Source organism: Corythoichthys intestinalis, chromosome 15, assembly GCF_030265065.1.
Source record: "Corythoichthys intestinalis isolate RoL2023-P3 chromosome 15, ASM3026506v1, whole genome shotgun sequence".
In the NCBI taxonomy this organism is placed as follows: Eukaryota; Metazoa; Chordata; class Actinopteri; order Syngnathiformes; family Syngnathidae; genus Corythoichthys; species Corythoichthys intestinalis.
The window spans coordinates 42,140,060-42,261,955 of NC_080409.1; the positions used below are offsets into that span (position 1 = coordinate 42,140,060).

At 38.5% G+C, this 121,896-nt stretch overlaps 3 long non-coding RNA genes across 3 annotated transcripts in view; 2 read left to right on the plus strand and 1 right to left on the minus strand.

Annotated features, from left to right (window-relative positions):
• Positions 1-3,239, minus strand: part of LOC130930647 (uncharacterized) — an 11,296-nt gene extending 8,057 nt beyond the window's left edge. Inside the window, exons 1-2 of the long non-coding RNA XR_009067087.1 lie at positions 3,113-3,239; positions 1-134 (exon numbers count right to left, since the gene is read on the minus strand). The exon at positions 1-134 is cut by the window's left edge and continues 31 nt beyond it. This is a non-coding gene — a long non-coding RNA (uncharacterized LOC130930647). The remainder of the gene's footprint in view (positions 135-3,112) is intronic.
• Positions 3,240-9,784: 6,545 nt separating this feature from the next.
• On the plus strand, positions 9,785-17,861 carry LOC130930645 (uncharacterized). The gene is made up of 3 exons (XR_009067086.1): positions 9,785-9,914; positions 16,479-16,723; positions 16,791-17,861. It is a non-coding gene; the product is annotated as an uncharacterized LOC130930645 (long non-coding RNA).
• Positions 17,862-62,389: 44,528 nt separating this feature from the next.
• LOC130931188 (uncharacterized) lies at positions 62,390-119,201 on the plus strand. Its single transcript, XR_009067171.1, has 3 exons — positions 62,390-62,609; positions 112,005-112,100; positions 118,757-119,201. It is a non-coding gene; the product is annotated as an uncharacterized LOC130931188 (long non-coding RNA).
• Positions 119,202-121,896: the final 2,695 nt, after the last annotated feature.

Genomic DNA, 121,896 nt, shown 5'->3' on the forward strand with positions numbered 1-121,896 from the left:
TGGAAACAAAAATGTCGTTGAATCCATCTGCAGGCGACCAAGACATCAGGATTTTACGATCCCGTGCACAGGTCCTCATGGGTAACGCAGTCTTCCCTAAGGCAGAACACTACCGCTTTTGTCCACCTGCGTCGCTAAAATTGACAAAAACTGAAAGTCACCTATTGTTGCTTTACAGGTTAAAATGGCTGTCATTAACAGCTGATGTAAACTATTGTTGGGTCATTCATGTTCATATTTATTTTTGTTGACATATTTGGCAACTCTGTACCACATGTCTAACAGAATTTTGAGATAAATGAACATATTTATGGTTTTTGTTTGTGCAAACGGACTGCTGTGTATTGTAGAATACATGACAAATTCATGAACATGTCTATGTGCTTTATGTAAAATGGACTGCTGAATATTACAACAGACAAAGAATTTTGTTTATGTAAAAGAACAATTTTGGGAAAATGCACATTATTTACAATACCAAGGCACAGAAAGTAAAATTCCTTTTTTTTCTTTCTTTTGAATAGCGTTTCTTCGGCGCTCCGCACAGCCAAAACCATTTGGCCGATCATTCCCATTCAAACATCAAAATCACCAGAATTTTTACACGATGCAGGGAATTTTTGGAACGACCACCAAAAAATTTCCGTTTGCCCTTATTCATTCATCCAAAACCTTACGGTTCCCCCAAAATTCGCCAATAGAATGGAATGCCATTGGCGGCCATGTAGGTCATTCCATTCATTTCTCAGGGCAAATATTTCCCCTTCATTTTCAATGGCAGAAAAACATAGGTGTTTGTGATTTTTGATTGCTTACCATTACAGCCCATTGACATTCAGCTGGGGCCCATGTAAGTCAATGCCATTGACAGCCATATACGTCCAAATTTCCTATTCATTTTCAATGGCGGAAAAACCTGTGTGGTCACCATTACAGCCATTTAATTCACAAAAGGAAATATAAAAACTAGGGCTGTCAAAATTATCACGTTAACGGGCGGTAATTAATTTTTTAAATTAATCACGTTAAAATATTTGACGCAATTAACGCACATGCCCGGCTCAATCAGATTAAAATGACAGCAGAGTGTAATGTCAGTTTGTTACTTGTTTTTTGGTGTTTGGCGCCCTCTGCTGGCGCTTGGGTCCAACTGATTTTATGGCTTTCAGCACTATGAGTGAGCATGGTGTCAATATTGACATCAGCAATGGCAAGCTATTAGTTTATTTTTTGATTGAAAATTTTCATTTTAATTTTAAACGAAAACATTGAGGGGTTTTAACATAAAATTTTAATATTAAATTTCTATACCTTGTACTAACATTTATCTTATGATTAACATTTATCTTTATCTTAAGAACTACAACTCTTTCTATTCATGGATCGCTTTAAGAGAATGTTAATAATGTTAATGCCATCCTGTTGATTTATTGTTATAATAAAATAATACAGTACTTATATACAGTATGTTGAATGTATATATCCGTCTTGTGTCTTATCTTTCCATTCCAACAATAATTTACAGAAAAATATGGCATATTTTAGAGATTGTTTGAATTGCGATTAATTACGATTAACTTAATTTCCTGAATATAACGCGCACTTTTTTTCCCAAAATCAACTTGTAAAATCATGGTGCGCATTATAAACGGGTACATGGATGGAGACAGAAATATACAGTATATTAGAGCTGTCAAAATTATCGCGTTAACGGGCGTTAATTAATTCTTTAAATTAATCACGTTAAAATATTTGACGCATTTAACGCAGATGCCCCGCTCAGAGAGATTTAAATGGCAGTACACAGTGAAACGCTCACTTGTTGTGTTTTATGGAGTTTTGCCGCCCTCTGCTGGCGCTTGGGTGCGACTGATTTTATAGGCTGATCATGACCCATGAGCATTGTGTAAGTAATTATTGACAGCAACAATGGCGGGCTACTAGTTTAATTTTTGATTGAAAATTTTACAAATTTTATTAAAACGAAAACATTAAGAGGGGTTTTAATATAAAATTTCTCTAACTTGTACTAACATTTTTCTTTTAAGAACAACAAGTCTTTCTATCCATGGATCGCTTTAACAGAATGTTAATAATGTTAATGCCATCTTGTTGATTTATTGTTATAATAAACAAATAGTCCTAATGTACCGTATGTTGAATGTATATATCCATCTTGTGTCTTATCTTTCCATTCCAACAATAATTTACAGAAAAATATGGCATATTTTATAGATGGTTTGAATTGCGATTAATTAATTTTTAAGCTGTAATTAACTCGATTAAACATTTTAATCGTTTGACAGCCCTAATATATATATAAACCGATTTTTTTAATTGACACGGCCACGTTATGTTGAAGAAACGTATGCGGCGATCCGTTGCCGACCATTACGGTACGTGACGTCACCATTTTGTTTCGGTAATACTTCACTCTAATCGGCCGAATGATTTCGCCTGTGTTAAATTCTGCTTTTTTCACGCTTCATAAAGCACAGAATTTAGTTTATTCAACTCATTTGAGTCAACGTTTATTGCAGCTCCACAACTCGGACCATAACAAACGTAACCACACATACTTCCTGTGTTTGTCAACTATATCAGTCCCTCGGGAAACTCAAACCCAAATAACAATAGTTCCGATTGTTACTGTCGTGTTGACAGCGATGAGCTCTCTCGGATTTCCGACTTACGTTCTCACTTTCATTTTACCGTATCAATCCATAGAAAAAACATTTATTCATCATGATCATGATGAAACAAGCAAGTTATACAGCAGCCTTTAAAAGAAAAGTCACATCAGTTTTGTTTTCTCCTAGATTCTGGTAAATTGGAGTTGTCAAATCATATTATTACCGTAAATATTGTCAGTTTATGGTAATGTTTTGAACTACCAATGTGCTATGCTTGTGCTGTGTTTCACCAGTCAGAATGGGTACAATCATTTCCCCTAGATTTTACAAGTAAATTTGGGGTGCGCCTTATATTCGGGAAATTACGGTGATTAATTTTTAAGCTGTAATTAACTCGATTAAAAATTTTAATCGTTTGACAGCCCTAATAAAAACAGGACTGAAAATACAACACAAAACAGGCAATGGCAAAAACTTACCTTGAAGGATGGTGGTGACGTGATGTCCTACTGATTTCCAAAACACTGAAAACGCACTGGCAAAGGACAACAAACAAAAGGATTATTTAAGGAGTACAGCTAATGGGGAGCATGTGTAGGCACTCAGGTGATTAGGGGAGGAAGACAAAGCTGACTTAATGAACACAAAGTAACCTACCAAAATAAAACAGGATATGGAAAGACTAAACCAATGCTGCTGACGGCGGCTTGTAACAGATTTGTATCAACCATTTGCCAATCAGAAAATTACGCTCATTCATTAGCAGTGTTGGGAATAACGCCGTTATAAATAACGCCGTTACTTAACGGCTTATTTTTTCAGTAACGGGGTAATCTAATTATTTTTTCCGCCGTTACCGTTACTGACGGTCAAAAGCGGTGCGTTACTTACTTTGAATAAATTGAAGAAACTACCAGACGTAGCGAGTCTACTCTGCTCTGTTTATTTGTCATCCAAGACTTAAGGCCCAAGTACACCGCATGCGTGATCGTTGCGTTTCCGGTCCGACTCCGGTAAAAAAATAGCGCCGGAGCCAATCCGTTCCATTATATCCTATTGTTCAACGTATACCGGCCGCGTCAGTGCTCCGGCTTGACTGCGAACCACCTCCGGCGTGCCACATGCCCGCCGGATGGTATAGGCTATTTTCTATTTTTGCCGGACACGCATCCGGCAAAATGGGCGGAGCTGGGCCTGGACGTAACAGCCCAGGTGCCTAATCACGGTTTAAACACGAGCGAAGATGGATGATGAGCGCTTCATCATGGAGGTGGAAACCCACAAAATCATTTATGATGCAGCAGATCCTTTCTATAAGGACAATATAAAAAAGGAAGCTGCAAGGTGTCCTATTATGTGTGTTTTTCTGTCCCGATCTCATCATGATGCAGTCATGTCTGTCTCTTAATTCCAGATTAACTAAAATATCAATATGCAAAGAAAATATGTGCTCTCTCTCTGTTTCTCTGATGAGTATAGACTCCGTGTGTTTTTCGTTGTTTTAAATGGCACATTATCGCGCGCGATCACGCGAGAGCTCACGGGGGGGACGAGGTTGGCGGACCGCAGCCGTGCAGCAGCCGGTATGATTTGCCTGTTTTTGACGGACTGCGTGGCACGCAGGCAACACTGAACCAGACCGGAACCGCAACGATCACGCATGCAGTGTACTTGGGCCTTCAGTGTGCGTTCAGGTTCATGGCAATGAAAATGATAAACACACATAGCCTACCTTTGCAAGAACGATGGAGTTGCCGTTTGATACGGTCATAATGTGCAGGTCCTGCACCCGTCCGCAACAAAACTGTTCGTAGCTTTGTAGCGATTTGTAATTTCGGAATCGCTGATGAGTTTAGTAACATACACCAAACAATAAATACAGCAGAATGTCCATTTCGCGTAATTGTGGAAGCCCGTCGACATATTTACTCCATTTGACTTCGGCTTGCTCGTAAGGGTCAACATTGTTCACATCCTTAAGTTTGATCACTTATCTGTTCTTCGCCTTAGGGGCCGTTTACATGGTGACTCTCCGAGAGTACGAAAAATTTCAAATTTGCATTTGCGTCTCCATTTGAACAATGTCGCAATTCCGCATGAAAACGATGTAGTATTCATGCCAGGGGGCAGTGCAGATTTACAGGGCGACAGAGAATGATGCACTTTGACCCCACCAAGCTCCCTCAGCCCGGAAAAAAAGATGCCCGCCTACTCGAAGCAATGTCATTTTTCTTTTGTTCAAAAAGGCACAAAAATTGAAACGTTCAACATATTTAATTTAAAGATATTATTAAAACAGTAAATTAAAGCCGCCATTCCGCCATATTTGCTGTTTTTAATGTTTAGTAGCACCGCTGCGCACGCCCAATGTGACGTGTACGAGTGCTAACGTTAACGGCACAGTCTCGCGCCGCAGTAGCCTTTGATATGCATGCCGAGGAAGCCCCCCTCAACCTGCCGCAATCGGATTCTTCCACTTTGGAGGCAGGATTCTGAATTTTTCGTCTTCGCTGACAACATATGCACGCAAGGCGAGTCCGCTACTCAGTCATTGCGCCTTTGTGTCGCAGAGTCGCCATGTAAACTGCCCCTCAGTAACGAGTTTGTCTCTTTATCGAACTGGCATGTTAAATTTTAATGTCCCGCGAGCCAGACCTGCTCCCAATATGGCTGCGTTGTTGTCAACTCTCACGTGATCCCCCATTCTGTGACGTAAACGCTCGAGCCTAATAGCGCAGGCACTTCAGAGCCGGTTGTTTATATGTGAATTGTCTCGCCCTATGTTTGTATATGTGTATTTGTTGTTAATAAAGTTATAAAAAAAACAACAACAACAACTTCAGAGCGGTGTTTTCACACCCAAACCGGAACAGCGCGTGTGGCAAACACACACACGCAAAACAAATGCAGAGGGATATGATGGCAGAGCATTCAGAGGTGGAGATATAAACACTATTTCAAGTTGGTCGAAATTAAAGGAAAGAACGTGCATTTTCATTTATGTCCAGGGGCAAAGCTTTTGTCGACATCTGTGGTAATCTGTTTATTTTTGTTGCACTTCTAGAGTAGGATAAATCTGTTGCTGGTGAGGTGCAATAAATATTATAAAGTTCTATAACACAACTACCTGTCTGTTCTTCTCTATTCAACTGACTCGAATACTGCTCAGAAAATTTCAAATTCTTTGACATACAACTTTTTAAAGTAATGGAAATAGTTACTTTCCCTGGTAACTACTTACTTTTACTATAGAGTAATTCAGTTACTTTTAGGAAGAAGTAGTGAGTAACTATAATTACTTTTTTAAAGTAACGTGCCCAACATTGTTCATTAGTGAGTCGAACTGAGTTCATACCAAGAAGGACCAAATGACAGGTTTCAGATTGGGCCACATTATTGACCTACTTGACAGGTTGATGTGGCAACGAAGGCATTGTCCAGCGTAGAGTGACGTCACACGCATTTAAACCCATCTTAGCAACTCAGACTGATACCCCTTTCCCACTGAAACTAGTGGGTCAACGCGCGTTTTTCCAAGCCGAAGCATCCCACTAGCAATTGGCATTTGGCACCTTTCCCATTGACGAAAAAAGCCGTGTCTTTTTTTCTTCTTTTTTTCACCCGTCTAACCCCCACCCCTCCTCAGCCGTGCGTAAGGTGCGTGATGTCACCACGCTAAGATGCGCTTCGACAAGTGCAACGGAATTCATTCAATTTAAGGAAGTTAACAATGCAAAGCAACATGGAAGCCCGCTTTCCGTTTGTGTTCTCTGTTTTCATGCTTTTTACTGCCCGCAAAATGGTCGAAATGCAGCAAAGGATCAACACTGTGCTTGTGCTGAGGCAACGTAGGCGACGTAAATTTTGGTTTGAAATTGAAAGGAGTCGTGTACGTCAGAAGGAGGAGAAGAGCCTTTGTTTCATCTGTTATGGCTACTGCTAACGCTGCTACACCGACTGTTCGCCGTATGTGGATCCGGGCTAGAGCACATAGTTTTTGTTTTTTGTTATGACGCATCACGTACTAACCTACGTCCCCACGTAGATTAGGGTGTTGACTGTTGACCCGGGGTTTTGCTTTCACACTGCATGGCGATCAGAGCCGAGGTGATTTTAACGCGGGTCGCTTGGCGGGTTGATTGACACGGGTCGAGGCGGGTGGCTGCACCTTTCCCACTGCCACCAAAAGCCGATTGTTAGCGGGTTGACACGGGTTTTTTGGCCAGTGGGAAAGGGGTATGAGAAGCACCTTGTCCATACCGGATATGAAACTACCAGAAACATTTGGATTTCTGTGCCTTGTGACTGCTCAGACTACAAAAGAGCATTCCAATTTCAATCTGGATGAGCTAAAAATCAGATTTTGGCTGCCAATCTGAACAAGACCTTTGTGTCTCGAAAAACACCAACTCTCTAAGCACTCACTGCTGTATACTAACAGTCAACCAGCGTGATAAATCACCTCCGCCACATAATGGAAAGCACGCATGTGTACCCGCACTTGACCACCTCCCGTACCCGTGGCCCCGCCCAGTACGGAACAACTACCCCTCGCCGACTCGGACACGGAGGATTTAATGGGTGACCCTGGGCTCCACGCTGGTCCCCCGCCCGCCGCCTCGGCTCATCCAGCCGTAAAATGAGGCACAGGCCGGACCGGGCCGGTAATGAGAAGTGGCATTTTGTGCAGGATAACCTCGGGAAAATGACTTCTATAAATACCTTCTATAAATAAAAGTCTACCTCAGCCTAAGACGGCATGCAAGGGGGCTTCCTGAAGAAAGGTCATCTATTGCCAACCCCCCCTGCACTCACCATGCCCATTTTTTCTTCCTTCACTGCTTCTTTTATCTTTTCTTGTAGTTTATGTAGTAGTATATAAGGTGTTTTAACTGCATCCATACAGTGTTATCATTCACATTATGTGACCTTCGCTGCATCTTTCTCATACGTCTTCTGAATCCACATGTGTCTGTGTGACCTTGGTGAGGCATCCCAGCCCACAAGCACACTGTTGTTGACTGATAACATTCTGTTTTCATCAGACCATTTCTTGTGATATTATGTCCAGAATCATGTTAAAGTGTTGACATTTTCCTGATTTAAAACCCCGAAAATTACAATCTAATGTAATTTATTCTCATAATATAGGCCTGGGAAATAAAATAGATTTTCTGACAGCACAAAGACCAGGAGAGAAAAATACACTGAAGACAGAAGTTTTGCACTTTCTTTACATTTTTTTGTTCAACATTTAACTTAAAAAAAATTATAACCTTTTACATAGACTTCACTATCAGTTTACGGGAAACAGGGCGCGGGGCTGTTCCGTAAACATAGGCGGATCTACTATTCAGGCGAAGACGATTGCCTTAGGCCCCCAACCAGTAGGGGGCCCCCAACCAGCTGCCCTTGCCCCAACGAGCAACGGCTTGGGCCACCGGAGCCAGCAGCACCCCCAACTATTCGTCATGGATAATTATGTCAGCAAACCAAACAAACAAATAACAAAACAAAAAAGAAATCCATTTGAATGCTGCATTTACAGTGTATTATCCCCCCCCACACACGCACTACAATGGACTGTTCCACGACGACAGAGTATCAGTCGCTTAGCTTCATTTAGCAGCGCTTAGCTGTTCGTTAGCTTCACTTAGCTCTCCCGCTGTTTTCACGCCACTAAGCTCGTTATTTTAACAGTTCACTTGCTACTTTGCACGTCGGCTATCGTTTATTTCGGACACATGATCGAACGTGCTCTCCATGAGAGCCAAAGTGCAGTGAGGGAGAAGTTGAGAACAGACCTCTAATGCCTCTTTTAACTTACTTCTTCTTCTTCACACTGAACATAAAATACATGACAACACACCCTGTGGCGAAACAATGTAGTACAGTTCCAATCAGTCATACACAGTGTTGTCAGTAACGCGCAGTGTTGTTAATTTTACTTTAAAAAAGTAATTAATTACAGTTACAAATTACTTCTCCCAAAAAGTAATTGCGTTAGTAACTCAGTTACCTGAATGTAAGAGTAATTAGTTACTTGGCAAAGTAACTAGTGATATATATTTTTTTTTCTCAAAAAAAAAAAAAAAAAAAAACAGGTCACACAATGTGAAGCTTAAAGGGTTTGGGGGACAATTGGCCCTCGCCCAATTCTTTACCCTCAACTTAACTAGACAAAAGGGTATTGCGATAACTAGCTAGTAACCTTTGCTATGTGTGGAAGTCATTTAAAGTTGTGAATCAATCGTTAAAGTTGTTAAAATTTCTCCCGTTATTGCATTAGTTCCCTTCTGTCTACTTTAAACATGTGTAAGTTTTAAAACTGTTTCATCATTTAAAGATAGATTTAAGTTAAGATTTTGCCGATTTAGGAGCATTTTAGATTTTTAAAAAATTACTTAGGTTCGCTAGGAAGGATCTCTACATCAGGGCCTTCCTGAGAGGTCTACTGCTTTAAGATGGCGGCTGTTTACAAACGCATGTAGTCCTTAAAACATGTTGGCAATGCAGCAGTGTCTGTCATTTGCATCTAGTTCTATAATATGATATCTACCATGTCATGTGGGTGTAGTTTGTCGGCTATGGCTGCAGTCAGGTATTATTGGAGCCACCTAGCATCGCGGTTGCAACGGCGTCTTCCCCACTCCTGCTCTGCTCTCGTCCCCGTGAGTCCGTTTCTCTCAGACTTTTTTTTATTCAACCAACTTAGTAACGCATAGTAACGCACGCCTTTCCCGCCTCAGTAACGGTAACGGCGTTGCCAAGATGAGAAAAGTAATTAATTAGATTACTCATTACTGAAAAAAATAACGCCGTTAGTAACGCCGTTATATTGTAACGCCGTTATTAACAACACTGGTAACGCGTTAGTTAGTAACGCGTTAGTTAGTAACGCGTTACTGTCATCTGATTACTTTTTTCAGTAACGAGTAATCTAACGCGTTCATTGTTCTACAGCATTACTGCTGTAGAACAATGAACGCGTTGATTAAAGTTAGTTTCCTTAGTGTCTCTGCGTTAATATTTTTTCATTGCCTCATAATGTATGTAAAATGAAGATTATTGTAGTCATGTACGAAGAGCATTTTGAATGGAAAATGCTAAAATAAAAGGTTCCCAGTATGTGTTTCCATGACAACCTCTTACCTATTTCCTGTTTTGGTTTCGTGTCACATGTGTTGCGGGACTGAAGGCGTGGGCCAGGCGGGTGGACATTGGAGTCGAGTGTTGACACGATGCGAGGGAATGTTGATCTGTGGATATCCATGAATGAAGGTGAGTATTTTTCCTTCATTCTGGAGGGTATCAGCAAAAGGTTGGACTTCCTACATGCGCGGCCGCTTGGTAGCTTTGCTGTAGCAACGACGGGCAGTTATCGCTCCAAGTTGGCAAGCTTTGTTTACATCATATGCGTGTTGCACATTTATGCCGTGAGGTGATGTGTTCGTTTAGCATCTGTGGCATGTGTTGTAAGTCAGACTGAGTGTAAAGTGCTTAGTTGCCGCCACGTTTTGTGGCCAAATTGACCGCGTGTGTGTTGAGAGGACTACTTCCGGGTTGTGGACGCGCATCCGCCCCCACCACCTTTGCAAATTTGTGCAGTCAGTTTGCATTGTTTTACATTGGCATTGATATGCTGTTAACCATGTTAACCATAAGCCGAAATTCAGAAGTTTTGACATTAGACTTAATCTTAGAGTTAGCGGGGTTTAATTGGTTGGTGGAGTTGATTTCAACTCATTCCAAGCAGTTTGTCAGATATTTCTTAGTTTCAGGGCTCCGGAGTGGCTAAGCTAGCGCGAAATTCTGATATTCACCTTTAAATTCAATCATCGGAAAGTCAATTACATGTGATGACATTTTTCTGTTGTCGTTCTTATGTTGAGGCGGCAAAGGGAGAAAATGGGTAAAAAGTAATTGACACATTACTTTTAAAGTAACTTAATTTGATAATGAAGTAATCAGTAAAGAAACTAAATTACTTTTTTGAGGCGTAATCAGTAATAAGTAATTAAATTACTTTTTCAAGTAATCTGTGACAACACTGGTCATACAAAAACATTCAACAGCTGGTTAACAGCAAAAGCATGTCATGTTCGTCATATAAATAATGATTTCTGGAGTTAATCCCACATACTTCAATATTAATATTCAAATATGTATGAGTAAATACTACATAATACAGATTCTACACTAAGAATAGCTTTCAAATGACACTCTTCATGACAAATATGATTGGCAATGAATAATTATTATAATTATTATACTACTATTATATATAGTAGTATACTATAAAAGTATTGCTAGAATTTATTTTTTAAGAATTGTTTTGAATAATGTCGAAAAGGCAAAGTCAGTGTTCTGAATCTGTTTACTTTCCATTCTTTTGTACTCGTAAATGCTATCAGCATTTAACCTCATTGTTTATTTGTGATTAATTATTGTTATTTACATGATTATTTGTACTTTAATTAAGAATTTAAGTGTTCCAAAACAGTTTTGTGAATTAATAAGCGTCACAAAAATTTCATTGCAAAATTAGTAAAAAAAAAAAAAAAAAGAAAAAAGAAAATTATTAGATTAGTCGATTAATCGTAAGACTAGTCGGCTAACTAATCAGGAGAAAATTTGTCGTTTAGGACAGCCCTAGTGTACCAGAACATATTTCCTCCACACCCTTCTCACCTTTTTAACCCCTGACCCATGAAGAGGGCCCCTGGATATGTTCGCCTTAGGCCCCAAAATTGCCAAGTCCGCAACTGTCCGTAAGGAGCCTATTTTCAAAAACTTCAAATTCAATTTCAAAACCAAAGCCACTAGCGAACGAAAACCAAAACAGGCACCTCCTTTGGGCATACATCTCCATGAGCAGCAGGATCAAAAAATTTAAACTCATTCATGAATAAAATCCTGATGAATTATTTTTATATAAGTGTAACAAAACTTAAAATGGCTATAAAATTCTCAGATTTTATGCTAAATGCGCAAAAATCAGCAAAAGCAGAGATAATCACATATAGTTTCAGGCTCATTAACAATATTTAACATATATAAGTTTTTGCCCGAAATAGTGACTTCAATTTTTTTTTTTTATCTAGTGCAATTTTGACATACGTAAGTTTTCAACAGCCAAAAATCACTTTTCACACTTTTCAATTTTCATATCAGAAACTTAATACTTGAGGAAAGCATGAAGAATCATCTTAATTTCACTCAACAAAATAAAATTTTGCATTTTTTAATACAATCACAACTTATTTAGGTTGAATTCCAACATCACTATTGCCTCATCTCGTCTTGTCGACTATCTGGCCCTCGTCTTTTTTAGATTGAAATGTTACATAAAATAAAACATGTAAAATCAGAATTTTTTTGTATGGATGCAGTAATGTTTAAATTACTTGTCTTTCACAAAAAAAAAAAAAAAACAACAACAAAAAAACAAACAAAAAAAACGGGCAGTTGGCCGAAAATTACCTGATTATTTGACTGTAAAGTTAAGCTATTGTGTATGGATACAAAATCCGACGTGGTGGCCATCACAAAACAAAAAGCTTTTTTAAGTTGAGAATTCTTGTAAATAAATGGGTAAATCCCGGAATTTCTAAAAAAAAAAAAAAAAACTGGGCCGTTATCATTCATTTTACTTAAATATTTCAAGCTAAAGTTACGCTAATTTTTTCCATTCATTTCATTTTTTTCACAACGTATCAAAGTGGTGCTCTTTTACATAATAATTACCTTGAATTCTCGACCAAATCACTCTTGGGACAGCCTGCTTGTATACACTAAAACCTTAGCCCTGTTCCCACCTAAATCCGGTGTTCGAACGCAGCGTATATTTGAGTATATTTGACCTCCGGTCACCTTTTTATGATAACAAATATTTTTCATTTGTTATTTTTAAATTTCTGAATATCACTTTCTTTCATAATTAAAAAAAAATAAAAATAAAAAATAACTATATTGTACCGTATTGGCCCGAATATAAGACGGTGTTTTTTTGCATTGAAATAAGACTGAAAAAGAGGGGGTCGTCTTATATTCGCGGTCTAGACATTCACGACGCTAGATGACGCCAGATATTATTGAAGCGATGTTCTGTTGTGACAGATCTCAGCTACTCTCCCCATTCACGACGCTAGATGGCGCCAGATATCATTGAAGTGATGTTCTGTTATGACAGTGTAGCGCCTCTGCTGTTAGGCAGAGGGTGATGTGGGCTACTGGACCAGTTCTAGGTTCGGGGAGACTTAAGTAAAGAAGGAACCAGAGACGGATACTACTTGAACACAAAGCCGGCAATTTACTTAACAAATTAACAAGACAATGGACAAACTACAATTAACAAAAAAAGTTATGTACTGTACATCAATTTACAAGGTGTACCTGAGCAGAATACATTTAGCTATAAATCGCCTTAATTTCATATTAAAGATTATAATAAAGGGTAGGTGCAATCAGTTGTTTTGTTATTTTTTTTTATCCTAGTTTTGTTCTGTCTTCTGACCGGTCAGGTTTTCTAATTAGTGATTATTCTGTTTTGTTTAGTTTTAAAGCAAAAATCACAAAATTGGCCACCGTTCAATTTGTTACACTTCAAAAAATATTCGAAGGCATTTAGGAAGTTCAAAGTTCTTAAAACAAAGCTCAACATTCAAAATCAAAAATAGAACAATTTAGCTGTCCGTTAATTGTCCTCCAAAGATCCAATGGGTTTGTGGTGTATAGGAAGCACACTATTCAATTCAATCCATCCAAAAGGAAAAAAATAATCCAACTCCTACCGCAACCTTGGTTGTGACGGTAACTCATTGTTCAGAAGGGAAAATCCAGCTCTTGGGTTAGCGCGCCACTCGGCTCTTACCGAGAATCCTGTTGTCCTTGACGTTGTCGTCGCTCTTCAATCGGGTGGTCTGAGTTTCGGAAGAAATTCAGTGGCTTTTTCCAAGGGGGGAAAAAACCTGAAAAATTTTAGAGAAATTTTAGACATTTGTGAAAAAAAAAAAAAAAAAAATAGTTCTAACTAGGGCTGTCAAAATTATCGCGTTAACTGGCGTTAATTAATTTTTTTAATTAATCACGTTAAAATATTTGACGCAATTAACGCAGATGCCCCGCTCAGAGAGTTTTAAATGACAGTACACATTGAAACGCTCACTTGTTGTGTTTTATGGAGTTTTGCCGCCCTCTGCTGGCGCTTGGGTGCGACTGATTTCATAGGCATCCATGAGCATTGATTAAGTAATTATTGACATCAGCAATGGCGGGCTACTAGTTTATTTTTTGATTGAAAATTTTACACATTTTATTAAAACGAAAACATTAAGAGGGGTTTTAATATAAAATTTCTCTAACTTGTACTAACATTTTTCTTTTAAGAACTACAAGTCTTTCTATCCATGGATCGCTTTAACAGAATGTTAATGTTAATGCCATCTTGTTGATTTATTGTTATAATAAAAAAACAGTCCTTATGTACCGTATGTTGAATGTATATATCCATCTTGTGTCTTATCTTTCCATTTCAACAATAATTTACAGAAAAATATGGCATATTTTATAGATGGTTTGAATTGCGATTAATTGCGATTAATTACGATTAATTAATTTTTAAGCTGTAATTAACTCGATTAAAATTTTTAATCGTTTGACAGCCCTAGTTTTAACTCAGTCTAGCTGTTCAGAAGGCCGCATTTCAAGACCTAAAATGGCGGCTCGAACGTTGCCGTTAGCCGACCGTTTATCCACAATACGGCGCATTTTTCATATCAAATGAATTTAAAAAATAAAATACATCATCACTTTTTCATTAAAATAGGATACTAACAATGACACTTAAATCCAATATAATTCTACGTTTCATAGTATACGTTGTGGCAGCTGAAAGTGCCCATTGTATGGTAGCTCCGCTAAAACTAATTTCTCAAAATAAGCATTTTAACAAAATAAAACTTATCAAAACGCGTCTGGTTAAAGTCCAAAGGGTCACACCACTCTTGTAGTGAGGCTCAAGATCGGCGTTTTGGGAGAAAAATGGTTTAATTCGTCTCTTTATTAGCGGTAGCTCGTAGCCAACTGCTACGCTTCCCATCGGTCTCTTGTCTGAGACTCGTGGGTAGGGGAGGGGCTCTCTCACTCTTGGAAAAAACTTTATCAGTGAAAGCAAAAATTCTTAACCAATTGAATATTTATAAATGTTAATTATTTAGAAAATTACCATTTTTATCCCTTTTAATATGCAAATGACTCACTTGTTTGGCAGTTTATTTATTACTTATTTGCTAATTTTTAATGTAATTTGATGTAATCATTTTACCTGGGGTTACAACTAGGGCTGTCGAACGATTAAAAATTTTAATTGAGTTAATTACAGCTTAAAAATTAATTAAGCGTAATTAATCGCAATGAATCGCAATTCAAACCATCTATAAAATATGCCATATTTTTCTGTAAATTATTGTTGGAATGGAAAGATAAGACACAAGATGGATATATACATTCAACATACGGTACATAAGGACTGTATTTGTTTATCATAACAATAAATCAACAAGATGGCATTAACATTATTAACATTCTGTTAAAGCGATCCATGGATAGAGGGACTTGTAGTCCTTAAAAGAAAAATGTTAGTACAAGTTATAGAAATTTTATATTAAAACCCCTCTTAATGTTTTTGTTTTAATAAAATTTGTAAAAATTTCAATCAAAAAATAAACTAGTAGCCCGCCATTGTTGATGTCAATAATTACTTACTCAATGTAATGGGTGCTGAAGACTATAAAATCAGTCGCACCCAAGCGCCAGCAGAGGGCAGCAAAACTCCATAAAACACAAGTGAGCGTTTCACTGTACTGTCATTTAAATCTGTCTGAGCGGGTCATCTGCGTTAATTGCGTCAAATATTTTAACGTGATTAATTTAAAAAATTAATTGACGCCCGTTAACGCGATAATTTTGACAGCCCTAGTTTCAACAGATCTCAGCTACTCTCTTTTAACCAGTTTGCATTATTTTATTGCAATGTTTTTCCTTATTCACATTTATTTCAAGACTACAGCTACAGTTAGACTTCACTTTGATGGTTAATGCAATTATTGCAATTTTGTTGTTTTATCACAATAGATTGGTATGTTTACATTTCAAAAACCAGAAGCCATTCATTTACGAATGTGATTGCACTTTACATATTTAAATGTTCAGATATTAAGATTTGAATGAGGCAAAATAACATGCTTTTTCTCTCAGATATATTGTTATAATCATTTGTTTCGGATGTACTGTAATTATTTTCTGTATAAAAATTAAATTTGGAGTTCAAAAAGTCTTTTTTCAAACTTGAGTCTTGAAAAAGAGGGGGTCGTCTTATAATCATGGCCGTCTTATATTCGGGCCAATACGGTAATAAGAAATGTTTATTTGTTAAAATAGCGTTTCAATTATTTTAAATTGCGAGTTACTTTTTGGTACATTAGCTTTTTTTGTCTCGTTCTCATAACACTAAAACATTTTTCCTTAAATATTTAAGGCTTTGTTCTTGGCAAATTATAAATTTAGTCTTCTTTAAATTAATATCTATTTTCCCCCCCAAATAATTTCACTTTCCTCCATCAAACATAATTTGCATGAGGCCAATTTATCCCTTAATTGGTATTCTTCAAACCAATTTTTTCCTCAACTTGCTGCATATAAATGATGACCATTACAATATGGAAATTGCAACCCCCCATGGTTTGAAACCTGCGTATTATGCGTATTCTTTCTACAACATCGATGATACCTCACTTGTCATTGTGTTGAAAAACAAGTTTGCCGTTAATTATCTTTTCCCGTCAGGGGTTTCGAGCTACAATCATACGTGTCTTGAGCTGCACGTCTGGTGTTGAGTCTGAGAGTTCTGCCAGGTGAGACACCATTAGACCCGGTCCTGACAGGCTTCAGGTAATGACGCTCTCACACACTTTTTTTGACAAGAAAGGTGGTGCTTAACCAAGCCTGGGACCGACCGAACAATGCCAATTTCCTCCACCAAGAACGCTTTGTTCTACTTTGTTGTGGAAGAAGATGTCATTAAATCTACAGTAGGTGCGGATTAAAAAGTAATGGCATAACAAGAGAAAATTGGCATGCCACCACTGTTTGTTTCAGTGTCTTGCTGTGAAGTCATGCAGCGAGAGCGACTTGACAGGTGACGAGCAGGAAGTGAAGGAGATTAAGAAAAAAAAAATGGTGTTGAAGCCAACAAGAATGAGTTTTCGTAGGTTATGCTTGCAGAAACAAGTAGGTTAAAATAGTTGCCTGTTGACAAAATGGAGAAAATTTTATTTGCGTACGTCAAAGTTGACATCTGTTTCAGTGACTGTATTGAAAGTCAGACAGCCAGTAGATGATCAAATACCGAATTCAATAAGACTACCGTAATTTTCGGACTATAAGAGGCATACGACTATAAGCCACACCACACAAATTTGACACGGAAACAACATTTATTCATTCATCCCCCCATCTTCTCTGGCTCCAAAGTTCCCACTGCTTTACAAATTGTGCAGCCCAAACCTGAATTTCCCATAAGGGTACTAGCCTGTTGCCTCGGCTGTTGGTGGTCCACCTGGCTGATTGCTGGCGCTGTAGCTGGCCCCCACTCCGGGTGGCGCTGAACCTGACCAGCTGCTGCCACGGTAGCAGCCTCCTGCCCCGGCTTGGCTGGCTGTCTGTGAACCTGGCTAGGTGCTGCCGCCCTAGCCTCCTGCTGCACCCGGTCCTACCTGTTAGCATGATCGCTGCAGCTGCCCTCATCGCTGGTTGTTGCTTTTCTGGTTTGTTTTGAACCATCTTCCTTCTTTTAAGAAAAAAGACAGTAAATGCAACTGTCTTTTTGGCATGTTGAAATACCATTTGATCCTGGCTGTTTGCTCCCCAGATGCCACAAAGTTCCAAAGTTTTTTTGTTTTTGTTTTCAATGTCAGGGGCATGATTTGTTGGTCCAGCTTCAGTGTATCAACAAATCTTCGACTCTTTCAAATGATGTTCAATTTTTATAAACAATATGCAATTTTCGGAATTTGTTCTGAAGATGAATTTATGCATATTATTATTTTATTTTATACTTTAATGTCCGTAACTAAGCATGGTCCCTTTAAGAGACGCTGGGACCGGAGAGCTGTGAAGTAGTCGGAAGGGAGGGGGAGACGGGCGAGAAGCAAAGGTTAGCGGTCACCACGGCAGTCTGCTGTTATTTTGTTTACTGTTTTCTTATTGTTGCCACAATAAAGTGGAGAAAGCTATCAACGACTCCTCTCCTTCTTTCCTCCCATTTGGGGCTACAACGATACATTTTTTAAAAACGTTTTTATATTATTATTATTATTTTCTATACACAAGAGGTGCCAGATCTGCCCAAATCAGTCCTGGAACACAGGGAGGCCAAAATCAAGAGGTGCCGGATCTTGTTCCGGCTGGATCCGGCACAAATTAACCTCTAGGTGGGTATAATTGAAAATAATGTTCTGTTTTTCCTGCTGTGTGTGTATTATCATCACGAAGTTGGAGTTGTCCTTGTAGACGCAACAATATGTGCTCTTCTGTCTATGTTCATTTGAAGTTTTTAGAAAAGTTTATTCATTTTTGACTAAAAATTTTGAGATTCACAGACGAAAACATTTGGAGTAACTGTCATCTAAAACTAGACGGAGATGAACACATTTTGAAAACCCTGGAATATGAATAAGTTTTTCGTCCAAAAGACTTAAGAAAAAAATGAAAAGGGCTGCTAAAGACAAAACTGTTGTAGAAAGCATCATAATACAGTGGGGCAAAGTATTTAGTCAACCACTAATTGTGCAAGTTCTCCCACTTGAAAATATTAGAGAGGCCTGTAATTGTCAACATGGGTAACCCTCAACCATGAGAGACGGAATGTGGAAAAAATAACAACCTGAAAATCACATTGTTTGATTTTTAAAGAATTTATTTGCATCTCATGGTGGAAAGTAAGTATTTGGTCAATACCAAAAATTCATCTCAATACTTTGTTATGTATCCTTTGTTGGCAATAACGGAAGCCAAACGTTTTCTGTAAGTCTTCACAAGCTTTTCACACACTGTTGCTGGTATTTTGGCCCATTCCTCCATGCAGATCTCCTCTAGAGCAGTGATGTTTTGGGACTGTCGTTGGGCAACACGGACTTTCAACTCCCTCCACAGATTTTCTATGGGGTTGAGATCTGGAAACTGGCTAGGTCACTCCAGGACCTTGAAATGTTTCTTACGAAGCCACTCCTTTGTTGCTCTGGCTGTGTGTTTGGGATCATTGTCATGTTGAAAGACCCAGCCACGTCTCATCTTCAATGCCCTTGCTGATGGAAAGAGATTTTCACTCAAAATCTCTCGATACATGGCCCCATTCATTCTTTCCTTTACGCAGATCAGTCGTCCTGGTCCCTTTGCAGAAAAACAGCCCCAAAGCATGACGTTTTCACCCCCATGCTTCACAGTGGGTATGGTGTTCTTCGGATGAAATTCAGTATTCCTTCTCCTCCAAACACGAGAACCTGTGTTTCTCCCAAAAGGTTCTATTTTGATTTCATCTGACCATAACACATTCTCCCAGTCCTGTTCTGGATCATCCAAATGTTCTCTAGCGAACTGCAGACGAACATGGACGTGTACTGGCTTCAGCAGGGGGACACGTCTGGCAGTGCAGGATTTGAGTCCCTGGCAGCGCATTGTGTTACTGATAGTAGCCTTTGTTACTGTGGTCCCAGCTCTCTGTAGGTCATTCACTTGGTCCCCCCGTGTGGTTCTGGGATTTTTTCTCACCGTTCTTGTTATCATTTTGACGTCACGGGGTGAGAGCTTTCATGGAGCCCCAGATCGAGGGAGATTATCAGTGGTCTTGTATGTCTTTACACCAAGCGTTTTACCTATTGCAGATTCAGTCTTCCCAGCCTGGTGCGGGTCTACAATTTTGTCTCTGGTGTCCTTCGACAGCCCTTTGGTCTTGGCCATAGTGGAGTTTGGAGTGTGACTGACTGAGTTGTGGACAGGTGTCTTTTGTACCGATAATGAGTTAAAACAGGTGCCATTAATACAGGTAACGAGTGGAGCCTCGTTAGACATCGTTAGAAGAAGTTAGACCTCTTTGACAGCCAGAAATGTTGCTTGTTTGTAGGTGACCAAATAATTATTTTCCACTCTAATTTGGAAATAAATTATTTAAAAATCAAACAATGTGATTTTCTTTTTTCCACATTCTGTCTCTCAATGTTGACGTTTACCCATGTTGACAAATACAGGACTCTCTAATTTTTTCAAGTAGGAGAACTTGCATAATTTGGGGTTGACTAAATACTTATTTGCCCCACTGTATATATAAAAAAATGATTGCCATGTTATAATGATGAATTGCACTGGGAAAAAAAGGCGACTTCATTCCCTTCCGAGTCTGACTGAATCAGCGCCAGGCTCGTCAAGCGGCGGCATCGCCCTCCACTCACGTGCCCGGATACCTTTGCCCAAAAGCCTCATACATTTTCCGCGGCATCCCCGTGTTATGGCGTTGGAGGTCTGTCCCTCAGGGCTGTTTTGTCCTCCCTCCCGCCTGTCTGACATCATAGATTGTGGCGTCTCCTGATCCGCCGGCGCTGCGATGAGACGACGTGACAGGCTTAATTTACAGTGTCAGCGCCTTTCAAAAAACAACCTCCCCTCACCCACTAACCTCCTCTCCGCCTCCTCCTCTGACAGCCATCTCCGCATTTATAAATTAGCAGAAACATTAACCTTTCCGCTGATTGTAACACGTTCCGAGGGAGGCAAATTAACTTGCGTTTGTTCGCGTCGTGGATTTTGAGGGTTCATGGGGGGGAGGGTTGAAATGGAGCGAGAGGATGGAGGAGATGATGTGATGTTTGCATGATGACTGTGACATTGTCTGTTAGGTGCGCAGCAGGTTAAGCCATGTATAATTGCAGTCGCGCTCTCATTGCAATTTCTTGACAAAAAGTGGAATAACGTTTTCTTTTCCTATTGTCACTCTCGAAGGTGCCTTTAAAAAGTCTACACTCCTCTGTTCAATAAATACATGATTTCAAAATGTTTGCTCTCATTCATATGAGCAAAACCCGTAAATCGCAATAAAAGAATAAAAAATAGACGACAATAAAACATTTGTTTAGAAAGCATGCAGTTTTAACAAGCTTATCTTGACAATCTTTCAACATTGATTGATCAACAGACTAAGGATGTCACAATACCAGAAATTTAGTAGTCGATGCCGATACCTTTGAAATTCCACGATTCTCGATTTCGATACCATGACAAAAATAAACCATAAATCCATTGTATTTATACGTACAGTGGTATGAAAAAGTATCTGAACCTTTTGGAATTTTTCACATTTCTGCATGAAATCACCATCAAATGTGATCTGATCGTTGTCAAATTTACACAGATGAAAAAAGGAGTGTCTGCTTTAACTAAAACCACCCAAACATTTATAGGTTTTCACCAGCCACTTTATTAGGTACACCATGCTAGTAGCGGGTTGGACCCCCTTTTGCCTTCAGAACTGCCTCAATTCTTCGTGGCATAGATTCAACAAGGTGCTGGAAGCATTCCTCAGAGAGTTTGGTTCATATTGATATGATGGCATCACACAGTTGGTGCAGATTTGTCGGCTGCACATCCATGATGCGATTCTCCCGTTCCACCACATCCAAAAGATGCTCTATTGGATTGAGATCTGGTGACTGTGGCGGCCGTTTGAGTACAGTGAACTCATTGTCATGTTCAACAAAACCAGTCTGAGATGATTCCAGCTTTATGACATGGCGCATTATCCTGCTGAAAGTAGCCATCAGAAGTTGGGTACATTGTGATCATAAAGGGATGGAAATGTTCAGCAACAATACTCAGGTAGGCTGTGGCGTTCCAACGATGCTCAATTGGTACCAAGCGGCCCAAAGAGTGCCAAGAAAATATTCCCCACACCATTACACCACCACCACCAGCCTGAACCGTTGATACAAGGCAGGATGGATCCATGCTTTCATGTTGTTGACGCCAAATTCTGACCCTACCATCCGAATTTCGCAGCAGAAATCGAGACTCATCAGACCAGGCAACGTTTTTCCAATCTTCTATTGTCCAATTTCGATCAGCTTGTGCAAATTGTAGCCTCAGTTTCCTGTTCTTAGCTGAAAGGATTGGCACCCGGCGTAGTCTACAGCTGCTGTAGCCCATCGGCCTCAAAGTTCGACGTACTGTGCGTTCAGAGATGCTCTTCTGCCTACCTTGGTTTTAACGGGTGGTTATTTGAGTCACTGTTGCCTTTCTATCAGCTCGAACCAGTCTGGCCATTCTGCTCTGACCTCTGGCATCAACAAGGCATTTCCGCCCACAGAACTGCCGCTCACTGGATATTTTTTCTTTTTCGGACCATTCTCTGTAAAGCCTAGAGATGGTTGTACGTGAAAATCCCAGTAGATCTGCAGCTTCTGAAATACTCAGACCAGCCTTTCTGGCACCATGGATGTGCAGCCGACAAATCTGCACCAACTGTGTGATGCCATCATGTCAATATGGACCAAAATCTCTGAAGAATGCTTCCGGCACCTTGATCAATCTATGCCACGAAGGATTGAGGCAGTTCTGAAAGCAAAAGGGGGTCCAACCCGTTACTAGCATTGTGTCCCTAATAAAGTGGCTGGTGAGTGTATACTTTCAGTCAATATTTCTCCATAATATTAATGGAAAGTGCAAATGCGCTTCTTTTAAAACGGGTGAAAAGTCTCAAAATAGGATGTGAACAGCTTGTTACAAAGCGTGTTTTGCGTCTATTAGGCTAATGAGAGGAAAGCACACAGATGGTGTTGTTTCATAAACTTGCAGACTGCGAATCAAAATGTCATCACTGCCATAATTAGTGAGAAAATAACGCTAAAAGAAAAAAATATATAATAACACAGGCTCATCGCTCATTCTCACAACCTAGTTTTGAGTGTAGCGATTCCAAATGCAAGTGACATTAAATAGCCTCTTCTTGTTCCATGTTGAAAAAAAGTGGGTGTTTAGTGGTGAAACAATGGTACTTGGGTAGCATATGCTGCATTTAAGTGCTGTGAGGCAGCTGCGGAGCTTTTGTGAAGCTTTTCTGGATATGGGCCAGCTCCCAGAAGAAGGAGAAGAAGAAGAAATGATCCCACCGAGAGTGAGCAGGAAGAAGCCACTTTTCATTGCAGCCACTTTAAGATACAGGACACCAGCCAAAATGACGATGATGATGAGTACACTACAGTGTATGGAATGCATGTGTGCGTGATTAAAGTACCGCAATTCCAATCTTTGTTTGTCTCACTTTGCCATGACACCGCATCCACTGTCGTCATGAGAGCACAAATGTAGTGTAGCGTGAGAATATCGAATATATTTTACACTTTTTGAAACATAAGTGTATACTTATTTTTGATGTTGTGTGAGTTCTCGGAAATGTTTGAGAAACATCCAGCAAGCGATGGTTTAGGGAGTGACTGGCAGTATCGAAAAAGTAAAAATTAGCCTTTTCTATGCTCATTTTTGGAATTCCGAATTAATTTTCCGCACTAAACGGAGGCCTACAGAGATCAAACCCATCTAAGAACACTCCCAGACACATAAAGTAAAACTGTTTAAAATTTCATCAAAATCCGCCCAGCCATTTCGGCATCCATAAAACACGAACACACAGATTCTGGAAATATGTACATTTAAAAAAAAAAAAAAAAATCAGCATCTTGTTGTGGAGTACTCAAAGACACAACATATTACCACAGCACATTTGAATTTGTACATGAAACTGTAAAGTTTCAAAGCCAACTGCAACATTGTAATCGCGAGAGATGCGTCTTTTCGCGTCTGTCGCCTCCACAATCAGAGATTTTTTTTTTGTGCTAATTTTTAGAGTTTCAAAGTAATTTTCCGCACTAAATGGAGGCCTACAAGATCAAACCCATCTAAAAACACTCCCAAAAACAAAGTACAACCAGTGTTGTTTTCATCAACGATGACGATAACGTAACTATTTTTCATGACGATGACGTGACGAGCTGAAAACGTGTCTTGAGAGACTAAAACATAATGAGAAGATTGCCAGTTTTTGTCTGAAGATATGAAAATTCGCCATAGTTTCCGTCATAATTTAATTAAGATGAACTAATTAAAAATGTGTGACATTTTCTTATCATTTGTGTAGTTAGCAGGCATCGTAGCAGTTTTTACTGGTGTCACTCATTTGACGTGCTGCGCCCCACCCACCTCACACACACGCTTTGGCAGCCCTTTTAATTTTCATCTTAGTCTTTTGGACGATAATACTTATTATTCTTAATCATATTTTAGTCATCTCAAAATGTGTTTGTCTTCGTCTAGTTTTTGTTGATGAAAACTCAAGACTAATTTTGTGTAGTTTAAGTTTACAGTATATTTAATAAAAACGTTTTAGTCTGTAAAAAAATAAAATGAAATAAAGAAATAAATTATACCCACCTGGACTCCACAAACTGTAGGTGAAAAGAAATGTCAGAGTTTAAGAGGATGCTTGTCGTTAGCAATAGCCTGATGCTAACGCAAACGTGAATGCTATACTAATGCTAGAAGTTACATTTAGTGTAAGATGATCACTCAGCACAGACCATTAAAGGCTAAAACAACATTGCATATTTTCTCTTAATAAGATAAAAAGACAAATAAAAGCGTGTGTCTCAAAACAAGCAATGGCGAGAGTGGAGAGGACTCTAGCGGTTGATTTGGGGGGGTGCAGCACGTCACATGAGTGACACGACCAGACATTGCTACAATGCATGTTAACTACACATAAAATGTCACACATTGTGAACATGTGACACAAAGATGAATCATTTTCGTCTATTTTTTGTCTCGTCAGACGAAAACTGGCATTCATGTCGTTAAGTTTTAATCTCCCGAGACACGTTTTTAGCTCGTTATCATCTTGTCATTGTCATGAAAAAATTGTTTGACGACGAAATTTTTTCTTTGTAGTCATCGTTGATGAAAACAACACTGGTGCTTAGTGATCATCAGACACTAAATGTAACTTGTAGTGTTAGCATAGTGTTTGCGTTAGCATTTGGCGTGGTGAGTGTCGTCTTAAACTCTTGGAAAACTTTTCACACACAGTTCGTGGCTTCCAGGTGAGTTTAATTAATTGAAAATAAAGTACTGTTTTCCCACTGAGTCTGTATTATCGCTACAAAGGTAGTGATGTCCTTGTAGACTCTACAATTATGTGCTCGTCCGTCAGTGTACATTTAAAATTGTTGGAAAGTTTATTTATTTATTCATGGACTAAATTTTTTTAAGTTTACGAACAAAAACATCTTTAGTAATTGTCGACTAAAACTAGACAAAATTTGTCATGAGTTTTCGTTGATTAAAACTAGATGAAGACGAACACATTTTGAAATTACTTAGATATGACTAAGCCCAGTGTTGTTTTTGGCATTCATTTTAATTTTCGTCCCTTAGTACTTATTAGTCATTTCAAAATGTGTGCGTTTTCGTCTAGTTTTAGCACATGAAAACTCAGACAAATTTTGTCTAGTTTGAGTCGACAATTCTCAAAATTTTTTCGTGTATAAACAAAAAATATTTTATTTTTTATTTATTAAAAAAAATATTATTTTAGAAATTTATTTTTTATTTAGAATAAATAAATAAATAAAAGGTTTCCAGCAATTTCGAATGAACATGACAGACGAGCCTACAAGGATGTTGCCATTTTCATGATAATACACACTCAGCAGGAAAACAGCACAATATTTGCAATTAATTAAACTCACCTTGACGCTACCAACTGTATGTAAAATGTTTTCCAAGAGTTTAAGAAGACACCGAGTCACCGTGCTAAATGCTAATGCTAACGTGAACGCTATGCTAACGCTACAAGTTATTTTAGTGTGTGATGATCACTCAGCACAGACCTTTAAAGGCTAAAGCAACATGGCATATCCAGCCCAGATAAGAAAGGAAAACTTACCAAGCAGCACCTGACACGTTTCACAAAAGGAGCCTTGAATGAATGGATGTGCCAGAATTTTCTCCAGTTAAATGTGGAGAAGACAGAGGTGATCATTTTTGGGCCAAAAAAAGGAAAGGTCAAAGATAAGCAGGCAACTTAGCACAATGTCACTTACAGCTTCAAATCAAGTCAGAAACCTTGGAGTAATTATTGACTCAGACCTAAAATTGGATAGCCATCTAAAGTCCGTCACTAAATCCGCTTATTACCACCTAAAAAATATAACCAGAATTAAGGGGCTTCTGACTCAACAAGACATGGAAAAACTCATTTTCAGCAGATTGGACTATTGCAACGGTATATTTATGGGTCTTGATAAAAAATCAGTCAGGAAGCTGCAGCTAGTACAGAATGCTGCAGCCAGAGTCCTCACAAATACAAGGAAGCTGGACCACATTACACCGGTTTTGAAATCGCTACACTGGCTTCTAGTGAGTCAAAGGATAGACTATAAAATACTACTGCTCGTCTACAAAACACTTAATGGCCTTGGACCAAAATACATGCTTGACTTGTTAGATTCCTATGAGACATCTAGACCCCTAAGGTCGTCTGGAACCGGTCTTCTGCATGTTCCAAGAACCAAGCAGGGTGAGGCAGCATTTAGTTATTATGCTCCTCACCTCTGGAACAAGTTACCTGAACGTCTGAAGTATGCTCAAACTGTTAGCTCTTTTAAATCAGGGCTAAAAACGTTTTTCGTTTAGCACTGCATATCCACAACTGTCTATATATTTCAATCTACTTGCTTTCTATTCCTCTTGTGCTTATCTCCATTGCAGATTTCAATTATTATTATTAGTAGTAGTTTATTGAGTTGTATTGATTTAAATGTAATTTTTATGATCTTCATGTGATGTAAAGCACTTTGAATTGCCTAGTGTTGAATTGGGCTATATAAATAAATTTGCCTTGCCTTGAACAGGCACAGGCTTAGCGTGTGTGTGAGGCAAAGGGGTCAGGGGGGAGGCGCAGCACGTCACATGAGTGACACGACCAAACACTGCTAAATGCGTGCTAACTACACATACAATAAGAAAATATCACACATTGCGAATCTATGACGGAAACAATGGCGAATTTTCATCTCGTTCTCGTGTCGTCAGACGACAACTGGCATCTATCTCTTTATGTTTTAGTCTCCCTAGACAAATTTTCAGCGCGTCATCGTGACATCATTGTCATGAAAGAAAATTGTTCGTTGACGAAATATTTTCCTTTCAACGGAAATTAAAAGGGCTGCCAAAAACAACACTGAGTACAACCGTGTAAAATTTCGTCAAAACCCGCCCAGCCGGTTCGGTGTCCATATGGAATGAACACACAGAGGCACACACAAAGTTCCATTTCATTAGCATAGATATGTTGCATTTTTGTCTCTGGCGCAGAAGCTTCACGTTAGATAACCATCTTCACGAGTTTCACCACATAATGTTGTCTGTCAATCAAATGATCAGAAAAAGTCAGGCTAGCCCAAGGATAGAGTGTCGCTACACCGCCCCCTCAGCAGCGTTACATTGTTCACGCAGCATCTTGCATAGACGACTAAATAATACCGAGGTAACGCTATCCTTTTGTCCGACAGTTTTCAATTCAGCGAGGTGAGTCTTGAAGATGATTACAACAGGGTGAGAAGTTCTCAATAACTGCGTGTTGCCTTAGGCCAGGATTGAATCGAATCTATGCCTGATGCTGGAATCTCAGATTACAAATCTGGCTCCAACCAAAGTGTGCTTTTAAGTGCCTGTGCCACGAAAAAGCATGTTTTTCATAATAAATCATGTTTATTTCATAATACACACGGTATTTTATACTCCTGAATGAAATGAACCACTTGGATGTGTGATAAAGCGATTGATAAATTTATTCAATTTTTTGAATCCCGCGCTACAAAAATGACAGACTTCCGGCTTCAGTCTTGCATTGAGGAATGAGTCCTCTTCACTATACAGCCGTACTGTTGTATGAGGACTAAGGATTTAGCTGATTTTGCGGATTAATTCATTTATTTTTCGCATCACGCCAGACAAACGGCTGCAGAAAAATCTTGCTGTACGAGGGAGTGGCCTGTGAGCCTTTTTGGATTTTCAAAAGGTTCCCATTCACCGGTGGATATTGGCCAAAACAAGCCCTACTACTGTGGGACCATTGGACTTGAGTAAACATCGTGTTTTGTATTATGTCAAATACTGGGATCATTTTTTAATATGTTGGTTGCTTGTATTTTGTGGCTGACATCCTTCTTGTCCCCTCGGCTGACGACCGGCGGCCTGTCGCACATCCCCCCGCCGGGAGAGCACTATACTCGGCTTATTGCCCTCTTCATGTGCCCGGTGTTCTGTCTAATTTTCCGACCGATCAGAAATTGCAACCTTGTGTTAAAAATAGCCGCGAATATAGCGATTACAGAGTAAACACTACAAACTTACTTTAAATAAAGTACTACTTACGTTTGATCATGGATGGGCATGTAAAAAGCTCTCCTCATACCCATATTGTCATGTTAGCTGCAAAACAACTGCAGCCGCCCTCCTATGAATCTCTCGCTGTTTACGACTTCGCCGTGTAATAAAGCATTATTTTGCCATATTCGTGTTAACCATTTGGCAGCTACACGCTCCTCCGACCGGCGGTCATTGTCCAGTTGCTTCCCCGCAAACGAGCCCTCTGCCCTCAGCAGGGGAACGACGAGCTCTAACTTGTTTGCCGCTGGGCAGGTTGCCGATCGGCGACCCAGCCGTCATGTGAAATGATCCGGGCTAGTTATGTGTGATTTTCCATTTCGAAGACTTTGAAACATCGCTCGGTTCAGGTTAGCGTGTCGGCTAGCTGTCACGCCTCCTGGTTTGTTTACATTTTCCGAAGCCGGGAAGGGGGGGAGAAGGGAAATGACATAAGCCCGACTTAGGTGACATAAAATATCGTTCGGGAGGTGCGACAGTAAAGGTGAAGTCAACAGTTTTGACCATTATGGAGTAATTTTGCCATGTCGTCCTGAATAAATGCATTTTTATTATTTCATATTCCATTTAGCACAGACTGCTATTTGTCATGAACATGCCATTTATTTAGCTATTGGGGAAAAAAATACTTGGATAAAAAGAATATTCTCTAAAAATATTGGAGTGGAGAGATGATGGGGGAAAATGTTATATGATGCCTTAACATTAGCACATTATGCCTTTGTGATGTATGATTGCTTCTGTGACATAGATTGTAACAACTTCTATTGTTTTTTTATCTTGAGTTTCATAGTTAGGAGGGAATCTCACGAGATAACTTGTTTTGCAGCATAATACACGCTTGAGTCCCATAGTTAGGAGGGAATCTCACGAGACTTGTTTTGTACTCATAATATTTACCGTGGGAACACAACATCTGCTACCGGATGGCACAACCTGGGAACCACGCAAAGAAAAGCCCCTTTTTCGAGGGGCTGAACCAAAAGTAGCTTTAATTTTTGTCATTGGACGGGGCCGCGCCGCCTGGGAGCGGAGGTTGGCCATCTCCGCCCCCGTGTGGCGCGTTCCTACAAAAACCGGGCATTTCCGGGCGACCAGTAAAGTCCGCCAGCGGGTCACGTACGGATCGCCTGGCTTTGTTCCTTCGCAGCCTTACCGGAGCGTTGGCTCCCGCTCATTTGTCACGGTAAGCGATTTTCATTGCTAAGGGACACCTGGTTGTGCTGTAATGGTAGCACGGGGATTCTGGGATTGACAAACTCAAATCTAGCGTCATCGTTGCCATTTGTTATGCTTGTTATTGATACTTGTTTGCTTGCTCTTGTGGGATTATAATCATTAAATCTAATTTATTCTGCATTTTCTAATTAGTAAACATCGTCTATTGAGCAAAAGTGTGCTGGCTGCTGACACACCGCGAACCTGGAAATTTCGGAAAACAAGAGACTGAAACAATGACATTTTGCGGCTCTCTGCGTCACGTTTTCCTCGTTCTGAATAAATCCCCCTCGATGGGCTGAAGTGTAAAGCCGATGAGCCCATTCTCCCGCTGACGTCATCCACCTGTTGGGGACGCTAGAGCCCTATAGACCCTACCCACGTGACGTCACAACTCCTTCCTCCTGACTGGTGCCGCCCAATTGTCCGTCAACACATCATGTTTCCCTGTTACGGCTACGTACGTTCCTCCTATTTACGACGTGTTTTTATGCTCGTTAACTTTAATAATCAAAATGGTGAAGGCGTGTGTAGCGGTCGGTTGCAATAACAGAGAAGATAGCCGGAGAAGACGGAGAGACTTGAAGTTCTACCGGATTCCGAGAGACCCGGAGAGAAGAGAGCGAGATGGGCTGCTGCAATTCAACGAGAAAACTGGGCTCCAAACGATTACCACAGATTATGTAGTAGTCATTTTATATCTGGTAAGATGCATTTAATATATATTTAGAGGGTTCTGGGCTGACAACCACAATTAAGATCATTGCTAGGCTAATCGCCGACAACATACACGTATGTATGTAGTGAGAGTGCTATCGCTAAACCATATAAACATTAAAAGCCCAAACACCATTGACAAACGACATGAAATACATTAGACTTGACAGTGGATGTTAGCAATAACAAAAGATTTTGAATTGAAAATTTCGTAACTCACCTTTCCAAGCACAAGATAGATTCCTGCCGAATTTTCGTGGACGAGGACCTGTTTCACCCAACCAGCAACGAAGTATTTATAAGCCTCCAAGCTCTTAAAGTTTTTCAAACTTTCGTGAGAATAGGCTGATTTTGTGTGGACAAGATAGTTGTACATATCAGGGTAGCTAGCAGATGTCAGGCAAATACGGCGGAGACAGCGGGTCGAAAAACATCGATTTAGGCATCAAATATGGATCTGGCGAATGGATAAACTGAAGCTTTTCCACATAACGCCTTTTATGCAACGCATCAAGTGAGTTTACGGCATCCGAAAGCACCGGGTCTTCCATGAAATGCATTATAAGTTGCTCGATCAATTGAGACCATTGATAATACAGACGCAAAATGACGGACAAGGGGGCGGAACCATACAGCGAGCACGTGATTTTGTGACGTCGGTGGGTAGGGTCTATAATGGTAGGCGTGGCTAACCGGCAGAATAAAAGACTAATTTCTCGTCATCTGCGCTTTGCTAAATTGTTGTATAGGCAAGGCAAGGCAAATTTATTTATATAGCACAATTCATTACAAGGCAATTCAAAGTGCTTTACATCACATAAAGATCATAAAAATCACATTTAAATCAATACAACGTAAAAACCAAGACAAAAGATCGCATTTAATCACAAATAGAATAAAAGTAAATAAATAAAAATAAAACAAAAATAAAAATAAAACAAAAACTACTACTACTAATATATAGAGTATAGAGTCAAATCGTCTCAAAATATGATTCTAATTCACATAATAATGCTATTTAAGACTTTTTTTCTCCTGTCTTACGCACTTTAACCCATCGCTATCATTCCAGGATGACTAAGAAGTCTGTATATCAACACAAATTTGAGAAAGAGAAAAAAAAGGAACCAAATATTTGAGAGGGAAGCAGGGCGACCTCTTTGAGCCCCTTTTCATGACTCAACGATGAGTATTGACTTTGGCCTACAGTCACAAGCGGATAACACGCGGTGCAAGGGCTTGTCCTAAGTGATTACTGCCAATTACAAATCTGTCTGCATGTAACCCGATCTGAGCACTTGAGTTCACAAAGAACTCTTGCAAAGGTACCTTCACATTTTTAAACGTGCACAGGCATGGCCGTCTGTCTTTATGACACAGAAATGAGTGAACAAACAAATGTAAGGGGAGAGGGTTTCTTTTTTTATATACGCTTAAGTCGACAGGATAATGCACAAGAGTGCACACACACAATATGGCTCGTGCAGGGCTTGTGCAACAAACCAAAATGAAGTCCGTGTCTGCCATTTTTTTTTTTGCTACGACAATAAAAGCACATGAACAGGTTGCGTTATAAGTACTGTAACATACATTGAAGTTCTAATTCTGTCAAAATTTATGGCTTGAGACCCAACTAGAAATCTAAGGAGAAACAGGAGACCCGTTTTGACCTGTAGTATATTGTTGTGATATAGTAGATGTATTGTCACTCATGTTGAATTTTTGATTTTCTCCTCTTTTATAGCTCAAGTGGCGACTCCATAAGAAAAGAGAAACGGGAGACTCATATTGACCTTAGATATACAGTTCTTGTATTTTAAATTTTGTAACATTGAATTTTTGATTCCTTTTTTTTTTTGTTTTTCTCAACTCGGGCAGTGACTATAAAAGTAAGAAGAAACAAGAGAGCCATTTCAACATGCAGTATACAGTTCGTATAAATGAAGTGTGATCACACATCTGTTTTTTTTTTTCTTCATACAGACGACATCAGTAGCCACAAAGGGTTGCGTTCTGATAAAATAATAATCAGTAAATAAAACTACTAACATTTTAAAAATTGAACTGAGTATTCCCAGTTCATCCCAGAATTGTATGGAGGTTGATTTGTGTGTTTATTATTCAATCAAAAAAAGTTGATTTAATCAAAATATATTTATTCAATAAAAAAAGGCACTTTAATAATTAAAAAAAAAGGTGGTTGAATGCAATAATAAATTGCACTCAAAAAAGCATTTGAAAACTGTTTTTCTTTGATTTAATGATTTTTCTTTTGATTGAAGTTTCTTTTTTGAAAGAAACAACTTTCATTTTTGCAAAAAAAATTTTTTACTTTGATTGAATTTTTTTTGATTGAAGCAACACAAAAAGGAATGCTTCAAAAAAACCTTTTTTAATGAAAAATCAAGGGTTTGAATGCAAATTTTTGTGTCTCAAATATTTTTTCGCATTCAAAAACATTTTTATTATGATTGAACAAAATTGAAGTGTTTTTGATTGAACAAAATTGAAGTGTTTTTCCTTTAAAAAAAAAAATGTCTGAAGCAACTTATTTTGTGATTGAAAAATAAGACACAAATTTCCTAGACAAACTGTAGCACACTTACTTCAATGAAAAATATATTCACTTAAAAAAAAAAATAATTCAAAGAAAAAAAAATTCACATGCTTTTTTTGAGTCTCAAATTTATTTTTGCATTCATTTTTTTTTGATTGAAGTGACTTTTTTTTATTGAAAATATTTTTTATATATTTTTTTTCTTCAATCAAAAAAAAAAAAAAAAAAAAAAAAAAAATCCATGAAAAATGAAGTGTTCAAATGCAGATTTTTGAGTCTCAAATATATTTTTGCATTCAAAAACTTTTTCTTCTATGATTGAAATGTTTTTTTTTGTTGTTTTTTTTATTAAAGTGATTTTTCTTTCATATATATATATATATATATATATATATATATTTTTAAGCAACTTACCATATTTTTTGATTCAAAAATAAAGACACAAATGTCCTGGCCAAAATTTATTTTTGCATTCAACCACTTTTCTTTTTTAATTGAAGTGACTTTTTTATTTTAAATATATTCTAGTCCTACCCATGATATGGCCCAAACACAAAAAGGATTGCTTCAATAAAAAAAAAAAAAAATAAATAAAAAAAAACATTTTCCATGAAAAATTACCATAATTTCCCGAATATAACGCACAATTTTTTCCCCTAAAATCAACTTGTAAAATCATGATGCGCATTATAAACGGGTACATGGATGGAGACAGAAATATATATATATATACATATATATACACCGATTTTTTTTTTTTTATTGACATGCCCACGTTGTGTTGAAGAAACGTATGCGGCGACCCGTTGCCGACCATTACAGTACGCGACGTCACCAAAATAAAGACACAACTCAAGTTTTTAAAAATTTAAGTGAATTTTTTAAATTGAAAATATATATTTTGACTGAAGCAACTTTTTTGGGGGGGGAATGAATAATAAAGGCACAAATTTACCTCCATAGAATTTCCCAATTTACCTCCATAGAATTTCCCAATAAAATCCTTTGTCGTATTTTATGCCTCTGGTGGTGACCAGAAATATGTGAGGAAACTTGTAGCATATCCGTACCTGCTGTATACTGGTCTTGTATTTCAAATTTTCTCCTCACGTTGAATTTCGGATTCCATCTTAATTTGTAGCTTCTGCTGCAACTGGAAAACTATGTATAAGTGGAAGGCTCATTTTTACCTGCAATACACACAAACACACACACTCAGTCACACAGTGTTGGTCGACTGTCTGGCCATGACAGCCGAGTTTTAATTGGCCAGGGTTGGTGCGGCACGGGCCGCTGTCATGCCTGGCAGTTTGGGAGGAGGAGGGGGTGCGCCAACCCACCCACTACGGGGCCTGTCAAACGGCCCGTGGTCTCCACGGGAACCCCCTCCCAGCCGCCGTGGGCGTCCCGCCTCATTTAGGAGTGCGCAGACAAAGCGCCAATTAAGCGGGGCTTTAAACAATCAAACGGAGTTCCTCAGGGCCCTCCCTATCCCCAGACTCTCCACAGGGCGGCTAGGAATGACAGAGATGTACATGCACATCTGTACACATAGTTGGATCATGACTTCATTGGAAAATACTTAAAATAATGATATTCTTTTCTAGTCACCACACCAGACAGGTATTAAGCAGGAATAAATTATTGAATTTAAAGGACATCAGAATTGAATCCTAGTAAACTTAAAAAGAAGCTATGAGCGTCTGCGGTTATCCAAGCCATAAATTTTACCATAGTTTTCCAGTAGGGCTGCAGCTATCAATTATTTTAGTAGTCGATTAATCGATGAAGTAGTTCGAATAGTTGAGTAATCTGATAGGGAACATAAAAAAATTAAAATACCTGAGCTGATCCTCCAACTGTATACAAAAAAATAGTAAAATAAATGAGGATGTAAGCACAACAAAAGAACAATTGGCTAACTTATATAGCAAAACTCTGCTAGCTTTAACGCTATATAATGCTTTTTTTCTTTTCTTTTTTTTTTTTTTTACAATGCTCTTAACAAATGGTTCGAACGCATACAGTATTCCCGCAAAAAACAGCTAAATATACCTATGAACTAAATTACGAATGCATTAAAAAAACATTAGCTCAAACAAAAACCTAGCTTATGTTGGTCTTAACAGGGAGCAGCTGGATTCAGCCATGTAAAATGAGTTATAGAGGGGAGTGTACAGACCTAAATCAATAAAAATAAATACATCAATAAACGAAATCAATAAAACTAAATGCAAACACTTTCATAAACAAACCATTACAACGCCACTTTAATTAAATGAATACTCGAAGCAGCAAAATTTAATTTGAATATTTTTTCTAATCAAATTACTCGAGTTAATCATAAAAAAATGCAGTGGTGCCTTAAAATATGAGTCACCTGACTTGGTGTTTATTCGTGGAAATAACCCATTATTTGGACGATTTCTTCTTTGTATTTACTCAACTAACTTTAAAATAAATAGCAGTTTGGCAATAATTAGCAAAGTTTTCAAAAAAAGATTCAAGTTGATAATTGGTGTGCTCAGATCAAGGTTTCTGCCAAACTAAGTAAAAGAGAGAATTACTGTATATGCTTTGTATAAAAAGTTATGAAGGAGTACTTTTTCTCGTAGGCACCGTCTAACTGTTTGTATTCTTCTAACACATTTAACATAATCAATCAGGGAATAGTATCTTTTCTCGTATTTAACGATCGACTGTTTGTATGACTCTAACAAACCTAATATAAAATAAATAGCACTTATACCATAGTTTGAGGAAAACAAGCAGAATATAGGGCATAAAGATACATGACGCCTTCTTATCACGGAAGCCCAACATGTCCGTCATGCAATTGACTCGCAATCAGTTCTCCCGGACAGTCCAGAACAAATGGCGGGATGCTCTGCCCTAACACAAGGAACACCGAAGAACTTCCCATATCCAACTGATAACACGACTGACAAGACTCCAAGAGCCCCTTTGACGCTGAGGTGGCAAAATCCACAACCCCCGTTGCCCGGACAACAGTAACTCCCGAATCCTCCTGTCCAATCCACAAACAGACAATAATCCCCAACACACCCTTCTTCCTGCCCATGGCCCGCTCCGCCAGAGCCTTCAAAAGACTGAATGTTTAACTAATTGTGGTCATTTTTCTCGGGAAACTTTTGTTGACGGGTGATAGGGTGACCTTGCCTCCCCGCCTCAGTGTTTCTGTTTCGCCTTGCTGGTTTGATCGCTGTCAGCCTGAAAAAAATATCAACTTGTTTTCCATGAACCTTTAAACCTTTAAAAATAGAGTCAGTACAAAGGGTTAAAGCTACAGTGAATGCGCGGAGTTTGGCCTATTGGTCGGATTGCCGGGCTGCCGCCGGCCCGGGCCGTTGGAGGTGCGCCAGCGCGGATCCGGCGGTCTGGCTAGAAAGTCAGATTCCTTCAGTTATCACATATATAGCACATGGCTCCGTTGTACAATTAGCGTCTCTAGTGGAGCAAATTGAAACTCCGCTTCCCATTTTGGCTGCTTTGGGTGCTCTCTGGCGTTTCAAAGTCCACATTTTCAATCCTTGGTTTTTGCACAGTTGTTGTTGTCGCTTTTGAAAGCTTAGGTTTGAAAAAAATCATATATCCATCTTGCTTCTTCGGTCCCCAGGTGGTTTTGGTTAAGCAAAGCAAATGACCGTCTAAGGCACAGGTGTCAAACCGATTCCAGAAAGGGCCTAGTGGGTGCAGGTTTGCTTTCCAACCAATGAAGAGGACACCTTTTCACCAATTAGATCTTTTACATGTGTAATCAGTTCAACTTTGTCAGGTGCTGCTTGTTTCAGCAGGAAGTTCATTGGTTAAACTCTCTGCACCCACTAAGCCCTTTCTGGAATCGGTTTGACACCTATGGTCTAAGGTGCTAGTCAAATCAGTGAATGGATGTGCCAGAATTTTCTCCAGCTAAATGTGGAGAAGACAGAAGAGATCATTTTTGGGCCAAAAAAGGAAAGGTCATAGATAAGCAGGCGCCTTAGCACAATGTCACTTACAGCTACAAATAAAGTCAGAAATCTTAGTGTAATTATTGACTCAGACCTAAAATAGCCATCTAAAGTCTGTCACTAAATCTGCTTATTGCCACCTAAAAATATAGCCAGAATTAAGGGGCTTCTGACTTGACAAGACATGGAAAAACTTACGCATGCATTCATTTTCAGTAGATTGGACTATTGCAACTGTATAATTACAGGTCTTGATTAAAAAAATCAGTCAGGAAACTGCAGCTAGTACAGAATGCTGCAGCCAGAGTCCTTAAAAATACAAGGAAACTGGATCACATTATACCGGTTTTGAAATCGTTACACTAGCTTCCAGTAAGTCAAAGGTCATCTACAAAACACTCAATGGCCTTGGACCTAAATGCTTGATTTGTTAGATTCCTATGAAGCATCTAGACCCCTAAGGTCGTCTGGAACCGGTCGCCTGTATGTTCCAAGAACAAGAACCAAGCAGGGTGAGGCAGCATTTAGTTATTATGCTCCTCACCTCTGGAACAAGTTACCTGAAGGTCTGAAGTATGCTGAAACTGTTAGCTCCTTTAAACTAGGGCTAAAAACGATTTTGTTTAGCACAGCATATCCATAACTGTCTATATATTTCAAGATATTTGCTTTCTATTCCTCTTGTGCTTTATCTCCATCGCTGATTTCAATTATTATTATTATTATTATTATTATTATTATTATTAGCAGTAGTAGTACCGTAATTTCTGGACTATAAGCCGCAAGCCACCAAATTTGACATGAAAACGGCATTTGTTCATAGATAAGCCGCACTGGACTATAAGCCGCAGTTGTCCTCATTGTATTATGGGATATTTACACCAAAAGACATTAACTGGTAACACTTCATTTGACAATGGCATCATAAGACTGTCATGAAATCAAATGAAACACCATTAAGCTTTGAACCAATTCAGCGCAAAGCCTTATTGTTTTAAAAATCCTCATTTGGCCATCACTGCTCCCTTGGGGGAGACAGTAAACCTCTGCTGCCACCTGCTGTCAACACTGTTGTCATCCAACATTCCTCCTAGCATGTATTGCGGCGCTACAGATATAAAAATAATCAAAATTCATGTCCTGTGCTAATTATTTCTTCAGTTACTGTTCCAGTTGTTTCATTAATTGCTAGTTATGGTATTTGGTAACATTTTCTTGGATAGTGGTGTCATAATACTGTCATAATTACATTACACTGTCATAGGCATTATTGAATGCTTATAATAGATGTCGGTTAGTGTCATCCAGCAAATTATCTCACTTTTGAATGGGCGTAAAAGATCTGAGCTGGACATAAATTAAGTTAGTTACACATTTTGACATCTGTCATAGTAATTCAGTAATGCCCATGATAGTGTCGTGTCATGTCATAATCATGACGTTCTTATGACAGTCTTATGATGCCGCTGTCAAACAAAGTGTTACCTATTAACCCAAATAAATAATCAAATAAGCCCCACTGGACTATAAGACGCAGGATTCAAAATGAGGGAAAAAAGTAACGGTTTATAGTCAGAAAATTAGGGTAGTTTTTTTTTTTTTTTTTTTTTTTTTAATTCTTTTTTTTATTCTACTCGTGATTGAATGTGATTTTTATGTATAATTTTATTTCTTGAATTGCCTTGTGTTGAATTGTGCTATATAAATAAATTTGCCTTGCCTTGTGTTGAGGTAATTATCGAGGGTTGATTGATTGAATATTTGCTTGATTGATTGAATATTTGCTTGTGCTCATATATACCATACATAATACATATTGCCATATTTTTTTCTTATTGATATAACCAGTAAATGATTATTGCTTGCTATACTAGGTTGTAGTATAATGTTTGTTACAAAGAGTAAAGAGGGTCGGGATGACAACTGCCTTGCTTCATGGCCATCATTGCGTAACTAGACCTTCCGGGACATCTTCAGCACCTGGCGTCTGGACTTTCGTCTAGACCTTCGAGGACAATTTTCCATTCGAGGACATCTTCCATGGCCGCAGCGTTGCATAACTGAAGTGTCTGGGTCATTCTGACCATTTTTTACCTGTGCCTTTGCTTACACACGTGTATTTAGTTAGTTCCACCTACATGCTCACACATAGCCAACCAAAATCACATGGGTGTCTCCAGCTTGCTTTCCCCCTCCCTTCAGGGCGGCACCCTTCTGTGTTAGGACAAACCCCTAATAAAAAGAGCAAAGAGGGTTTTTTTCCTTAGATCAATTTTGGTGACTATACAGCGTAATCTAGCATTCCTGTCTAGTCCCTCTTTGCTCTCCTTGGCCAAGAAAACTGAGTGTCTTCTCTCCTTATTTTTGGGTAATTTTACAAATGTCTACCTAAGGGTCTATTTTTGAACTTGACACCTAGTCACATGATCTGTTTGAAAATTCATTTTGACCCATTACAAAAATATTTTGTTATTCATTTCATTCATAGTTGTTGTTTGTTTTATTGTTTTACAACTTTTATAGACAATATTTTACTGGAAAATTTTAAAATCATGTATAGGAACGTCAATTACATGCAATGACACTTTTCGGCCACCGGAGGGGCATCCCCCTCTTAAACTCCGCCTATGGTTGAAACACAGCTTTATGAAAATATTGAAAGTTTCGAAGGTGAGAGTTTATTCATGAATTATTTCATATCATTTAAAACATAAGAACGGTATTCTGAAGCTAAGCATTTTTCCAGTTTTTTTCATCACCACCCTTGCCATAAATGCCAAAACAATCAGTAACTCCCCATCAAACAAGAGAGTGTCACCAACTGCTCACCCTCACTAAACTGATGAACCTTGCATTTCTAAGCGCAAAAAAACATCTTTAATGTATATTTCCGCAGCTCGCACCATCTTCCGCTATGAGCTTCCATATGCCACTTCCATATGGCCCTGCACCCTCTCCTGACAAGCCCGTGGCTAAAGTCCATCCATCATTCTGCCGAACGCGCACACTTGTTATCAGCTCAGGCGGGCGCTGGGGAGAACCGAAATGAGAGCCTGGGATGGGAATAACAGATTCCAGGCAAATTGCCCCGGCCTACCGCCTCCGACTATTTTGTCACACACTGGAGCGTCATTTGGCTTTGGGATGTTTTATTTTGGGTTTTTTTTCCCCCCGACCTCCAGTGATTGCAATGACAGATTGGAGAATCCGAGGGCTGAGATGGAAATGTGTTTCCTCTGTGTTGTGGGAGTGCAAGGACTATAATAGAGCTCGTCCTGGAGGGGGAGATACAAGCTTGCTGGAACACTCTGCAGGATGCTAAAGGGGAGGGGGGTGAGGAAAAGAAAAAAAAAAAAGAAAAGAAATGATAGACGTGAGCTACACCTCAGCGGGATACAGACGGAATATTAACACTCCTGCCTCACACTCGTAATCATAACAGTGCAAGTGGACGTGCACGGCCCTGCTAAAGTACGTTTATAGAACGTCTCCGCTGATTTATTGGAAAAGGAAGAAGAAGAAACATCTCAAAAACCACCAAAAAATATCACCTCTCTCTCGTACAGTAGAAAAATAAACACGGCTCTTAGGACCAGATGCTGCCTGAGCCTGACTTCACCGTGTTTAGCAATGCCAGTATAAGCACAGACAGTTTACATTTCTAGAAGGAAGTTCCAGGCAGTTACTGAATTGTTAAAAAAATATGTATTTTCAGGAAGGCTGCATCCTTTTCAATTTTAAGGATAATATTTCTGCTGGTCGTTATAATTTACTTCAATTCACTGAGATTTTGCATGGATGTTATGGCCCGGCGCTTGTCTTCAGTGGAGTGAAATGAGGTCAGAAAGAAAACAAGGTGTATTCAGGAGTTGAAGCACAAATATGAAGCTGTTAAAAACTAGGGCTGTCAAAATTATCGTGTTAACGGGCGGTAATTAATTTTTAAAATTAATCACGTTAAAATATTTGACGCAATTAACGCACATGCCCCGCTCAAACAGATTAAAATGACGGCATAGTGTCATGTCCACTTGTTACTTGTGTTTTTTTGTCTCCCTCTGCTGGTGCTTTGGTGCGACTGATTTTATGAGCATTGTGTAATTATTGACATTAACAATGGCGAGCTACTAGTTTATTTTTTGTTGAAAAATTTTACAAATTTTATTAGAACGAAAACATTAAGAGGAGTTTTAATATAAAATTTCTATAACTTGTACTAACATTTATCTTTTAAGAACTAAAAGTCTTTCGATCCATGGATCGCTTTAACAGAATGTTAAAGGTAATGCCATCTTGTTGATTTATTGTTATAATAAACAAATACAGTACTTATGTACAGTATGTTGAATGTATATATCCGTCTTGTGTCATATCTTTCCATTCCAACAATAACTTACAGAAAAATATGGCATATTTTATAGAATGTTTGAATTGCGATTAATTACGATTAATAAATTTTTGAGCTATGATTAACTCGATTAAAAATTTTAATCGTTTGACAGCCCTATTAAAAACTTAAAATGCAACAAGAATAGTACGGTGCTACCTCCACAAACGATTGCTTCGACACACGATCTTTTCAACATCCGACGACATACTCGAAATACGACGATTTATGACAGCGCCGCAGTTTCTTTTCCCGCAAGATGGACGCACGGCGGATTTTCTTGTGAGAGAAATAAGGGAGTTCCAAAAAATCGATCATTAGATGCACTGCGATTCGATTACGATTCATAAAGTTTCAAAAACGATGATTTTCCCCAATAACTTTCTGACAGCCGCTAGTAGCGGAACAAAATTCAAGACGCGTCTGCCGCCCGGACACCTTTAACGGACGCACGCACAACGTTATGATGGATGCTGCCGGTTACTGAGCGAGAGATTTACTCCTTTTCAAAAGACTGGAAAATAAATTTGTGTATGAGACAGGCAGGACCCGGCGGTCGCGCTTCCGTGCACAAGTTAATTTTTAGAGCGAGAAGGGAAGAGATAGTTCATTGCTCCTTACGTTTCAGATGTCCAGCAGTAGTTTCAAGTCATGCCAATTGAAAAATGTCCTGAGTGTGTTGCTAAGACCCGTGTGCGTCTATAAGAGGTGAGTACACGAACCCTCTTGTACTGTTAAGCCTTTATTGTTGGGTTACTGATGTTAACAGTTAACGCCGAGCGCTAAGCTAATTAGCTAATTCGCTAACGTGTATTTCATATGCAGAACGTGTAAAACCATGATTAAGTACAGAGGTAACACTACAAACATGCGAAATAGCACAGAAGTCTGTGAAAACAAAGTATATTGGTTAAAAGAAGTCTTATTTCTAAAGACACTTTGTTTCCAGAAAATGTGGAATTCATTCCACGTTTGTAAATTTTATGGTATTGTTGAGAGAAAAAAGCACTGTCTTTAAAATGGTTAATGTTTTTGCACTTTCTTGTAAATAAATAAATAAATAAATAAACAAAAAAGCAGCTTAAGGGCAGCTTTTTGTTGTATGGGCATGTTTCCATCATTTCTGTTGAATCATTAGGATATTTTAAATAAATAATGGACATAAATTTGTTTGGCTACTTTATTAATTAGTAGTGTACGATGCATCGATAATCGTGATAATCGTAATAACCGGGATCATCCCCAATACTGTGGTTTATCGTTCAATAATCGAATCGTAGAACCCTGAATCGTAATCTAATCGAATCGGGGGTGCCTAAGATGGCACACCTCTCAAGAGAAATCAAGATGGGTTTTAAGAATGTTAGTGTAGGTGGTGAAAAAAAGGTGAGGCTTACCATTGAAATGAAGATGGGCAATCTCAAGGCTACAAGTCCATCTCCAAAGACCTGAATGTTCCTGTGTCTACCGGTGCAGTGTCATCAATAAGTGTAATGCCCATGGCACTGTGGCTAACCTCCCTAGATGTGGACGGAAAAGAAAGATTGACGAGAGATTTCAAAGAAAGATTGTGCGGATGGTGGATAAAGAACCTCGACTAACATCCAAACCAGTTCAAGCTGTCCTGCAGTCCGAGGGTACAACAGTGTCAAGCTGTACTATCCGTCAGCGTCTGAATGAAAAGGGACTCTATGGTAGGATACCCAGGAAGACCCCACTTCTGACCCAGAGACATAAAAAAGCCAGGCTGGAGTTTGCCAAAACTTACATGAGAAATCCAAAAACATTTTGGAAGAATGTTCTCTGGTCAGATGAGATAGAAGTAGAGCTTTTTGGGCAAAGGCATCAACATAAGAGTATACAGGAAGAAAAAAAAAAACGAGGCCTTCAAAGAAAAGAACACAGTCCAAACAGTCAAACATGGCGGAGGTTCCCTGATGTTTTGGGGTTGCTTTGCTACCTCTGGCACTGGACTGCTTGACCGTGCGCATGGCATTATGAAGTCTGAAGACTACCAACAAATTTTGCAGCTTAATGTAGGGCTCAGTATGAGAAAGCTGGGTCTCCCTCAGAGGTCATGGGTCCTCCAGCAGGACAATGACCCAAAACACACTTCAAAAAGCACTAGAAAAAGGTTTGAGAGAAAGCCCTAAAGACTTCTAAAGTGGCCAGCAATGAGTCCAGACCTGAATCCCATAGAACACCTGTGGAGAGATCTGAAAATGGCAGTTCGTAGAAGGCACCCTTCAAATCTCAGAGACCTGGAGCAGTTGGCTAAAGAAGAATGGTCTAAAATTTCAGCAGAGCATTGTAAGAAACTCATTGATGGATACCGAAAGCGGTAGTTCGCAGTTATTTTGTCGAAAAGTTGTGCTACCAAGTATTAGGCTGAAGGTGCCAATACTTTTGTCCGGCCCATTTTTGGAGTTTTGCGGAAAATGATAATGATTTAATTTTTTTTTCATTGCAAGCAAAATAAATGAATATATTACCACCAAAGAATTTGTAATTGCAATCATTTTCTGGGCGAAATCGAGCATTATCTGACAGAATTGCACGGGTGCCAATACTTTTGGCCAGCACGGTATATGATCCCATCAAGTGCATTATACATTTACCTCAGTAACAAAATTCATATTAATGAATTGCGATCTGCAGGGTGATAAACGGCCACCTTGAGAGCTTTCTACTTCTTAAAAAGTGTAAGATGAGAACAACCCGCTATTGAGGATGCTCTGTGGTCTCCCTGGTGCCAGACTCCTTGTGGACGGACATGTAGCCTCCGTTGTGCTCGCATTGCCACGGTGGTCGCACATAGCGGTCAACTGGGGCACCGTGAAGTAACATTAAACCCCATTAACAATCATCATATTTATTTATGAGGCTGCTACAGTATGTATTGTTGCTCACACTTCCTTACTTACAGTGGACACATGATCCTTGTCGAAAGCTTCCTGGGAAGAAGAGGAGACTCACTTCCTTGTAGACTTGCTGATAGCATGAATTATTAAGAAAGTGTAAGGAAAACCTAATTAGATGATGTGGCCTTGTTATGAGCTCCCACTTTTTGGACCCTTTCAGCTGTACTCTGGGATATTGGGTGGATGTGAAGTGGTTCACATACAGTAGCTGGCGTTAAAAGAACGTATTAGATTCAAATCATTGTATAAAACTGCCACACTGGTTACTATGAGGTTGTTTAAACTTGTTGATTAAAATACATTATGTTCAACAATTTTTTTCGTATATACACTTTTAAAGCCATATCTTCTTAATAATTTACCTAAATTAGGAGTTTTTGGAAATGCAAGCCATTCAACAAATACTTGAAAACAAACGTGTACTTTCTTCAGCAGGGGGACACGTCTGGCAGTGCAGGATTTGAATCCCTGGCGGCGCATTGTGTTACTGTCGTCCCAGCTCTCCATAGGTCATTCAATAGGTCCCCCCGTGTGGTTCTGGGATTTTTGCTCACCGTTCCTGTTATCATTTTGACACCACAGGGTGAGATCTTTCATGGAGCACCAGATCAAGGGAGATTATCAGTGGTCATGTATGTCTTCCATTTTCTAATAATTGCTCCCACAGTTGATTTCTTTACACCAAGCGTTTTACCTATTCCAGATTCAGTCTTCCCAGCCTGGTGCAGGTCTACAATTTTGTCTCTGGTGTCCTTCGACAGCTCTTTGGTCTTGGCCATAGTGGAGTTTGGAGTGTGAGTGACTGAGGTTGTGGACAGGTGTCTTTTATACCGATAATGAGTTAAAACAGGTGCCGTTAATACAGGTAACGAGTGGAGCCTCGTTAGACCTCGTTAGAAGAAGTTAGACCTCTTTGACAGCCAGAAATCTTGCTTGTTTGTAGGTGACCAAATACTTATTTTCCACTCTAATTTGGAAATAAATTCTTTAAAAATCAAACAATGTGATTTTCTGGTTTTTTCCCCACATTCTGTCTGTCATGGTTGAGGTTTACCCATATTGACAATTACAGGCCTCTCTAATCTTTTCAAGTAGGTTAAACTTGCACAATTGGTAGTTGACAAAATACTTATTTGCCCCACTGTATGTTGCTAATGCCGCCGTGTCTGTCATTTGCATCTAGTTCTGTATATATGTGATATCTACCGAAGCATCATGTGGGCGTAGTTTGTAGGCTATCGGCTACAGTCAGGTATTATTGGAGCCACCTAGCATAGTAGCATCGCGTTTGCAACGGTCTCACACTCCCTTGCCTCCTCCCCACTCCTGCTCTGCTCTCTCGTCTCCGTGAGTCCGCCTTTTTCCAGACTTTTCTCGCGGCAGTCAACCAACATCGTAATGTATAGTAACGCACGCCTTTTCCGCTTCGGTAACGGTAACGGCGTTGCCAAGATGAGAAAAATAATTAATTAGATTACTCACTACTGAAGAAAATAACGCTGTTAGTAACGCCGTTATATTTAACGCCGTTATTAACAACACTGACTACCTGTATAAGTTGCACCCATGACCAAACTTTGAAAAACTGCGATTCCGAAAATTACGGTATGCTGTTATGATGCTGCTGCAATACCTGAATTTCCCCTATGGGGATCAATAAATAATAATCTCATTTCAATAGAAAATATATGAGTGTGTGTCACGAATGCGTCTCAAGACTAAACTATAATGTTATTTTTGAATATTCTGTTTTAAATGTATTACTGCATTCTCAAATGTCCTATGTAAATTGTCACTCAGCCATTTTGCCATGAAAGAGTCTGAGGCCACTGTTGTGGTCAGTGCTGTCTCTCATGTGTCATGTCGAATGATGTGGCGGAGGCGGCTTGGGGATGTGTTGGTTGTTTTGATGTACAGCGGGGGGGCTTTTTGTAACCTCCTAAAGGCTTGCGGGGGGATGAGTCAAGAGGGGAGCGAAGGGGAAGCTCAACCGCAGTGTTGAGCCTCTTGTCCATCAAAGTCGACGACCCAAAAAGAATAGACAATTAGTTGACATACTTACCACAATATACACACAGCATGAATTTACTTAATATTTGAACAAGTCAAATGAGTATAAACCACTACTGGAGAGCAAAAATCGTGAGCCAGGAAAAAATAAGTATGCATAAGTCCCATTGCTGATTACAACTCTAGAAATTGCAAAAAATAAAATTAAATCAAAAAAAGGCAAGTCTTGGGGAGTAGAGTGGCACTGTTTCCAGAGCAGGTAGGCTTCCTCAGCCTTTATGTGGATGATGCAGAGATGACCACTACTTTACAAGCCCCTCAACTTTGTTTGGACAAACCCCTCCGAAAACCAAAAGGAACTCCTTGCAGCTGTCACTCTCAGGCTAGGTTCATGCCGCAAGTCTTAATACGCAATTCAATTTTTTTTCCATAGACCCTGTTCAAGTATCACGCATGTGCACTAATTCGCAGTCCGAGATACGCTGAGCAAACAATATCATTCTAGGGTGATTATATTTTGCCAAAAAGAGGACACAAATACAGTGGGGCAAATAACTATTTAGTCAACCACCAATTGTGCAAGTTCTCCAACTTGAAAAGATTAGAGAGGCCTGTAATTGTCAGGATGGGTAAACCTCAACCATGAGAGACAGAATGTGGGGGAAAAAAACTGAAAATCATATTGTTTGATTTTTAAAATAATTTATTTCCAAATTAGAGTGGAAAATTAGTATTTGGTCACCTACAGACAAGCAAGATTTCTGGCTGTCAAAGAACTTATTCTTACCAGGTCTAACGAGGCTCCACTCGTTACCTGTATTAATAGCACCTGTTTTAACGCAATATCGTTATAAAAGACACATGTCCACAACCTCAGTCAGTCACACTCCAAACTCCACTATGGCCAAGACCAAAGAGCTGTCGAAGGACACCAGAGACAAAATTGTAGACCTGCACCAGGCTGGGAAGACTGAATCTGCAATAGGTAAAACGCTTGGTGTAAAGAAATCAACTGTGGGAGCAATTATTAGAAAATGGAAGACATACAAGACCACTGATAATCTCCCTCGATCTGGGGCTCCATGCAAGATCTCACCCCGTGGCGTCAAAATGATAACAAGAACGGTGAGAAAAAATCCCAGAACCACACGGGGAGGACCTAGTGAATGACTTACAGAGAGCTGGGACTACAGTAACAAAGGCTACTATCAGTAAAACAATGCGCCGCCAGGGACTCTAATCCTGCACTGCCAAACGTGTACCCCTGCTAAAGAAAGTTTCACTGAAAAAAGATTGATCATTTAATGACGACATAAAGGTCAAATTTTGGCAAGACAAAAGTTTTGTCGCCTACAGAAAGTAGTGTGAAAATTGAACAAAAAATGTACTTCAAATACAAAAATATGTTACATAACATAAGCGAATTAAGTAGTGGTGCTGTGAGATCCAAATGTAATATTTTCTCTGTCTTCCATGGGCTTGAAGGACTGCATTCATGCGGTTCGGCAAGGATTCATACAATTTATTGATGAAGTCATCAGGAACATCAAAGAAAGCAGTCTTGCATGCCTCCCAGAGTTCATCAACATTCTTGGGTTTCGTCTTCCATGCTTCCTCTTTCATCCTGTTCATGTCTGGTGACTGGGCTGGCCAGTCCTGGGGGATCTTGATCTTCTTTGCCTTGAGGAACTTTGAGGTAGAGATTGAAGTATGCGATGGAGCACCACCCTGCTGCAGAATTTGTCCCTTTTTATGGTTAGGAATGTAAGAGGCAGCGAAGATTTGTTGATATTTCAGGCTATTTATGTTGCCTTCAACCCTGCAGAACTCTCGCGCACCCCCATACTGGATGTAACCCCAGACTATGATTTTGCCACCACCAAACTTCACTGTTTTCTGAATGAATCTCGGATCCATGCGGGCTCCAGTAGGTCTCCTGCAATATTTGCGGCGACTGTGGTGTAATTCAATGGAAGATTCATCTGAAAAATCCACCTTTTAACACCTTTTGTACTGTTTATTTTGCGTTTTCAATTGTGGCCGAATACTTGGGGCGAATTTATGTAATTGTTTTTCATGATGTGCGGACGCTGATACATGCCAATCGTTTTTGTAGATTGTTATTAAATTTGAACAGTTTTAATTAAGGATGAAACTGATTTAATTTTTTTTGTAGTTTTTGTCTGTAAGTGTTGATGACATGAGCAGCTGAATAAAGTCAGCAAACCACACGAACGTCTGTCATCGTCATTTCAGAGCTTAGCTCGCTGTCTAGCTAGGATGGTACGATGACGTATAATACATGTTTTTGGATAGTTATTTTGAGATTTGGGGGACATTTAGGGTCACTTAAAGGGTTAATTCCGATTTCCGCGGAAATTTGGGTTAAGTCGCCAGCGTAGGAATGGAACTCGTGCATAACCCAGGGACTACCTGTATATCATCATTAGCAATAAAAGTCTGTAAAAATAGCAACTTTAGTCCCTAAAAGATTTATTAAAATATGCAAAACAGTTGATGAATAATAATTTTTAAAAAAAGTGATCTGCTGGAACATCTACTTTTGGAAAAATTGTTGTTTTTTTTTGCTGTGAATGCTGTAAGCATCATGATGTGAGTTGTAGCTTAAAGTTCCTCCTTGTGAGTGTTCTCATTTTGTATTGGACTAATATAAATGAGTAAAAAAACAAGTTTAAAAAAGGAATAGAAAAATAAAGTAATAATTGCAGTACAGACAATGAAAAATTGGAACACCTTAACGTCCCAATTTCCAATGTGATATCCAACATGATATCATTTAGCCAGATGTGCTTGCATAGTTTTCCCTGTTCATCACCTTGCGTGAATATAGCCATTTATCACAAATTATAATAATTTCAGATTAACGTTTCGCTACAGTCGGAATGTAGGTCGTTGATGCCGAGGATGCACCTGAGTTTAACACTCTTTGCTTTGCATGTTTGTTTTGAACCTCCTCCCCACCCACCGTGGATCCTAATCGGGGCCGACGGCATTACAGCCATTTCCGCTAAGTGAAATATGTGTCTCGTCAGCGCCTCATTCATTATGTATCCCATTGCTCACATCTGAAACAAACCTGGAAAGAAAGAACGATAGAAGGAAAAAAAAAAACAAAGCTGTTTACTGCCTTGTGGCTTGGAGGCGCTGATGTCATCCCGCGGAATGTTGTTAACCTCTCGGAGAGGGAACGGGAGGTACATATGACGAAAGGGCCTATCAAGGATTGGGTTGCCATCCGAGGAAAACCTTGTGAGTTCAAAGCAGATAGCATGTGCTTCTTCCCCCTTGCGCTGTAAGTCATTAGGAACGGTGATGTAAAGCTGCTACGATAGCGCCATAACCGAGCCGCTGATGATTTCCAGATGTGCCGACAAGCTAATGCATTTTCTCCAGCTATGCAAACAGATGCGATCGCGAGGAATAGCCGCAGCTATCACTACGAGTGAAACAAACGGAGAGTAGATCACGATTTAAGTAGCGGTTCATTGAGAAGCGGTTGTGAGCCTAGTGGGAAGACAAAAACTAACAAAAAATATTCTTCTGGTTCTATTAAAAAACTTTTTTTTTTTTTTTTAATTTAGACTTCTTAAAAATGAGTTCAAATTTTCTATTTTTCTTTAGTTTTTTTCTAATCTTACTTTTGGTTTATTTTTATATTTTTGATTTATTCAAATATCCTTAATTTATTTGGGACATGAGACGGCAATCAATAAGAAAAAGAAATGCCGTATTGGCCTGAATATAAGACGGCCCTGATTATAAGACGACCACCTCTTTTTCAAGACCCAAGTTTGAAAAAAGACTTTTTGAACACCAAATTCATTTTTATACAGAAAATAATTACAGTACATCTGAAAAAAAAATGATTATAACAATATATTTGAGAGAAAACATGTTATTTTGCCTCATTCCAATCTTAATATCTGAACATTTAAATATGTAAACTAAAGTGCAGTAACATTCGTAAATGAATGGCTTCTGGTTTTTGAAATGTAAATAAACCAATCTATTGTGATAAAACAACAAAATTGCAATAACTGTATTAACCATCAAAATTAAGTTTATCTGTAACTGTAGTCTTGAAACAAATCGGAGTAGGGAAAAACATTGCAATAAAATAATCCAAACTGGTTAAATTTGAGTAGCTGAGATCTGTCATGACAGAACATCGCTTCAATGATATGTGGCGCCATCTAGCGTCGTGAACGGGTATAATGTCTAGACCGAATATAAGACGACCCACACTTTTTCAGTCTTATTTCAATGCAAAAAAACACCGTCTTATATTCGGGCCAATGCGGTAGTTATATTATATAAGTATACATTTGCCAAGGAATGTATGTACAACCTGTTCACTTACACGGATTATTGAAACTGACCATGTTTATACATTTTGTATTTGAATTCAAACAGTAGCAACACATGCATATACTGTATACCATACTAAGAAATCACATATTATTTATCCTCTGCAAAAAGCAACTACTATTACAGCAGGAGCCTTGTTACAACGCGCTTCCTCTGTGATTATTATATTTAAGGACGCTTTCACATCAGACCAAGAGGACCAGGGTCCGGTTGGAGAGCTACCTCGCAACAACACTTGTAAATGACTTGTTGAAAAGGTTCAGCATTCACACTGCGCCAAGCAAACTTTCCGAGTAGCATCACGTGGATGAAAGGCGCACTCATTGATTGGACAAATACTAATGTAGCATAGCATTATTTTTACATGTTAAACTGTATAAAGGTTTTTTAAACAAAATTTATTTATTTATTATTATTTTTAATGACTGTCTTTTATTTTGCAATGATAATATAACGGTGCATCTTTATGTCATTGTTTGTCAACTGACTGTTTTGTGCAGCAGATGTTTGTATGCATGTAAGTTTGAGTTTAAAAAAAAAAGTGCATTAGCATAGCAAGTCACTGCTCAGCCAACGGCTGGGTTGCTCCCTCCCAACTCGAGCGAACTAGAGTATTTAAAAACATGCATCGGGGAAAATTAAACCACGAAAGGGAACCGCGTTACTCCAAGTCACACAGGCGGGCAATCACTTTCACTTTCGTGACTTTTGGGACAGTCAAATTGTCGCCACTTCCAAGAGAGCGAGATTTACAAAACGGCCGCCCCGAGAGGCTCCCCATCTCGGCTTTTATCACTCTCACACGGTACATTCAGCAACAGCATGCAATAGACTTCACCATCAGTTGACAAGACATCTCTCACAAACATTGCACAATGCCATCCCGTTGGGGCCCGACCCAGGCAGAGCATTTGGCTTTTACTGTGATAAACTCAAACGCATGCTGCATTTAAGAAAAAAAATTACCACGGAGCTGTGCAATCTGGAGATGATTGTTCGTCGCAACGCAGCAAAGAATGAAGACCGCAACAATCAACTGAAAGAGGTGGCGGACGCAGGCTGCCATCTGTCCTCAGCTATCCTCTATCTACTGGATCGAATCAACAAAATGAACAAACTCACACTGAACTATGAACTAATCTACCGGATCGAATCAACAAATCTAACTACCCTAATTTTCGCACTATAAGGCACACCTGACTATAAGCCGCAGCCCACCAAATTTGGCACGAAAACGGCATTTGTTCATAGATAAGCCGCACTGGACTATAAGAGGGAACGGGAGGTACATATGACGAAAGGGCTCTAATGGATGCTGTATTAAAACATCTCTGGCCTCACTGTATCATGGGATATTTACTCCAAAAGATATTAACCGGTACAACCTTATTTGACAATGGCATCATACGACCGACTGTCATAAGACCAAATGAACCATCATTAAACTTTGAACCAATTAGTGCAAAGCTTTATTGCTTCAAGAAGCTTCATTTGGCCATCACTGCTCCCTTGGGGAGACAGTCAACCTCTGCTGCCACCTGCTGTTGACTGTTGTCATCCAACATGCCTCTTAGCATGCATTGCAGCGATACAGATGTAAATAACAATCAAAAATCATGTTCTGTGCTAAATATTTCTTCAGTTACTGTTCCAATTGTTTCACCAATTGCTAGTTATGGTATTTGCTAACACTTTATTTGACAGTGGTGCCATAAGACTGTCATTACACAATCATAATTATGACATGTCTCTGTCCTGAGCATTCATGAATGCTAATAACAGATGTCATTAAGTGTTATCCGGCAAATGATCTCACTTTTGAATGGATGCAAAAATTGAGTTAGTGACATAATTTGCCAAATGACACTTAATGACGTAAGCATTCAGTAATGTCCATGATAGTGTCATGTCATAATTTTGATGACCTTATGACAGTCTTATGACACCGCTGTCAAATAAAGTGTTACTTACAAAAAAATCAACAAATAAGCCGCATTGGACTATAAGCCACAGGTATCAAAATGTAATGTCGGCCAGGAGGGGCCGGGGGCGACGGTTGCGCGCGGAGGCGGCGCGGGTCAAACGGGGTGGGGGTTGCCCCCGGTTTTCCCCCGCCTTCCGCGTCGCGCGCTCTACAGTGCCCTGCCCTCGCTTCACCGCTTCCCCACCGGGGCCGAGGAACGTACTCGCTGCGCCCTCCCCGAGCGTGCCGTGCGCCTAGGGCTCGCCCGAAAGCAGCGGCCCGTCTCACCGGGGACAGGGCCCCCTCGCCCCCGGCGCGGCCGCCGATCGGCGCGGACTGTCCTCAGCGCGCCCCTGCGCGCGTCGCGCCACCCTGGGCGGTGACCGGCCCACGCCACGGGCGTCAGGGGTCTGCGACAATGTCGCAGCCCACCCGACCCATCTTGAAACACGGACCAAGGAGTCTAACGCGCGCGCGAGTTGGAGGGTTCATCCCAGCGACGAAACCCCGAGGCGCAATGAAAGTGAGGGCCGGCTCTCGGCAGCCGGCCGCGGTGGGATCCCGGCCCCAGTGCGATGATCCCAATGTCCAATGCGGCTTGTTTGTTGATTTTTCTTAGGTAATGTAATGTAATCAAAAAGTAGCGGCTTATAGTCCGAAAATTACGGTAATCGCTGTGATCGACAATGACTATTGTGACATGAACATTTACACAATCAAGGGGAGGGGGGGAAAAAAAACTTAAAAAACAAATGAATGCGGTATGTTTGGATTGTTGCCTGTCCACGCCTGAAAAGGAAAATAAATAAATAAAGCGGACCGAGACCCATGATTTTTGAGCAAACTAGAGTTTGTTTGTTTGGTTCGGATGTGCGTTCACGAGGCGGACTATCTGAGAAAAACAACTCTGGTCTGTTTAAAATGAACTAAACAGTGCTAGCGTGAAAGCCCTACTGAACTAATGCATGAAATCATTATACATAAGCTATTTAATTCTTGACATTATGTTAGTACTGCTTGTTTTTATAAATTACAATATTGCTGGGCTGGTATATATTGGTTGCTGAATGGATCAATGGCATCGGGAAAAGTGATTTGAGATACGATCGTGGTCAGATTAAACTCGTAAATCATGACACCACTGTATTTTTAACCCTCAGCTGCTATTGTTTAAGAAACAGATGGTGTAAAAGCAGTAATAAGCATATCAGTGTAATATGTTTGGACCCTTGTGTTTAGAATTCCCAATAAATGTGTTGTGAGTGCAGCCTGGAGGGGAACACTGGAGTAAAGTGGTGTGTGTGCGTATGTGTTGAATGAGGGGGGTCAAGGGGCGTGGAAGAGAGACTCATCAATCACCTGGAGGTGACACACAATGAAATCTGACCGCGGCCAGAGATGTTTTAATACAGCATCCATTAGAGCCCTCAAATAAATTGCAATTTGGAAAACAGAACATAACACCAGCCAAGTTTTCCTCATCCATCTTGCTGCCGTGTCATGTAATGTAATTGCGTTGTTAATTTATCCAACAAGTTCCTCGCTTCGCCATTTCATCCGCATTGCTTAATTTCCCTGTAGAGTACATTTTCTCTTTCTCTCCCTCCCGTCCTTCCTCATCCTCCCTGCTGGGCAGAGTAATGTTTCTGCTTAGCATGGCATTAGTCGAAGGGCTAATCAAAGCGCTGGAGTCCATGACACTTTATCAATGGCCTAAACTGACCAACCGCCGTGCAGATTGGATCAGAGGCCTCCGCTGCCCAGTGACAGCAGGGGATGCTTGTGGATTACATTGATAGTATTGACAGGGTTTCGTGGTCTGGCAACACAGCAGATAGCCAGAAGGAGAAGTCAAATGTACGGTGCGCAAAAACCCCAATATATGACAGTATGACCGTTTCTTCTGGGGAAGGAAGACAAAAACTTTGAATATCATTACGTTCCAATGAAAAGATGCTATATTCAAATTGTGGTACAGTGATCCCTCGTTTTTTGCGGTTAATGGGGACAAGAACCGGCCGTGATAAGTGAAAAACCACTAAGTAATGCATCCCCCGCATTGTGTTCAATGTATTTTATTCAGATGATTTGAAAGAGATGCATATACGACATGTTTTTTCATTTCTTTTTCCCAAAAAATAATTTAAAAAAATATGTATGCATATATAAAATATGTATGCATATATTTTAATAAATGGTTTTTAAGTACTTCAAATTTAATATTATGATAAGCCAAAACAAAAAAAAAACAACTGGAGATAAAATGGTGGACGACACTCCGGCATCGAAAAGTCGAAATCGCGGAAGTCGAGTAAGTCATAACCCGGGAACTATCTGTATTGCTAATATGTTCATTATTAAAAAATATATATCTTTATATAAGTGTATTACCTTGTTTTTGTTTTTATTTATGTGAAGATCCTTCAACATGTTTTTTTGCTCCCTGTAGTCTATTTTTCCTTTTACTCATTGAGTTTCAAGGCATCTCAGGGTAAAGACTAGATTTCCACACGCTTACCTGACGTGGGCTCTTTCTGAGCGTGGGGCGGCGTGCGCTTGAAGGTGATAGTGGTGAGTGTGTGGCGTCAGGCCCGGGAGGGCTGAGGAGATCAAAGGATGACAGGAGGAAAAAAAGGAGGAGAGTCGACCGACACAAAGGATTTTTCCTTAAGTTCCCTTGTGGATGTCTTCTACGGGTGATCGAGAGTAGAGGGTGATGTGGACCCCGCCCTCAATACATAGTCCATTTCCAGAACATTTGAGTCAAATTTATCTGACATGCAGTGGAACTCCAAAAACGCCAGTCATAAAATATAATTGGTGGTGGAACAGCCTTTATAAACTGATGTGACTTCAGTTCAATGCAACTAAAGTGAAGCAATCAATTCAATTAATAGTACATCATAAATCACTTTGCATACTTGTCATCAGTGTTGTTAATAACTGCGTTTATAACTGTGTTTATTTTTTACCAGTAGTGAGTTTAATTGATTTTCCCATCTTAGCAACTCCGTTATCATTAGTGTTGCACCAATACCATTTTTTGGGCCCCGATACCGATACCTGGCTGTGCCGTATCGGCTGATACCGATACCATACCGATACCACCCCGTTTATATATATATAATCCCCCCCCCCCCAAGAGCTACATAATTGGATGTGAAATCCTTGCTATCAAGGCTTTGTCAGGCTGTTGCTTACCTTTGCAAAATAGAAAAAAGACTAGTACAAAGTATAATACTAGCCCAACAGTAAGAAAGTAAAAATAAGTTCATAATAATAAACCGAGTAAACTTTTTTTAAACCTCTCAAAGGCCAATCAGTGCAACTTTCATGAAATTATTGTCACATTCTGCTGCTGGTTAGATCGTGTTTTGTTGCTGGGCTGTTAGTGGGGGCGTTCCTGATGTCGCACCTGAATCCAATGCGGGCTCATCAACGCAGCATTTAAGCACGGGTGAGCTCAGAGAAGGCTGCCGAGATATTTGCTTTGCTGATGGCCATTTGACATCTCGCACTATAGTCTCGCTACATTTGCTTGTTAAGCCCCTGCATTGGTTTTTTCTGTTGGTGTGCTGCACTCGTTTGTAACCTCTACCCTGTGCAGGTATTAAAGTGTTTTTATTTTGGCTTTTTGGCTCGCTGCCTATCGTCTTAGTTAACCTTCGAGTATAGTATATTGTAGTATTGAGCTCCGTCGACCTGCTGTCACGGACTCCTTTTGTTATTTCTACTATCCCGCGATCGCGTGTTATTATTATTATTTTTTTGCAATCATTAAACCCTTGTACGTATCCCCTGCTTGTTGTCCGCGTCGAGGTCCAACCTTGTTTCCGCATTTGCGGTCGCTAACAATTATAAGTAATAATAATTGACCACAGCATCCAGTCTCTCTATTAGCCTCCTTTTTTCGGGAGGGGCGGTCCCTTATTTCTATTTCTGAAAGGTGGCAACCCTACTTTGGAAACCGTTCCCAAATTACTACAGCATTTCTTTAAGTAAAACACAAGTAAAGCTGACGTAGTGAACTTAACAGAGAGTGTTGCACATGTCCAGTGCCCTTCCTCTGGATAGCAGTCCTGCTCTTGCAGGCTCAAACTCGTTGTGTTCGTTCACGTTTCGTCTTCAAATGTTTTATCAGGTTCGAGGTATTGAAACCGGCCGATTTAACTCCACATCTCGAAACTTTCAGGCCGCAAATCTTGCATGCAGCCATTGATTTTAATTGACGGGATTTCTATTTTGAAATATTTTCCGGGCGCCGCCATGTCGGCGCAGCCAAGCGGCCTTGTCATTGGTCAGGAGTGGCTATTGGCCCGTTCTCACTGGTCTGGAGCAGGCCAATAGCGATAGCTGCTTGGTGTTCACGTGTCATCACACAACACAGAGACAAAGTGTAGTGAGCGCCAGGAGAAAAAAAAAAAAGGCTGCGGTCAAATGTTATAATAATGGACCGGTAAATGGTATCAGCGCCGTCTTTGTTGGTACTCGCCGATACCGATACCACCATTTTGGGCCGGATCGGCGCCCCCTGCCGATACTAGTATCGGTATGGGTGCATCTTTAGTTATCATGACTGAGGATGCGAAGGCGCGCGTTACTACAATTTGGTTTAATGAAGCGCGAGTTGTCGACAGTTGATTTTGTCACACGTTAGCTGCCTCTGCCTTGAGAGAGCAGAGCGAAAGGGGGGAGAAGGGGAAGGGGTGGTGAAGCGGTTGCTAGTAGGCTAGTAGGTGGGTGGCCCATGCCCTGCTTCACTGCACGCACTGGCAAAAACAACAAGACCGCGATAATGGCAATGGGCCAGGGAATTTCAAAGGTAGCGTTCTCAAACTTGAATTATTTTCAATATTTAATAATGTTGAATATTTGAGGATAGTGTTCTACTTATTGTGCAGTAGGCCTAACATCAAGGGCATAGGGTTGCATAGGGATTGTAGTAGAGATGTCCTGATCCGATATTTGGATCGGATCGGACGCCGTTATGGGCAAAAAAATGCGCATCGGTATCGGATCGGCCAACACGGAAAAATACCGATCCAGACTTCCGATCCAGTTTTTTTTTAGAAATTCCTGTCCAGGTTTTCCAGCGCACCGATTCACATAATCCATTCCAGTTTTTGCTTCGATTTCCCTAAAATCCGGTCCGCATTTTACAGAACACCTTCAACACACTACATTTACATTACCGTCTCCCAATTTACCGAGAGAACTTATCGGTAAAAATGTCAGCTGTGTGGGATCATTTCATCTTAAAGGACGACAAAGACGAAGAGGCAGAGTGCAACATATGCCACAATAAAGTCAAGCGTAGTGGTAAAGCTGTAAGAAGTTTTAATACAACCAACCTAATCAAGCATTTAAAGAAACACCACCACAAACAATATGAGGAGTATATTAAGAAAACCGAAGACAAAAAGAAAGGTCCTACGCAACTAAAACTGGCAGAAACTTTTGCTATGCGTGACAAACTGGCACTCGACAGTCCCAAAGCCCAGGGAATAACAAGAGTCATTGCCGAAGAATTCATTCTGGATGACGAGCCATTATCTCTCGTGAGTAAAGACGCATCATCCAACACTTAGAACCACAGTACAACATGCCCAGCCGTCATTACATCCTTGAGCGATTCGGCCGTGGAAGATTCGAGAACGATTCACACACATCCAAATCCCGATTATTGAAATATGTCAAGTAAAGCGTAACTAATACACAGCGCGGTCTTCGGGACGCAATGAGAAACGGACCGCATTGCGTCCCAAGAGTAAACATCATGGTTGTCATAGACCCGGGTAATGCCAATGCTCAACTCACGGCTTTAGCTCAATTTATGCCGCTGGATAAAAAACACGAATACCTGACTGCTGCTGACAGCCGCTACAAATTACGTCAACATTGTTTTACTGTAGATAATAGATATCATATGTATAAAGAACTGGATGCATTGAAGTATTGAAAACTAGTTGCGTTAGTAAACAGCCGCCATCTTAAAACAGGAGACTTCCCTAGTAGGCTGTTGTGAACCTTCCAAGCGAACCTAATTAACTTTTTATCTAAAATACACCTAAATCGGCAAAATATTGACTTGAATCTATCTTCAAAACAGTTTTAAAACTTTCACATGTCGAAAGTAGACAGAAGGGAAATTATGGAATAACGGGAGCAATTTTAACAACTTTAACAGTTGATTCACAAAATTAAATGAATGTAGTTTAAAGCTGCTGATACAGAATGGGGACTTGAGTATTTTATTTACTGTTCTGAAATGTTAACTTGATACTGAAATAGTCGTTTATTTAAACCTGAGAGGCTTTTTACACAATTTTTGTAACTTATGCACGAAACTTTAAAAGCATCTAATAGCTTGGGGGGTTTGTGGGATTTTCCACTGAGGTTGTTTGTGTGTTTTGCTTTTTTAAGACAGTTTACAATATTATTTGCACGTTTTACTGACTAACTATGCCATTTCTGTTTGTTATTTATATTGTTTTGTGTTTGTCACTGAATAAACAGGTCAGTTTCTTGTTACCAACCGTTGTGTGTTATTCAAACTCACCTAATTCAGCTGGCTAGTTGTTATCAAGAGTACTAAAACCTTTTTCAACATGAGTCTGACAACTAATTAAGGAGACTAAATAACTTAAACTTTAACACATGCTCAGATAGACCGGTATTGGTATCGGCCAGTATCGGTATGGGATCGGAAGTGCAAAACAATATTGGTATCGGATCGGAAGTGCAAAAACCTGGATCGAGACATCCCTAGATTGTAGGGACATAACACTACCAATTTTTTAGGATGCTCAAATTGTCCCCACCAACTTTTAAGCAGCCTTATTTGCATTATATAATGGCTTCCGTTGTATAAGTAATTTAGATTGTCTTTCCATATGTTGTAAGGATATAATGGAGCCTACCATTATTAACCCTTTATTGCCAAATGTATAACATTTGATACGTGTAAAATTTCATGATTTTCAGACTAATTCAGAATTTTGACATTTCTTTTTTGGAAAAAAAAAAAAAAAAAAAAAGATGGATGCAAGTCAACACATGCATTTGCAGGTTCCATGAAGAAAAAAAAACTGGATTTAGCATGGGTTATAGGTATTACAGCGGTTATTACACATATTCATATTGACTTTTCTTTTTACAAATTTGAATAAAAAAAGGTTTGTTACGACCTTGTTTTCCAAATTTTGGGATTCTCTGATAATTGCTTCATGTTACAGGTATTTAAGGGTTAATTATATTTCATGATGTTGACTTACATTTATCCTTTTTACTTGCTTTATGATTGGCTAATGACTCGCCCCCTTGCCACACAGACGCACACTCACACCCACACTGCCTGACTGACAGCCCGACAGGAATACAACATGCCGCCGAGGGATATTAGAAGTTTTTTTCCAATCAGCAGCCACTGTAAGTAATGTAAAAAGACGTCAATGTTGTGGAGGTGGGGGGAAACACCACTAATTATGCTGCTGAAAGTTCCACCTCCATTACAGTTAGCATTGCATTAAAATTGCTGGCCTGCAAAACTACTGCTGTTAGGCCAGCCTCCTTTAGGGACAAAAAAATCAAGCTAGCCGTCCCTCATTTTGATCATTGTTTGCATTATGCGCATTACGGTAATGCAACACAGTGGTTTCAGAGTGCAAGTCCCTTTATTTAAGAAAAAAATAAAATAACGGTGAGCTATCCAAGAATGGGTCCACTTCAGGGGGACATCGTAAAAAAAATCTGTGAAATGAAATCATATATCAGAATTTCATGGGAGTACTGTTGTTCAAGTCTTGGGGTTGTATAGGATGCCTCACTTTGTTTAGTTTGAGTCTAGGGGTGGTCCAGTGTCCCCCAGAAGTGGACCCGTTCTTGGAAACCTTGCCATTTTTTAAATAAAGGGACTTGCACTTCAAAATGTTTCTTTAGTAGTTGTTGATTCAAAGAAAGGTTTGAATCGAATGTTGTATCACCTGGACCAATACACATGAAAGTTTGTATAAGTCAATACAGATTTATTTTGCATTGATCAAAATAATGTAGCCCTGACCCCCGTTCAATATTCTGTTTGGTTTTATTAATGTCTCGTCCACAGCAAAAAGTGTTATGCCGTTATATCATCCCTACCAATGTTGAGACCAAACCTACGCCCTTGCCTAACATACACTTTCGGAGATTTGCACTGGTTAATGGGCGGTTTACATTTGTGTTTTGTTAACAAACTAATATATTTGATCCAAATAAGTACCAAATGTTCTAAAATACTGTATAGTTTTTTTTCTTCAATCAGTGAATATAAACATCTTTGATATGAAAGATATTATAAAATGTATCAGAGGCGGAGTTTGACTATTATGACGGGGGTGAGGGCATGTTGATGACCCTGAAAGGCGGTGTCAGCAATAAAATTAACTTGCAAGATACGTATATGCTTGGATAGTAGCTTAGTCATTGCTTGTACATACAGGCATCCCAGCTGTGTGTTTTTCTGTCTTACCTGGTGGAGAAGTAGATTCTGCATCCTTTTTGACTGAATATTCCAGCCAGGAATATTTATAATAATACGTTGAAAACGAGCTTTTTTTGGTTTGTTTGTTTCACATGATTTTTGAGGGGAATTCTAAATCAGGGTTTGGCCAAGATCGTCGTCCATTTAAAAATAAGGTATGCCGGTGGTGGCTCTCTTGTACAAAAACCTTCGCTCAGTAGTTTTTGTCACTTTTGAAAGCTTAGGTTTGAAAAAAATTACATCCATCTTGCCTCTTCTGTCCTCAGGTGGTTTTGGCTAAGCAAAGCAAATGACCGTCTCTAAGGTGCTAGTCACATGATCTGTTCGAATTTTGACCCATTATAAAAATATTTTTGTTCATTTCATTCATTTTTGTTTTTTATTTTATTGCTTTAAAACATTTTTCTGGCCAAGTCTTTTAAATTCATGTATAGGAAAGTCAATTACATGCAAAGACATTTTCGGCCAAAGGGGGGGCTATATCTCTCCGTGTATGGAATGTATAATGTAATAACGAGTGGAAAGTGGAAATTTCGTCAGTTACTTTGCTGAATAACTACTCTTACAATGAGGTAAATGATTTACTAACTCAATTACTTTTTGGGAAAAGTCATTTGTAACTGTAACTAATTACTTTTTTGAAGTAAGATTACCAACACTGCTTGCCATACATTACTTATTCACTGCCATTGACCGAGATAGATGTCCAATCCAATTGAACGGGAGGTCTCACAATGATTTTTCACATTGATCATTTACGCCCAGACCGTTTTAGTTTATATGGATTGGACATCTATTGCCTTCAATAGCAGTGAAAGAGTTCAAAGTAATTGAACTAGAAATGATCAAGCACCAAGTATGAATTATTATCCAAAGGGAATAATTACAATTGATTGCAAATAACTGTAACAGTCTGGTGAATTACTCAAAGTAGTGGAAAAAAACAGGTTATACATTGTCATTTAGTACTATAAGAGATTAATATTTATTGTTCAGACATCAGTTAAAAAATGTGCCTATAAATGGAAAAGCAGCTCACTGATTCACCACAAGGCATGTTGTCATGTGTTCTGAAGTTAATACCCTTCAAGACTGCAGCCAAGACTTCTTTTAAGTTTTTGACAAATGGATTAAATAAAAACATATCATAACTTTAAAACTCAGACCGCACACAGACATATTTATCTTCCTGCATATCGGAAGTATCTGACCTTGAGATGCGGAGGGGATGAATGTCAACAACTGGCTTTGGAATCCTCTTCTTTACCTCCATTAGACCACATCTGTGATGCGTAAAAAGCAATCATAGATTTATTTTTTTTCTTCCCTATTTTGTACAGCATCCCACACATCACATCGCATCGTATCTTATTTCCTGTTTCCTGACTCTCCCCATATAAGAACAAAGAGATGGCTGGCTGGATTAAAATTAACATGGACGCACATCAACAGTCTACTGAGATGTACATGTTTACGACCCCATCGCCGCAAAACAAATCACCACGGACAAAAAGAGAAACCTTCACCCGCTTCCTCTACTCATATTCAAGCCCTCATAGAAGTGCTGAAAATTACATCTCAAGAGGAAAAGGTTTTGCAGGAGATGCTTCTTTTTCATGACAGGAGTGGTCTTCAGGACATGAACCCACGCTAAAGACAACTAGAAGAGTGAAGAAGCCCTTGGCATCTGTCGTCATCCTGACAGGTGAATGGGAACATTGACAGGATTGGAATCTAACGTCAACTCTTATGGCTCTGTCTAGGCCCAAGGGTGTAAAAGGTGAGAAGGTAACGAGGAAAAAAAACTTTACTTTTCAACAACATAACATGGACGAATTAGATTTAGTACAGTAAACTACATCATCAATTTTTCAAATTAACTCATTGGTTGCAAGGCATGTTTTAAAAGACAATACTTGACTACAGTACGTTTAAGAGGTTCCAGTCCCAACAAATATTTTGTTCTATAATTGTAAAGTGAATCTACCCAATTAGAAAAAAATATTTTCTTGCACCAGCGAAAAAGCTGGTTGTTTCAAACTTTTATTGTTCTTTTGTAGTCAGTTGTAGAACTTTGGTAAGTTCATTTTCTACATGAACTAGTTCAAATTGCAGTTCACCAATTTTGAAATGAATTGTTGATAATTCATCATTTTGAACTTAAGTTCATGATTTAAAAAAACTTCATTTTTTCATTTTAATTTTTTTAGTTCGTTCTTCTCCCCGGTGTTGTTAATCTTACAGAAAAAAAGTAATTAATTATAGTTACAAATTACTTCTCTCAAAAAGTAATTGCGTTAGTAACTCAATTACCTGAATGTAAGAGTAATTAGTTACTTGGCAAAGTAATTGGTGATAATTACTTTTTTTTTTTTTTCCTCAAAAAAAAAAAAAAAAAAACATTGGCCACACTATGTGAAGTTTTTTGTGAAGGTTTTTGGTACAATTGGCCCGAGCCCAATTCTTTACCCTAATTTACTCTTTACCCTGGATCAACTGTTAAAAGTTGTTAGAATTGCTCCCATTATTGCATTAGTTCCCTTCTCTCTACTTTCGACATATGAAAGTTTTAAAACTGTTTCATCATTTAAAGATAAATTCAAGTCAAGATTTTGCCGATTTAGAAGTATTTTATATAAAAAGTTACTTAGGTTCGCTAGGAAGGTTCTCTACAACAGAGCCGTCCTAAAAAGTCTACTGCTTCAAGATGGCGGCTGTCTACTAACGCATTTAGTGCCATGTCTGTCATTTTGCATCTAGTTATATCTATATACAGTACATGTGGTATCTACCATGTCTACCATATCTACCATAACATGCGGGCGTAGTTTGTAGGCTATCGGCTACAACATGGATCATTGGAGCTACCTAGCATCGCGTCTGCTCGGCGTCACAACTTTCTTGCCTCTCCCCACTCCTGCTCTGCTCTGTCGTCTCGGTGAGTCCGTCTCCCTCAGACTTTTCGACCAATATAGTAACGCATAGTAACGCATGCCTTTCCGTCCTCAGTAACGGTAACGGCGTTGCCAAGATGAGAAAACTAATTAATTAGATTACCCACTACTAAAAAAAATAACGCCGTTAGTAACGCCGTTATATTGTAACGCCGTTATTAACAACACTGCTTCTCCCCAATAATTGTTGCAAGCTACAGTGGTATGAAAAAGTATCTGGCCTTTTTGGAATTTCTCACATTTCTGCATAAAATCACCATCAAATCTGATCTGATCTTTGTCAAAATCACATAGATGTAAAAACAGTGTCTGCTTTAACTAAAACTAGGGCTGTCAAACGATTAAAATTTTTAATCGAGTTAATTACAGCTTAAAAATTAATTAATCGTAATTAATCGCAATTCAAACCATCTATAAAATATGCCATATTTTTCTGTAAATTATTGTTGGAATGGAAAGATAAGACACAAGATGGATATATAGATTCAACATACGGTACATAGGGACTGTATTTGTTTATTATAACAATAAATCAACAAGATGGCATTAACATTATTAACATTCTGTTAAAGCGATCCATGGATAGAAAGACTTGTAGTTCTTAAAAGATAAATGTTAGTACAAGTTATAGAAATTTTATATTAAAACCCCTCTTAATGTTTTCGTTTTAATAAAATTTGTAAAAATTTCAATCATTGTTGATGTCGATAATTACTTACACAATGCTCATGGGTGCTGAAGCCTATAAAATCAGTCACACCCAAGCGCCAGCAGAGGGCGGAAAAACTCCATAAAACACAATTAACATTTGGGCATTTCAGTGTACTGTCATTTAAATCTGTCTGAGCGGGGCATGTGCGTTAATTGCGTCAAATATTTTGACGTGATTAATTTAAAAAATAAATTACCGCCCGTTAACGCGATAATTTTGACAGCCCTAACTAAAACCATTTTAATTTAAGTCAGGTGTGTGCCCAATCACTGATGAGTGGTTTAAAGCTGCCATGCCCACTATAAAACGCACACCTGGTAAGAATTGTCTTGATGAGAAGCATTGACTGATGTGCATCATGGCTCGGTCAAAAGAGCTGTCCGTAGACCTGCGATCAAGGATTGTTGATTTGTATAAAGCTGGAAAAGGGTACCAAACCATAAAAGTCTAAAAAAGTCTGTCGATCGACAGTCAGAGAAGTTGTCTACAAATGGAGAGAGTTTAGCACTGTTGCTTGTCTCCCAAGCAGTGGCCGTCCACCAAAGATGACGCCAATAGTTGAGCGCAGAATACTCAGAGAGGTAAAAAAGAACCCTAGAGTGTCTGCTAAAGACTTACAGAAATCACTGGCACAGTCCAGTATATCTGTACATGCATCAACTGTATGTAAAACTATGGCCAAGAATGGTGTTCATGGGAGGACTCCACAGAGGGAGCCACTGCAGTCTAAAAAAAACATTGTTGCTTGTTTAATGTTGGGAAAAAGGCACTTGGACACTCAAGTTTTGGCAACATATTTTGTGGGCTGATAAAACCAAAGTTGAATTGTTTGGGAGAAACACACAATGTCATGTGTGGAGGAAAAATGGAACAGCTCACCAACATCAACACCTCATCCCCACCGTGAAGCATGGTGGAGGGAGCATCATAATTTGGGGCTGTTTTGCTGCCTCAGGGCCTGGACAACTTGCAATCATTAATGGAGGAATGAATTCAAAAGTTAATCAGCATGGAAATCACTGTTCTGTTATATGATATCTAGTGAGATGTGCGCAAGGGTTACGGAGCATAAAAAAAAAAAAAAAAACACACCACATATACCGCAGGAGTCGCGTATGTTCTTTGCTGCACAACACCAGTACTTGACAATGAACGAGGTTATGAACACTGCTCACAACCACTACAATGAGCACGTTCACAGTAACGTTCATGAGACAAAAATATCATATGTGCAGGTCACATTAATATGAACGCGTTCAACTTCATGAACAACACTGGGTAAGTTTTACAAAATCCAAGCACTTCACCCCCATAATTAGGAAACTCAGAAACGTCAATGAGAACAGAGACTGATTTTAATAGTTTGTTTGATAACTTTAAACTTTTGAACAGTGGTTAAATTCTACAAACCAACACTTTGGCATGGCTTTTAATTGAAGAATAACACTGTAGAAGGCGATATGCAAATATTGTGAGAAAGGTAACTCAAATACTGTCTTTAACGTGTTTGTCACAATGCATACTCTTGGAATACTTAACATATTCACTGATCAACTCAAATGAATAAATTTGGCTGACCTCAAGTGGGGAAGCACCATCTTTTCTATCTGAAAATTAATCTAAAATTGTGTTTGTGCTATCTTTGCAATCTAATGGAGTTTGTCTCATTAAGATTGTCAATAACCTTGTTATTCGACAGCCATAGCAGCAACTCTTCCTGTGAAAAATCCCCGAGATGGCATGAATGAGTTAAAAAGATGTTTTGTGTACTTTTAAGGGACTCCGTGGCAGATTGATATTATTTTGATGCATTTTCAATGCAAAAGTTGATTTGAGACACTGGAAAATGTGTCGTTTTCTATGTTGCCAGTTTAGGCTAGAACACAGATGACCTATTCTAAACATTGTTATACTCTCAAACTCATTTTCCTTGTGAGTGGAAGCCAAAGGCAGGAAAAAAGTGAATGCTTCAGAAACTGAATGGTCCCCCAGGGATTGCTGCGGAACTTTGCAAAAGGGTAAACAAACGTTTAAGGTCCAAACTTGACATTTGGTGTCCTTATCCAGAGGGAAATCTTCTGGCTTCAGGTGTATCAAATGTCCACTAACCTTTAAAATGAGGAGACAAATGCACTTCTAATTGAATTTGCAATCAACTTGGGTTTCAGCCAAATTGAGTCCAAACTAATTTTAACCTTTGCGGCAGTCCTTGAAAGTAATAAAACATTTCAATAGACGCTCTTGGACAAAATCTATCGAATATATTGACAGTTATTTTACAAGCACATGCTTCTATTCTTTTGCAGCGTACTCAACGAGGCTTATTTTTAACCATCACACTTTCACTGCCTCCTAAATCTTTGCGAGGGGGACTACAGGCTGATAAAATGGTTATGACCTCTTTATCTCTTTTATGGACTCCTTGGCCATCTCATATGGAGTGTGGGGGGTAGTGGGGCAATCAATGTAATTCTAAATTTAAAGAAAAAAAAATCAATGGTATGTATTGTTAAATGACAGGGACTGTTCACCTCATCAAATCGTTTATTAGGACATAGATGGCGGGGAATGAAAAGGAGTTGGAACTATAAGGATGGAAATCACAGAGTGAAACCTATCATATCATAATTATGAGTTGTAATGAGATTAATTCATATTGTATTTGGAGAGAATAGCATTATTTCACAATTTGAGTGCATCGGATCATAATTGGAGAGAACCGTATTTGTAGCTGGAATTAACCTAATAATGGCATCGTGACATGATTAGAGTGAGTTGTACGTTATCAAAATTAGAGTGAATCATACTGTATCCCAATTGAAGTGAAGTAGTCGAATTATAAATGGAAGTGAATCATATTTCATCATATTGTATTGCAGTCGGAGTGATTTGTCTTCTATCAAATCATAACTCAAGTGAATTGTATCGCAATTGCAGCAAATTTCATCATAATTGAAATAAACTGTCTGTCATGGTAATTGGATTAAATTGCATCACATCATGATTGGAGTGAATCTTATAGTATCAAAGTGAGATGAAACCATCATATTTACAATGATTTCTAATGTATTACTTACCGTGGCGGAATAAAATCAGAGCCGGGCTGGGGCAAGGAATTTACGGGGCACCTAAAGGGACATCGACACAAAATAAATTTAAACCATCTGGTGTGCACCAGAAACTATCCGGTGCGCATAAGAAAGTTAATAATAATAATAAATCATAGACTTTATTACTATTGACGTGGCACTTCGTCATTCTTTGCCTTATCAGAGGGGGCCGAGCTTCATTTAGTCATAGCCGAAGACGGTACACGCTCATGTCGAATTTAAGCTTGAATTTACTTACGATTGGATTTAACTACGAAAGCTGTACCGCATACTAACTGGAAGGATTGTCTCAGGAGTGATTCGCTCGAGGATTTAAGGTAAATATTATATTTTTCGTACCATGCATGCGTGATTGAAGCTTTTATTTGCAGGAATTTTCTTCTTTGTTTACACATGGAGGCAGCTAATTTTCATAACTGACTAGCCTCATAGTTTACTTTTAACCAAGAATCGAGACTGTTTTACGTCCATATCTATGTAGAATGCGGGGATTTAAGCATTTATTCACCAGAATTTTCGCCAGAAATGCTCTGATTACGCCAGGCGGACGCTAGCCTCATTCGCTAACAGAGTAGCATTGTACTCCGACAATATACGTAAAATAAACGCTAACTGTACGGTTTCTTTGGTTTTAACCAAGAATCGAGACTGTTTTACATCCATATCTAAGAAGAATTCAGGGATTTAAGCATTTATTCACAAGAATTTTCGCCAGAAAAGTTCTGTTCACGCCAGGCGGCCGCTAGCCTCGTTCGCTAACAGAGTAGCATTGTACTCCGACATTATACGTAAAATAAACGCTAAATGCACGGTTTCTTTGCTTTTAACCAAGAATTGAGACTGTTTTACGTCCATATCTATGAAGAATTGGGGGATTTAAGCATTTATTCACAAGAATTTTCGCCAGAAAAGTTCTGTTTACGCCAGGCGGCCGCTAGCCTCATTCGTTAACGGTTTGATTATAAAGGGCTATTCTAGTGGTGATTAGTTGTCTAGTGATTATATATAGAATTTATTAATTATTTACATATTATTTATAATTGATTCAGCATGTTTTCCTCAAGTATTAAGTTTCTGATGTTAAATTGAGTGATTTATTAGCTGTTGAAAAGTTGAAGTAAAAAAAATAATAATAAAATTTCAGTTGCTATTTTGGTCAAAAACCCATATGATATGTTAAATATTGCTATTGATCATGAAAATATAGGTGATTATCTCTGCATTTTGTGTTTTTTGTGCATGTAGTGTAAAATCTGAGACTTTTATAGCCATTTTAAGTTGTGTTATACCATATAAAAAAATAATTAATCGCGTTTTTATAAGGGAATGACTAAGAATTTTTTTATGCCGCTGCTCGTGGAGACTCATATATGGCTAAGGTAGGTGCCTGTTTTGGTTTTAGGTCAGTAGTAGCTTTGGTTTAGAAAATACTTGAAGTTTTTGAAAATGGGCCCCCCAAGAATCTGCCCAGTTTCCGGTGTCATGTCAATATATTATGAAGTGTACGATGAAACCTATCATATTTACAACGAATTCTAGTGTATTACTTCCCGTGGTGGAACAAAATCAGAGCCGTGTTGGGGGTTCGCTGCGTAGAAGGAATTGCAGTAGCCCGGTGGTATTTGTCGAGTGACAGCGACAATCTACGCGATCACCCCGAGCGTCCATTGCTCGCTTAAAACATGGCGCCCTCCATAGGTCAAAACATATGCAAAATATTATAGATTTTAAATCAATGGCAATATTTTATGTGTTTCTAATAACACATTTTAGTAAAAGAGAACAATTGTGACTTATTAGAGCCTACAAGTCTAAGTACGAGGTTCCCTTTAAAAATAATCAACACCAAGAAAACAACACATATTGTAGGCGTCATGGCTCCTAATCATAAAACCACACAAATTCAAAGCCGTCCAGCATCACAAATTGTGACAACATAATTTTTAGACCAATTTTTCACTATTTCTACTAATGAGAGCATCGTAGCCTACTAGCCTTTTGTATATCATTATGGTCTGACTCTACCTTGGAGAAGTTACCACCTGCTGAGCCCCTAAAATCACCCCTGTACAGCTGAGAAGAAGAGATTTTTAAAGCTAGCCTAGGGCGGCTGAACTAACTGCAATAAAACTGCCAACTGTTTACAACTCAATTCACACATTGGGCTCGATTTTCGTAAAACTTCAAAATCTAGACCAGTGCACTCTGTGCCTACAGAAACAGGGAGTTAGAGCAGGTTTTGGTAACTTTATAAAAAAAAAAAAAAAAATAAATAAATAAATTCTACAAGTGCGCGAGGTTAGGTTTGGATATCCTAAAATGAATTTTCTTCCAAAAATGCCCATAAATATCGTAAAATGCAGGACTGGAACGGGTGCGCCAGTCAATCAGCCTTGAAGGGGACTGCTCTAAAATTAGTTTCGCCTGAGAATCAGTATTTTTCATGAAACCTTCAGCGAGCCAAGCCCAAATTGAGCGGCTGCGAAAAAATCTGGCTCGATCCCTCACCGCCAATGTTTAAATTTTTTCGTAATTACATATACTTTTGTATTGTGATTGGAATGAATTTTATTAGATTACATCATAATCTAAATGATGTAATAAGTGAATAAGTACAGTAAATAAGTGAATTACATGTAGTTGGATTTTGGAGTGAATCATGTTATACTGTAAATGTATTACAGGTAGTCCACGGGTTACGAGCAAGTTCTGTTCCTACTCTGGCGACGTCACCCAAAAATAAATTGGATATATAATAGCAAAAATCAGAATTAAACTTTTTAAGTACCCCAAAATAACTATCCAAAAAGTCCAAAAACATTGTATTTTGTTGAATGATGGAAGATACACTGCCCTTTGTTAGCAGCGTTGGGTCTGTATGACTTAACAGACTTAAACATGACATGGATAGAGGATAGCCATAGACTTCATAATTGTATTGACGGGTCAGCCACTCTGCAACGCCTTCAAGTAGGGGGCTGTCCTACAGTCCGCTTCAGTTATTCGCAGGCGGTCGCAGTTAGTCAACACATGCAGAGATCCAATGCCGGATTTAGGTTGAAAAAGTACGAAAGCTGTACCGCATACAAACAGGAAGGATCGTCTCAGTGAGTGATTTGTTTTAGGATTCAAGGTAATTATTTTATCTTCGTACCTTGCATGCATTTTGATACGCGAAAACAATCAATGGGAGAAATCAGCCTCTACAGCAGTGGCACTATACAGTACTTTGTAATATTTATGTAAAATAATTGCAACCTGCAGGTTTTTTTGCTTTTAACCAAGAATCGAGACTGTTTTATGTCCATATCTATAAAGAATTCAGGGATTTAAGCATTATTCACAAGAATTTTCAACGGAAAAAGCTTTCTTTACATATGGCGGCCGCTAATTTCCTTACTGACTAGCCTCATAGTTCGTAATATTTACATAAAATAAATGCTCCCTGTACGTTGTTGTTGCTTTTAACCAAGGATCGAGACAGTTTTACGTCCATATCTATAAAGAATTCAAGGATTTAAGCATTTATTCACAAGAATTTTCAACAGGAAAAGCCCTTTGTTTACGTACAGCGGCCTCTAATTTCCTTACTGACTAGCCTCATAGTTCACAATATTTACGTAAAATAAATGCTACCTGCACATTTTTTTGCCTCTAACCAAGAATCGAGACTGTTTTACGCCGATTTCTATATAGAATTCAGGGATTTAAGCATTATTCACAAGAATTTTCAAGGGAAAAAGATCTTTGTTTACATATAGCGGCCGCTAATTTCCTTACTGACTAGCCTCATAGTTCACAATATTTACGTAAAATAAATGCTACCTGCATGTTTTTTTGCTTCTAACCAACAATCGAGACTGTTTTACGCCGATATCTATATAGAATTCAGGGATTTAAGCATTATTCACAAGAATTTTCAACGGAAAAAGCCCTTTGTTTACATATGGTGGCCACTAATTTCCTTACTGACTAGCCTGATAGTTCACAATATTTACATAAAATAAATGCTACCTGCATGTTTTTTTGCTTCTAACCAAGAATCGAGACTGTTTTACGTCCATATCAATAAAGAATTCAGGGATTTAAGCATTATTCACAAGAATTTTAAACGGAAAAAGCTCTTTGTTTACATATGGTGGCCACTAATTTTTTTACTGACTAGCCTCATAGTTCACAATATTTACGTAAAATAAATGCTACCTGCATGTTTTTTTGCTTCTAACCAAGAATCGAGACTGTTTTCGCCAATATCTATATAGAATTCAGGGATTTAAGCATTATTCACAAGAATTTTAAACGGAAAAAGCTTTCTTTACATATGGCGGCCGATAATTTCCTTTCTGACTAGCGTCATAGTTCGTAGTATTTACGTAAAATAAATGCTCCTGGTACGTTTTTATTGTTGTTGCTTTTAACCAAGGATCGAGACTGTTTTACGTCCATATCTATAAAGAATTCAAGGATTTAAGCATTTATTCACAAGAATTTTCAACAGGAAAAGCCCTTTGTTTACGTACAGCGGCCGCTAATTTCCTTACTGACTAGCCTGATAGTTCACAATATTTACGTAAAATAAATGCTACCTGCACATTTTTTTGCCTCTAACCAAGAATCGAGACTGTTTTACGCCGATTTCTATATAGAATTCAGGGATTTAAGCATTATTCACAAGAATTTTCAAGGGAAAAAGATCTTTGTTTACATATAGCGGCCGCTAATTTCCTTACTGACTAGCCTCATAGTTCACAATATTTACGTAAAATAAATGCTACCTGCATGTTTTTTTGCTTCTAACCAACAATCGAGACTGTTTTACGCCGATATCTATATAGAATTCAGGGATTTAAGCAGTATTCACAAGAATTTTCAACAGAAAAAGCCCTTTGTTTACATATGGTGGCCGCTAATTTCCTTACTGACTAGCCTCACAGTTCACAATATTTACATAAAATAAATGCTACCTGCATGTTTTTTTGCTTCTAACCAAGAATCGAGACTGTTTTACGTCCATATCAATAAAGAATTCAGGGATTTAAGCATTATTCACAAGAATTTTCAATGGAAAAAGCTCTTTGTTTATATATGGTGGCCACTAATTTCCTTAATGACTAGCCTCATAGTTCACAATATTTACGTAAAATAAATGCTACCTGCATGTTTTTTTTGCTTCTAACCAAGAATCGAGATTGTTTTACGTCCATATCTATAAAGAATTCAGGGATTTAAGCATCATTCATTCACAAGAATTTTCGACGGAAAAAAGGTGTTTGTTTACATATGGCGGCCACGAATTTCCTTACTGACTAGCCTCATAGTTCGCAATATTTATATAAAATAAATGCCACTTGCACGATTTTTTTTTGCTTTCAACTAAGGACCGAGACTGTTTTACGTCCATATCTGTTAAGAATTCAGGGATAAGCATTTATTCACAAGAATTTCCAACGGAAAAAGCTCTTTGTTTCCACTCGGTCAGCTTTGACGGAGATAGGCCCCCTATGAATGTGTCCCATCAATAAATTATAAGGTCTATGGGATAGCTGCGCTCTGGTTTGGCCCACAAAAGGCTGTAAGTTGTTTTAGCTAATATATGTTTGTGTATGCATTTGTAATTAAGTTTACAGCTACAGTTTGTGGACTTACGTGTGAGCAATTTGCTATTGCTAATTGTAAATACGTTAGCATTCGTAGCATTTAATCTAGCGGACTTTAGTTAGGCAAATTAGGATAATTTAATCTACTATATTTACATATTGATCAGGCTAGATGGATGTTTGAACACCAATTGTTTTGTGTCAAGTGTTTATTGTATAAATGCATGTAGTTTTGAACATAAGTGTACATATGTGTGTTACAGCGTGTATATCAAAGTATTCTTGCCTTGAATGTGAATCGACATATTATTTGCGTGATGTGATGTACAGTATATGTCTGGAGTTCCACTGAAAACAGAAAATGCAAACAACCATCATCACTATTCTTTTACCAAATACTCATAATGACGCACAAAGTGACCATCCAAGAACTTCTACAGTCCGAATTCCCTCAGTAGGGATCCTCAGGCTGGGAGAAGAAGGGATTAATGAGACAGATTTATCTTTTTTCCCCTGTTGCTACACACACCCACAATTCTTTTGTCTATACAGTATACATTCCTTAGTGCCATGGGACAGGACTGCTTCATTGAGTCCCATACATCAGTGTGGTCCTACACCACTACTGTATTTCCCCATAGACAAAAACCCATGTCATTCCCTTACGCATATACATTGTTTTTGAAGCAAGGCTTGTAAGTGAGCATGTAATGAATATTTAGTACGAACAAAATATCCTGCTTTCATTACAATATTGGGTGCAAGCAAGACAAACTAATTATTCTGAATACACCTTGCTCATTGTTATATTCACTGTAATTGTACATATGACGCAGATTACGCCCATTAATATATCAAGGCACAATGCAAAACTACCCGGAGCAACTAATATAAATAGATAGACGATTACATAGCCCTTAGGAAAGTTGTTAAAAAAGGTCAAACGTCAATAATGGCTTACATGTTCTTATTTGCTTGAGTCGATGTTGATTTTTTTGTTAAACTAACATCCCTGGGAAATTGTTTCCCCGCACAGCCTTGAGGTTTGATACAAATTAGTCAAGAAATTACATTAAAAATGCACACATGAATATATGGAGAGTGGAATATATGATTATACAATTTAATCGGTGCTAAAGCACTTTGTAGGATTGTAGATGGAATTCAAAATTATCAGTAAATAGGATTCAAATACATCTCAAGAACAATGTAGCAGTCTACATCTTCACTTCCTCAATCCGCACAAAAAGATGAGGCTCCAATGAACTACAACCGAAGAAGATCAAGTTCAAAGTTGAGACGTAACACACGCTTGTTTAGGCACATCTCCCTTGCACCTGTTTGAATAGTCAGCTGCTAAAAATGAGGCGATACCCTGTAATTACACAGAGAATGAATCTTACACACAAGATCCACCGCATTGCATTCCGTCCTGGGTGGCAACCACCCGGTGACCCCGGAGACAAGAAGGTGCGCTGCTAACAGGTGAAGACATAGCTTTCAGCGCACCAGAGATCGAGTTTCCGCAGAAACCTGGTGAGCGCTAATGTCCCATATTCAAAGCTTCTCTTTCCCCCTCTAAATCATAACGGGCCAGAACAAATCAGGCACTAATCCCAGAGTCCTTGACCTTCCGCTGGTAATGGTCCCTGTTTTCAAAACATGGCGAGAGAATCATCAGCTCGTATTCCCATGGTTTCTCACAAGAATTTAGCAGCAATGAAGAAGGTTCATACTTTTGTGAAACAGTGCCCAGAATGTTAACCATAGCCCAGCATTAAACACAGAACTACTTTTTTAAATAACATGTAGAAGATTTGAATCACTTGTGGATTAAAAGGTTGCATCAATAATTACTTGTTCTGGGTACCTAAAAATAGTTGGTAAATTACAATTTTCAGCAGGGTTGTTCCGATCATGTTTTTTTGCTCCCAATCCGATCCCGATCGTTTTAGTTTGAGTATCTGCCGATCCCGATATTTCCCGATCCGATTGATTTTTTTGTGTGCCCCCGATTCAATTCCAATCATTCCCGATAGTTTTTTCCGATCATATACATTTTGGCAATGCATTAAGAAAAAAATGAATAAAACTCGACGAATATATACATTCAACATACAGTACATAAGTACTGTATTTGTTTATTATGACAATAAATTCTCAAGATGGCATTTACATGATCAACATTCTTTCTGTGAGAGGGATCCACGGATAGAAAGACTTGTAATTCTTAAAGGATAAATGTGACTTTGTATATTGTGACTAAATATTGGCATCTAGTGTATATTTGTTGAGCTCTCAGTAAATGATACTGTAGCCATTTAACTTCTGCCCAAATGCATGATTGGAAGTGCAACCATGACTGTGCGTAATGGTACCAATTGATATATCTTCTCTGTGTTGGGAAATTAAATAGGGTGTTAAGAAAAAGATCAACTACTACCTTTCTTCCCCACATTGCTTCCCACGATATTTCTAATTGTTGAGAGAGGGATTTTAGGCTTTTGCCAATTAAAAAAAGGCTTCAAAGGCAGCCAAAATTCGCTCTACCCATTTTACGTTGCCTTTTAGCTCTATGTATAGGTAAAACAGTGCCATTATAGATTGAACGCGACAATGCGTGAGTGGGTAGTGCAGCGCATGTGTTAATTGCATTAAATATTTTTATGTTAGTACCGCAGTTAACGCGATAAATTTGATAGCCCTACTTTAAGCCAAAACTAAAGACTCTGGATGAGTGTAAGACATTTTGTCTGTAACATTAAATACAATTAGAAAACGATTTAATTAAAAAAAAATATATATATATATATATATATATACATATATATTAAAAAAGGCATGCCCGATATTTTTTTGCTGATTCCAATACTTTGAAAATGACGTGATCAGACCCGATCGATCGGCATCCCGACATCTTTAATTTTGAGTAATATACAACCTTACATTTTGATAGGAAAAAAGCCTTAGCTCACAGAAAACTCTGGACAAAAAAAAATCTTCACAAAACCTGATAGTTCATCAAAATACACCAGTAAAATTGCACAACACTGCAAATTTCCAAAACAAAATCGGCTCAACTGAAATCTCAACAAAATGGTCTGGCATTGCTCGGATTTGTGCAACATGAACGAAATACAACCAAATAAGAGATAAAACATACTTCCCTTGCATCTGTAATGTAAAAGGACACAATAGAGGGGTTAATGCGCAATCGCTTATCCATCACTGTGTACAGAATTGTGGCGAGTGACGTGGAGAAGAATGAGAGAGACCATTTTTATCTTTCAGACTTGCTGCTCTTGTGCTGATACAACGCACGACCTAAGAGACAGCGCCTTTGTTGAACAGAAAACGCCAGAACATAAAAATGTCAACCATCACTCTCAATCATGGGTGCTACAACTACCCATGAACCATTGCGGGCGTAACACATCATAAATAACTGTCAAACATAAAACATATTAGCAAATTGGAACATAAGTATGATGTTAAAACAAATAAAAATATTAACAAAAAAAACGGAACTGAAATATTCTAAATAAAATTAAAATAAATGCAGTCCTTTAGGTGAGCCTAAACCCACAGCTACAGCTCAACATTATTACCACTAGAACAAAAATGATTGAATTATTTTCTAGGGTTGTTCCGATCATGTTTTTTTGCTCCCGATCCGATCCCGATCGTTTTAGTTTGAGTATCTGCCGATCCCGATATTTCCCGATCCGATTGATTTTTTTTGTGCTCCCGATTCAATTCCAATCATTCCCGATAATTTTTCCCAATCATATACATTTTGGCAATGCATTAAGAAAAAAATGAATAAAACTCGGACGAATATATACATTCAACATACAGTACATAAGTACTGTATTTGTTTATTATGACAATAAATCCTCAAGATGGCATTTACATTATTAACATTATTTCTGTGAGAGGGATCCACGGATAGAAAGACTTGTAATTCTTAAAGGATAAATGTGACTTTGTATATTGTAACTAAATATTGCCATATAGTGTATTTGTTGAGCTTTCAGTAAATGATACTGCACCCATTTAACTGTTCTGCCCAAATGCATGATGGGAAGTGCAACCATGACTGTGCGTGGGGCACCAATTGATGTATCTTCTCTGCCTTGGGAAAGAACATAGGGTGTTAAGAAAATGATCAACTACTACCTTTCTTCCTAACATTGCCTTTCACGATATTTTTAATTGCTGAGAGAGAGATTGTAAGGCTTTAACCAAATAAAACAAGGCTCCAAAGGCTGTCAAAATTCTCTCTACTCATTATACGCTGCCTTTTAGCTCTATATATAGGTAAAACGGCGCCTTTATAGATTGAACGCGACAATGCGTGAGTGGGTCGTGCAGCGCATGCGTTAATTATTTAATGTGACATTTAAAAAAATTAATTACCGCCGTTAACGCAATAAATTTGAAAGCCCTACTTTATGCCAAAACTAATCTGGATGAGTGTAAGACATTTTGTCTGTAACGTTAAATACAATTAGAAAGCGATTTAAATAAAATATATTTAATATATTAAAAAAAGGCATGTCCGATATTTTTTTGCCGATTCCGATACTTTGAAAATGACGTGATCGGACTCCCGACCCCGATCGATCGGGACATCTTTATTATTGACCATAAAAAGCTAGTGTATATTAATCGTATCATGTTTATATTACACTCTTTCTCAACATAGATAGTTGCCAGAGAGAAAAAAACACCATATGTTCTACCACCGCTAGACACACTAAACACACTGGAGTTAACTCGTAGATGATGGGAAACGTTCATGACAGTGTTTACTAACCTTTAATCTTGCATAAATGCGAAATCATATTGGAGGTCTTGCCTCCTCGGCAGCCACCCTCCGCAAACATGTCTGAGCTTGGCCCTCCTCCTCTGAGCCGCGGCAGTCTGTAACTTTTCTGTAGCTGAAGTATCCCCATACCAGCGATTTCGTTTTTTTCGATGGGGGGAAAAAGCCCAGGAGTTTCACCTCCTCCAGCCATCATGTAGCACAGCTGACTGACTGACACTTGAGCCTTGCAGCTGCAAGCGAGGGATTCCTCCATGCAATTTTGGGACATAAAAAATAGCTAATACCTTACGGTTTTGAAAACGTAACGTTTTCATACCACGGTATACAATTGGCACATGTCTAAGTACAAATGTGTAAATTTCGATAAAATCAGTTGAGCCCTTTCGGAGTACATAGGAAAAGACCCCCCCCCCCAAAAAAAAAAAAAAAAAACAAAGACACAGACATAGTTCCATTTATATATAAGTTTTGATTAGGGCTGCAGCTATTGATTATTTTAGTAGTCGATTAATCGTTGAACTAGTTAGTTCAAATAATCAAGTAAGTGGATAAGCAACATAAAAAAAATAAAACACCTGAGCTGAGCCTCAAACGGTATAAAAAGAAAATAAATGAGAATCTAAGTACAACAAAAGAACAATTAGCTACATTGCAAAAGTCCGCTAGCTTAAATGCTATAAAATGCTAACATTTTTTTCCCTATGCTATTAACAAATAATTTAAACACACATTCCAACAAAAACGGCTAGATATACCTATAAACTAAATTATAAATGCATTAAAAAAAAACATTAGCTCACACAAAAACTTAGCTTATGTCGGTCTAAACAGGGAGCAGCTGGATTCAGAGATGAGAAATGAGTTATGTCATCGTCACTGTTGCCTCTAGAGGGCAGTGCATCCACACAACTCAATAAAACTAAATGCATACAAACCATTACAACACCATTTTAATTAAACAAATACCGTATTTTTCGGACTACAAGTCGCACCTGAGTATAAGTCGTACCAGCCATAAAACGCCCAACGAAGAGAAACAAAACATATAAGTCGCACCGAGTATAAGTCGCATTTTTGGGTGATAAAATCCAACACACAGAACATATATGTCATCTTGAAAGGCAATTTAATATAAAAAATACAATAGCGAACAACATGCTGAATAAGTGTAGAGTGTACAGTGCATGAACAATGAAATGCGAATATACTGTTCTCACCAGGACGCTACGGCTCGGTCCTGGCTATACAGCAAACTCCCAAATGACGATGCTGGACGTCCATATAATTTGCTGAATCAATTTGGTCCTCGATACCAAACAGGTTTGCATCAACGTAAATAAATGATAATTAGGTTGTTTTACAGCAATGACATAAACGGTTAGCATGCGTTCGCTAGCATTAGCACATCGTTCAAACACCCACACGACTGGCTCTAAGTGTCCGATCCCAGGTGGAAAACAACAACAGAAAAGATGATACACACAGGCGTTGCCTCTGTAGAGATATTTTAAAAGCATAAACAATGAACGTAGGTTCGCAGCCGTGTTTCTCTCTCACTAACTCACCCACTCACTCAGAGCTACGTAGCTGTCCATCTTCTTCTGACGTGTGAGCGCTCTTCACGTAAACAAGTGCGAATTCCGCCGCCACGTGGGCGTGAAAGCGCCACAAACTAAAAGCATGCATTTCAATATAAAAAATAGTCAATAATACAATTGAATACACATTGCAAAAGGCCATAGCTATTAACAGTTATTCAGATAACTATAGCATAAAGAACATGCTAACAAGTTTACCAAACCATCAGTGTCACTCCAAAACACCAAAATAACATGTGAAATGATATCATAATGTGTTAATAATTTCACACATAAGTCGCTCCTGAGTATAAGTCGCACCCCCAGCAAAAATATGAAAAAAAAAAAAAAAAAAAACGCGACTTATAGTCCAAAAAATACTGTACTCAAAGCAGCAAAATGTAATTTTTTTCTAATCCAATTACTCGAGTTAATCGATTAATCCTTGCAACACTAGTTTAGATTGTTTTGGAGTTACATTGTCATGTGACATCCACACTTCTGCTAGGAGCAGGTTAATTAACTGTAAAAACCGCTCACCGCAAACCTTAAATCACTCATTCAACGCTTCGCTACGAGCCGCCAACTTTAGCGCCTTGACGAGGGGGTTCTGCACAAGAGTCGCGATTTCAAGACGCGAAGGAACGTACCCTTTGGGTGTCACTATAAATGTCCCCGTATCGCTGTCATTGCAGGCCGCTATTCTTTGTGAGCCGTGCGTCCTAATCTGTCCATTCAGACTGAAGTACAATAACAGGTGCATTGTGTGGCACAGTCTTGGCTGTTATTATTTTGCTGGAGGAGAACCAATGCCACCCACTCTGCACATCGTCGTCTCCTTTGTCTCACCTAAATTCCACACAAGCTTATAGTAGATGGCAGAAGCTATATTTATCCCAGTTTTCTTCAGTGTGAGGAATTCCCAGCATTTCATGGTAAAGAGGGCATGGACGCCTCCACACAGGGTCCGTCATTTCCATTAGTGTGCTCCTACTGACAGCTTGGACTTCCTCAGAGGTTTTAGTACAGTTCATGGTAGGTCACACATTTTTCGCACTATATGCCTCAATTTATAATTGCAGAAATGTAAGTCGTTCCACTCAAAGCTGACACCAAGGTCGAAATTTGACATGAGATTTGCGGTCGTACTTATGGGACTTTCTTGACTAAAGTTTTCCAAAAGTGCAAAGATGAGCTTACGACAGGAGAAAAAAGTCTTATTATGTGAATTAGAATCATATTTTGAGACGATTCGACTAAATACAACAATTTAGCAAAGTGCAGATGACGAGAAATTAGTCTTTTAATCTGCCGGTTAGCCACGCCTACCGTTATCGGGCTCTAGCGTCCCCAACAGATGGATGACGTCAGCGGGTGACTGGGCACATCGGTTTTACTATTCAGCCCATTGAGGGGGAATTATTCAGAACGAGGAAAACGCGACAAAGAGAGCCGCAAAATGTCGTTGTTTCAGTCTCTCTACTCCAATATTTTTACAGGATATTCTTTTTATCCAAGTATGTTTCCCCAATAGCTAAATAAATGGCTTGAGAAGGACCAGTCAGTCCGTCGAGGGGGAACTATTCACAACGAGGAAAACGCGACGAAGAGAGCTGCAAAATGTCATTGTTTCTGTCTCTTTACTTCAATATTTTTACAGGATATTCTTTTTATCCAAGTATTTTCCCCAATTGCTAAATAAATGGCATGGTCATGACAAATAACAGTCTTGTGCTAAATGGAATATGAAATAATAAAAATGCACTTATTCAGGAGATGGCAAAATTACTCCATAATGGTCAAAACTGTCGACTTCACCTTTACTGTCGCACCTCCCGAACAATATTTTATGACACCTAAATCGGACATATGTCATTTCCCTTCCCCAGCTTCGGAGAATGTAAACAAACCAAGAGGCGTGACAGCTAGCCGACATACTAACCCGAATTTAGTGATGTTTCAATGTCTTCGAAGCGGAAAATCACACATAACTAGCCCGGATTATTTGACATGACGACTGGGTCAATGATCAAACGTAAGTAGTCCTTTATTTAAAGAAAGTTTGTAGTGTTTTCTTTGTAATCGCTGTATTCGTATTTGACTCAATACAAATTACGTTGTTTACTCACTTCCTCCTAAGTCCAATGGTCCCACAGTAGTAGGGCTTGTTTTGGCCAATATCCACGGTGAATGGAAACCTTTTGAAACTCCAAAAAGGCGCACACGCCTCTCCCTCATAAAGAATGATTTTTCTGCAGCCGTTTGGCTGGCGTGATGCGAAAAATAAACGTATTAATCCGCAAAATCAGCTGAATCCTTAGTGCTGATACACAACAGTACGGGTGTTTAGTGAAGAGGACCCCTTCACCCATACACGTCACAGCGCCCTCCTCCTCAATGCAAGACCGAAGCCGGAAGTCACTCATTTTCATGGCGTGGGATTAAAAAAAACTAAACAAATATAGCGATCGCTTCCACACACATCCAAGCGGTCCATATCATTCAGGAGCATAAAATACTGCGTGTATTATGAAATAAACATGCTTTTTCGTGTCACATGCACTTTAAAATCCTATTAGAACTGGCAAAATTATCACTTTTTCCCCTTCAAATTTGAGGAAATTCAAAATCTCCCAATGTGAGAAAATGGGCATAAAAGGCACAAAGCTTTGCAAAAGTCTTTAGCATCCTTTATTCAAATCAGTGTTGTTTTCGTCAACGATGGCGATAACGAAAATATTTCGTCAATGAACAATTTTGGAAAATGGAAAAAACAAATGAAAAGTAACACCGGTTACTTTGTCAATTATCTAGTTACTCTTACATTCAGGTAACTGAGTTTCTAACTCAATTACTTGTTGGGAAAAGTAATATGTAACTGTAATTAATAGGGTTGTTCCGATCATGTTTTTTTGCTCCCGATCGGATCCCGATCGTTTTAGTTTGAATATCTGCCGATCCCGATATTTCCCGATCCGAATTGCTTTTTTTTTTGCTCCCGATTCAATTCCACTCATTCCCGATAATTTTTCCCGATCCTATCCATTTTGGCAATGCATTAAGAAAAAAATGAATAAAACTCGGACGAATATATACATTCAACATACAGTACATAAGTACTGTATTTGTTTATTATGACAATAAATCCTCAAGATGGCATTTACATTATTAACATTCTTTCTGTGAGAGGGATCCATGGATAGAAAGACTTGTAATTCTTAAAGGACAAATGTGACTTTGTATATTGTGACTAAATATTGCCATCTAGTGGATTTTTATGAGCTTTCAGTAAATGATAATTCAGCCATTTAACTTCTGCCCAAATGCATGATGGGAAGTGCAACCATGACTGTGCGTAGTGCTACCAATTGATATATCTTCTCTGCGTTGGGAAATAACATAGGGTGTTAAGAAAAAGATCAATTACTACCTTGCTTCCCCACATTGCTTCCCACGATAGCTCTAGTCGTAGGGAGAGGGATTGTAAGGCTTTAGCCAATTAAAAAAAGGCACCAAAGGCTTCCAAAATTCACTCTACTCATTTTGCGCTGCCTTTTAGCTCTCTATATAGGTAAAACGGCGCCATAACAGATTGAGCGCGACAATGCGTGAGTGGGTCGTGCAGCGCACGCATTAATTGCGTTAAATATTTTAACGTGATACAATTTTTAAAAGATTAATTACGCCATTATCGGGATACATTTGATAACCCTACCTTAAGCCAAAACTTAAGACTCTGGATGAGTGTAACATATTATGTCTGTAACGTTAAATACAATTAGAAAACGATTTATTTAAAAAATTCATATATCAAAAAAAGGCATGTCCGATATTTTTTTGACGATTCCGATACTTTGAAAATGTCGTGATCAGACCCGACATCTCTAGTAATTAATTACTTTTTATAGTAAGATTAACAACACTGGTGATGTCCTTGTAGACTCTACAGTTATGTGCTCATCTGTCATGTTCATTCGAAATTGTTGGAAACCTTTTACTTATTTATTCACGGACTAAAACTTTGAAGTCTATAGACAAAAACAATTGAGAATTATCGACGAAAACTGGACAAAACTTGTCTGAATTTTCGTTGAGTAAAACTAGACAAGGACAAAAACATTTTGAAATGACTAAAATATGACTACCGTATTTTTCGGACTATAAGTCGCGTTTTTTTTTTCATATTTTGGCTGGGGGTGTGACTTATACTCAGGAGCGACTTATGTGTGGAATTATTAACACATTATGATATAATTTCACATGTTATTTTGGTGTTTTGCAGTGACACTGATGGTTTTGTAAAGTTGTTAGCATGTTCTTATGCTATAGTTATCTGAATAACTCTTTATAGCTATGGCCACGTTCGCGTTCTGCCTTTGGCAGTGTATGTTCAATTGTATTATTGACTTTTTTATCTTGAAATGGATGCATTTAGTTTGTGGCGCTTTCACGCCCACGTGAGGGCGCACTCGCACTTGTTTACGTAAAGAAGAATGCTCACACGCCAGAAGAAGACGGACAGCTACGTAGCTCTGAGTGAGTGGGCGAGTTAGCGAGAGAGAATAGACGGCTGCGAACCTACTTTCATTGTTTATGCTTTTAAATCATCTCTACAGAGGCAACGCCTGCGTGTATCATCTTTTCTGTTGTTGTTGTGTGTTTTCCACCCGCGATCGGACACTTAGAGCCATTTGTGTGGTTGTTTGAACGATGTGCTAACGATAGCGAACGCATGCTAACCTGTTACTTATTACTAATTGTACCTAATTATCATTTATTTACGTTGATGCGAACCTGTTTTCTATCGAGGACCAAATTGATTCAGCAAATTATACGGACGTCCAGCATTGTCTTTTGGGAGTTTGCTGTATAGCCAGGACCGAGCCGTAGCATAGGACAGAATATTCACATTTCGTTGTTCATGCACTGTACACTGTACATTTATTTAGCATGTTGTTCTCTATTGTATTTTTATATTAACCCTTGAGAGTCAAAGGACGCACCGGCGTTTCCTCAGCGCACGTCGTCTTTGAAGCGCCCTCACGTTTTAATTACGTCACCCACATGCCGTTGGTTGGTCTCGTTTTAAAGTGCGGAAGTTGCGGTTTACTCTCGTTATTATTTGAAGTCAATCGACCAACTAAAACGTGAGATATTGTCATTTAAGTTTTATAGTTTTATTGTCCTCTCAAAAAAACATTAAAACGCTGCATGGATCATTTGTTTATGTCTATATTTCCATCATTTCTTGTCCTTTTTCAAAACGGAAGCTCCATGAAAAAAACACAAATCAAACGAACCCTTTCGAAGTCACAGTGGAAGGACAAAATGCGTTTTTTTTTTTTTTATAAATATAACTGCCGTGCGAGGTTCCACCGAACGAGAGGGAGGAGTGTTCTGAAGCAGCGAGGTGGCGAGCGACGGCCGTTTGGATCGAGCAGCGACTTTGTGTGACTTTGAGAATGAACGGAAAACTAAATTTAGCGCAAGCAATTGTGCTTTTTGATCAACTTGAGGAAGAGGATGGTCCAAATTCGTCATCATCGTCTTCTTCGGAAGAGTCCTCGAGTGAAGATAGTGACGGATTTGAACACGTGGGTGACGCCATCGACGAGCAGAGGTAAGCCAACTCACTTTTTTTTATGCTGAAAAAGTTTCTTTGAAAGTTTCTTTTGATATTGCAAGCCAAAGTTAATTTTGATGCAATATAAGTGTGTGTTTGTGTATATAATAATAAAATGTGCATATCAGATCAAAGTCGTACGTGCACTGTTTGTATCCCAGGCAGGAATTTATAATTTGTGGTGGTGTTCTTTCTATATGAAGATTAGGGATGTAGCACATATTCAGCTATGGTATTCTTTCTATTGTCATACATATAGATTTCCATTATTATTTATTGCTGTATATAATTTTATTTTATACTTTATTACTTTCATAAATACTAACTTTTTTTCATGTACATTTATAGTGACAATGAAAGTAAAGTGAAATGAAAATGGAAGGGTGGAAGGGTGGAAAGAGGACCGACACCCCATGGAAGTGTGGGCTGTGTGATGTAGCCCTGTGTCCCAGGACGAAACTGCTTTTCGGAGTGGCATGCCTGAAATTAAAAACTTGTTTATTGTAAATATTTTTGAAAATACTTTTTTTCCCAATGTTTTATATATATATATATATATATATATATATATATATATATATATATATATATATATATATATATATATATATATATATATATATATATATATTTTTTTTTTTTTTTCCCCCACAATCAGTCTTCTCAATTTGTGTATATAAATGTGTGTTCAAGAAGCTTGATTGTGTGTACATAGTTTTCATCAGGATGGGCCGCAATACCTAAACTCAAAGAGATGGCCTCTAAACACTTTTTGTGTTAGATGGTATATATTTTTTCACTGTTCTTCACTGTTTGGTCTGCTGTATATAACCGGTTTTGACTAGAGCATGTATAAAGGCAAAAAACGCCTATGGCTATACCTGTTGTTTATGTTGAATTGTCAAATATAAGACTATTTATTCTAAATTTTTTTGGTTGAATGTTCATCCTAACATGTTGAATAAATATTACAAAGTTTCAAAACGGCTCGTTACGCATGTTTGGTTGTCAATTGGACATCAATATTAAACATTTTGACAAAACGATTTTGGAATTTTTGGTCTTTTTGGGCCCAAAATGATGATTTATAATTGGTCAGTGAAGGAAACAACAGTTTGGACATGAAGTTCAAGGTGTCACAAAAAAAAGGGACCAAACCAGGCCATCGTAAACAATTCTTTCTTTGAAATATAAAGGCAACTTCAAAGGCATGCAAAATCAGACAAAATAGGCCCAGACCTTAAAGGGTTAAATTGCCTTTCAAGATGGCATGTCTGTTCTATGTGTTGGATTTTATCAAGTAAATTTCACCCTAAAATTTGACTTATACTCCGGTGCGACTTGTATATGTTTTTTTTCTCTTCGTTGGGCATTTTATGGCTGGATCGACTTATACTCAGGAGCGACTTGTAGTCCGAAAAATACGGTAAGTTTTCATCCAAAAGACTAAGACTAAAACGAAAATTAAAATGGCTGCCAAAAACAACACTTGTTGTCAGATAAGTTCATTCTGTAAATCGAAGCACCACAGTACTAAAATCCTAATAAAACTTCACAAGTTCCTCTTTGCAACATTCCCCTAGCTGCATACAAACTGACCCAGTCTTGCGTGTCCCAACGCCCCCCCTCGCCACCCCCAAAACACCCTTGGGCTTTACAGCGCTCTTATTCCCGATGAATATCACCTCCATAAATCACCTCCCGTTTCCCAAATCATCTCATAAACTTGTATTTTCTTCTTCACGCTCATCAGCATTTCTTTGTTTAACATTTATGTTTATTGATAAATGAAGATGGCCTTAAATAATGCAGAGCAAAACATTAGCCGCGAGCAAAGAGATATTAATAATTGATGGGCTACTACGGGGAGGTGGGGGGCACACTGGGAATAGATAATATTAGCTTAATGCAAGTCGGTGTGAACGGGCCAAGTGTAATGGGCCTTCTACCTTTAACGGATGATAGTTATTGTGGCCTGAAAGTTGGGAAGAAAAAAAAAAACAGAGGATGGTGGTGGAGGGATTAAGGGGGTCATAGATTTTGCTCATAGGAGCTGACAGTGCAAATAGTGTTTTTAATAGCAGCAGCTTGACACATTCTGCAGAGAGGCCCTATAATGGTCAGCTCTTTGCTTAGCGAAAAGGGAGAAAAATGGCCCGCCGCTATTAAAATGAAACTGGAGAAGGTCCTTGCTCTTTCTTTGCTCTTTTCTCTTTTTTTTCCTCCACCCTCAACTACGCCGCCCCATCACTCATTTTGATCCCCTCCTGTCCATTTCCTGTCTGCAGTCTCACTTGACTTTGCCCACACACACGAACACATTAAGCACACCGGCTCATATAGGGACCCTGATCTATAACCTCTAGTTCAGAGGGGGTGCAAAGGGGGCTCATTTTACACAGCGAGCGAGGACACTGAGGATATGAGCTGGTCACTTATTATGACATTGTCTCAGCCGCAACCAACAGGAAAATTTAGAAGGAGATCACGCAAAAAGTGGAGGTCTGCTATATGTGTTTGATCAACAAGGCGTTTGTGGTCACTGGGTGAGTTAAAATATTAATGCACAAAAAATTAAAAAGAAAAGAACAGAAAGAACAAATAAGTACAGTATGTTAAATTTAAAAAAAAAAAAAATCAAAGCAGATGTAAATGAATGAGAAAAGTTACAAATAAGTAAAAAGTAACAAAATACAATAAAAGCAAATATACTGTAACATTAAAATATGAAATCAAATAGCAAAAAATGTAATTATAATGTTAAAATAAACATGAAAACTTTCAACATAAACAAAGAAAAATAAAAGGACAAAACAATGAAGAAATAAACGTAACTGAAAACAAAAAAGTCATGAAATTAAATAAAAGCAAAAACCACATTAAAAAAAAAAAAAAAGTATGGTAAGCACAATAAAAACACAAAACTAAGAAAATATACAAAATTTAAGGTACAATGAAAAATAAAAGAAATCAAACTGAACATATCTGATACAGTTTTTAAAATACCAAATTAAAAGATAAAATCAAGCGCTCAGGGCCAACTCAGGGCCAGCAAGCTCGACTCCCAGTATGGCTCCAAAGAATTTGAAATCTGGAGACTTGGATGAAATAAAATCCTCAGTACAGAAATTGGAGGACTCCTTGACTGGCTTGATTCAAGCCACAATACAGAAAATCAAAGGAGAAATCAAGTAATCGTCAGAGAGCTCCAGTTAATGGGTGCTGAAAACGAGAAACTCAAGCAGGCGGTCGAGGAGAGAGATGTTCGCATCAAAAGGCTGGAAATTTTGGCTGATTATCTCGACAAGTGCCGACGCGCAAATGAGCTCATCATTTCGGGATTACATCTGACGCCTAGCCCAGGTGATACAGTGGCGCAACTGGCAATCGCTAAGCTGAAAGAGTATGGAATAAACATGGAACCGCTGGACATCCGTCACTGCTTTCTGCTCCCATCTTGGGGGAGAGGACCGGCGACGGTGCTCATGAAGCTGGCAGACCACAAGACCAAGACTGCCCTGCTTAACCAGCGCCGCCACCTGAAAAGGTCGAAGATTTTTTTGAATGACAACTTGACTCGCCGAAATGCCGAAATTGCAAGAAAAGCATGTCAACTCAAGAAAGCTGGGAAAATAGCCAACACCTGGGTCTCGGATTGCAGGATCCTTATCAAGATGCAAGATATGAAGATTAAAGCTATAAGGAGTCTTGAAGAGCTGACCCCATTCGAAAATTAATGATGACATCTGAAACCACACTTTAGCTGATCTGGACCACAACTTCTACAATAGCATGGTGGATAACTGTAAATGCTACACAGCGGACCAGTATAACAACTCCATGGATGTGGACGGTAAGATGAAACTTATCAACGGCAGGAGTCTCTACAAGAATTTGGAACACATTAAGGACTATCTACTAAAGATAACAAAGGCTCTGACTTTAATTCGCACGGATATAACATGGCACAAATGAATCGGGCATCTAAGGGGGGGGGGGGGGGGTGTTGCCTTGTTTGTTAATGAAAGTTTGAAATCAAATCAAATCAAATTTATTTATATAGCCCTTTACAAAACCCGAAAGGTCCCCAAAGTGCTTTACAACAAAGACAAACATGGCACATAGTAAATAAAAGGCAGGAAAGTGTTATAAAATGACATTAGGAAGAAAAGAAAAGAAAAAAAACGAACCATCGCATCACGATTAGTCAGACACCAAACAAAACAATAAAACAGATAAAATCCGAAAACATTAAAAACCCTAAAGAAATAAAACCAGGCTAAACTAATCTTGAGGAAAGGCGAGTCTAAAAAGGTGTGTCTTTAAACGAGATTTAAAAAGGCCCAAATTTGTAGTGGTGCGGATTTCCGGGGGAAGACTATTCCATAACCTGGGTGCAGCAACCGCAAAAGATCGGTCTCCCCACTGTTTGAGTTTGGACCTTGGGACTTGCAAATGAAGTTGGCCGGTAGAGCGAAGACTCCTGCCAGAGTTACGGATGGTTAAAATTTCTGATAAGTAAGAAGGAGCCTGGCCATTAATAGAATTAAAAACAAACAGTAAAAGTTTAAAATCAATTCTAAAATGGACTGGAAGCCAGTGGAGCGATGATAGCACGGGGGTAATATGTTCACGTCTAGGTGTATCTGTTAAAAATCGAGCAGCTGCATTTTGAACAAGTTGGAGACGAGAAACTGAGGATTTGGGAAGACCAACATAAAGAGCGTTGCAGTAATCCACCCTTGAGCTTATAAAAGCGTGAATTGCTTTTTCCAAGTCGTGGCGAGTAAGAAAAGGCTTCACTTTGGCCAGGAGACGGAGCTGGAAAAAACTTGCTCTTACAACAGAACTAATCTGTTTTTCAAAGTTGAGCCTGCAATCGAATATCACTCCGAGATTTTTAACATGTGTTTTAAAAAAGGGAGCCAGAGTGCCAGGGTTGGGCTCAAGGGCATTTAACATAGAAGGTGTGCCAAAAGTAATATATTCAGTTTTGCTTTCGTTAAGATGTAAAAAGTTTTGCCCTAGCCACTGCTTCACATCGGATATGCACTCCATTAATTTAGTGAGAGCAGTTTGTTCGTTAGGTCTCAGGGGGAGATACAGCTGCAGGTCATCAGCATAAGAATGAAAAGAGATATTATGTTTTTTTATAACTGATCCTAAAGGTAGGAGATAAAGTGCAAAGAGAACAGGCCCTAAAATGGAGCCTTGTGGCACCCCACAAGACAGAGAGGTTTGTGAGGAGGAAAATTCCCCAATCATTACTGAGAAGGTCCTATGTTCCAGGTACGATTTAATCCTACATGACATGTCAATTAGGATTGACAATCTCCTGGAATGTATTACAATTGAGCTCCTTATCCCCAATTGCAAAAACATAATTATCTGCTGTGTCTACCGAGCTCCTGATTCAAATGTCCAGCTTACTGAGTATATGGAAAAGATACTGTTTAAAACGAATATTCTTTTGTTGTGGAGACATTAATCTTGTGATAAAATATGTACAACATGTTCTTTGGTTTTTCCTCATACATTCATGTCTGATGAAACTGTTACGGTGATCTTTGTGCGGCAATAGTTGCCACCATGTACACCTTAGGAATGTACCCTTTAAAGAGACTTATAAGAAAAGCATTTTGAGTCGCTACGCACACCAACTGTGATACACATAACACTTTTGACACACACATAGCCACAACAAAATGTTCCCACAACAAATGGATGCTAGAATGTCAGGGACAATGACAAAGCTATAACCTTGTATGCCCTGAAACTCAGACCACTAATCTGTGTACGAGACTGCTGTGTGATCAACAACCGCAATGGAGCTGCTTGACTGGACGCTGACTTATTGTAAACCCAGATTGTTGATTGTGTTATTGTACAGTTTGTGGCCATGTGATGTATGTACCATGTCTGATTGTGCGTCTTTAGCTGTATGGGGGGACGGGAAACTGATAAACATATGCTTCCTCCCGTCTGCCTTTGTCTTTTTTCTTCGGTTCTTTCTTCCTTCGGGCAAATCATATCACATTTTGTAATTGTCAATGATTGTCAATGATACCGATGATGATGATAATAAATATTTCATTCATTCATTCATTCATTCATTCATTCATTCATTCATTCATTCATTCATTCATTCATATTTCATTTTATTCATTAAAAATGAGAACAATAATATTTTCTTGAAACATGAAAAAGTATTTTTAAAAGATAAGTCGAAAACTCATAGAAAAGCGCAGGGATGACGAGACGGTCACAGGTTCCGGAATATACGCAGAAAATAGTGCTGAAAACCACACGCAAATGCCCACTTGCCATGCTGTGTGACTTACAAGCCTCGATTTCAGATAATATCCATGGTATAAATGTTATAATAACAATTTACAATTATTTAGGCTATACTCTGCACAGCACAGCCAATTGCCCATACAACCACAGCTAGGACTCACAGTAACGTACAGTCTAACTTGTAAAACATAAATAAATAAATAAATTTTAAAAATCTTGAGATTACAATAAATAACACAAACCCATCTAGAGCTGAAACGAATACTCGAGCAACTCGAGTAACTCGAGTTTAAAAACTGATCCGAGTAATTTTATTCACCTCGAGGAATCGTTTAATCTTCCCAGCTCTAAGCATCACGTTTTGCCCGGACTACTTTTAATGCGGGACAACGCGCTGACATCACGTGCGTAGAGGAAGAAGCAATTAAAAAAATAGCTTACTGCAGCCGACAGCCGTTACAAACTGCGCCGACGTTGCTAAAAACTACACCCACATGTTGCTACGGTGGTAGCAAGTAGCGTCTGATGCGTGTCATAGATATCACATGTACGTAGAACTAGATGCAAAATGACCGACTCGGCGGCGTTAACAAAACAGCCGCCATCTTAAAGCAGTACACTTCTCAGCGCTCATAAATAAGATTAACGTATTTAGTGTGACTCGCTCACGTAACGTTATCCCTGCGGAGGGCTAGGTTTCTATTCATTATGACCACTGTCGATATGTGGCTAACTCTTACATACAGGCTTTATTTAATCTGTGAAAACAGTGCTGTAGAGTGATTAGGGTGTAAAATAAAAACTTAATAATGCTAACTGTCAATTTTTCAGTAGTCATTGCTGGATAAAACACCAAGTAGCACTGGTGCCTAATGTGCTCCAATACAGCACAGCATTTATTTAGAACACTGCAAAAACTCAAAATCCTACCAGGACTTACAGTTTAGACCAATTTAAAACTTAACTAGAAATTATAGCTTGACACAAGTGGAAATTCAATTGAAACGTGGGAAGAACACTTAACTTTTAAGTAATGTGTGTTATCAAGCGTAATGACATTTTTAGGTAAGAAATATCCATATATTTTATAAGATCTAAAAGTTTTTTTAAGTGAAAGCAGTGAATTAGTCCTTTTTTAGTCACATTTGAGATGCAGTTAAGTTGTTGGCTGTTTTCAACAATGTACATCGAAAATAAAGACATTGATTGACTGAAAATGGTTTAATATTAGATGAAATGTCTTGTTTTCTCATCTATATTTATAATTGCTCTTTACCTAAAAAAAAAAATGTTTTATCCGATTACTCGATTAATCGATAGAATTCTCAGTCAATTACTCGATTACTAAAATATTCGATAGCTGCAGCCCTAAACCCATCCTTTTGCGAGCAAAAATGGGAAAAGTAATTAATTACATTACTTACTCGGACAAAAAGTACCCCCGTTGGACACTAACGCCGTTATTAACAACACTGATGAAGACATCATGTAAAGGTAGTTAGAGCGTATCATTTTCATTACATTTATTTCTAAAAACAAATTAAAGTGTTCCAGGAAATGTGAATTCTCTAAGTACCATGTTTTTGCAGTACGGAATCCTACTAAATTATGATGAAAAAATGCTGCTGCAGGACAATCCAATAATCTTGCGTTACATTAAATATGAATACACGAGGAGATTATTGCCCCCGTGGACAACAAGAGAGCATGTATGTACAACAGAGTCTGATTACTGAAGTGCCATTAGGCTCAAGTTGATGGGCGCTCGGTGCCTTTAGGTCAGTGGATGGAGAAGAAGGGGAAAAAAAACACAAAATAAATGTACTCTCCAAGGGATTGTCTTATTGTTATGCCAGGCTAGTAAAAAATATAAAATAAAAAAAAGATACAGGAGGGAAGGGAGGGGGTAATGGGTATCAAAGGCAAAGGAGGACCCCCTTCCTCCAATATTGCTATCACAGCAGCATATTAGCATCTAAACAAAGGAGGCAGAATCCCCCGCAGCGCAGCCTCCACGTTTCAAGTGGTCACTCACAGCATTTGATTTAGTCCTCAATCCAACACTTTTATGCTGACTAGCACGATAATAAAAAAAAAAACAGAAGAACAATCCTCCTGTGTCTTCACAAAAGTTGCTGCTGCTTCTTTTTTCGCCCTTTTTCCACACTCTTCTTTTTTTTTTTGGCGGGCAGGGTGCTTCATCACAGCAGCTATATGACAGCTGTCAACGCTCCTCAGCGGGCCTCAGATCTGCATTTCAAGGTTCGAGGGTTCACCGGTTCGTCGCGTTCCACTCGGGCACGCAGCAACGCAGGCAGCTCATCTCTCAGAAGGCCCCGCATATAAACAATAGGGTTGCACAAACACGCGCCACTGCCATACTATCAATACGTGACACTTCAGGGGGTATTCATGTCACCTGAGGCTTTTGTTTTGCTGTTTATAGACATACAATACAACAGAAGTTAACATTTGAAACAATGTTAAGAATGGGGATGACATTTGTATAATTGCTAATGTGCAACTTGTTAGATGGTGTTTTGGTAAAAAGGTAAAAACTAAGGTTGTTCCGATCATGTTTTTTTGCTCCCGATCCGATCCCGATCGTTTTAGTTTGAGTATCTGCTGATCCCGATATTTCCCGATTCGATTGCTTTTTCTACCCGATTCAATTCCAATCATTCCCTATAATTTTTCCCGATCATATACATTTTGGCAATGCATTAAGAAAAAAATGAATAAAACTCGGACGAATATATACATTCACAACACGTTTATTATGACAATATCCTCAAGATGATATTTAAATTATTAACATTCTTTCTGTGAGAGGGATCCATGGATAGAAAGACTTGTAATTCTTAAAGGACAAATGTGACTTTGTATATTGTGACTAAATATTGCCATCTAGTGGATTTTTATGAGCTTTCAGTAAATGATAATTCAGCCATTTAACTTCTGCCCAAATGCATGATGGGAAGTGCAACCATGACTGTGTGTAATGGTACCAGTTGATATATCTTCTCAGCGTTGGGAAATAAAATAGGGTGTTAAGAAAAAGATCAACTACTACCTTTCTTCCCCACATTGCTTCCCACAATATTTCTGATCGGTGAGAGAGGGATTGTAAGGCTTTAGCCAATTAAAAAAAGGCTTCAAAGGCAGCCAAAATTCTCTCTACTCGTTTTACGTTGCCTTTTAGTTCTATGTATACGTAATACGGTGCCATTATAGATTGAACGTGTCAATGCGTAAGTGGGTAGTACAGCGCATGTGTTAATTGTGTTAAATATTTTAATGTTGACCGTCGTTGACCCGATAAATTTGACAGCCCCACTTTAAGCCAAAATTAAAGACTCTGGATGAGTGTAAGACATTTTGTCTGTAACGTTAAATACAAATAGAAAACGATTTAATTTAAAAAAAAGAGTGAAAAAGAAAAACCTGTTGGTATCTGCACAAGACCTGAGACTGGGACGGAGATTTATCTTCCAACAGGACAATGATCCAAAACATAAAGCCAAATCTACAATGGAATGGTTCAAAAATAAACATATCCAGGTGTTAGAATGGCCAAGTCAAAGTCCAGACCTGAATCCAATCGAGAATCTGTGGAAAGAGCTGAAGACTGCTGTTCACAATCACTCTCCATCCAACCTCACTGAGCTCGAGCTGTTTTGCAAGGAAGAATGGGCAAGAATGTCAGTCTCTCGATGTGCAAAACTGATAGAAACATACCCCAAGCGACTTGCAGCTGTAATTGGAGCAAAAGGTGGCGCTACAAAGTATTAACGCAAGGGGGGCGAATAATATTGCATGCCCCACTTTTCAGTTTTTTATTTGTTAAAAAAGTTTAAATTATCCAATAAATGTTGTTCCACTTCACGATTGTGTCCCGCTTGTTGTTGATTCTTGACAAAAAAATTAAATTTCATATCTTTATGTTTGAAGCCTGAAATGTGGCGAAAGGTTGCAAGATTCAAGGGGGCCGAATACTTTTGCAAGACACTGTATATATATATATATATATATATATATATATATATATATATATATATATATATATATATATATATATATATATATATATTAGGGCTGTCAAAATTATCGCGTTAACGAGCGGTAATTAATTTTGTAAATTAATCCCGTTAAAATATTTGACGCAATTAACACACAAACGCCCCGCTCAAACAGATTAAAATGAGAGCACAGTGAAAGGTGTACTTGTTGTGTTTTTCGGAGTTTTGCCGCCCTCTGCTGGCGCTTGGGTGCGACTGATTTTATAGGCGTCAGCACCCATGAGCATTGTGTAAGTAATTATTGACATCAACAAGTTTATTTTTTTGATTGAAAATTTTACAAATTTTATTAAAACGAAAACATGATTTTGATCTAAAATTTCTATAACTTGTACTAACATTTATCTTTTAAAAACTACAAGTCTTTCTATCCATGGATCGCTTTAACAGAATGTTAATAATGGTAATGCCATCTTGTTGATTTATTGTTATAATAAAGAAATACAGTACTTATGTACCGCATGTTGAATGTATATATCCATCTTGTGTCTTATCTTTCAATTCCAACAATAATTTACAGAAAAATATGGCATATTTTATAGATGGTTTGAATTGCGATTAATTGCGATTAATTACGATTAATTAATTTTTAAGCTGTTATTAACTCGATTTAAAAAATTTTAATCGTTTGACACCCCAATATATATATTAAAAAAAGGCATGTCCGATATTTTTTTGCCGATTCCGGTACTTTGAAAATGACGTGATCGGACATCTGTAGTAAAAACCCATATAGTACAGTTCCCTTTTTTCTCCTTTAATGGCGTTTTTTCGGCGTGCCGCATGGCCCGAACTGTTTGACCAATCGACACTGTTCCAATATCGAAATGACTGGAATTTTCGCGCCACGCAGGGAATTTTTCGAATGACCCCTCAACATTTCCCGCTCGCCCATAAACGCACGTCTTTTGAAAAGAAAAAAACAATCAAAACGCTACTTGTCCTACAATTTTTGACTACCGTAATTTCCTGAATATAAGGCGCACCCGTGTATTACGCGCACCCCAAATTTACTTGTAAAATCTAGGGAAAATTATTGTACCCGTATATAACGCGCACCCTAATTTTAGCACCAATAAATAGAACAACAGAAAACAGAGCTCGTGTACAGATACAGAAATGTCATTTTACTGACTGGTGAAACACAGCACAAGCATAGCACATTGGTAGTTCAAAACATTACCGTAAACTGACAATATGTATGGTAATAATATAATTTGATAACTTCTTCAATTTACCAGAATCCAGGAGAAAACAAAACAGATGTGACTTTTCTTTTAAAGGCTGATGTATAACTTGCTTGTTTCATCATGCAGTTGCGGACCCTAACATCGGCAACAATTTAAACCACATATTTCCAAAGATGGACAATGGAGTCTCTTCCTCAGCTCTACGATCCAGTAGTAATTTAATTTCGTTATGTTTACGGTTTAATTTAGCTATTTCCAGCATGCTATGTTGATAATTGCGATGTTTGTTTACCGCTTTTCTTCGTAATGTGAAGAAAAAGGAAGTGACGATCGGCCCGCCATGATATTTACGTCATCAGCCATCGTGCTGTGACCCGGGAATTTAATGCTTGCTTTCACATACGCCTCGTGCCGGGAAAATCTTCAAAGACCTGTTAAATGTCTGCGTAATCTCCGTGTCAGTCGACCCGGGAAAATTGCTTTTCACATACAAGGCCTGCCCGTTTAAATCATGGGATTTAAACGGTGTTCAAGTGTATGTGAAAGGGGCTTTATACTCTTGTGCGACTTGGAGTCGGAAAAATACGGTAATTGAAAAATGTTGGGTAAAACCATGAGTGCAATGGATGTATTTGTTAGGAGTGCAACGGTTTGCGGTTCAAAGCTGAACCATACGGTTCGCCTTGTACGGTTCAATACGCCTTTATGAACCGCGCCTTTTCGGTTTTGCGATTAATTTATTCCGAACCCTTGTGGAATGAATTGGTCGAGCTCTGTGTGCGACGTGAAGCACAGCTGTGGAGAAATTCCCGCCCCGCCGCAAGTAAATGTCCGATCGCTGTCAAGCACCTGTGTAATAGAAGCCGAGTAACGCCCTCTCTCGCTTACGAGCGAAGTGAACGTGAAACCAGAAAGAAAACAAAAAGCTATGGCGAGCGGAGGAGTGGAGAGACCGAATTTTGAGGAAGCACCGGCTACTTTCAAATCTGCGGTGTGGCAACATTTCGGTTTCCCCGTGGACTACAATGCGAAGGGAGAGAAAATATTGAAGAAAAAAAAAATTTGCAAGCATTGCTCAGCGCTTGTTCCCCATGCTAATGGCAACACCTATAACATGACTCCGGCACCTCAGCCGGCATCACTCACAGATATATCACTGTCTCAGAGCAGGACAACCCCGGAGATGACACCAGTGAAAACACACGGTGGGCTTCGTTAATTTATTTGCAACGCTTGACCCGCATTACATCGTTCCCTCGCGGACATACAGGTATTTCTCCAACAACGTATTCCCCGACATTTATGAAATGGCACGCAAAGCCATCGAAGATGACTTCGCTGAAGCACATAGTTTCGCCGTGACCACTGATAGTTGGACGTCCCGTGCTACTACCTAACTGTGACGGTCCACTATAATTCATACCTGTCAAGTTGTACGGTCTCGGCGTAATTTGTACAAGTGAGCACTGATTTTTAAACGTGTACGCCGTACGTTACGTTCAAATTCTGTACGTTTTTCATGCATTACGTTTTTTTTTCCTCCGTTCGTTAATACGTTGGTTGAATGACGTGAGAAAAGTCAGAGGCACCGAGAGGGAAGAGTGTTTGTTGTGACGCTGTAGCAAACGCGATGCTAGGCTAGGTGGCTCCAATATTTCCTGACTGTAGCCGACAGCCTACAACCTACGCCTAGATATCTCATGCATATAGAACTACATGTGAAATGACAGAATCGGTAGCGTTAGTAAACAGCCGCCATTTTAGAGCAGTAAACTTCACAAAAAGGCTCTGTTGTAGTGAACCTTCCTAGTGAACCTAAGTAACTTTTTATCTAAAATACTCCTAAATCGGCAAAATCTTGACTTAAGTCAATCTTTAAATGATGAAACAGTTTTAAAATTTTCACATGTCAAAAGTAGATAGAAGGAAACTAATGCAAAAACGGGAGCAATTTTATCAACTTTAACGGTTGATTCAGAACATTAAATGACCTCCAAACATAGCAAAGGTTACTGTTTTTTTTTTTGTTTGTTTTTGGGGGAAAAAATGAAAAAAAAAAAAAAACCACGAAAGGTAACACCAGTTACTTTGCCAAGTAACTTTTTTACTACTGTGTGTGTATTTCAGTAGTCAGTCGCTAAACTAGCCAAAGAGCTAAGGGGCATTTTAACAGTTGAACATGTTTACATTTTAAGTGTTTATTTCATTTTCTTAAAAGCAAAATAAAGGCAGTTTAAAAAAAAAAAAAGCAAACTGAACCCGAACCGAAACCTTGATCCCAAAACCGATGTTCAAACCGAACCGTGGGCTAACTGAACCGTTGCACCCCTAGTATTTATCTTACTGTTGTCAAAGCATGTCAAGATTCAAGGCTGACTGCTGACATTATCAGTTGAAGTCAAGTGTTTGTCTGTCAGGTATGTAATGATCTTTTTTTTATTTTTTCACTCTTTGGGAGAAAATTCCAAGGTCGCTAAGAGGGCAATTGGATGCCACACTGACAGTTTATATTTATTTATTTTTTGGGGGGATACAGTGACGGACTTGTTTATTGTTGACCTACACTGTTAGTGTCAAGACGGACGGGGAATGCCCTTTAGAAGACAGCACGCTTGACAGATCAGCTAGCAACTGGCCTCATCGCCGCAGAATGGACAACGAGCTCAAATCCGGCTCTCTTATTTGGCACATCTACCTTTTGACAGCACAGCCGTAGGAAAATCAATAAAATCTGTCAGATGACTTCCATTCACTCCCGTGTGCTGATAAATGTGATGGGCTGCCGACTGATGAGCGTAGAAACAACAACTTGGGGGAAGAGCTTCCACCAGCTCGAGAGATACAATAACATTTCGACTAATACGTCCATCTGTGAGCAAATAACTCATCCTCCAAATCAAACATTCCCAACCGAAATGAATAGAAATGCCATTCATCCAGTCATAGAAGTCATAACTCTATTAACCTGACACTTCATCATTCTTTGCATCACGCCTTACCATAGGGGGGTGAGCTTCTTTTAGTAATAGTCAGCCAAAGACACCACACGTTGTTTCAATTACGCATTTCAGCTTGGATTTTTTTGAAGAACCACGAAAGCTGTACCGCATGCAAACAGGAAGGATTGTCTCGGAGTGATTTGTGCTAGGATTCAGGGTAATTATTATATTTTTCGTACCATGCATGCATTTTGAAACGTTGTGAAAAAAATCATTGCGAGAATGGGAACTGCTACAGCATTGGCGTCATTCTTCGACATATATACTTAACTCATTTGCTCCCAAAAACGTATAAATACTTTCTATTTTTAATTGTTTCAGTGTCCCAAAGACGTATTTATACGTCTTTTACGTTTTTTTTTTTTTAACAAGAGACATCTCTGGGTTGTGATTGAACTTAACTCCAAAGCACAAAGCTGAAAATCCATTTTAAAGCAATAAAACTGGCCACTGGAGGGCAGTAGCGCATTTGGTAAGACACCCCACCGAACTGAACGGAACGAATGGGCTGCCGCACTGCCGGCAGAAGACGACTGAATGGATGTCCAAGATGCCAGGCGGCGGACGACCGAGCTGAACAACCGGGAGGATGCCCGGAACGCCAGGCGTTGGACGACCGAGCAGAACGACCTGGATCACCAGTGCAGCGGACGATGCCGTTGAGTCCGTGCTGGAAAGACTAAAAAAAATCCATCTTTATGAGACAGGCAGCGATAAGGGAAAGGTTTACCCTGGTCGCGGCCACAACAGTGTCATCTCTCAGTTAGTTATGTGTAAATAAATTATTACTTTGCTATCAAAAGCTATATTTGTCTTGTTGTTTATGTTATTTTGTAAAAGGAAAAAAATATTCAGATGTTTGGCTTGTAACAAAAGCAAAAAATAGCTGCGTTAAAGTCAAAGATATGTTTAAAATGTATGCTTTCACAAAAAGCTCAATATCTGTTTTTTCATCAAAAATTGGAAAATTGCTCAAACTAAGCTATTTTATAATGCTGATTTCTAAAGAATTGAAAAAGATATGAACTAACTTTTTTCCTGCTGAAAGAAGAGAATCTAATCTTTCTTTTGGTGGGTTCCATGTTTATATAGCAATAGAACAGAATTTTCTGCAGGCCTTGCAAAATCAGTCAAAATCCAGTAAAACAGCCGGGAGCTAAGGGCGTTGCACCGGTGAAAATGGCAGGGAGTGAATGAGTTACAATAGATGCGGAACTGCCTGCTTTTTTTTTTTTTTTTTAATAGCTCTTTTAACAAAGAATCGAGACAGTTTTACGTCTTTTTCAGTGATTTAAGCATTTATTCAAAAGAACTTTGAACAGAAAAAGCCATTGTGGCAGCCCCCTTATCATAACAAAGAGCTAACAGACTAGCATCATTCTTCGACAGATTTAAGTAAAGTAAATTCAAACTGCCATTTTTTTATTTTTTATTTTTTGCTTTTAAAGACTGTTTTACGTCCATATCTATCAAGAATTCAGGGATTTAAGCATTTATTCACATGAATTTCAACGTAATAAGTAGGGTTGTTCCGATCATGTTTTTTTGCTCCCGATCCGATCCCGATCGTTTTAGTTTGAGTATCTGCCGATCCCGATATTTCCCGATCCAATTGCTTTTTTTTTGCTCCTGATTCAATTCCAATCATTCCCGATAATTTTTCCCGATCATATACATTTTGGCAATGCATTAAGAAAAAAATGAATAAAACTCGGACGAATATATACATTCAACATACAGTACATAAGTACTGTATTTGTTTATCATGACAATAAATCCTCAAGATGGCCTTTACATTATTAACATTCTTTCTGTGAGAGGGATCCACGGATAGAAAGACTTGTGACTTTGTATATTATGACTTAATATTGCCATCTAGTGTATTTGTTGAGCTTTCAGTAAATGATACTGTAGTCATGCCCAAATGCATAATGGGAAGTCCAACCATGACTGTGCGTAGTGCCACCAATTGATATATCTTCTCTGCGTTGGCAAACAACATAAGGTGTTAAGATAAAGATCAATTGCTACCTTGCTTCCTCACATTGCTTCCCATTATATTTCTAATCGTAGGGAGAAGGATTGTAAGGTTTTAGCCAATTAAAAAAAGGCTCCAAAGGCTGCCAAAATTCACTCTACTCATTTTACGCTGCCTTTTATCTCTCTATGTAGGTAAAACGGCGCCATTACAGATTGAGCGCGACAATGCGTGAGTGGGTCGTGCAGCGCATGCATTAATTGCGTTAAATATTTTAACGTGATACATTTTTTAAAAAAATTAATTACTGCCGTTAGTAGGATAAATTTGATAACCCTACCTTAAGCCTAAATTAAAGACTCTGGAAGAGTGAAACATATTATGTCTGTAACGTTAAATACAATTACGATTTAATTAAAAAAAATAAAAATAAAAAAAAAGGCATGGCCGATATTTTTTTGCCGATTCCAATACTTTGAAAATGACGGGATCGGACCTGATCGATCGGGATGCCGATCGATCGGGACATCTCTAGTGATAAGCTCTTTGCTGTGGACTTGTGGTAAGGCGGCACCACAGTGTACTCAAAGACGAACCGCACATTCGCCATATTTACGTAAAATAAATACTACCTGCACGGTTTCTTTTGCTTTTAACCATGAATCGAGACTGTTTTACGTCCGTATCTATAAAGAATTTAGGGATTTAAGCATTTATTCACAAGAACTTTCAATTTAAAAAGCTGTTTGTCTGTATTTCCACTCAGTCAGAACGGATCAGCCCCGTTTCCCGTGTCATGTCAATAGGTTATGAAGTCTATGATCCAGTCTTTAGAATTTTTTTTCCCAGGAAAAAATGTAATTTTTGAGGGGGAATAAAGATCATCAAACAAGAATACTGTCATTTTTTTCCCCTTCAAAACTAAATTATGATTAAAAAAGATTTTAGTATCATTATTTTCCATACAAGAACAAAATGAATTCAGATTTTTTTTTTGTTTCAAGTAAAACAGAAAAAAGATCATGATTTATAAATTCATAAATAGACAGAATAGTCATTTATTCTCTAGCACAAAAAAAAACAAGCTCAGAAAATATGCTTTTTTAGACAAAAATATGTTTATATGAAAAGACTCAAACGCAACAAGAATAAATTTCAATCAATTTTAAAAATTTGATCTATTTAATACATGCAGAATGCTTTTCTTGATTCGAAGACAAAAGTCTTCAGTTCGGAATGTTTCTTTGTTGACTGAAAAAAAAAAAAAAAAAAAGCTAAATTTTGGAGAAAAAGGAGCATCACTTTTGTCTTTGGGTTGGCGCGTGACCCGTGGGCATGGCGAGGCTCGTGCATATGTAACCGGGCTCATTTACACGGTGCTCTGAGCGAGCTTTACTTTGATGCTTTTGAAGCTTCTTACGCCTCATCTGATACGCGGCCACAACTTGAGCTCGCGTGAATGCCCCCAGGCCATGGCGCAGGACAGATAATAGAGCAAAGGTACAAAGCCAGCGCGAGTCTCCATACATGCATGAGCGCAAAGTGTGAGGTTGTTATCGAAGGTCCCGGTCGCGCTGTCGCATCTGATGGGCGATGCGCCGTTGTCTCCGTACTCGGCCTTAAGTGTTTGCTTCTTTGTCTCTGAATGAATAACACATTATTGTCTGGACCTGAAAACAGCGGACGGGGCAATTATGGGCCAAAAGGCTTATTGAAGTCATTTTAAAAGAATTCTTGTTTTGTTAAAGCGTGTCTGGTGTCACACTCAGTGCTGTCTTGACTTTCTGCCACGGAATGATGAAAATAGGGTGACCATATTTTGATTTCCAAAAGAGAGGACACTCGGCCCGGCCTAGAGATATTTGAATTTTACTCAAAGTTCACTCGGTAGGCTTCATTATTCCTAAAAAAATAATAATCGAACAATAAAAACGCAAAAAAAAAAACAAAAAAACTGACGAACGATTCAACCAGCATGTTTCCAAACGCAGCAGTTCAAAACTACATTTCCCATAATGCCTCGTGCATCTTAGCCCACTGAAAGCTACCTTATGAAGGAGTTTGCCGGTTTATATTACTCTAACAAACCCAATATAAAATAAATAGCACTTATATCATAGTTTAAGGAAAACAAGCAAAATATAGGGCATAAGAGATACATGACACCTTGTTATCACGGAAGCCCAATGTGTGCATCATGGAACTGACTGAGCAAGATTGACGCTGACATTTACAAGCCCACGTCTACACTACCAACCCTCGCAATCAGTTCTCCCGGACAGTCCAGAACAAATGGCGGGACGCCCTGTCCCAACACAAGGAACACCGGAGAACGCCCGATATCCAACTGATAACACGACTGATAAGACTCCAAGAGCCCCTTAGACACTGAGGTGGCAAAATCCACAACCCTTGTTGCCCTGACAACAGTAACTCCCGAATTCTCCTGTCCAATCCACAAACAGACAACAATGCTAAACAACGCCTAAACACACCCTTCTTCACGGCCCGCCCCCCATGAGCCTTCAAAAGATTGATTGTTTAACTAAGCATTGCCATTTTTCTCGGAAACCTTTTGTTGACTTGTGATATGGTGACCTTGAATCCTCGCCTGGGTCCCTCTGTGCTGTTTGATTGCTGTCGCCTCAGAATAATATTCGAAGCCTTTTCCCAGCTTTCAAAATGGAGTCAGTACAAGGGGTTAAGACTAACGTGAACGCACAGAGTTTGGCCTTTTGGCCGGGTTGTCGGTGTCTTGGCTTGTCCACCGGTTTGGCTGGCGGGATTCCAGCAATCTGGCTAAAAGGTCAGATTCCTTCACCTATTAGAGAGCACCGGTAGCCGAGGCAAAATCAAAGTTTACAATCATCGGCAGCGCAACGATGCAACACCAAACGGGATTTAACAGATCACCCACGTATAAAGCCTAAACCAGTGGTTTCAAAACTATTCCACATAGGGCTGCAGTGGGTGCTGGATTTCATTCCTACAAAACAAGAGGACATCTTTTCACCAATATGGTGTCTCACAAGTGTAATCAGTTGATTGCAGTCAGGTGCTGCTTGTTTTAGCACAAACTTCATTGGTTAAACTGTCTGTGCTCGAATGGTAGAAACAAATAACAGGACCCACAGCGGCCCTTGAGGACAGGTTTGGACACCCATGACCTAAACGAATACTCGAGCAACTCGAGTAACTCGAGTTTAAAAACTGATACGAGTAATTTTATTCACCTCGAGGAACCGTTTAATTTTGCCAGCTCGAAGCATCACGTTTTGTCCGGACTACTTTTAATGTGGGACAACGCGCTGACGTCACGTGCGTAGAGGAAGAAGCAATTTAAAAAAAAAAAAAAAAAAAAAAAAAAAAAAAAAAAAACTTACTGCAGCTGACAGCCGCTACAAACTACGCCGACGTTGCTAAAAACTACGCCCGCATGATGCTAGTGTGGTAGCAGGTAGTGTCCGATGTGTCTCATAGTTATCGCATGCATTTAGGACTAGATGCGAAATGACAGACTCGGTCGCGTCTGGGCAGCGTTAGTAAACAGCCGCCATCTTTAAGCGGTACACTTCTCAGCGCTCATAAATATAACGTTAATGTCACTCCCTCACGTAACGTTAGCCCTTCCGAGGGCTAGGTTTCTATTGATTATGACCACTGTCGATGCGTGGCTAACGTGTCTTACATACAGGCTTTATTTAATCTGTAAAAATACAGCGTTGGAGAGGGATGAGGGTGTAAAATGAAAACATAATAAAGCTAACTTTCAGTTTTAGCTCAGTAGTCATTGCTGAATAAAACACCAAGTAGCACTGGTTCCTAATGTGCTCCAATACAGCCGGTATCATACATTTATTTTGAACACTGCAAAAACTCAAAATCCTATCAGTACTTACAGTTTAGACTAACTTAACTAGAACTTAAAAATAGCTTGACACAAATGGAAATTCAATTGAAACAGGTGGGAAAAACACATAGCTTTCAAGTGATGTGTGTTATCAAGCATAATTACATTTTTAGGTAAGAAATATGTTTTTTTTAAAATAAGATTTAGAAGTTTTTTGAGTGAAAGCAATGAATTTTTTTTCCCAGTCACATCTGAGATGCAATTGTTGGCTGTTTTCAACAATGTACATCGAAAATAAAGACAGATTGACTGAAAATGGTTCAATATTGGATTAAATGTCTTTTTTTTCCTCATGTATATTTATAATTGCTCTTTACCTAAAAAAAAAAAAAAAAAGTCTTATCCAATTACTCGATTAATCAATAGAATTTTCAGTCGATTACTCGATTACTAAAATATTCAATAGCTGCAGCCCGAAACACGTATAAAGCTCAGATAGAAATTAACAGCTGCCGAAAAGTAAGTTGCGCAAATGTACATACAGATAGCCTGTGAGCTCACGAAGGTTTGTTTGTGAATGAGAATTGACAGTTGACGCCATGATAAAGCCAGTCTGTGACTGTGAATGCAGGCACAAATTTGTATCCAATAGAGATTATAGGTATTTTTGACTTAATTATTCTTTTGGATACGTGAGCATTTGATTATATACGTACTGATCGTAGTAAAAGTCTTAACAACTTGGCAGGCTCTCTGGGAACACTTCACAGGCAGCACTGTACTGGAGTATTCTGTGCAAAGCGTCAATCAATTTCAACACACACTAACTGGTCTCGTGAAAAATAATGAAAACCGGACAGTTTCGTGAATTCATAAAAACCTGCTGGACGCCCCGGACAGGATGTAAAAAGTGGACATGTCTGGGCGAAAGAGGCTGTTTGGTCACCCTAGTTCAAAACCAAGTAGGAGTGACAGAATTAAAAAAAAAAAAAAATCAAAATAATCTGAAAAATATTTTACAAGAATAAATCTTCTTATATTATAATATCATAATCATAATCTTTATATTTCAAAACAGCATAGATATTTAGAATAATACCGTTTGAACACCGTTTGAAATAGACGCTGTAAATGTATAAGAAATAAACTCTTAAGAGGGAAAATTCACTTAATTTGAAAAAAAAAAAAAAAAAAAAAAGTGACACTTTGGCAAGTCATCCTCCCTGCGGAGCACTAATGGCGTCTACTGCTACCACTTCCGTCACGGCCCGCCAAGGCAGCCCTTCTGAACTTCTAATTCCTCCGCCAGCCTAGCGGCTTCCTTCCTTTTTTTTTTTTTTTTTTTTTTTTTTTTTTTACTATCAGAGATCCAACCACCCAGCACTCGTAACAATTTCAACATTCGCAGCAGAGCGAGCAATGCAAAGAGTGTGGCGGTCTCTTTGGTTACGAAAACTTTGTAGGGTTTTTAAAATCATAACAAAGAATAGACAGACAGTAAGCCTTTAAAGGGACACTAGTTTATCTAATTGCTATCAAATGGCTGTACACTTGTCATATCAAAACATAAGTGGCTGTAATTGTGTGTTCACACACAGACAGGCCCTTGCAATAAAACATTTTTCAGCCCAAAGCCCTAGCAGTTACTGACTTTAGGTGGCACAGAGATGGAAAAATAACGCAACTGAAGCATTAATCTCAAGCATCTATTGCAAATATTGCCTCATTCTTTATATTCTGTGGTAAATCTTATCTGACTTCTTATGCTGTGCAACAACTTACAGTTGTACAGTGGAGCAAATAAGTATTTAGTCAACCACTAATTGTCAGAGTTCTCCCACTTGAAAATATTAGAGAGGCCTGTAATTGTCAACATGGGTAAACCTCAACCATGAGAGACAGAATGTGGAAAAAAAAAAAACAACAGAAAATCACATTGTTTTGATTTTTAAAGAATTTATTTGCAAATCATGGTGGAAAATAAGTATTTGATCAATACCAAAAGTTCATCTCTATTCTTTGTTATGTTCCCTTTGTTGGCAATAACAGAGGCCAAAGATGTTGCTGGTATTATATATATATATATATATATATACATATATTAGGGCTGTCAAAATTATCGCGTTAACGGGCGTTAATTAATTTTTTAAATTAATCACGTTAAAATATTTGACGCAATTAACGCAGATGTCCCGCTCAGAGAGATTTAAATGACAGTACACAGTGAAACGCTCACTTGTTGTGTTTTATGGAGTTTTGCCGCCCTCTGCTGGCGCTTGGGTGCGACTGATTTTATAGGCTTCAGCATCCATGAGCATTGTGTAAGTAATTATTGACATCAACAATGGCGGGCTACTAGTTTATTTTTTGATTGAAAATTTTACAAATTTGATTAAAACGAAAACATTAAGAGGGGTTTTAATATAAAATTTCTCTAACTTGTACTAACATTTTTCTTTTAAGAACTACGAGTCTTTCTATCCATGGATCTTGTTAAGAGAAATATGTTAATGTTAATAATGTTAATGCCATCATGTTGATTTATTGTTATAATAAACAAATAGTCCTTATGTACCGTATGTTGAATGTATATATCCATCTTGTCTTATCTTTCTATTCCAACAATAATTTACAGAAAAATATGCCATATTTTATAGATGGTTTGAATTGCGATTAATATATATATATATATATATTAGGGGTGTCAAACGATTAAAATTTTTAATCGAGTTAATTACAGCTTAAAAATTAATTAATTGTAATTAATCGCAATTAATCACATTTCAAACCATTGTATATATTCTGTAAAATAAATTGTTGGAATGGGACGATAAGACACAAGATGGATATATACATTTAACATACGGTACATAAGGACTGTAGTGGGCCTTTCACTCTACTGTCATTTAAATCTGTCTATGCTGTCCTCACTCCGAAGCGTCTACTTTTTCCAAAGCTAGACAGCTAGTGAACGACGCCTTAATAATCAGACTTCTCCCTTTTAGTTCTGATTTATTAATAAAATGGCCTCAAACCATTGTCCTCTTTAGACCGTCGTAAAACTCCAAAAAAAAGTACACAAGCATTGCATTAGCAACAACGTTAGCTTAGCACGCTATACAGGTTCACTAAACATAAACAAAAACCGTCTCATACAAAAAATATAACATTTCGCTTACTAACATAATATGTACATTCTTTACAACAACCATACTTACGGACAAATCTTGTCCAAAGATCATATAAGCACAACATTACAACGTAGGCGTCAGCCCGAGACGTCGTGCAGCCATATTGAACTGGCAAGAAATCAATAAACCATGTTGTAAAGCGACCACAAGAGTTCCCTGTTGGACAGCACAAAAAGCCTTGCTGTAAAACTTACCAAAAGGCAGAACACATGCGCGTTAATTGCGTCAAATATTTTAACGTGATTAATTAAAAAAAATAATTACTGCGCGTTAACGCGATAATTTTGACAGCCCTAATATATATATATATATATAATTTTTTTAAATTAATCACGTTAAAATATTTTATATATATATATATTAGGCCTGTTTTTTTTTTTTTTTTTTTTTTTTTTAACATTATGGTCTTTGAGCAATCACCTCCGTTGTAGTTGCTTTATTTCCATTGGTTGTAATGATTGCTGTGACGGTAATGAAACCTAACACTAGGGGGCAGGTGAGACTTAACCGTGACATACAGGAAGTGAAGTTGTGCTGTAAAGGGACATTCTGCTCAGAGGAACCTATGTCATCATTTAAGTTGGAAAGGAGGGGCAGATGACCATAACTTGTCAGTTTCCCAAAAATGGGTGAAAAAAAAGGTGAACTCCATTGGAGAAGCGCACACCTTTCAGTTTTGTGGACATACTGCATTTGAAGGAAGACAGAGGGACATCCTCACGTATCCAGATGTGCTTATCAGTTGTCACGGGTTGCACCGGGGTCAAAGTTGGAAGGAAGGAAGAGGCAATTTTGTTTTTCAGCAACAGGCCCAAAACTGCTGATGGATGCACTTCCTACGCATTCAAGTGGGACCAAGCGGCTAATAACGCCACTAACCACTCAAGACAAATCTCAACGTTTGACATTCATCGCCTGTGTTTAAAAGCCACAAGTCATAACTGTCAAGTCACAACAGCTACGACTAATCTTTCATCGGTTTCTGTGGCTTTCGGGGTATTAAAACTTGATGCATCTCCTCACTTGAGAGCAACTGTCTGCGGACCTGTTAATGTACAAGTTAAATGCTTCGGCCGGCTCGGATTGACCATAATGGATTGTGCTCCAGCGACAGACATCCAACACTGGAAAATTGATTCGATCTCGTGAGGACATGTGATGGGGTATCATTTCTTTTTTAACAATTGATACGTCAATGGAACATGGACCGCAATAAAGAAAAGATGGAGAAAGGCAATCTTGCTTCAACTGAGACCGGGAACGTGAAATGTATGAATCAGCTAGTCACATTCTATTTCATTATTTGAAACGTGTATGTGGAATCTTGTAAACGTCCCAAAAGATTATTTATGATCAAGTTAGCAACATTTTCTCTGACAGCGGGAGCTCTAATATATTGTGTGTCAAGATGGAAACACATTAAGCACTTAATTTGTTCATGCGTTTTAAAACGAGAGTATTCTGAAGTAGTGCCGCAACGATTCATCGATTAACTCGAGTACCGTAATTTCTGGACTATAAGGCGCACCTGACTATAAGCCGCCAGCCACCAAATTTGACATGAAAACGGCATTTGTTCATAGATAAGCCACACTGGACTATAAGCCGCAGTTCTCCTCATTGTATTATGGGATATTAACACCAAAAGATATTAACTGGTAACACTGCATTTGACAATGGCACCATAAGACTGTCATGAGACCAAATGAACCACCATTAAGCTTTGAACCAATTGGCTACAAAGCCTTATTGTCACTAAAAGCTTCATTTGGCCATCACTGCTTCCTTGGGGTAGACAGTCAACCTCTGCTGCCACCTGCTCTCAACACTGTTGTCATCCAACATTCCTCCTAGCATGCATGGCGGCACTACAGATGTAAATAACAGTCATGTTCTGTGCTAATTATTTCTTCAGTTACTGTTCCAGTTGTTTCAATAATTGCTAGTTATGGTATTTGGTAACATTTTCTTGGATAGTGGTGCCATAATACTGTCATAAGACAGTCATAATTATTACATGACACTGTCATAAGCATTAATGAATGCTTATAATAGATGTCGGTTAGTGTCATCCAGCAAATTATCTCACTTTTGAATGGACGTAGAAGATCTGAGCTGGACATAAATGGATTTAGTGACATAATATGCCAAATGACACATATTGACATCTGTTATCAGCATTCAGTAATGCCCATGATAGTGTCATGTCATAATTATGATGTTTTTATGACAGTCTTGTGATGCCGCTGTTAAATAAAGTGTTACCTATTAACCCAAATAAATCAACAAATAAGCCACACTGGACTATAAGCCGCAGGATTCAAAATGGGGGAAAAAGTAGCGGCTTATAGTCCGAAAATTAGGGTAATTCGATCAGAAAAAAGATTCGAATTAAATGTTGCTGCTTTGAGTATTCATTTAATTAAAGTGGCGTTGTAATTGTTTGTTTTGAAAGTGTTTACATTTAGTTTTATTGATTTGGGGGGATACACTGTCCTCAAGTGGCAATAGTAAATATAACTCATTTCACAAGCTGAATCCAGCTCTTCCCTGTAAAGACCAACCTAAGCTAAGTTTTTGTTTGCGCTAATGTTTATTTAATGCATTCGTAATTTAGTTCATAGGTATATTTAGTTTTTTTTTTTTTTTTTTTTGGAGGGAATATGTGTTCAAACAATTGGTTAAGAGCATTTAAAAAAAAAAAGTTTGCATTTTATAGCATTAAAGCTAACAGACCTTTACTATATAAGTTAGCCAATTGTTCTTTTTTTTTTATACCTTTGAGGCTCAGCTCAGGTATTTAAATTTTTTATGATCCGTATCCAATTACTCGATTGTGCGTACTAACTAGTTCATCGATTAATCGAATACTATAATAATCGATAGCTGCAGCCCTAATCTGAAGTCATTGGAGTCGCTGGGTTAGTCGGTAGAAAAGTTTGACACTCTGAACTTTCACCGTAGTCGCCTCTTCTGATTTTTTGGACCTTTTTCATTGGTGTGTCTTTCTTCTTGAGGGTCTATAGCAGTTGGTAAACCAACCAAAATGTGCGCAACCGCCTTCTCAAACTTGTTACAGTGGGCATCGAGCGTGGCCGAGAACTGAATATGCCGAGCCGAGCAAGCCAAGCAGAAATGCCCTTATTGTGTGTCCCGATCAGTTTTTTTTTTTTTTTTTTTTTTTTAGATCAGATGGCCGGCTTTCGTCGAGGGAGCCAATGCTGGCAACCTGAGCGGTTATCCACCCAACCCTTTTCTACAGCGCCCTTTTTCTCTCAGCAAGGTGAATCACTCGTGAGTAAAGCCTGAATAGTCATTGAATATAACGGCATTTAACATAATGTACCTCACAGAATCTTATTTTTTTTACTTAATTTTATTAAAATGACGTGTAATACATGTTTTTGGATAGTTATTTTGAGATTTAGGGTTATTTATGGGTACTTAAAGGGTTAATTCCAATTTACGCGGAAACTTGGGTTACGTCGCCAGCGTAGGATTGGAACTCGTTCGTAACCCGGGGACTACCTGTAAATATATAATATAATCTAACAAGAAGGATAGATTAATTTAAAGTAAAAATGTTTAAACTGCTTGAAGTTCTTAAAAGATAAACATTATTATGAGTTAAAATAATTTGATATTGCAACCCCTCTTGATGTTTTGTTTTTTATACAATTTTTTAAATTATTTAAACTACTAGGTCGCCATTGCTGTTGACGTCACAGGGCGGTGACGTCACATGGTTACGCTGCCGGGCTTCCAGAGTATGACTCGAGCGACATAAACATGTCATCTGTTCAACCCTTTCAATTTGAACCCGAGGGAACATTGATGAGCATGACAGCACTGTGGATACTTCACAAAACGAGCAGCAAAAGCAAAATGAACAGGAAAGATGGGATGAGACAAGACGTGAGTAGGAAAAAAGAATGGTGTTCTGCCAAAAGATGCCTAGAAAATACTTAAATGTAGTAATATCAAATAAGGGCGGTTTAAATACGCTACATGACTAATGTGGTCAACAGATCAACATTCTGCTTTAAAGTTACTACAAGAAAACACAATGCTTAAAAGTATGAGAGGGAAACACATGCAAAAAGTATTTTGAGGCGATGAAAAGGTAATAAGACTCAATAAAAACACAAATAGTAAGTAGTCCCCTCTTTTATGTGCGCATGTGTTGGACGTCTCGCTTCGTAGAATGAATTGGAGTTACAAGGTAATGTTAGTCTAGTGACAGTGAAAATCTACGTCTTCACCCCGAGTCTCCATTGCGCACATAAAGCATGGCGCCCGCGGGTCAAAACATGTACTAATTATTAGAGATGTCCCGATCGATGCCGATCGATCGGGTCCGATCACGTCATTTTCAAAGTATCGGAATCGGCAAAAAAATATCGGACATGCCTTTTTTTAATATATATATATATATATATATATATATATATATATATATATATATATATATATATTTTTTATTTTTTTTTAATCAAATCGTTTTCTAATTGTGTTTAACATTACAGACATAATATGTTACATTCATCCAGTCTTTAGTTTAGGCTTAAGGTAGGGTTATCAAATTTATCCCGTTAACGGTGGTAACTAATTTTTAAAAAAATGTATCACGTTAAAATATTTAACGCAATTAACGCATGCTCTGCACAACTCACTCACACATTGTCACGTTCAATCTGTAATGGCGCCGTTTTACCTATATATAGAGCTAAAAGGCAGTGTAAAATGAGTAGAGTGAATTTTGGCAGCCTTTGGAGCCTTATTTTAATTGGCTAAAGCTTTACAATCCCTTTCCCTACGATTAGAAATATCGTGGGAAGCAATGTGGGGAAGAAAGGTAGTAATTGATCTTTGTCTTAACACCCTATATTATTTCCCAACGCAGAGAAGATTTATCAATTGGTACCACTGCGCACAGTCATGGTTGCACTTCCCATCATGCATTTGGGCAGAAGTTAAATGGCTACAGTATCATTTACTGAAAGCTCAACAAATCCACTAGATGGCAATATTTAGTCACAATATACAAAGTCACATTTATCCTTTAAGAATTACAAGTCTTTCTATCCGTGGATCCCTCTCGCAGAAAGAATGTTAACAATGTAAATGCCATCTTGAGGATTTATTGTCATAATAAACAAATACAGTACTAATGTACTGTATGTTGAATGTATATATTCGTCCGAATTTTATTCATTTTTTTTCTTAATGCATTGCCAAAATGTATATGATCGGGAAAAATTATCGGGAATGATTGGAATTGAATGGGGAGCAAAAAAAAAAAAAAAAGCAATCGGATCGGGAAAAATCAGGATCGGCAGATACTCAAACTAAAACAATCGGGATCGGATCGGGAGCAAAAAAACATGATCGGAACAACCGTACTAATTATTATCGATTTTTTAATCAATGGCAATATTTTATGTGTTTCTAAAAACATATTTTAGTAAAAGAGAACAATTGTGGTTCATTAGAGCCTATAAGTCTTTAAGTCCGAGGTTCCCTTTAACTAATCTAAAGGTTGTCTATTTAGATTTCTCCTTGTAAAATTGTTGTCCACTTGCCCAAAAGAATCAGTTTATCTTATCTTACCCATGTGATTATGGACACCTCAGTGTTAAGCAGGTCTTTAATAGATTATAACGTCCGTTTTAAAAATCAGTCGGAGGACAGACAAAGAAGAATCGCTCATAAAATGAGCATCGAATAAGGAGATCAGATTACATCTAATGTATTTTTTCACCCCCACGGTGTCCAAGGACCTCCGCCATGAATTAAAACCATCTGAAAGCATCTGGAGCGCATTTCATTTCGCCTTGATTCATGCACTGTAATATAAGACCTCTCTCCGGTGCCCGGTGTGGCACGGGAAAGCCAGATTGCACTCAGCTCAGCATGTAGGTATCAGATAATATAGTGGAGATGTAATGAAAGTGTAAACAAAAAGCTGTCAAGAAGGGTGCGACGTGCTTGTGAAAAGTCTCCCGTAGTCGGTATTGTCTCCTCGACAAAAGAGATTGGTGCGAGCCTGGCACCCGGTAAGTTAAAAACAGGTGACCGAATTACACACTGGCATTGTTTGAACAAAAGGCTGACATTATGATGGAATAGTCTGAGGAATTACAATGGTAAGATAAAAAGTACCCAACAAGTACGGTACTAGTTTTTGACACTTCACCTGTATAGGGCAGAAAACACAGACAAGACTGAAAAAGCAGTTTCTGCTCTTGTACTCCTCTTTAAAAGAAACTGCTCTATTTTAAGCCAAAACAACTGTTGTGTTTGATAGAACAATATGTCTATATGCTGCCATAGCAGATTCATGGCGCATTAAGCCCCCGAACTATTTCTAATTTGTCCGCTTTACCCTGAAAACCCCCGTTTACAGACGTCGCGCAACCGCTTTTGTTTCAACCCAGCCATAAAACAAAGGTAATTAATTAGTATTCATTATTCAAAATGTCTGTCGTTTTTAGCTTGGAATCATTAATTGATGCCTCATATTTTGTTTAAAAAAAAAAAAACTTTTAAAAATTATTCATTCACATATTTTAAACTTCTAAACAAATTATGTCACAATGAAAAAGATGGCGTCTGTAAAAAAAAGTCACGGATATCTACCTCATAATTATCGCTTAATTGTATTTTTTTCTTTTTTTTTTTTTTTGTTATTGTCGCATTTTCTCCGAAATGTTAGATGATAAATAATCAATCCAAAAAACAAACAAAACAAAAAAAAACGTTTAAAAGGGTAACTATATGAAAAAGAAAATCTCGACCACTCCTTGATATCTGCGATTCTGCATCGCGACCCTTGTTATATTACCATGTTTCACCCATAAAATTCCCCAAAAATCCAGCTTTGGCCATTCACAGATGTGTCTTGGCACTTAGTGATACATGCTACATGGAGTTTTTTGGTCAAAACAAGGTAAGTACGCGATATTATCTCGTTAAAGTCATGGCGTCTGTAATTCTGCTCTCATCTCCAGAAAGGGTTTTGCTGTTTAAAAAACCCCTCCTGTTCAAAAATTTTCTTCCCCCAGAAAATTGAGATTTAAAGCTTTCCAATGATGTATCACACATGCATATCGGACAATTTTGAAATTTTGGCCAAACTGGGGGTCTCAGAGCGGAACTTCAAGTGACCTGAGTGTTTTCATTGTTAACGACCATTCTCCGACTGGCGTTTTTCCTGGCAAGTGTTTTTGTTTGTTTGCAAGTAATTTGGTGTTTTTTAATGTATTTATTAAAATTATTAATTCATGGTAAATCAGCTGACAAAAAAATAAAAATCTAAATAGAAATAAACACAAATGAATGCATGTTTCAGGACAAAAACCACAGTCAAAATTTTGATTTGTAATATCATTTACAAATGGATGATTTGTCATGACAGTTTAATATTTTTTTTTAAATTAGTGAACAAATTATTAAGAATTAATGAACAGGCCACTTGCATCAGGGCCAAAATGCCCGCAGTGACATGAAATTGAGTATCTTAATGAAAGAAAGACAAACAAACAAAAAAAAAAAGAGATTGGCATTAAAACCAGAATTAAGACCACACACTATGTATTCTAATGGTCTTAACAGTAGATTTAAGGAAATTTAGTGCAATTGTCATGCATGAAAATGATGACATCAAAGTTTTTACACAAGGCTAGATTAAGATGTGTAAAGCACTCTGCTGAGGCCAGATTTACACCTTCGCGTCCTTGTGCCCAGTGATAGATGGCTACTCGTTTTCAGCTCTGAGTGTGACGACGCCTGTTGGACAGCTGCATTGGCAGCGACTCAGACCACTGCTGCCAAAACACAAAGCCTTCTTTTAACATCTGTAAGTGTATGAGCATCACTTGCATGTAAACCTTGAGCCCCTTTGCTGTTGCACTCCAACAACACAAAACATAGTCCTTTACAGTCCACTGTAAACATTCAGTGTCGCAAACAAGGATTATGTCTCATTGCTAACACTTTAAGTTGGATGTATGGCTGCAGCTATCGACTATTTTACTAATCGAGTATTCGACTGAAAAGTCTATCGATTAATAGAGTAATCGGATAAAACCTTTTTTTTTTTTTGATAAGGAGCAATTATAAATATATATGAGAAAACAAGACGTTTAATCTAATAATGAACCATTTTCAGTCAATCAATGTCTTTATTTTTGATGTATATTGTTGAAAACAGCCAACAATTGCGTCTCAGAAGTGAATAGAAAAATTTTTTTTTAACGTTTTTCACTCAAAAACCTCTAGATCGTATAAAAAAAAAAAAAAAAAATCGTATTTCTTACCTAAAAATTTAATTACACTTGATAACACACCAGGGCTGCAACTATCGATTATTTTAGTAGTTGATTAATCAATGCACGAGTTAGTTCGAATAATCAAGTAATCGGATAAACATGAAAAAATTAAAATACCTGAGCTGGGCCTCAAACGGTATAAATAAATAAATAAATAAGGATCTACATATGTACAAAAAAAGAACAATTGGCTAACTTACATAGCAAAAGTCCACTAGCTTAAATGCTATGAAATACTAACTTTTTGTTGTTGTTGTTGTTGTTGTTTTTTTGTACAATGCTCTCAACAAATAGTTCCGACACAAATTCCCACAAAAAATGGCTAAATATACCTTCAAACTAAATTACGAATGCATTAAAAACATTAGCGCAAACAAAAACCTGGCTCATGTTGGTCTTAACAGGGAGCAGCTGGATTTGGCCATGTAAAATGAGGCGTCTAGTGGCCAGTGTATCCACCCAAATCAATGAAACTAAATGCAAACACTTTCAAAAACAAACTATTACAACACCACTTTAAACAAACGAATACTCGAAGTAGCAAAATTGAATCCAAATCTTTTTTTCTAATCAAATACTTGAGTTAATCGATTAATCGTTGCAGCACGAGTTGGATGCGACTGTTTCTGACTCCAGTCCAATAGGTGGACCATCACTGAATGAAAGCTGACTGCAACTCACCAATCGATTCATGGAATAATTGAACCCTCTCAATATTTCGAACTTCCTTCAACAATAATTGAGCAACTAAAACCCAAAGTTGCATCATAAACATACTTCTGCAACATGAATACGGCATAGATAAATGCTTAACGGCACGGGGAAGATGCGGTGAGAGAGAACTTTCCTTCGTGTGCGTCAATGACCAAAAGTATGTACCTAATTCCTTTATTTATAGAAAGATTTTGGTGTTTACTTTGGAATCGCTGCATGCGCAGCCGTTTGTAATGTGTGGCATGTGCAGAACTGCAAATTTTTCATTTCTAATGGGGTACAAAATCAGAAAGAACACTGGCCAAGAATGAACATTTAAGTGAGTTTTACGAACAGATAGGTACCGAGGCAGATTTAAAATTGAATATGAAGATGAATCTGACAAAGTTTAAGTGGATAAAATAGTGGCTGTATGTGGTTCTAAAAACAGCTAGCAGCAATTATTGGGAAGAAGAACTACAAAAGTTAAAAAAAAAAAAAATTTAAATTGGATTTTTTTTTTTTTAACCGTGAATTTTAGTTCAACATTTTGAATTACACAGTTTGAAACAACCAGCCTTTTCCCTGGATGGAATAAAACAATTTTTTTCCTCATTTGGTAGATTCACTATACAATTTAGAACAAAATACAGGTAGTCACCGGTTTACGAACGAGTTCTGTTCCTGCGCTGGCGATGTAAACCAGATTTCCACGTGAATTGGAATTAACCTTTTAAACACCATCATTTTCGCATTATAAGGCTCACACGACTATAAGCCCTCACCCACCAAATTTGACATGAAAACAGCATTTGTTCATAGATAAGCCGCACTGGACTATAAGCTGCAGATGTCCTCACTGTATTATGGGATATTTACACCAAAAGATATTAACTTGTAACATTTTATTTCACAGCAACATCATAAGCCTGTCATGAGACCAAATGAGCCACCACTGCGTCAAGAAGCTTCATTTAGCCATCACTGTTCTATTGGGGGAGACAATCAACCTCTGATGCCACCTGCTGTCAACACTGTTGTTGTCCAACATGCCTCCTAGCATGCATTGCAGCGCTACATATGTACATAAGAATCAAAATTCATGTTCTGTGCTAGTTTTTTCTTCAGTTGCTGTTCTAGTTGTTTCATTAATTGCTAGATATGGAATTTGGTAACACTTTATTTGACAGTGGCGCCATAAGACTGTCATAAGACCATCATCATTATAATATGACACTACCATGAGAATTAATGAATGGTTATGACAGACATCATTTTGTGTCATCCGGCAAATTATCTCACTTTTGTTTGAGTTTAAGTGGATAAAATAATTGCTGTCTGTGGTTCTAATAATAGGTTGCAGCAATTATTGGGGAGAAGAAGAAGAAAGAACAAAAAAAGTTCACTTTTTTAAACCATGAACTTAAGTTCAACATTTTGAATTAGGAACTATGAACTGAAGAGTTCATTTAAAAAAATTTCAACTGCAATTTGAACTAGTTTGTGTAGAAAATGAACTTTCCCAACAAATCAAATCACCGACTATCAACAGAGTCACTCAGTAGGTTAATCACATTTATTCGTTCATTCATCTTCTGAATCGCTTATCCTCACAAGGTTCACGAGGGTGCTGGAACCTATCACAGCTAACAGCAGTTAGGGTGTATCTACCAACTAACTATAGATCATGGGTGATGGGCTCACTCACCTCATTGGCTTAATTAATTTACAGTAACTTTGTCCCTCAAATATAAGTCACGAAAACACAAACTAAGATTTGATTCACTTGCTCACTCACTCACTCACTGTTAAAAATCATTTTTATTTGACAAAATACTTTGAATACAATTGTGCTACGTAAATGCAGCTCTTCTATTATATTTCATGTACCTAATGTTCTGCCCAATGAGCACACAGTACATGATAAGCATTTAGCTGCAGTATAAACTTGATGGTCAGGATGGTGAAAAATCAATATGCGTCATTACAGCACTACGCACAATAAAATATTAACTAGTGTGGAAACTGACCTTTGCAGATTTTCTTTCATGCTTGAGCAAAGGCCTTGCTGGTAATAAACACCTACAGTGGGTCAACTAGCTTGGGAAATATCATATTTATCACCCATTGTGTGTTATTCACTAATACAAACCAATACAAACTTTACTTTTGTAGTCTGAGAGTGTAAAAAGCGTTTCTAAGTGCAGTTATGATGAATAATATAAAAAGCATGTGTCTGAAATGGAAAACTGATGATATCATAGAGAGGATTTTCATCCCTGGTATCTTGAGCTATTGTCAGTGGATTCCCAGTGGAAGTAGCGACAGGGATTTCACAAACAATTTATTCTAAATTGCAGGAAAATTGGCTACAGAGAGAAAAAAAAGTAGAATGCGGTTCAGATGATCCAAAGGGTATTTATACACAAAAGGCTCTTATGGTTGTTCCACAGGGTTCTCCACTTTCAAAATAGCCCACAACCCTCCATATCCCCCCCTTTTAACCCTCTCCGACTGCTCTCCCTTTCATTTGCCGCTTCAAATGTATTAATGGGCCGGAACCTTCCTGGATGATCTTGGCCCTCTTCCTAATGAAAACGCGCTGTGGCTGGCTCCCAGCGCAGCAATCAGGCCCCTGGCCTCGAGTGCAAGTAGGCCAGGCAACATGCCGAGTAGGAAGAAACCCTATGTGACGCCATGCAGAGTCCTTTAGTCACCCCATGTTGCCCTGCGCCCTCCCTGGCTTTGAGTGAGGAAGACCACTCCAGACTTCTCGGGAGGGAAAAAACCCAGCAATTTGTCATCTAGACGTCTACAGATAGACAGTGGTCTGCCAAACTAGTCAGTTTGCATGTACATATGCATGTAGTCGGTTAAATATGATATGGCTAATAACCGAGATCGATTTTAAAAAATCTTAAAATCGCTGAGTGCGACTAATCTTGAATGATCATTGACAATCGGATTTGACGTCCATGCGTCAAAGGCATTGAATGACAGTTATACAAAGTTTGGTCTCAACATTGGTAGGGACAATATAACAGCATGACCTGTATGTACACTTTTTGCTGGGGACGGGACATTATTAACACCAAGTACAATGGGGCAAATAAGTATTTAGTCAACCGGTAATTGTGCAAGTTCTCCCACTTGAAAATGTTGAGAGGCCTGTAATTGTCAACATGGATAAACCTCAACCATGAGAGACAGAATGTGGGGAAAAAAAAGAGAAAATCACATTGTTTGATTTTTTAAGAATTTATTTGCAAATCATGGTGGAAAATAAGTATTTGGTCAATACCAAAAGTTCATCTCAATACTTTGTTATGTACCCTTTGTTGGGAATAACTGAGGCCAAACGTTTTCTGTAACTCTTCACAAGCTTTTCACACACTATTGCTGGTATTTTGGCCCATTCCTCCATGCAGATCTTCTCTAGAGCACTGATGTTTTGAGGCTGTCGTTGGGCAACACGGACTTTCAACTCCCTCCACAGATTTTCTGTGGGGTTGAGATACGGAGACTGGCTAGGCCACTCCAGGACCTTGAAATGCTTCTTACTAACCCACTCCTTTGTTGCCCTGGCTGTGTGTTTGGGATCATTGTCATGCTGAAAGATCTAGCCACGTCTCATCTTCAATGCCCTTGCTGATGGAAGGTGATTTTCACTCAAAATCTCTGGATTCATGGCCCCATTCATTCTTTCCTTTACACAGATCAGCCGTCCTGGTCCCTTTGCAGAAAAACAGCCCCAAAGCATGATATTTCCACCCCCGTGCTTCACAGTGGGTATGATGTTCTTCGGATGCAATTACGTATTCTTTCTCCTCCAAACACGAGAACCTGTGTTTCTAAAAAGTTCTAAAAGTTCTGTTTTGGTTTCATCTGACCATAACACATTCTCCCAGTCCTCTTCTGGATCATCCATACGCTCTCTAGCGAACTGCAGATGGGCCTGGACGTGTACTTTCTTCAGCAGGGGGACACGTCTGGCAGTGCAGGATTTGAGTCCCTGGCAGCGCATTGTGTTACTGATAGTAGCCTTTGTTACTGTGG